At 46.1% G+C, this 144,179-nt stretch overlaps 5 protein-coding genes across 6 annotated transcripts in view; 1 reads left to right on the forward strand and 4 right to left on the reverse strand.

Moving 5' to 3' along the window:
- Nucleotides 1-18,698: 18,698 nt before the first annotated feature.
- Nucleotides 18,699-84,223, reverse strand: LOC309558138 (uncharacterized protein; the record flags this gene model as incomplete). The annotated part of the gene is made up of 3 exons (XM_082261138.1): nt 82,984-84,223; nt 62,041-62,395; nt 18,699-20,305 (listed from the first exon to the last, which is right to left on the reverse strand). The coding sequence occupies exons 1-3, from the start codon at nt 84,211-84,213 to the stop codon at nt 18,699-18,701; spliced, it is 3,192 nt and encodes a 1,063-aa protein (XP_082117264.1). The 5' UTR covers nt 84,214-84,223.
- LOC309558159 (E3 ubiquitin-protein ligase TRIM39-like) lies at nt 27,829-29,445 on the reverse strand. The gene has a single exon (XM_082261164.1). The coding sequence runs from the start codon at nt 29,184-29,186 to the stop codon at nt 27,918-27,920; it is 1,269 nt and encodes a 422-aa protein (XP_082117290.1). The 5' UTR covers nt 29,187-29,445; the 3' UTR covers nt 27,829-27,917.
- On the forward strand, nt 45,828-47,463 carry LOC309558143 (E3 ubiquitin-protein ligase TRIM39-like). The gene has a single exon (XM_082261145.1). It carries the CDS (start codon nt 45,850-45,852, stop codon nt 47,452-47,454), a length of 1,605 nt encoding a protein of 534 aa, XP_082117271.1. The 5' UTR covers nt 45,828-45,849; the 3' UTR covers nt 47,455-47,463.
- On the reverse strand, nt 82,430-113,143 carry LOC309558142 (E3 ubiquitin-protein ligase TRIM39-like). 2 transcript variants are annotated; one of them, XM_082261143.1, is made up of 2 exons: nt 111,891-113,143; nt 82,430-82,932 (listed from the first exon to the last, which is right to left on the reverse strand). In XM_082261143.1, exons 1-2 carry the CDS (start codon nt 113,136-113,138, stop codon nt 82,576-82,578), a joined length of 1,605 nt encoding a protein of 534 aa, XP_082117269.1. In that variant the 5' UTR covers nt 113,139-113,143; the 3' UTR covers nt 82,430-82,575. The 2 variants fall into 2 exon arrangements, with proteins under 2 accessions (XP_082117269.1, XP_082117270.1); XM_082261144.1 differs by lacking the exon at nt 82,430-82,932 and having other exon boundaries at nt 111,522-113,143.
- Nucleotides 113,144-138,201: 25,058 nt separating this feature from the next.
- Nucleotides 138,202-144,179, reverse strand: part of LOC309557659 (uncharacterized protein) — a gene marked incomplete at both ends in the record, with an annotated part of 88,192 nt that continues 82,214 nt past the window's right edge. Inside the window, one exon of the mRNA XM_082260448.1 lies at nt 138,202-139,800. Within this exon, the coding sequence (XP_082116574.1) occupies nt 138,202-139,800 (1,599 nt within the window). The remainder of the gene's footprint in view (nt 139,801-144,179) is intronic.

Genomic DNA, 144,179 nt, shown 5'->3' on the forward strand with positions numbered 1-144,179 from the left:
TTCACTGTGCGACCAGCCCAGGGAGGCTTTCTGCTAACCGTGAGTAAACCGATGAACTGTATTATTGCTGTCTCTCATCGGCCCACCGTGCACCTCACGTGTCGCCCCTGCGGTTCTGGCTCGTCGCATAAAAATTTGGCGTCACGAACAGGATATTAACCCCTGCGCCTTATCTAAAAGACTGTTGCATCAGAATAAGCCCCTTTGCTTTATTGAGAGACTGTTTACTTATTGCACACTGTGTGGGGCCACAGAACTGTTTAAACTGTTTCAAAGTCGCATGGAAGTGTTATCCCAGTTATCGGCATAAAAATCGCATCCAAAGAGAGAAAATCGGACGTTTGTGTGTCAACAAAACTACTTGCTGTATTTGAATTGACTGTTTCTATTCACTTAAAATGGCTGCCGGAGGCCTTCTTGTTTAAAAATTTCTGCGCCATCACTGTGGATAAGTTAGTGACACCCCCTGCAGAGCGGGAAAGTTTGGTGCCACCCATTTATGCAAAATTGTCCGGCCAGCCGCCTTACCTTTGCTGTGTCAATCCTGGGAGGAGAGTGTGACAAGCGCACGCCCCAGAAGTCACGAGACTTCGCATGCGAGCAAAAGAAGAGAAAATAATCGCATTGCTTGCCGTCCGAGCAGTAATCGCAACCTGTCAGCTGCCTCTACTAACTATAAGGAGCACTAATAGCAGGAACTTTGCCAGAGACCCAAAATCAACTTTGCTGCAGCATTGTATTCAGCTGGAATAAAATTCTTAAAGGGCCATACACCCGCAAGGCAGCGGTCGCCCATAGCAACGCCGTACAAAAAGTGTCTAAAAACGCATTTGACTTACCTAACTATAATTCACCTGCTGTCACCATGTCTGTGCAGGGAGATGACGTGCAGCCTGACCTCAGCGGACCCCCTGCATCAGCCACAGTCGGTCCCAGCGCAATACCAACCGCTGCAGCACCAAGCTTAATGCCTTTAACCATGCCTTATTATTTTGGGGCCCCCTTGTTCCCACGATATTCTGGAGAAATTCATACTTTAAGGGACTTTAAAGAAAAAATTCTTGCTGTGTTCAGATTGTACCCTGTATCCTCAGAGCAACAGATGGAGATTCTTCTTGCGCAATTGGAAGGAGCTGCGCTCAGAGAAGTGAAATCTTGGCCGAGCTCAGAGAGAAAGACCATGGAGCAGATTTTTGAACGTCTCTACGCCACCTTTGAACCCAGGACCGTGTCAGAGGTCAAGATGAGGTTCTTCAGCAAGAAACAGCAATCTGGTGAGTCACTCAGAGACTTTGCATTATCTTTGCAGGAAGCCCTTAGAGCTGTAGTCCAAGTAGACCCCCGTGAGGCAGAGAATCAGGACAAAACCCTGAAAGAACAATTTATTGAAGGCGTCAATACAGACAATCTAAAGAGCCAACTAAGAATGTTAGCCGCCCAACATCCAGGAGCTACCTTCTTAGATTTTAAAGAATTAGCTATCAGCATACTGGGAAAAAGCCCACCAACAGAACCTGTTAGATCTGTTGAAGTGCCTGTATCACAGCTGGTTACCCCTGCAAAGTCTTTACCTATAGTCAGTCAGGCAACCCAAGCTCCAGTTCCTGATGCAGTTGCCGCCTTGACTGAGCAAGTCCATTTCCTGACTAAAAGTCTGGAGAAAGTCCACCAAAAGTTGGAACAATGGGAGAAACCATTAATGCTAGAGGATGAGAAACCTGTGTCCAGAAGACTCTTCCCCTCTAATTATGGAGAGACTTATTCCAGAAATTCTGGCGGACGCCCCCCTGACCGCACTAGTACCCCTAAGCGGCCAATCTGCACATACTGTCACAAGCCAGGCCATACAGAAGCAACCTGCTGGCGGTTAAACAGGGAAACCCCCGAGGCCAAGGACCACCCCTCGGGAGGTAAACCAATAGGTCCAGAAGATCCCCACTGGATGCCAAGATACGTTGGATCCTGTCCAGAAGTGACACTTCAAATAAATGGAGTTCCTTTTATTGCCCTAGTTGACACCGGATCCCAAGTCACCACTATCCAACAAGCAGCCTTTGAAAAATACTGGGATCAAAATCAGCTTACCCAGCCTCCAGAATCCTGGCTGAGTCTCATAGCCAGTAACGGCAAACCCATACCAGTCCATGGTTATTGGGAACCTACCATTCAAGTAGGAAGAACTACATTACCTCGACAAGGCCTTATCGTGGTACAAGTCAGAGACAATAACCCTAACCCTCCTATAGTCCTAGGAATGAATGTCCTCAGGAACTGTTATGTTGAGATGCTAGAAGCCTTGCACCAGTCAGTGCCTACTGCCTCTCCTGATTCTAAGAAGGTGATCCAACAAACCATCCGTGTACTAAATGCGCAACAGAGATTCACCAACGAAAAAGGAGAAATTTGCTGTGCCCGCATTCGGGATAAGCAACCTGTGATCCTCAAACCCAACACCGAAACTCTCTTGTGGTGCCGAGCTGTAGTCGGAATTCAAGGTCAAGACTACCAAGCCCTGGTAGAGCCTGTTGTTTTGGAAGACTATCCTCTAGTTAGAGCTGCAAGAAGCCTAGTAACCGTCTCTGAAGGTAAAGTGCCTATACGACTCCTAAACTTGAGTAATAGCAGTGTAACACTAACAAAACACCGTCCTATCGCACAGCTAATCCAAGTCACTTTTCAAGATGTCATCAGTGTGGCTACAGCTACCACAGAGCAAATTACCAAGAGACAGAACCCACAGGACCAAAATGTAAACACATCCTGGTGGAAAGAACTTCATGTGGGAGATGCTTCCACACCAGCAAACCAAATTGAGGGAGTACTTAAAATTGTGAAGGAGCTTCACCGTGCCTTCAGTAAGCATTCCACAGACTATGGAGAAGTGGATATCATCAAGCACTCCATCCCTACAGGTTCACACCCGCCGATCAAGGAAAGATATCGGCCTATACCACCAACTATGTACCAATCCGTAAAGCAAATGATCCAAGAGATGAAGGACTCCAATGTCATTAGAGACAGCCATAGTCCATGGGCTGCACCTCTAGTTCTTGTCCGTAAAAAGGATGGTAACATCAGATTCTGTGTGGATTACAGAAAAATTAACCAAATCACCCACAAGGATGCTTACCCTTTACCACGCATAGAGGAATCTTTGACAGCTTTAGGATCTTCAGCCTACTTCTCTACCCTTGATTTAACCAGTGGATACTGGCAAGTACCAATGGCACCTGAAGATCGTGAGAAGACTGCATTTGCCACCCCTATGGGCCTATTTGAGTTCAACTGCATGCCTTTTGGACTTTGCAATGCGCCCGGAACTTTTCAAAGATTAATGGAGCGTTGCTTAGGACACAAAAATTTCGAAACCGTCCTGTTGTACTTAGACGATGTCATCATCTACTCCAAATCTTATGAAGATCACTTGAAACATTTGGCCGAAGTTTTTCAAGTCCTCATTAAACATGGACTCAAAGTCAAACCATCTAAGTGCTATCTACTAAAGTCAGAAGTCAAATACTTAGGGCATATTGTAAGCTCTGAAGGTGTTAAACCGGATCCAGAGAAGATAGCCGCAGTCCGAAATTGGCCTACTCCTACTACAGTGAAAGAAGTGAGGAGTTTTCTCAGTTTCGCAGGATACTACAGGCGCTTTATTCCTCATTTTGCCCAAATTGCGGGGCCAATATTAGAACTTCTGAGAGGACATCCTAAGAGGTACCAAAAGTCTCCAATACCAGTTGAATGGAACACAGAAAGAGAAATTGCCTTCCAGCTCCTGAAGAAGAAGTTAACAGAACCACCAATCCTAGGCTATCCAGATTACCAGCAGCCATTTCATCTTTACACAGATGCTAGTAAGAAAGGTCTGGGAGCTGTCCTGTCGCAAGTACAAGAAGGTAAAGAAAGAGTTATTTCCTACACTAGTAGATCTCTTAGAGGTACTGAAAGAAACGACCAAAACTATAGTTCCTTCAAATTGGAATTCCTCGCACTCGTGTGGGCTGTTACAGAAAAATTTAAAGATTACCTTGCCGCAACACCATTTGTGGCCTTCACAGATAACAACCCGCTAGCACATCTTAATACCGCTAAGCTGGGAGCATTGGAACAAAGATGGGCCTCACGCCTAGCTAACTACGATTTCACCATAAAATACAGAACAGGAAAAGCAAATGAAAATGCGGATGCATTATCCCGTCTGCCTACCCAAGAAGACCCTACTACAAAGGAAGATGTTTGGGAAGAGGTAGAAATGCCAGCTTTTTACAAAAATTTTGCCCAACAAGACATTATCACCATCAAAGGAAGAAAAGTTCTTAACCTTCAACAACAAGTGGATCCAAGATCCCAAATGGACAAAGAAAGGTGGATAAAGCTGCAAAATGAAAGCAGAGTGTTGGGAGAACTGCAAGATTTCTTCACCAGCGGAAGAACACCTGAAAGAATTCGCAGAAGAAATGCTGATCCAGAATTGTCAAAACTTTGGAGACACAGAAAACATCTCTTCCTACAGAAGGGCCTACTATTAAGAAGAACTTTAGACCCAATTACCTGGGATCGTCTATACCAAATCTTAATACCACGCCGAGATGCAAGAATCATTCTTGAAATGTACCATGACCAATCGGGACACTTTGGTGTGCAGAAGACAGAAGCTACCATCCGTAGAAGATTCTATTGGATTGGGATGAGAGGAGACATTGAACAGTGGTGTCGAGAATGTTCCACCTGTGCTGTTGGAAGAAATGAAAAACATGACCAAAAAGCACCCTTACATCCCATTGTAAGCAGAACACCGCTAGAAATAGTTGCAATTGACCATGTGAAGCTGGAACCAAGTCGCTCAGGTTACACATACGCCATGACCATCATTGATCATTATACCAAATTTGTTGTAGCCGTACCTGTCAAGGACTTGACTGCTAAGACAACTGCAGATGCCTTCTGGAAACATTTCCTATTGCCATATGGATGCCCAGAAAAAATCCTTACAGATCAGGGATCTGCCTTTGAATCGCAACTCTTCAAAGAACTGTGTACACTTCACAATTGCCAGAAAATCAGGACCACAGCCTACCACCCCCAAGGGAATGGACTTTGCGAGAAAATGAACCAAACTTTAATTGAGATGTTAAGAGCAGTACCACCTGCTACAAGAAGTGATTGGCCTACTCTATTGCCTCAATTGATGTACACCTACAATAACACCATTCACTGTTCTACTGGGTATACACCTTACTATCTCATGTTTGGCCGACAAGGTAAACTACCTGCTGACCATACTTTGGGCGTACAAGTGCCTGATGCAATCAACCCTCTACCAAAGACTGATTGGGTGAGTGAGCACCAAAGACGTCTAATTGATGCACAAGAAATTGTTCAACATCGCATGGAACATGCTCATGAAAAGCAACAAAAAGATTATAACCAATCTGCCAAAGCAGAACCTCTCAAAATTGGTGACAATGTGTGGTTAAAAAACGACCATCGCACCAGCAAGTTAGATAGAAAATGGGAGAGAGAACCTTACACCATTACAGCTATTCTCAATCCAGAGACTCATACTTATGCGATCACCAAAGAGAACAAATCACGTGTGGTACATCGCAATCGCCTTAAGTTATGTCTCAAGGAAAGTACTCAAGAAGAAACTCTTCAAGAAGAAGCTGTCCAAGAGGAAACTCAATCCATAGAACCAGAGCCTACAAAATCATCTGATTCAGAGAATCCACTACAGTCTTTTGGAAAAGCATTATTAGACTCTGATCCTTTACAGTGGTTCCTTACACCATGGCTCAATATCTTAGTGCCTGCCAAGACCAATACAACCACACTTCAACCAGAAGAGCTATCTCAAGAAGTGTCTACTACAGCTCAAGAGACACCAAGTTCCCTTGAAACAAGACCTGTAGAAACTCAGCCGCTACGAAGATCCGACAGGACTACAAGAGGACAACCACCTGTCCGTTTTAAGGATTTCCTACACCAGCAGCCATGAAGACAACTACCAGCCCTGCCATCTCATCGTTGAATGCATCCTTACATCGTCTGAAGTTCCAGAGTGAGAAGAAGACTTACTTGTGATGATATGTTTATTTCCTTTAAAGGACTTTTTAAAAGGACTACTACCTACTGTTTTGCAACGTTCAAGCCTGCACCCGGAGATAGACTTTCACGTACCTGAGCCTCCGTGATATTCATCTGTTGACATTTTCCTGTGCCCAGGGAATGGACTCATACCCTGTGAGCCTCCTGAGATGTTATTTTTGTTTTGTTTTCCTTTTTCCATCTCATCACTGACTATTCTGGTTTTGCCATACATCACCAGTCTTCAGAGGAAAAACTACACCCCTTTTTGTCACCTTTTGACACATTTCGTTGTTGCCTGAGATATGTTTGCCTAACCCATTTTACTTGCAGATACAAGAAGTACAAGATTTGGGTTATGTTGTTATTTCCTATGCATGCATGCTTTTTCCTTTCTCTTATATCTTACCGGAAGACACAACATCGAGTCAAAAATGTGTCGAGGTCGACACACGTTTTACCATGGGGGTATGCAGCGTCCCACTCATGACACGTGGGAACTGCAAATGTATTTATTTCTTTGTCATCGCTGTATTGCATGTCATTTTGCATTTGTCATTTGTTAATCCCTGTTCATAGGCTGGTCAAGTGTGCTTCATACTTCCCACCACAAGATGGGGATAGCACCACTTTGGGATATCTATCCCAGCTCAGGTTTATCTGTGGTCAGTGTTCAGTTCAGGAAGTGAGTGTGAGGAGAGAAGCACCATGTAGAAGGTTAGTGAAGGTCAGTCCAGAGAAGGGACAAATTGGAACTGCTTAAATCAAAGGGTAAAAGCCACCAAACGGCAGCAAGACCTTTGAGAATAAAGGTGAAGGATTTCTTAGCCACTGGCAACCTCACCAATGTCACTGGATTCAAAAGGGATCACAAACAAGTAAGCATTATACTGAACCACAGCCTGAGTCCAGCATTACTAAAGCCTATTAACAGTGGATCAGCAGAATTCCTCTATTTACCCAGAGACTGTATTCTATCTGGATGTTTATGCTGCAATCAAAACCAGTCACAGTAAAAGTTGTGAGTTGTATCCTACCACTGTCTACCTCATTCTTCACTATTGCTATTACAACTGGTTGTACCACCATTAACGGTACTGGCGTCACGACAAATACCATCAAGGGACCCAGCCACCACAAGCACTCTAAACACCCCTGTCATCACGGGCACCTCAACCACCATCTTGGCTGGCGTTTCCCTTTTACAGAGCGTGCCCCGGAGGATTTCGTGCTGTCTTCCTCTTCACTGTGCGACCAGCCCAGGGAGGCTTTCTGCTAACCGTGAGTAAACCGATGAACTGTATTATTGCTGTCTCTCATCGGCCCACTGTGCACCTCACGTGTCGCCCCTGCGGTTCTGGCTCGTCGCATATGGCAGCAACTCAATGCATTTAAGCCCCGTACACACCCACAGATTGTTGGCCGTAAATTGTTAGTACGATGCTTCCGACAATTGACTGCGACTTTTCGGCCGAAAAAAATCTGGTGTGCAGACTATAACATTTTTGTTGGCAAAGTAAAACCAGAACATGACATCACTTCTGCAGTTGGTTGTTGTTGGCCGACAAAAGTCCAGTGCAAGTCTAGAGCACATTCCAACCAACAAACAACACTGGACAAAAGACGGCCGATCGGTCGGCCAACAATCTGTGCGTGTGTACAGGGCTTTAGACATCTAGATATGGTGAAGGCGACTTGCTGAAACCGAGCATCAAAATGGGGAAGAAAGGGGATTTAACAGGAACGTGGCATGGTTGTTGACGCCAGATGGGCTGGTCTGAGTATTTCATCTGGGATTTTCACACACAACCATCTCTCCCGTTTGCAGAGAATGGTGGGAAAACGAGAAAATATCCAGTGAGCGGCATTTGTGTGGACAAAAAATGTCTTGATGTCAGGGTTTAGAGGAGAATGGGAGAGATTATGGTTAAAAAGACAACAGTAACTCAAATAACCACTCATTACATCCAAGGTATGCAGAATACCACCTCTGAACACACAACACATCCAACCTTGAAGCAGAGGAGCTACAACAGCAGAAGACCACACCGGGTGCCACTCCTGTCAGCTAAGAACAGGAAACTGAGGCTGCAATTCGCACAGGATCACCAACATTGGATAATAGAAGATTGGAAAAACATTGCCTGGTCTGATGAGTCTCCATTTCAGATGTGACATTCAGATGGTGGGGTCAGAATGTGGTGCATGGATCCATCCTGCCTTGTATCAGCGGTTCAGGCTGGTGATGATGTGGGGGATATTTTCTTGGCACACTTTGGGCCCCTTAGTACCAATTGAGCATCATTTAAACTCCACGGCCTACCTGAGTATTGTTGCTGACCATGTCCATCCCTTTATGACTACAGTGTCCCCATCTTCTGATGGCTCCTTCCAGCAGGATAATGCACCATATCACAAAGCTCCAATCATCTCACCACTGGTTTCTTCACCATGACAATGAGGTCACTGTTCTCCAATGGCCTCCACACTCACCACATCTCATCCAATAGAGCACCTTTGGGATGTGGTGGAAGGGGAGATTCCCATCATGGATGAGCAGCCGACAAATCTGCAGCAACTGTGTGATGTTATCATGTCACTATGGAGCAAAATCTCTGAGGAATGTTTCCAACACCTTGTAGAAGCAGAATGGGGGGTCCCCCTGGGGTTGGGACTTTAACGGCAAACACACTTCCACAAATATGTAAAAGTTAAATAATTTTATTAACAAAAGATAAAATAGATCATACATTGATCTAAATTGTAGCATAGATTTGTACAAAAAACATAAATTGTATGGTATTCAAAGCATAAGTGTAGACAAAATGACTGAAAAAGATATAGTGATGCATATACTCAGAGGTATATGTAGGTTACTTGAAGGAAATCCTCCCACCCGACGCGTTTCAGGCACGCAGGCCTTTCCTCAGGGGTCTAAAAGTGGGGAGGTTTTTTGATTTCCTTAGTTTGTTGGTATATATGTTCCGGAGAGGTTTAGTAATAGGAGACGTATTGTTGATTCTCCGTCAATAAAGAAGGGAAAGTATGGTCCCTAAGTAAATTCGGTCAGTCCATATTTGGTTCTCCCCTCTATGTTGCTGAAAAGTGCATCTGGTGTTAGGGATGGTAATGGGTGTTCAGGCTGGATTCCGTTGTCTTGTGGTGTCCCTGGAGTGCAGGGAATCCTCTGTGCGGTCGCGGCCGCGACCGCACAGAGGATTCCCTGCACTCCAGGGACACCACAAGACAACGGAATCCAGCCTGAACACCCATTACCATCCCTAACACCAGATGCACTTTTCAGCAACATAGAGGGGAGAACCAAATATGGACTGACCGAATTTACTTAGGGACCATACTTTCCCTTCTTTATTGACGGAGAATCAACAATACGTCTCCTATTACTAAACCTCTCCGGAACATATATACCAACAAACTAAGGAAATCAAAAAACCTCCCCACTTTTAGACCCCTGAGGAAAGGCCTGCGTGCCTGAAACGCGTCGGGTGGGAGGATTTCCTTCAAGTAACCTACATATACCTCTGAGTATATGCATCACTATATCTTTTTCAGTCATTTTGTCTACACTTATGCTTTGAATACCATACAATTTATGTTTTTTGTACAAATCTATGCTACAATTTAGATCAATGTATGATCTATTTTATCTTTTGTTAATAAAATTATTTAACTTTTACATATTTGTGGAAGTGTGTTTGCCGTTAAAGTCCCAACCCCAGGGGGACCCCCCATTCTGCTTGTTCAGCCCAGGGATGTTGGCAAACCACCTCCAATTTTTCATTTAGCTGGGATATATATTCTTATATTTCCAACACCTTGTAGAATCTATGGCACAAAGAATAAAGGCAGTTCTGAAGGCAAAAAGGGGGTCCCACTGGGAACTAGCAAGGTGTACCTAATAAAGTGGCCGGTGAGTGCATATAGTGCATATAATTTTAGCACACACTTCCTCTGACCTCTTCTGCTCAGAGGACACATGACATCACCGGAAGAAGACAAGCCAGGCGCAATCTCCGAAGCCAGGCGCAATCTCCGAAGCCAGGCGCAATCTCCGAAGCCAAGCGCAATCTCCAAAGCCAGGCACAATCTCCAAAGCCAGGCACAATCTCCAAAGCCAGGCACAATCTCCGAAGCCAGGCGCAATCTCCGAAGCTAAGTGTAATCTCCGAAGCCAGGCGCAATTTCTGAAGCCAGGCGCAATCTCCGAAGCCAGGCGCAATCTCCGAAGCCAGGCGCAATCTCCAAAGCCAAGCGCAATCTCCGAAGCCAGGCACAATCTCTGAAGCCAGGCGCAATCTCCGAAGCCAGGCACAATCTCTGAAGCCAAGCGCAATCCCCGAAGCCAGGCGCAATCTCCGAAACCAGGCGCAATCTCCAAAGCCAAGCGCAATCTCCGAAGCCAGGCACAATCTCTGAAGGTTAGCGCAATCTCCGAAGCCAGGCGCAATCTCCGAAGCCAGGCGCAATCTCCAAAGCCAAGCGCAATCTCCGAAGCCAGGCACAATCTCTGAAGCCAGGCGCAATCTCCGAAGCCAGGCACATCCCAATCCCACCCAAACCTGACTACAGTACTAGAAGAAAGCAAGGAGGAGGAAGGGCCGGTGTTCCGTGAAAATTACCTACCCGTGAGAAAAACCTACCCTCGTCACTTCCGGTGCACCCTCAGTGTCTGTAAAGCGGCGGTTACATTAAAACAGCTGTAATACAATATGAATTATCTCCGCTCCTTTCCCTGACACTTCACTGATGTCGGCTACTAAATATAAAAGCGCCGGCGGGTGTATGAAAAGATAAATAACGGAGCCGCCAGCCGCTTTTATATTTACTAGCCAAGATCAGGGTAGTCACAGGGGAAGGAGCGGTGATGACTCATATTGCAGCACAGCTGTTTTAATGTCACCGCCGCGTGGGTAGGTTTTTTTCACGGACACCCTAATACTTTCATCCTACTGCGCATGCCCAGTAGTCATCTCCTTATCTTTTTCATTAGGTCTCCGGGCCTCTGAGCATGCGCACTGCTGCGCTGCTCAGCTGTTCCTGCCCGGAAGTGACGAGGGTAGGTTTTTCTCACGGGGTAGGTAATTCTAACGTTACACCGGTCCTGGGGAGGTTCCTGCAGTCCTCCTAAAAGCTGGGAGTGTCTTAAAACTGCAGGGGGGGGGGGGGGGATTTGTCCCCATAGTGTGCATGTCATTAACCACTTCTGGACCGGAAGGATTTGCCCCCTTAAAGACCAGGCCATATTTTGTGATTCGGCACTGCGTTACTTTAACGGACAATTGCGCAGTCGTGCGACGCTGTACCCAAATAAAATTGATGTCCTTTTTTCCCACAAATAAAGCTTTCTTTTGGTGGTATTTGATCACCTCTGCGATTTTTATTTTTTGCGCTATAAACAAGAAAAGAGCGACAATTCTGGAAAAAAAAAAAAAAAATAGTTTTTCACTTTCTGCTATATAACATTTCCAAAAAAAAAAATGTAAAAATCAAAATTTTAGGCCAATTTGTTTTCTGCTACATATTTTTGGTAAGGTAAAAAAATCGCAATAAGCATATTTTGATTGGCTTGCCCAAAAGTTATTGCGTCTACTAACTACGGGAAAGATTTATGTCATTTTTGTTTCTTTCTCTTTTTACTAGTAATGGCGGCGATCTGCGATTTTTTTTTTTTTTTAGCGGGACTGCGACATTGCGGCGGACAGATCGGACCCCTAACTGACATTTTTGACACTTTGGGGGGGAACAGTGACATTACTACAGTAATCAGTGCTAAAAATATGCACTGTTACTGTAATAAAGACACTGGCAGGGAAGGGGTTAAATGTGAGCCTAGGGAGGTGATTCTAACTGTGGGGGGGCGTGGCTTGTGAAATGACCATAGAGACATGTGTTCCTATATAGAAGGATCACAGGCACTCTGTGATCATTTCAGGGAGAAGAACGGTCAGATGTGTTTACAACAGCCGACCGTTCTCTCTCAGCGAGGAACGATCGCAATCAGAACCGCCTGCCCCGTGCATCGGAGTCCCTGCTGCCGAGCGGGGCATTCGCTATTATGACACTGATTTTCCTCCCAGCCAATCAGGAAGCGGGTCGTGAGACCCCTTTCCTGATTGGCTGAAAAGAGAAGCGATTTTGCTGGCCAGAAAGAGGGAGGAGACACAGGTTGAACTGGATGGACTATAGTCTTTATTCAACCTCACCTACTATGTAACTATGTAACTATGTAAGGCCGGAGGAGAAGGGAAGGAGCAGGTAAGGATGCTGGCTGACCATCCCAGGAGGGGGGGAGAAGGGAGGGGGTGCTATATTTGATTGCCGGGGGGGGGGGGGTGTTGGTTTTACCCCCCCCCCCCCCACCAAATTTTCATTCACCGTCCCGCCACTGTTGTGCACCATTACAACTTTACAGCTGCTGGCATCCTAATGACCAATGGCATCATCAGTTGATAAGGAGGATGTCAGTCGCCTGTATACCATCCTTGTTTGACCCTCCCTTGCCCCTCTCCATCAGTGTTGGGGGTCACTTAAGCTCAGTGATGGAGAAAAACTGAGGGAGAAGAGAAACAATGGCATACTAGTCAGTACCTGTTTTCATAAGTGTATTTGCTTTGGAGGATTAAATCACCTCTAACGTTGGGTGTCCTACTGGAGTGGATGTTGCTGCATTATGTAAAACTTTTAGAATAGTTTTTACATTTTAGAATGGGATGCCTCAAGACTGTCCAAAATGTTTAAAGGGTGCCTGAAGATTGTCCAGGTTAAGAAACAGACCTAGGGTGATCTGCATGCATATTTATATAGCCTACCTAGGAACACCCACGCCTACAGACTGACTCCCATCCAGCTAGACAACCCGGATATTTGCATAACTCCTCCCAAAAGCCAGCCCACTGCTGGCATCAGGGCTGAGGGCTCTGGAGAGGAGTACAGAGGGAGGATGCTATGATGTTTGCAGGAAGCAATGTACAGCACCCTACTGGCCCCTCCCACCAGCCATGATCTGCCTGCATTGCATAAAGAAGCACAGAGACCCAGTCATTTAATTTAAACAGAATATTTTATTTAAAATGTTAAAACTGACATGTTGATGGGGGGGGAGGAGGAAGAGGAAGGAGGAACCAGAGAAGGCAAAAACAAAATCAGATTCGACTTCAACAAAATGCCTCTTTTGCAGTGGGAGATTTTTGTGTGCCATTTGATGGATTTCTTTTCATTTCCTGTCATAAAGATGTAACAGGAAGTGAGGAAATCTCTACAGAGTAAAGGGGAAATGGACTCTAAAGTGGGGTACCAATATAAGAAAAATCGGATGACCAATCGTCCAATTTTCCTCGTTGCTTCACAGAAAATTGGAATCGATTAAAAGAAAATTTGCATGAAAATTTTCAGACAAAGGCTTTTTTTTTTGTTTATTGTTTCCGATCATGTGCAGTCTTTCGTTTCTGATTTTAAAAAAATTGTAAAAAAAAAAAGTGAAAATCGTTCGTTCTGTTTCCACACGAGAAAAATTTTGGAGCCTGCCCTTCGGAAATTTTTGTTCGGAAGGTCGGAATCGGCTGTAGAAAGTTGTGCACACACTATACGAAAATAGTATGAAAATTCTTAGGACGAAAATTCTTGCCTGATTTTCTTAGTGTGTACGAACCCTTCGATTATCATTACCGGTAAAGGTGCCCCCATTGGAAGATTTCCATCTATTAATGAAATTTGGAATTTTACATCACTTTCTCTCCCAGTGACGATGGTCACCAGAACAAATAGAGAAGATGGATCTCTCCAGAGAGGACACAGACAGCAATAAAAACCCGGCAGAGGTTCTAATCCTTCACTACTCCATTAAAACCAACAATAACAAAAAAATAGTGATCAGATCCTCTCTAACATCAACCAATAAAATACAGTAGTTCCACGAAAGCCCAATACTATAACATAGAATCCCATCTCCTATATTGGCACTTTTCCACTGCAAGTACCGGCTCGGCTCTACTTGGCCCTGCTTGGCCCGGTTTGCTTTTCCACTGCTGGTACCGCATGGTACGGTGTTGGAACGGTTCGGTGCGGTACGGTATGGTTTGCTTTTCCACTAAAGTAGTACTAAAATTAAGTGGGTGGGATAACAACGGGGTTGGTGGGATTCTCTGACCAATCAGTGGCTAGTAGTGACTGCATGCAAAGGATTGTGGGATACGGTACCGGGTATGGTACCTGTTGGAACCACAATCGAGGTGGTACTGTTGCAGTGGAAAAGCACTGCCGTACCGTACTGAACCGTTCCTACACCATACCATGCGGTACCAGCAGTGGAAAAGCACAAAAGCGAGCCGAACCGTTCGGTTCCATGCAGTGGAAAAGCGCCATAAGAGGAGCTCCCTATACCCGGAATAAGTCTCACCTCTCCAGTGTTTCCTATGACTCTCCTAAGTTCCCACAACCCAGAATTGGAAAGAATGGGTCACTGCGTTCCCAGTAACTTGTATGGAAGTGGGCGGGGTTTTCTATGGTTTGGGGGTGTGGCTTCATGCGACTAATGGAGAGATGTAAGAAAATTCTATTCAATGTAATTTATCTGGAAGGAGTCCCAAGAGGAAAAACAAGGTTCTACAAATCATGAGCATTTGAATCACGCAAAGTGGATTTATTTTAATTGTGGCTATTATTGTATTTTTTGTTCCTGGAGCTCCGCTTTAGGGAGGTCAGGTTAAGCTGTGACATACAAGCAGTTTGCATGTATGTGGTCATAAGCAGTATATTTTATAAAATAAATGGAGTACCAGATAAATGGTAGGACCAACCTCTATTTGGTAAGAGCACAAACTCATATTAATATGCAGTGTGCAGAGTTGTATAAAGTACTCGAAACCTATACTTGAGTAAAAGTACAAGTGCTCGATCAAAAAGTGACTTGAGTAGAAGTGGAAGTGCTCGATCAAAAAGTGACTTGAGTAGAAGTACTAAAGTATTCAACATTTTTTGTACTTAAGTATTGCAAGTAGTTTTTTTTTTAAATTTTGCTACTCAAGTACTGAAAGTAAAAGTACCAGTAGTTTTGAAAAAAAAATTGCTACTCAAGTACGGAAAGTAAAAGTACAAGTACTGTGTTATGTAGTTATTAAAGAAAAAAGTCAAAAGCTTGAACATCATATTGTTATTTATTTATTTATTTTATTTATACATACAGTAGCATTTATTTTCGTATGCGCTGATAATACACATGTTTTGAGCTTCATGAAACCTGCCATCTACTGTTCTGGCAGTGGTAATTTTTATAATTGTAACGAGTAACTATGCAGCACAAAAAATAAATATCGGAGTAGAAGTATTGAAATCTTCGAAAAAATGTAGTGAAGTAAAAGTGGAAGTAGGAGAAAAAAATTCTACTCTAGGAAAGTACAGATACCGCCTTTGAGTACTTAAAGTACAGTAGTGAAGTAGTTCTACTTAGTTACTATACATCTCTGGCATACATGTGCAGTGGCATACAAATGGGGTGCGGTGCAGCCTGGGTGCCATACATTGGAGGGGGTGTCAGGCCGCAGCCACTTAGGGGTTGTCAGGCAGTTCCTGACTAACTATCCCGGTCTAGTATCTGCAGGTGGAGCAGCGGCCGCCCTGAAGAAATATGGCAGGCAACATTAGAACTGCAGGCTGGGCTCAGGCAGGTTTGTTGGGCAGGACTCGGGAGTTGGGCAGGCTTAACAAGGGCTTGGACAGGGATCGGGGCGCGCGGTGACGTCATGGAGTGGCGGGACTCAGGAGTCACAGCACAATTTGCTCTACCATTGGGCAAACTAAGTAACTGACCTTCCTATACTCTGACTGGGTAAGTCACGAATGATACAGCGCAGTGTTCAGCAACATTGCCCTGGGCCCTGTCACACTGACCTTGAAGACCAACATCTGTGACACGGACTAGGTTGGGGGTAGGAAAATAACAAATGTATATGTACACAGAAAAAAAAAAACTTCTAAATCAGAATTGATCTACAGGTGTTCTCTTCCCTGTTAGTTGAAACCTAACAATCCAGCGCAAGATTAGAGAGATCTTTTGTGAGAAGCAGCCTGGAAAGGCAATCTCCTGTATCATTTCCTCAGTCTCTGACCATCTCCTGTATCATTTCCTCAGTCTCTGACCATCTCCTGTATCATTTCCTCAGTCTCTGACCATCTCCTGTATCATTTCCTCAGTCTCTGACCATCTCCTGTATCATTTCCTCAGTCTCTGACCATCTCCTGTATCATTTCCTCAGTCTCTGACCATCTCCTGTATCATATCCACAGTCTCTGACCATCTCCTGTATCATTTCCTCAGTCTCTGACCATCTCCTGTATCATATCCACAGTCTCTGACCATCTCCTGTATCATTTCCTCAGTCTCTGACCATCTCCTGTATCATATCCACAGTCTCTGACCATCGCCTGTATCCAGTGCTTTAAGTGGCCCAAAAGAGGTTCCGGTACTCTATTATAGCCTAAAAATGTTGTCGCCCCACCCCACATCAGGGTCCCCACAGAGCACCCCCCCCCCCCCTGGCCTGGGCTGGGACTCCGGAGCAGGGGGACTCACTGGTGGTGACTGGTCTGGCTCTGGAGTGTGAAATATTCTTGGGGAGGACAATTGAGGGCGCAGATGACCAAAATGAGCGCACGGAGAGGTGGCGGTATGCTCAAGAGCCATATTTGGAAGTGGCGGTACGGAGTACCAGGACATACCGGCCCACTTAAAGCACTGCCTGTATCATGTCCACAGTCTCTGACCATCTCCTGTATCATGTCCACAGTCCTGACCATCTTCTGCATTATGTCCACAGTCTCTGACCATCTCCTGTATCATGTCCACAGTCCTGACCATCTTCTGCATTATGTCCACAGTTTCTGACCATCTCCTGTATCATGTCCACAGTCTCTGTCCATCTCCTGTATCATGTCCACAGTCTCTGACCATCTCCTATATCATGTACACAGTCTCTGACCATCTTCTGCATTATGTCCACAGTCTCTGACCATCTCCTGTATCATGTACACAGTCTCTGACCATCTTCTGCATTATGTCCACAGTCTCTGACCATCTCCTATATCATGTACACAGTCTCTGACCATCTTCTGCATTATGTCCACAGTCTCTGACCATCTCTTGTATCATGTCCACAGTCTCAGACCATCTCCTGTATCACGTCCACAGTCTCTGATCATCTCCTGTATCATGTACACAGTCTCTGACCATCTCCTGCATTATATCCACAGTCTCTGACCATCTCCTGCATTATGTCCACAGTCTCTAACCATCTCCTGTATCATGTACACAGTCTCTGACCATCTCCTGTATTATGTCCTTAGTCTCTGACCATCTCCTGTATCATGTCCGCAGTCTCTGACCATCTCCTGTATCATGTCCACAGTCTCTGACCATCTCCTGCATCATGTCCACAGTCTCTGACCATCTCCTGTATCATGTACACAGTCTCTGACCATCTCCTGTATCATGTCCACAGTCTCTAACCATCTCCTGCATCATGTCCACAGTCACTGACCATCTCCTGTATCATGTCCACAATATAATAATCTTGAAACCAATAATTGTTTGTGGGTGTCTTTACATTTTAAATTGGGGGGGGGGGGTGGAAGTGCCAGATATAGGATCCACCCTGGGTGCTAAGTGCTCTAGGTATGCCCCTGGCAGTGTGTCTGATATCTCAGATAGGCATTGAGCAAATATGACTTAGACTCTGCTACTTGCCTAGTGATTCGGCACAAAGGCCTAGCCTTGCTGATCTTCTTATCTCACTGCAGGTATAGCAGGCAGGGCTATAAGCAGGATTTAGAGTCTAACCTATCGGTTTTGGCATATTAACCGCTTCAGCTATGGACATCAGAGAAGTTGAAGAGTGTTTTAGAAGAGGACTAGTTAACTTTTTATTGCATTTGTAAAGGGGGTGTGTATTTTGCCTACATACTTGTCCTGAAAAGGTAGCCCTCTTTATTATCCCAGAAAAACTGGAGAGGAGATAAAATTTAGTAGAAGGGGATATGAACATGTATCATTCTGAATGGTGTCAGGACCTCTTTCAAGTAACATTGGTGCATAATAAACAAGCAAAAAATTGGGGGAGCAAACCCTGAACATGTATATCTAAAGCCGGTGCAGCTATGGACCAAGCAACATGTATATTAAAAAAGAATAGCGCAACCATGCAAAAGAAATGACTATCAAATATGGAGACAATCCATAAATAAAAATGGGGATTTAGTCCCACTATATGGCCATATCGTGCTCAAGCCCACCACTGCGTCAAAGTACCCCATTATCAGTGGGTCCTACACTATCCATGAAAAAGGGGTGAGTCCAGCCTCTCTAACCCTTGGAGACAACACTCCTTGCTGGGATAGATGTGCTAATGCACTACAAGAGACTCCTCCTATATCTACTTCATAGTGGACTCTGATAGAGTACAGGTGTGTAAAGGTGTTCTTTATTTAGTGTTCCCTTTAATTGCCCCACTTAGTCTATTTCCAAGATAATATCCCCCTCTGCCATTTGCATCAATGACAAAAGTGTAGAACAAAAAAAAAACCAAAGATGTTGTAAGTTATGGTTTTATAGAAAACACCAGAGATGCAAGCTTTACCCAGGCTCCATCATCAATATAGAAGGCAGCATGGAGGGGTTCGGTGAAGGTGGCGGTGAAGGTGTGGAGGTGTCTGACGGGGTCACTCAGCTGGTAGTAGGACAGACGGCCACCTTCATAATCTAAATATATTCCCAATCTCTGCACAGGAGACTCTGGGTATAACGGCTGACTCTGAGATGCATTGAGAGACACATTTTTATCTTCAGCTGTGCAGAAACACCAAGACTTGTTATTACACCCAAAACCAGACTCCTCTCCAGCTCTTTCTATACTGGGATAGCAAACACCCACATCCCATTCCCCACATTCACCAACCTCCACTTCCCAGTAATGTCTCCCATGAGAAAAGCTCTCCATACTCATCACTTGAGGGTACTCTGTAAACCTCTGTGGTAATGGTGGTCTAATCTTATAGGTTTCACAGTGCAATGCGGTCCTCAGGTCATCAGATAAAGCCACAAGGATATTGGCAGATTTTATATCCAATAGTAGATTGGTTCCATCCTGTGTACTGAATTTGGTTTTTAATTCCATATTAGTAATAAGATCAGTTATAGATCTGTGCAACACAAGAGAGATCATAAAATCATCCAGATCACAAACAGAAGATTCCTCCACATTCTGGTCTCCTGTATCTGATTTCTGATCTTGAAGGACTTTGTCAACATCTGATTTATGATCTTGTAGGACAGTTATTGGGTCGGTCATGTTACACAACTTCTCAATGTGATCAATTTTCCTGGACAGCTCATCCTTCTGTATCTCCAACTGTTTGGTGAGATCAGTGACTGACAATGAGACCTCATCTACCTGCCTGGAGATCTCACTCAGGACTCTCTGTTCCTGGACCTCCAGCTGTCTCCTGATATCCTCAAACAGGGCAGTGACTCTCTTCTTCTCATCATCTGCTTTTTCTTGGGCTTTTTTCTTGTGTTCCTGTAGATTCTGAATATTTTTCTCAGCTGTCTCTCTCTTTGTAATCATGTTCTCTAGAACATTTCTAACATTCTCCTTCTTCCTCTCCAAAGCTTCTTCTAGGAGTTCTACGTTATGTCCTTTGTGTTTTCCCACCAGACAGCAGGACACACATAGACAGACGGCATCCTCGGAGCAGTAATACTCCAGAAGCTTCTTGTGGATGGAGCATTTTTTACTACTGAAGGATGAGGTGGGTTCCACCAACACATGGTCCACTGCCCTGTTGTGGGCTGTCAGATGTTTATCACACATAGAAGTCTCACACTGTAGACAAGTCTTGATAGCGGCCACTGGAGAATCCACACAATACGTACAGAGGATCTCAATTTTCTCCTCCTTTTGTTGGGTAGATCTGAAGTTGTCCACAATGTTACACAACTTCCTATTCTTCTCCAGAGTAGGACGTTCTACATACTCCTCTCTGCACTCCGGACAGGAATAAACTCCGAACCCCTCCTGTGTATCCAGAACAGTCACAATACATTCCCGGCAGAAGTTGTGTCCACATCTCAGTGACACCGGCTCCGTATAAAGGTTCAGGCAGATGGAGCAGCTCAGCTCGTCTCTTAGATCAGCAGACGCCATTCCTAGAGCAGGGAAGAAGAAACCAAACTAATAATCTGTTTGCACAACGAGAGCGGAGACTTTACAAGTTGAAGTATAATTTCACCTTTAGAACAGGTTACACCCTTATTTAGGGTGTAGCATTTTTCAGCATGCCTAATTAAAAACCCTTGTGTAATCTGTATACAAATGTCCCATACAACTGCTGCTGCTAGCAATATTGTGTGTTCCCACACATGAATGATACCAAAATTGCAGGACTGAAAATATACAAAATATTCCTTCACATTCCACATGCTTTAAAATTAGTATCCAATAATATACTGTTAATGATGATGTAGCACAGCCCCCACAGGGGTTGCTGAGTGTATTCAGATCCTCCTCACTTCCTTGACCCTGAGCTCCTTCCGACCCAACTGACACTATGGGTTCCGACATTTTAACCACTTAAGCCCCGGAAGATTTTACCCCCTTCCTGACCAGGGGGTATTTTGCGATTCGGCACTGCGTGACTTTAACGGACAATTGCGCGGTCGTGCGACGCTGTACCTAAACGAATTTGACGTCCTTTTTTTCCCACAAACAGAGCTTTCTTTTGGTGGCATTTGATCACCTGTGCGATTTTTACTTTTTGTGCTATAAACAAAAAAAGAGCGTCAATTTTGAAAAAATAACAAAATTCCCCCCAAAAAAATGTAAAAATAAAATTTTTTAACATTTTCGGCCAATTTGTTTTATGCTACATATGTTTGGTAAAAAAAATCACAAAAAGCGTATTTTGATTGGTTTGCGCAAAAGTTATCGCGTTTACTAACAAAGGGAAACATTTTTGTCAATTTTGTAGTTTTTTTTAACGCGTAATGGCGGCGATCTGCGATTTTTTTGTGGTACTGCGACATTGCGGCGGACAGATCAGACCCTTGACTGACATTTTTGACACTTTGGGGTTACCAGTGACATTACTGCAGTAATCAGTGCTATACATATGCACTGTTACTGCAAAATTACACTGGTAGTGAAGGGGTTAACTTTATTTGAGAGGGAGGGGCTGTGTGTGTCCCTAGGGGCGTGATTCTAACTGTGATTGGCTGTCTGTTGAGCTGTAGAAACAGTGATCAACGGTTCTACATAGTAGTTTACACAAGCTGCCTGACTTTCTCCCTCTGCAGCGCCGATCGCAGGCGTGGGGGGGCCCATGACCACGCGGGAGCGGGAGCGCGCCGCCGGCGGCGCACGCTCCCTAGACCCTCACAGGCTAGCGACGTAGACCTACGTCCCTTTGCCTGTGAGGGGCTGACTGCCGACGTAGATAGGCGTGCGGCAGTCGGCAAGTGGTTAATTAAGTAGACACAACAAGGGTTCAATAATAAAAGATCAGTTTTACTGTCTTTAGTAAAAAGAAGAAGCAATTGTGAATTCAATACAACAAGAAGTGTAATGAGAAGAGAACCAAATGGAGATCCTGAATCCTAAAGCCCCAATGGCTCAGCGCAAATGTAATTTTATTTATTTTTATTTATTTCAGGTACTTATATAGCGCTGATAATTTACGCAGCGCTTTACATATACATTACACATTCACATCAGTCCCTGCCCTCAAGGAGCTTACAATCTAAGGTCCCTAACTCACATTCATACATACATAGTACGGCCAATTTTTTTTATACAGGATCCAATTAACCTACCATCATGATTTGTAATACTGCTTTAAATGAGGAATGATGAATCAATTGCACTTCAATAGATCATTCCTCCCTTGACAATGTGAGAGTGACCAAACAAATATAATCAGATATACCGGGGCTATTGAAGAATAATGCAATTGGTCTAACTTGAATCAGTGGCTCTAACAAAATACTGCAATATAATCTATCAGAGTGCACTCTGTCACCTATAGGGGGCCCCCTTTCTCTATGGATTGTGCGAGTCTCCTTCTAGACAAGGCCTTGCTAGTCTTCGCCGGCAATGAAGCTCTCAATCATTCAAAGAATGGTATTTGTAATCCATAGTAAAGGAAAGGGAATATTTGTAATCCTATCTGAGAAGAAGTATAGGTATTCAGGCTCTGTCAAATATGCACACAGTCTAGGGGTTTTAGGTATATAATGTTTAGGCCTTCTGGTTTGCAACGCACCAACACAGCACTACAGTGTCCTATGGCAACGATCTATGGCAGCGCAACTCCCTTTTCATATCTAAACTGCGTCACAGACCTTTCCTTGTGCTGCACCAGTGAGTCACAGTGTCTGCTATAATCGCATATCTCTCACCCAATCCGATAAGGTCCATGTCCCGCAGTCCTTCACACCAGGCCGGTTGCTCCGCAATCACACTCACAGCCTCTCTCCGGTGTCTCTGCTCTCACTCCGTCACGGGGTTCCGGGACATCCTCTCTCTGAGGCGTCTCCCACTAGGCCTCCGGCCTACCTCTCCTCTGCTCCACGCGGCAGCTCTTCCCCTCCTTCCGCACAGCACGCTGTCCTCGAGGTAAGACAGTGAACCGTTGGTCCCGTCCCCTAATTTATAGACACTCCCATCAGTCTCTGCGTATCCCAATGCTCCCTGGGAGTATAGTTCAATCCATTAAAGCGGAGTTCCACCCAAAAGTGGAACTTTCGCTTTAGGGAGTCCTGACCCCCTGACATGCCACATTTGGCATGTCATTTTTTTGGGGGGGGAGTGAGTACCTAGTTTTGACAGGTACCCGCTCCCACTTCCGCTCGGAGCGCCTCGGCGCCCTGAGCGGAAATTCTCCTCTCCCCATCCCTCCCTGCAATCTTCTGGGACACGTCAGAGGTCCCAGAAGATTGCCGGCCAATCAAGACGCGCAGCGCGACTCGCGCATGCGCAGTGGGTACGCGGCTGTGAAGCCGCAAACTGTCACAGCCGGGTGCCCACAGCAGTGATGCCGGCGCCGAGGGAGAGGATCGAGGCTTCGGGCGGCCGCATCGCTGGACCGTTGGACAGGTGAGTGAATGGCTGGAACTCCGCTTTAAGTCATCCACAATCTCCACTCTCTTCGGGACTATGTTTCCCACAATCCATCACACCATTCGCTTAACAGAAGCCCAGATATTAAAGAGATAGTACATCAGCCTTAATCATGTCGAAATTGATTCCTCCACCTGGCTACAATGATATACTGTTCATACAGTGCCTTGAAAAAGTATTCATACCCCTTGAAATTTTCCACATTTTGTCATGTTACAACCAAAAAATGTAAATTAATTTTATGTGATAGACCGACACAAAGTGGCAGATAATTGTGAAGGAAAATGATAAATGGTTTTCCAAATTTTCAGTCATATAAAATCTCAAATAAAATACATTTACATTTTTGGTTGTACCATGACAAAATGTGGAACATTTCAAGGGGTATGAATACTTTTTCGAGGCTCTGTATATCTAGTGCCACCATGTGCATATATCAACCAGTGAATAAAATAAATAATTCCCACAATATTCAACATCCTTGTGTGTGAATCTTTACTGTGCCATATCACTCCAACATTAAATTTGTGGCCTGGTCATTAAGGGGGAAAATCCTTCTGGTCTTAAAGTGGTTAAGACATGAATGAGGGAGTTTGGGGTGGAGGAACCTGACTGCCCTGCACAGAGTCCTGACCTCAACCTGATAGAACACCTTTGGGATGAATTAGAGCGGAGACTGCGAGCCAGGCCTTCTTGTCCAACATCAGAAGGCCTGGCTGCGCTTTTGGAAGAATGGTCAAACATTCCCATAGACACACTCCTAAACCTTGTGGACAGCCTTCCCAGAAGAGTTGAAGCTTTTATGGCTGCAAAGGGTGGGCCAACTCAATATTGAACCCTACAGACTAAGACTGGGAAGCTGTTAATCGCTTGCGGACCGCCCACTGCTCATATATTGTGGCAGCTCTGCGCCACATCACGTACTTAGTATGTGATCCGCACGCTGGGATAGACCGTGCGCCCCAGCTGTGCTTCAATTAGTTGCAGCACCAACCAATCAGCAGCTGCCGGCCCCTGATTGGTCACCAGCAACCAACATTACCAAAGAGAGCCCTGTGTAGATAAACAATCACAGGGCTCTCCTCTGACAGCAGCAATGTGCTGTTTTTTTGCTAACACATGTTGGCCACATATTTAACCCCTTGATTGCCCTCAATATTAACCTCTTCCCTGCCAGTGTCATTAGTATCAGTGCATCAGTGACAGTTTACATTTTTAACACAGACCACTGTATTGGTGTCACTGGTTCCCAAAAGAAGTGTCAGTTAGTGTCAGATTTCTCCACCGCAATATTACAGTCCTGCTATAAGTTGCTGACCGCCGCCATTACTAGTAAAAAATAAAGATTCCATAAATGTGTCCCATAATTAGTAGACACGATAACTTATATGCAAGCCAACCAATATACGCTTATTAGTATTTTTGTTTACCAAAAATATGTAGCAGAATATATATTGGCTTAAACGGATGAAGAAATTCAGAAATTCGATTTTTTAATTTTTTTTTATTGGATGTGTTTAATAGCAGAAAGTAAAATATAGTTTTTTTTTTTTTTTTTTTTTTTTTCAAAATTGTGGATACTTTTTTATTTATAGCTCAAAAAATTAAAACCACAGAGGTCATCAAATACCAAAAGAAACTCTATTTGTAGGAAATAAAGGACCTACTTTTTTTTTTTTTGGGTACAGCATTGCATGACTGCGCAGTTGTCAGTTAAAGTAATGCAGTACCGTATCGCCAAAAAATGGCCTGGTCAGGAAGGGGGGTAAATCTTCCAGAGCTGAAGTGGTTAAAGTTCATGTGTGTGTTAAGGCAGGCGTCCCAATTCTTTTGACAATATAGTGCATCTATGACTCATTCTTAGCTTTCAATTGTTAGTATAAGAAAACTATTGTTCCATGTTTTTTTTATTTTAAGGTTGTAATAGGAAATGTAGACCGTGTGCTGGGGATAGGCAGCAGGTTTAAGGCGTCCTTTAGACCACCAGTAATGCTTCTGAAAATCGGTCTATGGTAGATCACTTTTTGGAGGGTGGTATACCAGCTGGCAAGCATTTAGACGTTACCTCTGCCACCTATCGATGCCAGTTTGTTTTTTTAACCACTTGCCGACCAGCCACTGCAGCAGTGTGGCTCTATTGCGTGAAGCGACGCACCTGTATGTCATTTTGTTCAATAACCACTAGATGGAGCCATTGTGCAGCCGGAGGCACGATCCCGCCGTGATTGGCTAACGGGGATGTCAATCAGTGGGTCCAGTGGACATAGCTGATTTTGCAGCTCAGCCAGCTTACATCTCAACAACATAACTATACTTTACATTCTTTTATATTTGGGGTTCTATTATTCAGCCTCTAATAATTTGCTATTTGGCAAATATATTTTTGACTTTAATGTAATAACAGAAGGACTTTTAGTTTAACCGCTTAAGGACCGCCCGCCCACCACAGAAATACTGCGGCAGGCTTGCCCTCCTGCGCGAACCGCCGTAGGTATACGTTGGTCGCGCCCCTGCAGCTAGGGGGCGGGGACTCCAATGCACGGGGCAGGCGGCTCCGATTGCCGCCTGACACCCGCGATCGCTCCCCGCTGAGAGAGAAGAACGGTCAGATGTTATAAACACAGCTGACCACCATTCTTCTCTCTGGAATGATTACAGAGCACCTGTGATCCTTCTATATAGGAACACAGGTCTCTGTGATCATTTCACAAGCCCAACCCCCATACAGTTAGAATCACTCCCCTAGGTACACATTTAACCCTTTGATCGCCCACAGGGTTAACCCCTTCCCTGCCAGTGTCATTATTACAGTAACAGTGCATATTTTTAGCACTGATTACTGTAGTAATGTCACTGGTCCCCCCAAAAGTGTCAAAAATGTCAGTTAGGGGTCCGATCTGTCCGCCGCAATGTCACAGTCCCCCTAAAAATCGCTGATAGCCGCCATTACTAGTAAAAAAAAAAAAAAACAATAAAAATGACATAAATATTTCCCCTAGTTAGTAGACGCTGATTGGATACCATGCACAGCTGCATCAGATTCTGAGTGCAACGGGTTTAGTAAACCAACCCCACAGATCACAACTGTCCCTGATGTGGAGGGACTGTCCCTCCTCAGTACTAAATCCCTCTGTCCTTCTTTCCAGCACATTTGTCCCTCTTTTTTATCTGATGCATAAACCTCTATATTAATGTAATATTTTACTTCAAAAAGTATTATACTGTACTGAACATTTATTCCATCCTCTAAATCACAGGTGTCAAACACAAGGCCCGCGGGCTGAATGCAGCCCCCCAGGCCATTTCATGTGGCCCTCGAACCTCTCCTGCACCCCACTTGTCTCTGCCCCCAACTTGTCTCTGTAGTCGGCAGCAGAGAGGACAGAACTCCTTTGCTTGACTCTGCACTCTCCTGTGCAACTCCCCTGTGCCCCCCCCTACTCAGCAGCCCGCAGCAGAGAGAAGGGCAGAACTCCTCCTACAGGTCCTGCACCTATCTGTGCAGCTGCAACACCACCTTGCCTTTGCCTCCCCTGGTCTCAGCATTCAGCAGACTCTGGAAGCTGATTTCAGCCCTCCTCTGGTTCTCCTCCAGACCCTGCACTTCTTCCCAGATCCACCCACATCTTCTTCCTGGCAGCAGCACAGGGTAAGGGGGTGCATTGTGATGTAAGGAAGGGTGGGTGACTCTTGACATTTTATGCAAGTGTATAGGGGGCGTGGGGTGCTCTGGACATCTGATCCTACAGATATAACTCGCCCTTTGAGGGCAACCATAATGCTCATTCGGCCCGCGATGAAATTTAGATAGACACCCCTGCTCTAAATTATGGCATTTGTTATTTAGAAAAATCCAGTATACAGGAAAAAAATAACAATATAAATGCACCTTTATTTATTTATTTTTTTAAACAGAAACGTTTATTATTTTTTTTTATCATAAACAACAAGCAAAGCACAATGCACAGTGCAATACAACAAAAAGAGAAGAAAGAAAAAAAGACACAATATTCAATACATGGAACAGTGAATATTACAGCAGTCAGGGTACAGCAGCAATTTAGCAAAAGCATAAGCAGAATTAAACCATTTCGGTATAGCAGTCTTCAGCAAAGGCATATCGGAACAAGGCACAGTAAGCAAATAGGCATGATCTGCAGAGGGGGGGGGGGGGGGGGAGAGCACAGGGGGAGAGAGGAAACGAGAGTGGTGGAAGGGGGAGAGAAAAAAGAAGAAAGAAGGAGAAAAAGGGGGGGGGGGGGTGGGCAGTCGTAGACAACTCAGAAGAAGCAAATTACTCACCTTTATTTTAACATACTTTTTTGTTACTACAAAACAAAGTTAGACTGCAATGAACATTGTACCCATCCTCCATATTATGATTTTTGTTATTTTGAAAGTCCGGTATAAATGATAAAATAAATAAAATCAGTAAAAATAAAAAATGTCATGGCCTTTGTATAGGGGTGTGGCAGGAGGGAATATGAACACATATTGTTCTAAATGTTGTCAGGAGCTCGTTTGGATGATACTGGATTATGATCTTAGTGCTCCTTTAATTGTGCCAGCTAATATGATTTTCAAGATGATTTCCCCCTCTTTATTTTTTGTAAAGTGTAGAAAAAGGAAAACATATGTGGTAAATTATGGTTTTGTAGAAAATACAGGAGACGCAAGCTTTACCCAGGCTCCCTTATTCAAATAAAAGACAGCATGGAGGGGTTCGGTGAAGGTGGCGGTGAAGGTGTGGAGGTGTCTGATGGGGTCACTCAGCTGGTAGAAGGACAGACGGCCACCTTCATAATCCAAATATATTCCCAATCTCTGCACAGGGGACTCTGGGTATAACAACAGTCTTTGAGATTTATGGATAGATTCATAATTGCCATCAGTTTTGCAGAAACTCCAGGAATTGTTATTATACCCAATAGCAGACTCCTCCCCATCTCTCTTTATACTGGGATAGCAAACACCTACATCCCAATCCCCAGAGTGACCAACCTCTATTTCCCAGTAATGTCTCCCATGGGAAAAACTTTCCATACTCAACACCTGCATGTAAAATGTAAATCTCTGTTGTAAATTTGGTCTAATCCTTTGTGTTTCAGAGTATGATGCTGTTCTCTTGTCATCGGATAAAGCCAAACAGTTATGTGCAGTTTTTTCATCCAGGAGCAGATATGTTGCATTCTGTGTACAGAAGTTTTTTAGTTGCATATTAGTGATAAGATCAGTTATAGATCTGTGCAACACAAGAGAGATCATAAAATCATCCAGATCAGGAACAGAAGAGACCTCCACATTCTGGTCTCCTGTGTCTGATTCCTCATCCTGAAAGACTTTGTCAGTATCTGATTTATGATCCTGTAGGACAGTTATTGGGTCGGTCATATTACACAACTTTTCAATGTGATCAATTTTCCTGGACAGCTCATCCTTCCGTATCTCCAACTGTTTGATGAGATCAGTGACTGACAATGAGACCTCCTCTACCTGTCTGGAGATCTCACTCAGGACTCTCTGTTCCTGGACCTCCAGCTGTCTCCTGATATCCTCAAACAGGGCAGTGACTCTCTTCTTCTCATCATCTGCTTTTTCTTGTGTTTTTGTCTTGTGGTCCTGGAGAGTTTGTATTTTCTGCTCAATTGTCTCTCTCTTCGTAGTCAATTTTTCTATAACATTTCTCAGTTTCTCCTTCTTCTTCTCCAAAGCCTCTTCTAAAGGTTCCACTTTATGTCCTTTATGTTCCCCTACCAGACAGCAGGACACACATAGACAGATGGCATCCTCTGAGCAGTAATACTCCAGAAGCTTCTTGTGGATGGAGCATTTTTTACTACTGAAGGATGAGGTGGGTTCCACCAACACATGGTCCACTGCCTGGTTGTGGGCTGTCAGGTGTTTATCACACATAGAAGTCTCACACTGCAGACAAGTCTTGACAGCGCCCACTGGAGAATCCACACAATACGTACAGAGGATCTCACTGTTCTCCTCATTTTGTTGTGTAGAGCTAAAGTTGTCCACAATGTTACACAGCTTCCTGTTCTTCTCCAGAGTAGGACGTTCTACATACTCATCTCTGCACTCCGGACAGGAATAAACTCCGGACCCCTCCTGTGTATCCAGAGCAGTCACAATACAATCCCGGCAGAAGTTGTGTCCACATCTCAGTGACAGAGATGTATAGTAACGAAGTAGAACTACTTAAGTACTGTACTTAAGTACCGAAATGCGGTATCTGTACTTTCCTAGAGTAGAATTTTTTTCTCCTACTTCTACTTTTACTTCACTACATTTTTTCGATGATTTCGATACTTCTACTCAAGTATTTTTTTTTACTTTTAAAACAATTACCACTGCCAGAACAGTAGATGGCAGGTTGCATAAAGCTCAAAATAATGTGTATAATGTCATTTGTAAATCAGCGCATACGAAAATAAAGGCTGTGTATAATAAAAGCTGCTATGCCAAATCTTTCCAATAAAAAGAAAATATGAAACAAACAAATAAATGGTGCTACAGCGCTTAAAGTGCATCAAGAAACTACTAACAAACACAGGTTAATCATTTGAATAAATCATTTGAAATAATAAAAACAATATGATGTTCAAACTTTTGACTTATTTCTTTAATAACTACATAACACAGTACTTGTACTTCTACTTTCAGTACTTGAGTAGAAATTTTTTTTCAAAACTACTGGTACTTTTTACTTTTAGTACTTAAGTAGCAAATTTTTTGAAAAAACTACTTGCAATACTTAAGTAAAAAAAATGTTGAATACTTTAGTACTTCTACTTAAGTAACTTTTTCTGCGAGCACTTCCACTTCTACTCAAGTAATTTTTTGATCGAGCACTTGTACTTTTACGCAAGTAGAAATTTCGAGTACTTTATACAAGTCTGCTCAGTGACACCGGCTCCGTATAAAGGTTCAGGCAGATGGAGCAGCTCAGCTCATCAACTAGAGCAGCAGACGCCATTCTGGAAGCAAGGAGGAAGAAACAAAACTAGAAGTCTGTTTGCCTAATGAAGGTGGAGGCTTCACACATTAACCCTACAGAAGACAGTGAGAAGCCAAAGCAAGTGAATTTTACTTATTGTCTGTTACAGAAATGAATGTGCAAAGAATAATCCCCTTGTGACTATGTGATTTATTCTTATGCTCGCCATACACTAGCTCCTGAATGTTCTGATCCTTGAGATGTACGTCTAAGAGTCTTTTGAAAGCCACCATACTACCCGCAGAAACCACCTCTTGTGGTAGAGAATTCCACAATCTTGTAGCCCTAACAGTAAAGAACCCCCCACGTTGCCTGAGGTTAAAACGCTTCTCCTCTAAACGCATTGCATGCCCCCGAGTCCTCATTGTATTCACCTAGTTTTGCTTCACGGATTTCTTGTTTCACATTTGCAAGAATTGAAGACAACTTATTCAATCGATTTTTTTAAAGACTTTACATCATTTGTGTTTAGTCACATTTATACATTCCTTTGGGAGAGTGTTCATCTGTTTTAAAAAAAAAAAATATTTACACAGGAGTTTGATATTATTCATCTTTGTGTGGTGTATCAATAAAGGCCGTGTACACAAGATAAAATATGAAGGGAAATTTCGTCCGACGACCGATCTGCCGATTTTCGGATTGTTAGTATGGTGCTTTCGACAGCCAACTCTGACTTTTCGGCTGACAAAATCCTGATGTGCAGGCTATAAAATTTTTGTTGTCCGTAATACAACGTCCGATTTTCGTCTCATTAGTACAGATTTTGACAGAAAAAAATCTTAAGAGCAAGACTAGGCATGCTCAGAGACGAAAGAACACATACAAAGCAATCCAACACATGACATCACTTCTGAAGTAGAATTCTGTCATACGGGAAAATTCGTATGAAAAAAACCTCTTCACTTTCCACTTCAGACTAGCATGCCACAAAAAACGGACGACAGAGCTTTCGATAATCTGATCGTGTGTACAGGGCTTTACCTTACTATTCACATTCAGAACTTTGGATATTTTATGTATGTGCATATTTATGTACTGATTTTTTGTTGAGCGCACTACTTATATCTACATACATCACTTTCTCACTTCTAGTGCTGCCGCACAATTATTTAGGTTAGCGCACCCTTTTCTACACATTAATGTTTCTCTTCTCCCTCAGTTTTTCTCCATCTCTCAACTAATGTTACCCCAACGCTGATGGAGAGAGGCAAGGGAGGGTCCAACAAGGGTATTTTACAGGCATATGACATCCTCCTTATCAACTGATGATGTCATTGGTCGTTGGGAGGTTGACAGCTAGAAGGTTGTAAAGGTATACAATGAAAACCTGTGGCTTTGCGTAACTAAAAGGCAGGTTTCATCCACCCACCGGCTTTGGAATTGTAGGCCACACTCCCGCATAATCTCACTTAACTTAAACTAAAATAATAACACTGACTCCCAGTTTTGGCAAAGAAAAGGCCGCGGCACTCTTTATTGGTTTAAATAAATAAATTAAATCATAACAATTACTTGCTTGTAAAAACACTCAAACTGAAATAACTTATAATTGCTCAGTTATAAACAATTCGAGCAACAATAAACATAAAAATACCATATGAAATACAATGTCCCCACCAGCCGGGCTTGTGCATCAAGGACGGCCCTACCCCACCACCGCGGCCCTTTCAATGCTACACTGCACCCCTAGATTAAAGATGTCAATCCCCACATCCAAAAGGTGAATGCCATCCTGGCGATATAGCCCTTGGATGCCACCCTCCAGATCCACATGCCTATAGGACAAGCCGCCAATAGACAGCATAAACTTTTCCATTGCCCTATTCACCCTTTTCCTCATCTTTACCATGACTTTCCTCTGTGATGAGGAAAGCCAAGGAAGCCGAGGAACTATTTCGGAAAATACCACCACTGTCCCAGGAGAAGAGAGGGAAAATAAATGCAAATCTCGCTTTATCCTAAATAATAAGTCCAAAGTTTTAATATTACCAAGGTCATTACCCCCAGCATGAATAACCACGATGGACGGAGGAGGCCAAACTTGAAACAACCTAGATAAATGAAAGTAAAGCTGGTGCCACTGCAGGCCTCTAATTCCTTTCCAAAATAACTTAAACTCCAGAGGTAGTGCTAAATTCATACTGTAAATACGTTGTGATGCTCTTTTCCTTGCCCAAAAAATGAATGAGTGGCCCAAGATCCAGACTGTTCGCTGAAAACCTGAAGAATTCAAATAAACAAGTTAGGTCTTACATATACTTTAAAACATTTAGATTTCCACCTTCCCATATTTTGTATTACCCTGTCCGAAAACCCCCTCCTAGCTGCCTCCGATGCCGCCCCTATCCTGAAGGAATGTGAAGAAAACCTAAAATTTTTTAAGCCCAACCGCTCTAAGCATTTGTGTAATATAAAATCGAATTGATATTTTGTGAGTGGAGTGGAATTCAGGTGGATCAAAAAACACCCACCACAAACCGGTCTCACTTCCAAAAATTGATTAACCATGCTCAATGGGCACATTTCCCTATTATGCTGAGCTTTAAGGGTAATTCCCACGCCTCTTCCCAGAGCGTCAGACTTTGAGCGACGTAACCAAATCTGAATATCTTCCCTGCCTACCACCACCTGATCATATAAAAGGCCTCCCTCAGTCTTCTTTGACAAAGGTAGTAGCTCAGAGATGCGGAGCGCCCCAAAAAAGGTCAATACAAAAGCTGTTCTGAACAGCAGCGCTTCATAGTTAGAATTACACACTAATGAGGTCATACCGCAGATATCCCCCAATAACTCAATAGAAATAGGTCTCCTGTCATCTGCTACCGCCACCTCCCTCCTATAACCTTTCAATGCTTGCTGTACTGAAAAATAGGTCGTACAAGCCGGAACACCTTTCAGGCAGGAAAAAAAAGAAATGCCCGCCAGTGTCTTACGCAAATAACTATAAGACAGTTTCCGCGGCATCAAAGATCCTACAAACTCCAGAACCAAACACTCCTCCGGTCAACCCTCCATCTGGCCCTTTGCCTCCATGAAAGACAACCAACTCCTCCAGGCAGCAGAATAGCTCACCCATGTTCTCGGGGCCACTGATCCCGCGATCGTTCTCTCGACTAAATCCCAACAACTGTCCAAACTCGGCTCGGAATTTCGGTACCTTCTTCGTCCGCCTCTGGCAGCAGCTGGCGAAAACGGTCCATCTGAAACCGAGATAAAGCGTCGGCCAGATTATTCAAGACACCCGGTGTGTGTTTCGCCTTAAGCCATATATTGAACTGCAAACACAAAAGGACAACCCTCCTGTGCACTTTAATTACAAAAATGGACTTGGATGAGAGGCAGTTCACCGCGAACAAGACCCCTTTGTTGTCAGTCTCCACCAAAATCCTCCTATTCGCGAAGCATGCACCCCACGGTTCCAACGCCACTAAGGTCGGGAACAGCTCCAACAAAACCACGTTTTTTGTCAGCTTTCCACTCTTCCATGACTCCGGCCATCCCGCACAACACCAATGTGTCTGCCATATGACCCCAAAGCCCTTAGAGCCCGCCGCATCAGTAAACAAACGAAAATCAGGGGCAAAAATGAAATCCGCCTGAAAAAATGAACAACCGTTATACACCTCGAGAAATTCAGCTCAAACAGACAAATCCTCCCGAAGGTCGCTAGACAATCTGATGTGGGAAAAGGGGGACTTCAAGCCCGAAGTAGACAGGTAAAGGCGCCTTGAAAACACCCTACCCATGGGCATAATTCTGCATGCGAACGCTAACAATGCCAAGAAAGACTGCATTTCCTTCAGTAGGACCTTCCTCATTGACATAAATAGCCGCACCAGAGATTTCAGCTTCGCCACCTTATCCACCGGTAAACAAAACTGCATACGATCTGTATCAATGTGAATGCCCAAAAATATTATTTTTGTAGCAGGCAAGCAAGTCTTTTCCTCCGCCAGAGGAACCCCAAAATCCTCCACCACTTTCCTAAAAACTTGCAACAAATTAAGACAATCATCAGAATCTGGTGGGCCCACGAACAAAAAGTCATCCAAGTAATGCAGCACTCCCACACTACCTGACTTAGCCGATACCACTCAGTGCAGAAAAGAAGAAAATGCCTCAAAGTAGGAACATGACAGAGAACATCCCACAGGGAGGCTTTTATCAAAGAAATACAAACCCTCCAGCTGAAAGCCCAGAGAATTGAATGCCAAAGGTGATACAGGTAAAAGCCGAAACGCGGACTTCATGTCCGCCTTCGCTAGCAATGCCCCTTGGCCAAACATCCTTATCTTAGCAATGGCTTCTTCGAACATGGCATATGACACTGAACACAGATCTCCATCAATGTCGTTGTTCAGTGAGATTCCTTTCGGGTAAGAGAGGTGATGGATGACACGGAATTCGTTCGGCTCTTTTTTGGGGACCTCCCCAAGCGGAGAAATACAAAAACTATCAAAAGGCGGATGCTCAAAAGGACCCGCCACCCTACCTAGCTCAATTTCCTTAAAAATCTTGTCCCTAACTACCTGAGGGAAGTTTTCAACCAATTTCAAATTGTCAACCTCTGTACATCCTTCCCCCGCAAATAGGGGGAAAGGGAAACCCTTCTCAAAACCTTCAATGAGAAAACGGGCCCTCTACCTGTTTGGGTATCTGTCCAACCACGGACGCATTCTTTCCAGCCTCACAGGCGTGCAGGCTTTTTGGAAAAATATCTTTCTGAACTTGCCCCGACCCTACCGTAGCATTTTTCCTAAAGCACTTACTCACTGGATGTGGGCCAGAACAAAATGAACATTCGTGCTTATAGCGGCAAGCCGCACTCCAACGACATTGGCTTTCGTTGAATGCGAAAAAGCAACCTTTGCGATAAGCTGCATTCTGAGTGTTCACTACCGGCTGCCTAGCAGGATTCTGCCTGCCTGCCAAAGGCCGACATCCTTCTTACCCCATCTTAAAGAGGGGTGGACGGACAGCTTCTGACGAAAAGACTCGTCATAATAGTACCAGCCCAACCCCCCAAAGCTCTTGTAAGCTTTCAAGATATGATCGAGGTGCTGAAATAAGCCCCCACATCTCTCAGGGTGCTTCTCAGCCATCACTCCAGCGAATATACAAAACGCCTGTAGCCAGTTATGGAATGACCTGGGGGCCCCCCTGTGCCACTCCTCATCCTGCTTGTCTTCCCTCTTATCCGTCCTAACCGACAGCTCCTTGTGAGCGGGTAACAGTGATAACATGTCAACGAAATCGCCCTTCCATATTTTTTCTTTTACCCCAACGCTCAGGTGGTAGCCCAAAGGTGACATCTCACATGGCATCGCGCCCTTCATACACACCTCCAGCACACCGCTACCTCCCAGCGACTGTGCATGCGCAGACACATTATCTTCCTTAAATAAACTTTGACTAATATTACTATGCACAGGATTATCACCATAAGGAATGGAGACAGTGGATACTGCAGGTGAGAAATTAAGTTCACAGCTTGGCTGCTGCTGAACAGACATAACAGGCTGAACAGGCATAGGAGAAACAGCAGGGGAGACACGAGAAAAATATTGCACCAAAGATGATAAAGAGTTAATTAGCACAGACAAATTCTGTACATTGCACAACTCATCCACTGCTGGGGGCAGAACAGGTTGCTGCTCAGCCTCCTCCAGCAGCACACTGGCAGCTGCTCCTGGTGTCCCATGCTGCGCTGTAGCCACGCCCACAGCAGGCGTTCTTGTAGCTACAGGGATGACTCTCTGTGGAGATGGCAGACGCCCTCTCTCCCTCTCTGGGTCCGCCTGGCCACTTTCAGCCCGCCCTCCGCCGTCCCTTCTTGGAGACAGGGAGGCTCGTCTTCTTCTTTTGGATGCTCGGCGCATGCGAGCATAGGACGTCTTCACCGCCATAACACTGCTCGCCTGCAGTTACACAGGCCGGCTTCTCAGGCGTCTTCTCTCTCTCTGGGGGGCCGGGTCCTGCGCGCTCGCGTCTCCCGCCCTGGGCTGACCACCGGCTTCACTGTAGTCGCTTCTGTCTGTGAAGGAGCGGGGTGAACTTCCACAGCAACTTGCTCTGCAGTTCCGGACATAGAGAGACAATGCTGCAGCCAGGCTTCTCCCCCCGCACTCTCCGCCTTCTCAATCAGCTGCTTCAACAGGGCCTCCATGTCAGCAGGTAAGAAAAATCCTCCTGGGCTACTTCTGCTGAACTTTCTTCTTTGTGCTCTTCGGTGCAAAAGGAAGTACGCCAGCCCAAACTAAATTTATATAGCCTCTGCTCCAGCTTGCTAGAACCTTCCCTGCACACTGATTGGCTGATACCTGCTCTATGCTCAGGTAAAACCAAACCTCTTAGTAGCCTAAACCTGTAAACCTTATACCTCTATGCTTAACTGACAGAACTGCCAATGGTGACCACAATCCCACACAAGTGGCCACATAATGTTTCCCCTTTTATAGTATACAACTGTGGGGCAATTTGTAGGCGTTTTGCCAAGGCACCCCTGAAGAAACCTCAAGGCACCATATCAAGAATTATGGTGGACATGAGGGACAACATTGCAAATGGCACAAGGGGGAAGGTGGAATCCATGTGGGTGGAACTTCGAAGGGACGAAGCCAGTGGGAGCTGGACCTCCTATCAGTGTTGGAAATGGCAGCAAGTGCAATGGAAGCCCTGATTGAGCAAAGCTTTCATTGCTTTAGCCAATCAGGGCACACAGCACTTTTAGAGCCATGGTTGGATACACTCATGATGACTCTATCCAATCATGGCTCGTTGCTCTTTGTCCCACCCCACACTATAAAACTATTCTGTCAATAGCGGCCATTTGCAGGGTGATATTGGCAGGGCCAACGCTACTTATAGGCTACATGTAGGCACTACGTATAGACAAGGTAGACGACGGCCTAGAGCGCACATTAGCCATGGGTGCCACCCCTATCACTGCCAGTGTTTTGAACTGTCCCCCCCCCCCCCCCCCCCGCAACTCCACCTCTTTCCCTCCCTTAGCTTTTCTGGAGATGTCCAGGGCTCAGTGCTTTTAGCCTCGGCTGTGCGGGAACTCTGTGGGATCTGTGCACTCTCCCGCAGGAAAAACACTGCCAACATCCCCCTGCTGGTAGGCCTTTACTGCCTGTGTCTTCAGACTCCCTTCTCCTCCTTCCCCCAGGCAATCTGAGATCTCTGCTGTTTCTCCTCAGCTCCGTTCTCCTCCCACCACCAGCATCTGTAGTGGAGCCTGGAGAACGGGCAGCATGTTCCACCTGGTGCTGCAGCCCAGGCAGAAAAAGGTAGTTGACAAACACGTTACCAGAAGGCAAACCATGTGTACATGGTCAGACCTGAAAACCATGACACCAGGGGTGGCTGAGGATCTGCACATACAAAGAAGGAGACATTCGGGACCAGGGAGAAGAGATGCCCAGACTGTGGCGGGGTAATTGAGGGGACACACAGGGGTGCAGGAAGGAGAAGGGGGAAAGCCTGTCGGCCTGTGTAGTGGGATTAAGTAGCGGACTGCAGCTTTGTGAAGGGTGTCCTGTCACTGCTTCAGAGCCCCAAGGGCCTTGCGGATTCACGTGGGTTTGGTGAGAGACAACCAGAGTGATGGTAGCATTGTTTATAGCATCATCTAATACTGACTGTTACATAGTTACATAGTTAGTGAGGTTGAAAAAAGACATCAGTCCATCCAGTTCAACCTATGATGTGTGTGTGTGTTTGCTTTTAACCGTACCTTGTATACCCCTGTATGTTGTGGTCTTTAAGGTGTCCATCTAATAGTTTTTTGAAACTATCAATGCTCCCTGCTGATACGACTGCTTGTGGAAGAGAATTCCACATCCTTACCGCTCTTACAGTGAAGAACCCCTTACGCACTTTAAGGTTAAACCGCCTTTCCTCAAGTTTTAGTGAGTGGCCACGTGTCTTATTGTATCTCCTTTCTCTGAATAGTTTGTTCCTTATGCTCGGGTCGCCAGTACAGTATTTGTACATTGATATCATATCCCCCCTCAATCGTCTCTTCTCCAGAGAGAATAGGTTCAGTGCTTGTAGTCTTTCCTCATAGCTGATGTCCTCCATTCCCCTAATTATTTTTGTTGCCCTTCTCTGGACTTTCTCCAGTTCCAGCACATCCTTCCTGAGGACTGGTGCCCAGAACTGGACAGCATACTCCAGATGTGGCGGGACCAGAGTCTTGTAGAGCGGGAGAATAATCTCTTTATTTCTGGAGTGAATCCCCTTTTTTATACAACCCAGTATTCTGTTGGCTTTGCTTGCGGCGGCTTGGCATTGCATGCCACTGCCAAGCCTGTTGTCTACCAGTACCCCCAAGTCCTTTTCCATCCAAGACTCACCCAGAGGTTCCCCCCCTAGTGAGTAGCTTGCTTTCTGGTTTCTGGCCCCCAAGTGCATTACTTTACATTTTTCAACATTAAATCTCATCTGCCATGTAGTTGCCCACCCTGTTATTTTGTTCAGGTCCGCTTGCAAGGTTTCCACATCCTGCATAGAAGATATTGGCATGCCTAATTTAGTATCATCTGCAAATACTGAGATTGTACTCGATATCCCCTCCTCCAGATCATTTATGAATAAATTAAACAGGATTGGTCCCAGGACAGAACCCTGGGGGACCCCACTTTTCACACCCGCCCAATCCGAGTACTCCCCATTAATCACCACCCTCTGGACTCTCCCCTGGAGCCAGTTCTCTATCCAGGTACTCACCTTATGGTTCATACCTACCTTCCTTAGTTTGTACAGTAAGCGTTTGTGGGGAACGGTGTCAAAGGCCTTTGCAAAGTCCAGATACACCACATCCACAGGCTTTCCTTTATCTAGGTGGCAGCTCACTTCATCGTAGAAGGTTAATAGATTGGTTTGGCACGAACGATTTTTCATGAATCCATGCTGATTACTACTTATAATACCGTTTTCATTTCTAAAGTCTTGTATGTGGTCCCTTAACATCCCCTCCAAAATTTTGCAGACTACTGATGTTAGGCTGACCGGCCTATAGTTACCCGGGATATATCTCGGCCCCTTTTTAAATATTGGTACCACGTTGGCTTTTTTACAATCAGCTGGCACCATACCCGTCTATCCTATCCAAACTATCCTTACAGATCAAGAATAATGGTCTGGCAATCACCTGGCTGAGCTCATTAAGAACCCTCGGGTGCAAGCCATCCGGTCCCGGGGATTTATTTATGTTAAGTTTCTCTAGTTTAGCTCTAAGTCTATCCTCTGTTAGCCATGGCGGCACTTCCTGAGGTGTATTATTTAGTTCGGCCTTACAAGCAAGGTTCGTGTAGCCCCCCGATTCCTTTGTGAAGACTGAAGAAAAGAAATTATTTAACACTTCTGCCTTTTCTCTGTCCTCAGTGGCCATTTTTCCTTTATCATCTTTTATGGGGCCAATGTGCTCTGGCCTCGCTTTCCTACTGTTTATATACTTAAAGAACTTCTTGGGGTTCTTTTTACTCTCCTCCGCTATATGTCTCTCGTGTTCTATTTTAGCCGCCCTGATTTCGTCTTTACATTTCTTATTACACTCTTTGTAGTGCTTAAATGCTGCCAATGACCCCTCAGTCTTGTATTTTTTGAAGGCCTTTTCTTGAGCTCTAATATACATTTTTATGTTGGAGTTTAGCCACCCAGGGTTTAGTTTTGCTCTTTTAAATTTATTTCCCTGTGGAATGCACTGGCCCACCCCCTTGTTAAGTATGCTCTTGAAGCACTCCCATTTTTCCTCCGTGTTCTTTGTTCCCAGGTTTCTATCCCATTCGATATTTTCTCGCAGCGATCGCAGTTTAGGGAAATTGGCTCTTTTGAAATTCAGTGTCCTTATATTACCCTTGTGTTTCCTATTACTGTAATTAATACTGAAACCAATTGACCTATGGTCACTGTTCCCTAAGTTTCCCCCTATTTCTATATCCGTGAGCAGGTCTGTATTGTTGGTAATCAGTAGGTCAAGTACCGCATTGTTTCTTGTCGGTGCATTCACCATCTGACCCATGAAATTGTCCTGCAAAACATTTAGGAACTGCCGAGCCTTGGCTGAGTGCGCGGTTCCTTCTGCCCAGTCTATATCCGGATAATTAAAGTCCCCCATTATAATGACATTTCCCATCCTTGCTGCCAATCCTATCTGTAACATGAGGTCCGCTTCACCCTCCTCCCTCTGGTTGGGGGGCCTATAGCATACGCCCAATATTACCTTCCCCACCGTGCCTTCCCTTTGAAGCTCTACCCATAGGGATTCTGCCTCGTCCTTAGCTCCATTATTAATATCATCCCTCATATTTAATTGTATACTGTTCTTAATATACAGACATACCCCTCCCCCTTTTTTACCCTCTCTATCCCTGCGATAAAGGGAATATCCCTGAATGGTCGCCATCCAGTCATGAGAGCTGTCAAACCAAGTCTCAGTTATCCCCACAAAATCTAAGTCCTCCTCAAGCATCAGCAGCTCCAGCTCTCCCATCTTGTTGGCCAGGCTTCTGGCATTGGTATACAAACCTCGTAATTTTGATCGGTTACATTTATCCTCATTTGATGTTTTTAGGCTGCTCTCTTGATTTTTCCCCGTACCCACCCTGGGTTTAGGAGCTCCGAACACCCTACCGCTAATGCCCCCATTTCTGCCCTCTGAAACTTGCTTTCCACTGGCTAATTCTACATCTGTACCCTCCCCCCCATTCCCTAGTTTAAAAGCCCCTCTAACTTTTTGGCCATCCTCTCACCCAGTGACTGAACTGCACTCTACACATATGTCAAATATAGTATTACTGTCCTGCACTGGTTGACAGACCTTGCAACTTTGCACTGTCCACTCTGCTGCCAAACACAGACTGAGATCATGAATCCACTGCATCCACTTAAAATTCCTTCCAGAAGGTATAAATACAATTGGACATGTGAGTGATTGTAGGGTTAGGTGGGTAGTCTATACGGATAGAACACCCCCAGCCTACATACAATGAGTGTGCTGCACTGACGTTTTTTAGGCACTCATTGTTTTCTTAGAACAACATTGTCTTGAGTGGTGGCGGTGTAGGATATTTGATAATTATTCTTGATTGTCATTGTGACACATTGTTTTTTAGATGGATTTCAATAAATGTATTATATTTTTGATATTGTGGTCCATTCATGCTACATCTTGCAAGGTAACTCATTTTATTAGTAGCAATAATTCTTTATTGCTGCTACATTTTTTTGTATTTTGGAAGGGGAAATCCTCCATGATTGTACAAATCACTGTTCAGGTTTCTCTGATCTACCATCACCGATCACCGGCCAGGCCTGGAGTACACAGAGATCAGGGGTCTGGGGATCTGTCCTGTCCATCCTGCCTGGTGATTGCTGGCATAGACAGACCTGGCCCTTACACACCAGACACCAAGCCCCAGTTCACACTAGAATGCAGTGCTGGAAACCACCATCCATGTGTATTTCCCACACTGCATTCAAATTGCATTGCCCTTGCAATCTGCAGTGGGTGTCAGTGCAATTTTAATGAGACCCCAAATGCAATTTGCAAACACAGTGCATTTGTCTACACTGGATCTCATAATACAAATGGACCATGCAATCCAGTTGCAGTGCGGTTCCAAATAGGTGCTGCACAACTTTTCAATGTGGCGCAATTCAGCAGCCTCCACTGACAGGGATGATGGTATAACGAATGTCCTTGCAGCACATCTGCCAGTAGCACACCACCAGCTGTATAGCAGGAAAATTTCTCTGCCCCCCCCCCCCTGCTGCAGCCCACATGCCCAGTGTCTAAATTCAAGCTTGTCAAAGCTGCTGGCTTTACAACTCCTGACTTTTCGTCTGGTGGATTCTGCCCCATTTCAGGAATTTGCAGAATGTGCTGTACCACAATGTCAGGTTCCCAGTCACTATTTCTTTTCACGTAGGGCCATTTCAGCTCTGTACCATCACGTGGAAGGCAATGTTGTGGCATTGTTGGGCAAGGCAGTCAGCCGCACGTTCCACGTTACTGCCGACACGTGGTCCAGCAAGCATGGTCAGGGATGATATTTTTAGCTCATAGCACACTGGGTAACTCTGCTTGCAACACAGAAGGATGCAGAACAGGGCTCAGTGCTGCAGCTTGTTGTGCCGCCACATCTCCATACAGCTAGTGGGGATGATGAGAGATTTGTAAGCTCCAACCCCTCCTTCTGCTCCTTCTCCATGGCCTCTCCTGCTGAAATGTCCTATGAATCCAATGAGTCAGGCTAAAAAGTGCCATGCAATGCTTCAGCTGGTGTGTCTAGGGGACAGGAACTACACCGGAACAGAGATTCTTGCAGTTCTGCTGGGGCAGGCCCAGAAGGGGTTCACGCCACGCCAGCTGGAGCCAGGAATGGTGGTGTGCGATAATGGCACAAACCTTCTGTTTACCCTTAGACAGGGAAAGTTGACACATGTGCCATGCTGGACACATGTCCTCAATTTGGTGGTACAGCATTTCTTAAATAGATACCCGGGGTTGGAAGATCTGTTAAAGCAGGCTACAAGAGTCTGTAGCCATTTCTGGCAGTCGTACATAGCCAGTGCTCGGTTAGCTGAAATTCAGTGGGAATTTCACCTGCTCGTAAATTGCCTGATTTGTGACATGCCCACCAGGTGGAACTCGACTTTGGCAATGCTGCAGCAGCTGCACATGCAGCAAAGGTCCATCAGCAAGTTGCTGTGTAAGTATGGCACAACAACACCCTCAGGCCGGCTCAACTTTTTTTCCCCATGCCAATGGCTGCTAATAAAGGATGCGTGGCATCAAGAAGAAGGATCACTATTAGTTGGCAACCTTCCTTGGCCACCCTGCAAGGGGAAAATCTCAGATCTCATCCCGTCCCCACAGAGGGAGCAGAAGAGGAAATCTCTTGAGGACATCTTAAAGAGGAATTATGTATTGCCTTTCCTGACTCTGGTAGGTTACAGTCTCATGGAAAACATAGTTTTGAGGCTTCTGTTGGTCAAGAGAGGAGCCGTGGAGAAGGGAGCCGCCTAAGTGATGCATTTCACAATTTTCTTAGTCCTCAGCGCCCAGAGCTGTCAGCTTCAACATCCCATGGACAGCGTCTACATCATTTGGTTGATGATAATCTAGGGGCGAAAACAGAGATGGAGAGCTTTCCAGTTGACTACCCACTGGGTTACTGGCTCATGAGAATAGACCACTGGCCAGAACTTGCCCAGTAAGCAATTAAGCTGCTGGGCTGTCCTGCCTCCAGCGTGCTTTCTGAATGGGCATTTAGTGCTGCTGGAGGTTTTGTAATGCCCCGTACACACGTGCAGATTATCTGAAGACTTTTGTCTTCAGATTTACCTTTTCTATGTAGTGCAAGGGCCTCCCGGATTGCATACAAATTGAAAGTGTTTAGGTTTGACCTCATATTATATGGTTTTGGTAAGTCTGCAGACAAAAGTCTTCAGATAATCTGCACGTGTGTACGGGGCATTACTGATAATAGAACGCGTCTGTCCACAGACTCCGTAGAACGGCTGACATTTATCAAAATGAATCCTTCCTGGATTAGCAGCAGCTATGAAGTCACTGATGCAGATGTCACTGAATAAGTGTTTTTGGATGTGGAATCTTTGCATGACTTCTAGGCTGCCTAGGTTTGTGGGTGTTGATTTCATCTTGAAGAAATTTTTAGGCGTAGGTTTCATGAGCACAATTAACACCCAAAGACCAATTTTTACGCACTTGTTTGACAGGTGCATATCATTTCAATTTTTGACAGCAAGGCCAATTCTTGCTTTCATTAAGAATACCTCTATAGGGTTACAGTGTGAAGGCACCACGGAAATCCAAAGACCAATTTTTCCACACCTGTTTGACAGGTGCATATAATCTCAATTTTTTGGCCTGCAAGGCCAATTCTTGCTAAAATATAGGGTTACATACAGTGTGAAGGCACCACCAACACTCAAAGCCCAATTTTTCCACACCTGGTACTTCTATCCAAAGTCTGTGAAAAAGACACCAGAGTATATCCAGAAAGCTTGCAGGGAAAATGTCATTTTTCTGGCTTTATAAATGTTATTATTGCTTCAGCAGCTTCTATACACATTACAGATGTGCCACTTTACAGGCAGACTAAGGGAACCCCCCAGGCACTATATTGAAATACATTTTTCATTTTTATCTTTAATATTTATTTATTATCATTTACTGCTCATTTAAAAATGATGTTTTTTACAAACTTGTTTTTACTGAAACGTGTTCCCGAGGGCAGTACCCAATGCCCCATAACCATTCTATGCCCAATTACCTGCACATAAGCCTTAAAAATGGGCACTTTAGATTTTTCCTGGTCGGGTCCTATAGACATTAATGGGGTGCATTATTCGGTTCCAAATTTTTGTGATGTTCGAAAGTTCTGTCGTGAACCGAACAGAGGTCGTTCAGCCCATCCCTACTCCCTAACATGAACACAGACAGCAATAAAAAGCCAAGAAGGATTCTGTACCCTCAGCATTCCATCCTAATCTTAAAGATTTTTTATTTTTTTTTAATTACACTTAAATACGGTAACTGTTTTTTCATACAGGATTTGTTTTTTGTTTTTTTACTTTTATGCTGCTTTTATCATTGGGGAGGGGGATATATGAGGTGAATATTTGTTTTTACTGCATGGTTAACTTTAATGACCCATTCACATCTACATTTATAGCATACGCACATTCCAAATAGCTATTGCACCTGCATAAGGCTTCTTCCAAAGAAACAGTGCTGCTTACTACCCTCTGAAAAGCAATACTTGGTGGATCACTTTTTAGAGGGTGGTAGGGCAGCAGCTGATAGGAATTAAGGAGTCACCGCCTGTTTGGTATTTTCACTTTGTGGGACTGCCCCGCAGCTGTGAGATGTCAGCTGATGATTGCAGTGCGCCCAACTGAGTTCAATGGGTATGTTTGATAGATGGTGCTGCGTGTCAAACTCTGCACCCAAAGTTAAAAAACTAGCGGCCAGTAAGCAAAGTGTTGCAACCGTGGCATGGTTACAGTCTGGTCTGGCTGTATTGTTCACCCCCTTGTCTTCGGTCTGAAAGAGCCCTAAGACTGGATGTATCCATGGTGCAATCAGTATTTGGGCTGACACATCAAGATGGGGATCCTTATTTTCAAAAAGGTGACCGCTATTGGAGTCCAATGAGATTTAAAAAAAAAAAATACAATTACATGGATAAAAAAAAATCCTTATTCTTTTTTAAAGGTTTGTAATTTGAGTCCAATGCCTCGGATGGGAAGGGATGTACTGTTGCAAAGAATCATATTCTATCCAGAATGGATCTCGTTTACATGCTCTGTTTCCTATCACAAAAAAATTATAGAATATTATTTTTCTTCCAGCTGAAAACTAAGAATGAATCACATAGTGACAAGTAGATTATCTTTGCACATTATTTCTGTAACAGTCAATAAATAAAAATCAATTGCTTTGTGTTCTCTGTCCTCTGCAGGGTTAATGTGTGAAGCCTCCACCCTCATTACGCAGATTTTTAGTTTCGTTTCTTCCTCCTTGCTCCCAAAATGGCGTCTGCTGCTCTAGTTGATGAGCTGAGCTGCTCCATCTGCCTGAACCTTTATACGGAGCCGGTGTCACTGAGATGTGGACACAACTTCTGCCGGGATTGTATTGTGACTGTTCTGGATACACAGGAGGGGTCTGGAGTTTATTCCTGTCCGGAGTGCAGAGAGGAGTATGTAGAACGCCCCAATCTGGAGATGAATGGGAAGCTGTGTAACGATGCGGACAACGTCAGATCTACACAACAAAAGGAGGAGGCCGGTGAGATCCTCTGTACATATTGTGTGGATTCTCCGGCAGCAGCTATTAAGACTTGTCTGCATTGTGAGACTTCTATGTGTGATAAACATCTGACAGCCCACAACAGGACAGTGGACCATGTGTTGGTGGAACCCACCTCATCCTTCTGTAGTAAAAAATGCTCCATCCACAAGAAGCTTCTGGAGTATTACTGCTCTGAGGATGCCGTCTGTCTATGTGTGTCCTGCTGTCTGGTGGGGAAACATAAAGGACACGAAGTGGAGCTTCTAGAAGAGGCTTTAGAGAAGAAGAAGGAGAAACTAAAAAATGTTCTAGAAAAACTGACAACGAAGAGAGAAACAATTGAGCAGGAAATACAAAATTTCCAAGACCAGAAGAGAAAAGCGCAAGAAAAAGCAGACGATGAGAAGAAGAAAGTCACTGCCCTGTTTGAGGATATCAGGAGACAGATGGAGGTCCAGGAACAGAGAGTCCTGAGTGAGATCTCCAGGCAAGTAGAGGAGGTCTTACAGTCAGTCACTGATTTCATCAAACAGTTGGAGATACAGAAGGATGAGCTACCCCAAAAAACTGATCACATTGAGAAGTTCTGTAACATGACCGACCCAATAACTGCCCTTCAAGATTATAAATCAGATACTGACAAAGTCCTTCAGGATGATGAATCAGACTCAGGTGACCAGAATGTGGAGGAATCTTCTGTTCCTGATCTGGATGATTTTATGATCTCTCTTGTGTTGCACAGATCTATAACTGATCTTATCACTAATATACAATTAAAAAACAACTTCAGTACACAGAATGCAAAATATCTGCTACTGGATGAAAAAACTGCACATAACTGTATGGCTTTATCCGATGACATGAGAACAGCATCCCACTCTGAAACACGAAGGATTAGACGAAAATTACCACAGAGATTTACATCATACAGTCAGCTGATGAGTAGGGAGAGTTTTTCCCATGGGAGACATTACTGGGAAGTCGAGATTGGTGACTGTGGGGATTGGGATGTGGGTGTTTGCTATCCCAGTATAAAGAGAGATGGAGAGGAGTCTGGTATTGGGTATAATAACAACTCCTGGAGTTTCTGCAAAATTGAAGGTGAATATGCATCTCTCCATGAATCTCAAAGACGGCTGTTATATCCGGAATCTCTTGTGCAGAGATTGGGAATATATCTGGATTATGAAGGTGGCCGTCTGTCTTTCTACCAGCTGAAAGACCCCATAAGACACCTCGACACCTTCATAACCACCTTCACAGAACCCCTCCATGCTGTCTTCTATCTGGATAAGGAAGCCTGGGTAAAGCTTGCTTCTCCGGTGTTTTCTATAAAGCCATAATTTACAACATATTATTTCCTTTTTCTTTTCCTTTTTCTTTATTTCATTAAAAAAAGAGGTTGAAATAATCTTGGAAATAGTGTTAGCTGTGACAAATAAAAGGAGCACTAAGCTAAGATCTTAAACCAGTATCATCCAAAAGAGATTCTGACATTTAAAACAATATGTATTCACATCTCCTTGTAGCATCCTCTAGCTATTGTGCTAGTTAGAATAGGTAAATTTGGCCTGGCTGGTAGCCAGACTGGGTTGAATCTGGGTCAGGGTGAGTGACTCAGCTAAGCTGGATGACTCATCATGCAGCACCTCTGGTGCCTCCTCCTACTCGCTGGAACCTTGGAGTATTGAGGAGGGCCCCAGGCACCCCCCATAAAATGGGCTGGCAGGGGGTAGGCCACTCTGATATACTCAGGCCAGCAGGGGCAGGAGAGTCGGGTGGAAGCTGCAGACAGAGTGTTGAGGAGGCTGTCGGTGACCCTTGAGCCCCCTAGTCTGTGCGGGGTGACCTCGGGCCTGGGGCTTGGGTGCAGGAGGGATTCTCTTACAACACAGGGAGGAGTCCTGTCCAGAGGCAGCAAGATTGAGGACAGCAGGAGCCAGTGAGCACGTCCAGGAGATCTCCGGGAGAAGTCAGCAGGTGACCTGGTGAGTGAGCAGCCTGGCAGGACTGTGGGATGTAGCCAGGAGGGCTAGTGGAAGGGGCTGCTGCAGCCAGGCTGGCTGGCAGAGCCCGAAGAGGCAGTGCTGGGACCAGTGACCATGGGGGGAACATTGAGAATCTTGCTAGTGGCGTCACCCCAACCTTTTACAACTTTAGGGGCCCGCAGTCCCTGCCTGTAATGGGCCTTTGCTATTGACTTTCCAAAGGGTGACATCACTGAGGATATGCTTGCAAGTTTGTGCATGAGGCAGAAGAGGAGTGTATATAGCTGTACATAGCTGTTCCTGAAGAATTTGTTGCTGAATTCTAATGGGCATCCCATAATTTCCAATCCAATTAACTTCTAAATAAAACCTAAAAACAAAGCTGATCTGGACTGTTCACTGTCTCAAGTGTGCCTGTGAAGATTTATGTGTTCGGCTGTGCAGGGTAGGGGATCCCTTTTCACTTGCGGCTCCTATGCGGGGTGCGCTACATTTGGGGGCCCAATCTGCGATATAGGCCACGGTAACCTGCACAGCTGTTACACCTAGCAACCGAAGATTCATCGAGGCAGAAAACTGCACTTTGTTCCAGGACCACTGCGGAGGTTAAAAACAGGGAAACTGACTTATGTGCTTTACCTATTTGTGACTGTATGCTGTGTAGCCATAGTAACCAGCAGGAGCTGCTGTTGAAACTGTTGCTGCCTGCATAGCCAGTTGCCCCAACCCTGGCTGAAGTGGTCACAATATGTTTAAACCTGCTGTTTCAGTAAAGAACTGTTATGTACTGTCACCTGCGGCAACCACAGTGGGCTATTGCGTTCTTGGATTACAAAGTGTGCGATATGTGCTCTCACCATGGCAACCACGGCAGGCGATCATGCCCATGTATTACAAAATGTCCAGTGGTCTGCTTTAAGCTTGAAAAAGTGACTGTATGCTGCCATGTCCTGCTGAGAACAGTAAAATGTGCAACAGAATGTCTGCTGTTGCCCATGGTGATCAGGGTAAGCCTGCAGGAGGGTGTCTGCAGGAGGGCGTACCATGGCTTATGTCAAAGACTGTCCTAACCCTGCTAGATGTGTGCTACAGACTTTGCTGTACCCCTCCTATGTTCCCCTACTCACCAACAGTAAATGACTCACTGAGTCAAACAGGCTCTGGTAGTATATGCTTTCAGGGAGAGAGAGAGAGGGGGAGGGGAGAGTCAGGGAGGAGCGGGGGAGTCAGGCAGAGAGGAAAAGAGAAGTCAGAGAGAGAGAGAGAAAAAGAGAGGGGGGGTCAGGGAGAGAGGGGGATCAGGCAGAGAGAGGTGGGTCAGGCAGAGAAACAGAGAAGGGGAGTCAGGGAAAGAGGGGAGTCAGGGGGAGAGAGAGGGAGGGTCAGGGAGAGAGAGCAAGAGAGAGGGGAGGTCAGGGAGAGAGAGGGAGAGTCAGGCTGAGAGTGAGAGAGAGAGGGGTAAGGCAGAGAGAGAGGGGGGGGGTCAGGAAGAGAGGGGGGTCCAGCAGAGAGAAAGAGGGGGGTCTGGGCAGTGAGGAAGAGGGGGGCCGGGAGAGAGGGGGTTCAGGGAGAAAGAGGGGGGAATCAGGCAGAGAAAGAGAGAGGGGTTCAGGGAGAAAGAGGGGGGAATCAGGCAGAGAAAGAGGGGGGGGGGAGTCAGGGAAAGAGGGGGGTTAGGGGAGAGAGTGAAAGAAAGAGAGAGGGGGGAGGATCAGGGAGAGAGGGGGGATCAGGCAGAGAGAGAGAGAGGAAGGATCAGGGAGAGAGGGGGGATTAGGCAGAGAGAGAGGAGGGGGGATCAGGCAGAGAGAGAGGGGAGATCAGGCAGAGAGAGAGAGAGAGGGGAGATCAGGCAGAGAGAGAGAGGAGAGATCAGAGAGAGAGGGGGATCAGGCAGAGAGAGAGAGAGAGGGGGGGTCCGACAGAGAGAAAGAGGGGGGTCAGGGAGAGAGGGGGGGTCAGGGAGTAAGAGGGGGATTAGGCAGAGAAAGAGAGAGGGGAAGTCAGGGAAAGAGGGGGGTCAGGGGGAGTGAGAGAAAGAGAGAGAGGGGGGCCAGGGAGAGAGAAAGTCAGAGAGGGGGGCTCAAGGAGCGAGAGAGAGGGGGGTGGGGTCCGGCAGAGAGAAAGAGGAGGGTCAGGCAGAGAGAGGGGGGGCAGGGAGAGAGGGGGATCAGGCAGAGAGAAAGAGGGGGGTCAGGGAGAGAGAGGGGGGTCAGAGAGAGAGAGAGAGGGGGTCAGGGAGAGAAAGGGGGGTCAGGGAGAGAGAGGGGGGATCAGGCAGAGAGAGAGGGGGGGTCAGGGAGAGAGACAGAGAGAGGGGGGATCAGGCAGAGAGAGGGGGGTCAGGCAGAGAGAGGGGGGGGTCAGGCAGAGAGAGAGAGAGAGGGGGGGATCAGGCAGAGAGAGAGAGGGGGGGATCAGGCAGAGAGAGGGGGCAGGGAGGGAGAGAGAGGGCGGGTCAGGGAGAGAGAGAGGGCGGAGGAGGGTCTGGTCACTGAAAGTGCTCACTCACTCACTTGGCCCACCTTTCACAGACAGAATACACTGGGGGGGATGTGAGTGAAGCTCAGGGGAGACATGCTTGAGGTGGAGTAGATGGAACAGTGTGGAGAATGGATCCTCTTCATCGCGACCTAGGACACAGCTACACTTCCCGAAGCGTCACCTGCACTGTACACACAGACACAGAGAGCAGAGGACGGAGCGGCCATCGGAGGAGGGAGGGGGAGGAGAGGAGTAGGTGGATAGATTTTCCAGGGGATGGGAACTAATTTCTGCACCCCTCACTTTCTTCTCCAGCCAGCTGGTCACTTTCGCTGGATGCTTCCCCACCTACCCCCTCTCATGGGCCGTGGCTGCGCCCTAGGTGGCCAGCCCTGACTATCGGTGGCCCTTAAAGGCTAGCCCCCTAGTTTGTGGGGGGGGGGGGGTTGACCTCAGGCCTGGGGCTCCAGTGCAGGAGGGATCCTCTTACAACACATGGAGGAGTCCTGTTCAGAGGCATGGGAGCAACACTGAGGACAGCGAGCACGTCCAGGAGATCCCCTAATGAGAGTGGGCTGGTGAGTGGACAGTCTGGCAGGACTTTGGGAAGTTGCCAGGAGGGCCAGTGGAAGGAGGGCCAGTGGAAGGGCCTTCTTCAGCCAGACGGGCTGGCAGAGCCTGAGGAGGGGGTGCTGGGACCAGTGACCAAGGGAGGATGTTTGAGAATTGTGCTAGTCGCGTCACCCGCTGTCCCTGCCTATAATGGGCCTTTGCTATTGACTTTCCAAAGGGTGACAACACCGAGGATCTGCAAGCAATCTGCGCAGGAGGCAGAAGAGGAGTGTATATAGCTGTACATAGGAAAGTTGTCCCAAAAGGATTTGTTGCTGAAGTTGAATGTGCATCCCATAATCTCCCATCCCCATCCAAATGTATTAACCCCTAAATAAAACATAAAAACTAAGCTGCTCTGGACTGTTCACTGCGTGAAGTGTGCTGTGAAGATTCAGTGTGCCTGGCTGTGCAAGGTGGGGGGACCACTTTTCACTTGCGGCTCTTACGTGGGGTGCGCTACACCCTCCTGCCACAGCCCTATACAAAGGCTATTAAAAATAATATTACAAAAATTATTGGTAATAGGTACAAGTGGTTTTTATTACTGATATGCTTTAATAATGCTACAATGAGTAAAAATGATGATGCTAATGATGATGATGATGCTAATGATGATGCTAATGAGGATGATGATAATAATGATGATGATGGTAATGATGATGATAATGGTGCTGATGATAATGATGTTTTGCCAATATTGGTGGTCCTTCGCAGTGCTGCAAACAGCAGGAGGAGGTCTCTGTGCCCTCTCCTTGTTCTGACCAAGTGGATTCCACCTCTGTTAAGCCTCAGCAGCTGTCTTTGTTTGCCACAGGACGGCTGGCTGGGACTTGTTATTCTGCCTTTAAGCCAGCACTGCAGATAGACCCAGCTCTCAAGCAACTCAGGAGTGGAGCTGATCGCCCCCCTGCTGAGGAGAGTAAGCAACAGTTTGAATGGGACAGTGAGCAGATAGGTATGACAGGCCAACAGGCAGGAGGCCTGGAGACTGAAGGGGTTAAACAGCTGCTCATTGTGTCCAGTCAACCTCAAAGGCATGTATTGAAGGTGTCACCTAATCTGGTCTGTAAGGGTCCCTGTGAGATCAGGAAGACCAGGCCTGGAGTAACACACAATGGTCTGTGGCCTAACCTGATTCTTACACAGCATCCTAGCACAGCACATGCCATGGGCAGAAGTAGTGCACCTGAACTAGGACAGACATGTTTCCTGTTAGCGGTAGCTGACACTCAGGGAGTGGGCTTGGGCCTTCAGCTGAAACCACCCTTCTCCCTTCAGGTATCTATGCTACTGGCAGTGCTTACAGCATGCCACGTCAGAGATATTGGAGACCCTGGGAGGGCACACCATGACGTCCACGAGGTGGGCGCCCAGGTGTCTGCTCCCCCCATACCTGCGACCTCCCCTGTCTCACAGGAGGCGCAGGCCGATGGGGAAAAGAGACAGAGAGAAGGCTTTGTGGAGCCTTTAACAGGCTGAACGTCAGCCCTGCGATTGTGGCCTACCCCGTGCCCAGGAACCATGAGGTGTCCAAGCAGCTGGCTGGTGCCTGCTGTCTAACCATCCTGAACCTGAGCAGGGGGCGTGGACCAATCCCTCTAACCTGGAAGGCTCAGGACAAGCCAGCCTTCCCCACCCCATGTGGCTTGACTGCATCTACGACAATGCTAGATGGGGTTGAGAACGCATCAGACACCTCCCTAAGGGTCATGTGTGATCTACGGGGAGGGGTTGAACCTTGTGCAGTGGCCTGCTTTAGGGGCCTGGTAGTGTTTGGCCCAGGCTGGGTGGAACACCCAGAGCTCCTGTCAGCAGTCCCAAACAACCTGACACGCCCTAGTTTGACAGTTCTGCACAGTAAGGCTGGCCATACATGATACAATTTTCTTACAATTTTCTTGAAATTTACCTTCAAGTATGTAGTACGAAGGCCTGCCTAATTACATACAAGTGAATGTGTTGTTTAGCTTTGACCTCACATTATGTGGTTTGTGGTAGATCTAACAGAAAATTGTACAACAAAAGTTGAACATGTATGGCCAGCCTTACTGTCAGATGGACATGTCAGCGGTTTGGTACTGGGAACAGCAGGGAGGAGTAGGTACCCAGAGATCTGGAACTGAGGCTACCAGGACCTGGCTTACCCCTCAAACTAAAACTTTAGTTACGTCATTCCTGGGTACAGCTGGCCACAAGCGGATGTTGGGGTGCGACTGTAGTGGCTCAGCTGAACCTGTGACTGACCAATACAATGGTACCCTCACTAAAATGGCATCCGTGGGTCAGAAGGACCATTCTGCCCTGACGGAGGTACTGGCCAGTGTACCTGGGACATGGGCCCCAGAAGTTAACTGCCCAGTCCCGGCACACCCCTATGCCACTACCTTTGGGCCAGATGCAGCCCTTGGCCAGAGGGATGCGAAAGGAGAGGAAAATCTCATCCTCTACCTATGCAGGAAGGCACCTTTTAGGAAGTTAGCATATGCCTTCCTTAAGCAGAGGTGTCTTGTGATCGTGTGGGCACCACGGAAGGTCGCCCATCACAAACCATGTTTTCTGCCCAACGGTATTGCCAGGAACAACAACCCACTACTCAGAGGGAACCTGGTTCTCCAGCAATACTATTGGACCAGACCGCACACAGGTGAACGCCTTAGTGAGGTGGACCTGTGGGGTGACGAATTGAGCCTGCAACAGTTGGTTGCGTCAGGAGGGAAATTGCAGTTTCCTCTTATGCAACCGCCTAAGGGGGGAGGTGTAATGATATCCTGCACTGGATATCCTAAAAGCTGTCCCAAGCAACCATTTTGTCACGGCAACCATTTTGTCCAGAGCTCTGCCATGACAGTTTACAAAGATCCTCACTCACACAGCCCCCCTCCCCTACCTCAATTAATTCCTGGAATGCAGAGAGCTTCAAATTCAAAGAAACGGCCCTTCAAAGAAACCTTATCTAAGCACAGACAGAAATCCTAGCAGATGTTGTAACAGGCCGGTCATAAATCTGAGCAAATCCATTAAGGCTGACCAGGCTGTGTCGTAAATGCCACAACAGCCAAGCTGTTCATTAGAACATCTAACAATCCATACCCAATTCATAAATGCAGACAGGAACATGACACATTAACAAAAATTATATATTTGGATGAGGAATGTCATACTGATTGAATAAAGACCAGGCATGACCACCCTATCACATATAGAATAGAAGCTAGCTGTCAGATGCCTTATGGGTCAGAGGTTACTATGAGATAACCTGTGTTTGGTGTCTATGGATGCAGAATTCAATGCTGCACCATAATCTCAGTTTCAAGAAAGCAACTGGTAGATACTGGAAGATAGGAATTATGTTATAAGTCTGTCTATACGGGAGGTTCCTTGGTATTGTCGTAAACCTTAGGGCCGCCCATGGCCACTGTGTTTATTGGTCAGGGACCTCTAGTAACACCCCCTGCGGTCTCAGAGAAAAGGAGAGAGGCAGATGGGGTTAGAGAGTTCTCATGGTAACATCAAGAAGTAACATCTATCAAGTTTGAGAACCGATCACACTGGCTCAGCTTCGGAACTCTGGTAACAGCAAGGACATTGAATGCAAGTATTCTTACTTCTCAATCCTATATCTTATTTTTCTAAATTGCTGAATTACGTCGCTATTTCTTTTAAACACTTTTTTCTGTAAATATTTTATTTGCACCAATTTTAACCTTTTTATTATTAAACTTTATTTTAAAAAGTGTTAATCTTGTCCCTAAGCTCTTAATGCAAACTAACAACGAACCTGTCTCTTGAAGAGTGCTACTGTATAGAATAAATCCTCTGAACATTCCTGTCTGTGGTGATAGCGCGTGTTACAGACGATTATTCTAAAATCATAATTGGTATTTCTAAAATTACGAGCGTCAGCTGGGCTCATCATAACGTAGCGGCGGTGGCAGTGAAAGGGTTAATTGCTTAATTAACCCGGTGACAATCGCTCTCAGCCTGCTGGCATCTAGATTGTGGTCCCGTAAGCTGGAAAATCTTTGTGCCGGGTGCAGCTGAGAGTGGCATTGTTACACAAGTGACAGCAGGGTGTGAGATTGGCTGGTTCTTGGTCACGAGTTAGTGAGAAGGGCAGGGATCTGATACCCGCCACCGTCACACAGGGCACTGATCATCAGTGTCCTAAAGATCAGTGCAGCCCCAACAGTGCCCATAAGTGCTGCCAATCTGTGCCCATCATTGTTGCCCATCAGTGCCCATCATTGCTGCCTATTAGTGCCACATATCAGTGCAGCCTCATCAGTGCCTCCTCATTAGTGCCCATCAGTGCAGACATCAGTGCCTATCAGTGCAGCCTCATCAATGCCTCCTTATTAGTGCCCATCAGAGCAGTCTATTAGTGCATATCAGTGTAGCCTCATCATTGCCCATCAGTGCAGCCTCATCAGTGCCTCCTCATCAATGCCCATCCGTGCAGTCTCATCAGTGCCTCCTCATTAGTGCCCATCAGTGCAGTCTATTAGTGCCCATCAGTGCAGCCTATTAGAGCCTATTAGTGCAGTCTCATGAGTGCACATCAGTGAAGGAGAAAAATTACTTATTTAGAAACATTTTTAACAGAAACTAAGAAAAACTTTTTTTTTTTTTTCAAAATGTGTTTTTTTTTCGTTTGTTTAGCAAAAAATATAAAACCCAGTTGTGATTATAGGGGCACCTGAGCAGAGTCACAGCTCCATGTGTCCATCCAGACATGAAACTGCAATTCAGCCCCGCCCCCTCTCTCTCCTGATTGGCTAACTGACTTTGATTGACAGCAGAGGGAGCCAATGGCACCACTGCTGTGTCTCAGCCAATGAGGAGGGAGAGGGACTCGTGGACATCACTGCATAGAGATGGAGCAAAAGTATTAGAGGCTGCTGGGGGGGGGGGGGGGGGGCAGAAGAGACCACCGGCTCCTGATGATGTAACAAAGGAAGATGGTGGACCCAGAGGTGCAGCAGCAGGTTACAACAGACAACACTGGATTTTCTGGGAGTACTTATTTCCTGAGGACAACCAAGTGGACAAAATAAATTTTGAATGATCTGATGGAAGTCAGCTTCCAGATGGACTTTGCGCTGTCCTCAGGATCTGATGGAAGTCAGCTTCCAGATGGATTTTGTGCTGTCCTCAGGATCTGATGGAAGTCAGCTTCCAGATGGACTTTGTGCTGTCCTCAGGATCTGATGGAAGTCAGCTTCCAGATGGATTTTGTGCTGTCCTCAGGATCTGATGGAAGTCAGCTTCCAGATGGACTTTGTGCTGTCCTCAGGATCTGATGGAAGTCAGCTTCCAGATGGACTTTGTGCTGTCCTCAGGATCTGATGGAAGTCAGCTTCCAGATGGACTTTGCGCTGTCCTCAGGATCTGATGGAAGTCAGCTTCCAGATGGACTTTGTGCTGTCCTCAGGATCTGATGGAAGTCAGCTTCCAGATGGATTTTGGGCTGTCCTCAGGATCTGATGGAAGTCAGCTTCCAGATGGATTTTGGGCTGTCCTCAGGATCTGATGGAAGTCAGCTTCCAGATGGACTTTGCGCTGTTTTCAGGATCTGATGGAAATCAGCTTCCAGATGGACTTTGTGCTGTCCTCAGGTGTAAAACGATCTGTGTGCAAATATATGTTTATTTCATTTAGGTACTTATACAGTTCCACCAATTTACATATATATTATACTTCCACATCAGTCCCTACCCTCAATGAGCTTACAATTTAAGGTCCCTACCCAGGGCCGGTGCTAGACTATTTTACACCCTAGGCAAGACCAGCTACTTGCGCCCCCCCTTCCCCCCCCCAAAAAAGGGAAGGGGTTAAATACTCCTCTATGTCATACCCAGTGACCCTGATCTGATGGTTCCTCCATGTTATGCTTTCATACCCAGTGACCCCCCATGTTCCTCCATGTCACACCCGGGGACCCTAATGTCCCTCCGTGTCACACCCAGGGACTTTGATGTTTTTCCATGTCACACCCTTGGACTCCAATATTCCTCCATGTCATGCTGTTATACCCACTGACCCTGATGTTCCTCCATGTCACACCCAGGGACCCCCGTGTTCCTCCATGTCATGCTGTCATACTCAGTGACCCCAATGTTCCTCTATGTCAAAACCTGATGTTTTTCCATGTCACAGTTGGGGACCCTGATGTTCCTCCATGTCACACCTGGGGACCCCAAGGTTCCTCCATGTCACACTTGGGGACCCCAATCCCCCATTGCACACCCAGGGACCCCAATTCCTCATGGCACACCCGGTGACCCCTATCCTCCATGTCACACCTGGTGACTCTGATTCCCCATGGCACACCTGGTGACCCCGATTCCCTTTCATACCAGGGATGCTCCATGTAACACCCAGGGACCAGCTCAGTGCAGAGAGTCACTTCCTGCCTGGGGTTAAGGCCGTCAGCTCCAGCTGAAGAGGATCATCATGCAGGCAGCACTCTGGTGGGCTCCATTCCTGCCTCTTGGGGCCCCTCCAACAGTAGTAGAAAGCCAGGGCCTGATAGTTCCACCACTGCCCAAGACACCTGGCATCTTTCTCTGTCCCTTCTTCCTCCCCTACCGCCACCTCTCCCCTCAGCTCACAATAATCATTCATGATGGAGAGAGATTGCCGACTCCTGGCTGTGCCCCTAGGTGGCAATGCGCCCTAGGTGGCTGCCTAGTTTGCCTAGTGGAAGCAACGGCCCTGTCCCTACCTCACATTCACACATACTAGGGCCAATGCCAGCATGTGTTTGGAGGGTAGGAAGAAACCCACACAGGGAGAACATGCAAACTCCAGGGGGGTAGTGCAGTAGTTAGGATTCAAACTGACAACCCTAGTGATGCAGGGCAGAAGTGCTAACAACTTAACTAACGTGCTGCGCATGTGGATCTAAATGCAGAGATTAATGCAAAGCTCACCTTTTTATTCAGCAGACCTTACTTTTTATTGCAAGGTTTATTTTAGGCACCTATTCACACCTACGTTTGTAGAGTACACACATTCCAAATAGCTATGACAGCAGAATAACAACAAGCTACAAGAAATGCAATAATTAATCTCTGAGTAGAGTTCCCCTTAATGTGTGCAGATAATTTGCACAGAGTCTTTTTAAGTAGGGGGGAAGAAAGGAGAGTGGAGGAGTCCTTGTGGCGTAGATGTTCAGTGTCTTCAGCTAGCTCAATAAGGGCCAAGAAGGATTGCTGTGCAATGGAGACCAGCAACAGAAAATAGCATGTGCAAAGTGTTTCCTTTTTAAGGCTTTAATGCAGGCATGTCCAACCTGCGGCCCGGAACCTAAGACAATGCGGCCCACTGCCCCTGCCAATTTTTTATTTTTTTTTGCTGGGGAGGAAGGAAGTCAAGTCGGGGGCACGGCCAAAGAGGCAGCCTCGGAGGGGATCATCCACTAGTTGTGTTAAATTAGTGCTGGGGGAGCGGCAGCACAGGAATTGCGCGGCGGTGTTTTATTACTTATATACCTTAACTAATAGTATATATTTTATATGCGGCCCAAGAAAATTTCTCTACACTCAATGTGGCCCAGAGAAGCCAAAAGGTTGGACACCCATGCTTTAATGTAAAGAGATGGGATAAAGGTGTCTGCATGTAGTGTCTGTAGGGAGTACACAGGGTGGGCTTCTGCCCTCTCACCAATCGTGATAATACCAAGGCTCAAGGGAATAAGATGTCCCAGAACAGGCTCTTGAAGAATCTTCAACCAGTGAAGGATGTCTGGCCATGCACCTAGCGATGCTGGGATTCTGCTATAACTGTACCTCCGATAGTTACTCGGCCGTCAGGGAGCTTGTGGATTTGCTTGCTCACTCGCCAGAGGCTCTCCCCACCGCCTAGGCCACCACGCCTGCTCACATTCCTCAGAATGGCCAGGTCCCTGCTCTCAGCTGAAGGCCGTGGTCCCAGGAGAAAGACTCCTCCCCGGCCCAGGCTATTTATGTGCCCACCCAGCATTATCCTCTCCAACCAACTGGAACTTGTAAACTGCAGCAGCCTGGCTCCAATGCAAATCCTGGCTCCTCGGACCACATATTCCACAATCCTCTGCTCTCAGCTGTGGTCTTTGCTTGTTCTGCATTCAGGAAATTATGACAGTGTCCAGGCTGAGCACTAGAGGAAAACAGGCCCACTGCAGCTGATGTTACAGAATGTCCCACAATGACACAGGCAAAGTTATCCAGGCCTGGCTCCACATATTGCCCCCCCCCCTCACCCTTATGCTTCTCCTAACCTTTGGAGATATATTCCCAAACCCTGGGCCTCCATCAATTACCTGTACCTACTCTGAATCCAACAGTTGTAATAGTGACTTATCCCTTGCTGAGAACTCTATGTCTGGCCTGGATAAGCATATACAATCACCGCAGACAGTCTATCAGATAGCTGAACTCCCCAAATACATTTTCTTATCCACAAAGATTTTTATTGAATGCAGAAAGTACAGCAGACAACAAGATGTGGCAGATGATTGAAAAGATGGTATTTGCAGGTCAAAACATGGTAATGTGTTCCTGAACGTGAGCAGATTACACGAGGCCTAGAGCCAGGTGGCCATCTTTATCGCAACAAGACAGTGTAAAGGAAAAGGAAATACATCGCAAGTGAGAGGGAACACAGAAAAGAAGACAGAAAAAGATGATGCAATAACCAAAACAACCACAAGATGGCAGTATATGAACCAACTATACTGAGGTCAAATTAACAATGTATTAAAGTGATATTAAAGTATTTTTTTTGTTTGTTTAAAAATACCAAACATGTTATACTTACCTGCTCTGTTCAGTTGGTATTGCACAGAGCAGCCCCGATCCTCCTCTTTCCGGGTCTCTCTTTGGCGCTCCTGGCCCCTCCCTCCTGTCGAGTGCCCCCACAGCAAGCTATGGGGGCACCCGAGACACAGAGCCGTGGTTCAGCCCCACCTCCTCTCTCTCTCTCTCTCCTCATTAGCTCACTGACTTTAATTGACAGCAGCAGTAGCCAATGGCGCAGGCTGCTGTGTCTCAGCCGATCAGTAGGGATACAGCCGATGAGCTGAGTCTCTCATGCAACATCGCTAGATTGAGAAGGGCCTCAGGTAAGTATTGGGGGGGGGGGGCATCTTTATCCCAACAGGTGGCCATCTTTATCCCAACAAGGCAGTGTGAAGGAAAAGGAAATACTTCACAAGTGAGAGGGAACACAGAAAAAAATAAATAAAATGATGCAATAACCAAAATAACCACAAGATGGCAGTATATTAACCAACTATATTAAGCTCAAATAAACAATGGCTTAAAGTGATATTAAAGTCTCATATTTTTTTTTTTTGGTTTGTTAAAGAATACCAAACATGTTATACTTACCTGCTCTGTTCAGTTGGTATTGCACAGAGCAGCCCCGATTCTCCTCTTTCCAGGGATGCGTGTTGAGTTATTTTGAGAGACAGTAAATTTACACTGTTATACAAGCTGTACACTCACTACTTTACATTGTAGCAAAGTGTCATTTCTTCAGTGTTGTCACATGAAAAGATATAATAAAATATTTATAAAAATGTGAGGGGTGTACTCACTTTTGTATGATACTGTGTGTGATATATATATATATATATATATATATATATATATATATATATATATATATATACACACACACACACACACACACACACACACACACACACACATACACCCACACCATTACCAAAGTATTGGGACACCTGCGTTTACACGCACATGAACTTTAATGGCATCCCAGTCTTAGCCCATAGGGTTCAATATTGAGTTGGCTCACCCTTTGCAGCTATAACAGCTTCAACTCTTCTGGGAAGACTGTCCACAAGGTTTAGGATTGTGTCTATGGGAGTGTTTGACCATTCTTCCAGAAGCACAATTGTAAGGTCAGGCACTGATGTGGATGAGAAGGCGTGGCTCACAGTCTCTGCTCCAATTCATCCCAAGGTGTTCTACTGGGTTGAGGTCGGGCCAGCCAAGTTCCTCCACCCCAAACGTGCTCATCCATGTCTTTATGGTCCCTGCTTTGTGCACAGTCATGTTGGAAAAGGAAGGGGGCCACCCCCAAACTGTTCCCACAATGTTGGGAGCATGAAATTCTCCAAAAGGTCTTGGTATGACACCTTAAGATTTCCCTTCACTGGAACTAAGGGGCCAAGCCCAACCCCTGAAAAACAACCTGATAGTTCGCCTTTGGGATGAATTAGAGCGGAGAATGGGAGCCAGGCCTTCTTATCCAACAAATGACCTCACAAATGTGCTTCTGAAAGAATGGTCAAATATTCCCATAGACACACTGCAATGTTCTGAAACACACAGATCAAAGGTCATTTCTCAGCTAAGACAGACGGGACGGGGATCTGACATCACATACTGCACAGCACATAGACTGAGTGTAATCTGAGACCTGTGTGGAGAGAAAGGAAACACCCACCATAGAGTCTCATAGGAAACATGCAGAGCTGAGACTGTCAATTACCTTCTCTGTGCTGGAGTTGGGGTGGGCCATCTACAGTGAGAGTCTGTGGTGCCAAGATAACCTATCATCAGTGACTAACGGAGAGAGACAGAAACCACACTGGGTGCTTTGGATTGAGGCAAGTATGCACTATAGAGGGATGTGCTCTGTTTATTTTCCATTTCAGAGGTTTACAACCACTTTAAAATGTAGTTCTCCCTTTCAATGACCCAACGGTTACAGCTTCCAAAGATGATTTCAAACTTTGTATTGATGACACAACTGTAGGAAAACAAAATGATGTTTCAAATTATGGTTTTACAGAAAACGCCGGAGATACAAACTTTACCCAGGCTCCCTTACTCAGATATAAAGCAGCATGGAGGGGTTCGGTGAAGGTGGCGGTGAAGGTGTGGAGATGTCTGATGGAGTCACTCAGCTGGTAGAAGGACAGACGGCCACCTTCGTAATCCAAATATATTCCCAATCTCTGCACAGGAGACTGCAGGTTTACCTTCTGCATTCTGGCGTAATGTTTACATGAATATTTCTCCTTCGTTATACCAAAACTCCAGGACTTGTTATTACACCCAATACCGGACACACCTCCAGCTCTCCTTATACTGGGATAGCAAACAGCCACATCCCAATCCCCACAGTCACCAACCTCTACTTCCCAGTAATGTCTCCCATGGGAAAAACTCTCCATACTCATCACCTGATTGTATAATGTAAATCTCTCTGGAAATTGTCGTCTAATTTTATGTATTTCAGAATGGGATGCTATTCTCAGGTCATGGGATAAAGCCACAAACTTACTGGCGGTTTTTTCATCCAGTAGCAGATTGGTTGCATTCTGTACACTGAAGATGGTTTTTAATTGCAGATTAGTGATAATATCAGTTATAGAGTTGTGCAACACAAGAGAGATCATAAAATCATCCAGATCACAAACAGAAGATTCCTTCAAGTTATGGTCACTGGTGTTGGATTCTTGATCTTGTAGGACAGTTATTGGGTCGGTCATGTTACACAACTTCTCAATGTGACCAATTTTCCTGGACAGCTCATCCTTCTGTATCTCCAACTGTTTGATGAGATCAGTGACTGACAATGAGACCTCCTCTACCTGCCTGGAGATCTCACTCAGGACTCTCTGTTCCTGGACCTCCAGCTGTCTCCTGATATCCTCAAACAGGGCAGTGACTCTTTTCTTCTCATCATCTGCTTTTTCTTTGGCTTTTCTCTTCTGGTCCTGAAGATTTTCAATTTTCTTCCCAGTTGCTTCTCTCTTCATAGTCATCTTTTCTATAACTCGTCTCAGTTTCTCGGTCTTCTTCTTCCAAGCCTCTTCTAGAAATTGCACTTTGTGTCCTTTATGGTTCCCCACCAGACAGCAGGACACACATAGACAGACGGCATCCTGGAAGCAGTAATACTTCAGAAGCTCTTTGTGAATGAAGCATTGTCTTTTATTAAAGGACGAGGTGGGTTCCACCAACACATGGCCCACTGTCTTGTTATGGACTGTCAGGTGTTTATCACACATAGAAGTCTCACACTGCAGACAACTCCTAACAGCTTCTGCCAGAGAATCCACACAATATGCACAGAAGATCTCACCGTTCTCCTTTTGTTGTGTAGATCTGAAGTTGTCATCAATGTTACACAGCTTCCTTTTCTTCTTCAAAGTAGGTCGCCCTTCATACTTCTCTCTGCACTCCGGACAAGAATAAACTCCGGACCCCTCCTGTGTATCCAGAGCAGTCACAATACATTCCCAGCAGAAGTTGTGTCTGCATGTCAGTGGCTCCAACTCTGTATAAAGGTTCAGGCAGATGGAGGAGCTCAGCCCATCTTCTAGAGCAGCAGACGCCATTCTGAAAAAAAAAAAAAAAAAAAATCAAAAACAAAACTAAAAAACCTGTTTTCATAAATAGTGCATAGAGTGGATGCTTCACATATTAACAATTTACCACCGGAGGATTTTGCTGTCTTACGTCCAGGCCACTTTTTGCTATTCGGCACTGTGTGACTTTAACGGACAATTGCGCGGTCATGCAACGCCGTACCCAAACAAAGTTTACGTCCTTTTTTTCCCCACAAACAGAGCTTTCTTTTGGTGGTATTTGATCACCTGTGCAATTTTTATTTTTTGCGCTATAAACAAAAAAAAGAGCGAAAATTTTGAAAAAACAACAATATTTTTCACATTTTTTTTTTATATGAAATCCCCCCCCCCCCCCCCCCAAAAAAAAAAAAGTAAAAATCTAAATTTTTTTATCATTTTTGGCCAATTTTTTTTCTGCTACATATTTTTGGTAAAAAAAAAAAAAAAAACGCAATACGCGTATTTTGATTGGCTTGCGCAAACGTTATTGCGTTTACTAACTAAGGGAAAGATTTCTGTCATTTTTGGTGTTTTTTTCTTTAATGAGTAATGGCGGCGATCTGCGATTGTTTTTTTTTGTGTGGGACTGCGACATTGCAGCAGACAGATCGGACCCTTGACTGACACTTTTGGGGGTACCAGTGACATTACTACAGTAATCAGTGCTACTGTAAAAATGACACTGGCAGGGAAGGGGTTAATTTTATTGGAGAGGGAGGGGTTAATGTATGCCTGGTGCTTACTGACATATGTGGGGGAGGTGACTGAGTGACACAGGGACAGATCGCATGTTCAGCTATGCTGAACCCAGCAATCTGACCCTGCCTGTCACTTAGGAGATCCTCCCGCTTTGTTTACACTCGATCAGGGATCACCGCCGCTCCTCCCCTGGCCCAACTCCCACTGTAACTGAATACAGCGGGAGCGAGCCTCCGGCGGCGCGCACGCGCCGCCGAGAGAGGAGGGGGAATGTCTGGTGACGTAAGTCTACGTCGCCAGACGATAACGAACCTCTTTGCCGCAGTACAGTCAACGTGACTGGTCGGCAAGTGGTTAATCCCTACAGAGGACAAAATGGACCCAAAGCAAATGTTTTTTTACTTATGGTCTGTTACTCAGCCTTTTAAAAAGGAGAACGCCAAAAAAAAAAAAAGAATACATTTACAAAGAAAGGCCACTTCTCTTTGTCTTATGTTTAAAATTTGAATTATTTGTAGGATAAATATTGTACCATGCATTTATTTGTGGTTCTGATAAGACATGAGCTGGGGATTGGTAGTGGGTATAAGGGCTCTTTTAGACAAGCGGTAAAGCTTCCTCACATCTGAAAAGTGAAGTGTGATGGATCAATTTAAGTGGAGAATATAGCAGCATCTGCAAGTGTTCAGAAGGTGCTACTGATGCAGTAGGGTACCTGCAAGCCAAGTGTTTTGCACATGGTTTCTCTACAGCTCCATTGATCTCAATCAGTGAGTTTGACAGCTGTTCCCATCTTGTCAAAAATGTCCCCCCCACAGCAGGTGTACAGCTCCTTCAGGCAATAATCTGAGGACTCTGGTGGGCTTCCAGCAGGGCTGAAACTGGGGAGGGTGCAGGGAGTATGAGCCCCAGGTGCAACATTGAGGACAGCAGTACATTGCACCACCAATGAGGACAGGAGTAATGAGAGCAACATAATTTCTGCTGTCAGCCCAGCAGTGGGAGCGGGAGGAGAGAGCTGGGAGAAGGTGCGGGCTGTGTTCCCTCTCCCCCTTCCTGTCAGAGCAGAGCCCTGGATTGCACAGAACCGATCTTACTGAAGAACAGGTATTCTCTCTCCCTGGCTGTTTATTATGCCCCCCCCCCTGTTTTTTGCTGTGCTGCTGACCCTTGGACATCCCCATGGCTTGAGGGAGGACAGCAGTGGGGATGCGCGCCCCCCTGCCTCTATCTTCCAGTACACAGCACCCATAGGTGTGCGCAGCCTAAAGCATTAGGGTGTGCACACAAAAGCTCAAACACACACTACCGATCGCTCATGATGTTCATTCAGAAAGGGAGGGGGCCAGCAAATTATATATATACCGGCCCCTTTCCCCACTCATCTTAAAACATCCCCAGAGCAACAGCCGACTGGAGAGGAGAGGAGGGAAGCCTGAAGAACTGTGGGGGTAAGGAGAGCAAGGGCAGTAGGGGGGAATCTGTGCTGCACAGGGTGATTAGGGTGTGCCTGGGCACACCTGGCACACCCTGTGCGCACACCTATGACAGCACCATTAATCTATCTGGAAGAGAGCTGCAACTCAGATGCCTGTGTCCGGCTATGCTGTGCTCAGTAGGACACATGCGTGTCACCCCACCTGTGTCGGCTCTGCAGGCTGGCAGGCAGTGCCAAAGGTTTGTCCATGGGGACCATCAGTCATTGGTTGCTAGGACCACTGGCATCCTAACAACCAATGGCATTGCTTATTTGGTCCACCCCCCAGCTCTGGCTGTGCTGCTATAACCAAGCTGGTGAAGGTAGGGGGACACATTGATGTAAAGGGGGTGGGGGCACACTGATGTAATGAACCAAATGAAAAAACAGGTCTCTGCGCTCAATTGTTCATACACATGAAAGGTTATGAGAAGATTAAAAAAAAACAAAGTACTTGGGTCTGTAGGGAGAGATCTACCCACAGTGCTGCTTAGGGTCTGGATTCAGGCGAGCAAAACCAAAAAGGGATGCAAAGCACAGCAGCCTGGTAGTGAGACAATGGCAGGATGGGTCACTGGATGTGATCAGGGATGGATGGGTTCAAGTTCCATTCATGGTGCAGCAGGGCTCGGCAGACCAAGGAAGATCATCAGGACATGTGGAAAGCCATCAATGGAAGCATAAGTAATTTATTTATTAAAAATAATAAAACCCCTCCATCCAGGGAAGCAGGTGGCATGGTGTCAGGTGTGAAAGCTTCTGTGGCTAGGGTGACCGTCTGGCTGGTAGTACCAGCTGTCGACCACGGATTGCCGAAGCCACGAGGGAGTGGGAGGTGGTAGCGGTGTCTCCTTCAGGCAGAGTGGCAAGCCACTGGGGTGTAAGGGGGCGTATACAACGTGTTTCAGATGCCCTGCCCCCTTTGTCGAGTATACCTGATGTAAGGTAGGGTATATTGATGTAAAGGGGCTCACACCTTTTGGGGGCACATTGATTTAAGGGGGGGCTCCTGAAATGTTAGGGGGCACTGATGTAAGGGGGAAGCTCTGATGCAAGGAAGGCACTACTAAAAAGTGGGGGCACTAATGTAAGGATGGATACTGATGTAAGATGGGGGAATATCAGAGCGGACACTGATGCAAGGAAGGCACTAGTGTAAAAGGGAATTCATGTAAGAGAGGATATTAATATAAAAGGGGGCTCTGAAGTAAGGAGGGATGCTGATATAAGGGGGCACACTGATTGGGGGTACACTGATTTAAGCGGTGACTCCTCTAATGTTAGGGGGCACCTCTGATGCAAGGAAGGCATTACTAAATAATGGGGGCACTAATGTAAGGAGGGATACTGATGTAAGATGGGGGAATTAATATCGGAGGGGACACTGATGCAAGGAAGGCGCTATTGTTAAAGGAAATTTATGGAAGAGGGGACATTGATATAAAGGGGCAAACTGATGTAAAAAGGGGGCATTAATGTGGGGGGGGGGGGGGACACAGATGTAAGGGAAGACTGATGCAAGGTAGGCACTATTGTAAAGGGGGACACTGATGTAAGTGGAAATTGATGTAAGAGCGGTAATTGATATAAAAGGAGGCAACTGATATAAATCTGAAGGGGGGGGGGGTAACGGTAAGGAGGGTCTCTGATGGAAGGAAGGCACTATTGTGAGGGGTAAACAGACTTAAGGAGGGGCTCTGAAGGGGGAGGGGGCACGGTAAGGACAGAGGGTCTCTGATGCAAGGAGGGCACTATTGTGAGGGGTAAACAGATTTAATAATGGGCTCTGAAGTAAGGAGGGACAATGATGCAAGATGGGGTACTGATGTAAGGAAGGACAGTAATGGAAGGCCAGACTCTGATGTAAAAGGGGATTCGGATGATAGGGAGGGGATTCTAAAGTAATGGGGGAAAACCAATGTAAGAGGAGGGGGACGCTAATGCAATAAAATAATATTGTAAAAAAAAAAAAAAAATATATATATATATATATATATATATATATATATACATACACATACACACACACACACAGAAAAAAAATTAAACTGAGTCTTTATCCTGGGGAAAAGAATGTCTAGCTTCACCACTGGCAGCCAGGGGGCAGTAAAAACTGCAATTCAGCCACCTGCTCTTACCACCCCCCTAGTCAACAGTATGAAAAAGCCCAAATTCTCCCTGGGGTGAGCAACCTTTGTTTCACAGATACCAGTCCAGTTAGGTTTTGACATACAGTGGGGACTTGAACAAAACAAATCCTAGATGTGTCTCAGCTCTTACTACACACCAGCAATCCTAACTATCAGGATGCCCTATCCTACTCCTTCTCCTTCTCACCCTCCACATACACAGCTCTGCAGTTTTCACCAACCTTTATCTCCAGCACACCAGACCTGTCTGCTCCCCAGGATGCAGAGCTCAGACTGGGTGCAGGTGAGTCTAAATTGGCTAAAAGGGAGAGAAGGGAAACCCGGAGTGGATGAGGAGGAAAACCTGGAGTGGACGGAGGATCAGAGGTCTGGAAAGGTGGAAGAAAGGAGTCAGGAGATGTGTAAATCCTGAATAGGACTTTTCCAGGATCCCTGCCAGACCCTCTGCTACAAGACCAAATAATGGAGGAGATCCGTTCTCTGTGTGTTCTGAACACAAACCAGATAGAATGGTATTCATCCTAACAGTGGAACCCTCTACATCCAAGGCATCTGGCTGAGATCACAAAGCTTTACCATAAGGATCTTTATTTTGAAGTTGAAGTTTAGATATGGATGTTTGCACGTTTGGACAAATGTAAGTATGCATGTGCCATAGCTGGCCAATTTCCACCACTACAGTGATCTCCATTGATGGTTTGTTCGGAGGTGTTCCATTTGCACCTGCACTAGCTCATTTGCACAAATTGGATTTATATGTTCACAAGTTTATATATTTTTTTACAATTTTAGTTTATTTATTTAATTATTTGATCATTTATTTATCACGTATTTATTGCGTCACATTTATATCTGATCACAGATTGATTCATTATTAATTGCGCAGCATTTTTTGGATATATTGTTTTGGCACTTGTGAGATAAGTGGTGTGTTTGCAGCAATTAATTACATGTTGGTTGCTCGTGGGTTTTTATTGATTACATTTTGATCTCCATTAGATTGTGGGTCCTGTGCTGAGCAGCTGCCCTACTGCCTATATAGAACACAGGAGGTCACTTGCTCGGCACGGATGTCATTCAGAGAACACTTTGAATTTCCTCAATGATTGCAAAGTGTTTTCTGATTGGACAAAATGGACAAGCAAGGCAGTGATATTATGATCCCCACCACATCCAATCAGAGAATGCCTTATATTCATTAATATAATGGAAATGTTCTCTGAATGGCGCCCGTGCTAAGTGAACAACCTCCTGTGTTCAGTAGGCAGCAGGGCACAGGAGGACATGGAAGCTAGCAGCAAGCACTGTAGTAGCGGTGACTACTACAATATTTTTCAGCTTCCCTAGGGTTGGCCCATATATAGTCCAAGCTGGACCAATGTACTTGTGCCCAAAAAAAAAAACATAACATCGCTGAAATTCAGCTTTAATCATGTGACTTTAATTTTTAAATCTTATTGGACTCAAATAACCTTTGTGAAAATACGGATCCCAATCCTGGTGTGTCAGACTGAATACTGATTGCACAATGGATACATCAGGACTTATTCTGCTGACATAAATATTTGGAATGCTTGTACTCTACAGCTGTAGGTGTGAATGGTCCTTAACCACTTAAGCCCCGGAAGATTTTACCCCCTTCCTGACCAGGGCCTATTTTGCGTATCGGCACTGCGTGACTTTAACGGACAATTGCACGGTCGTGCGACGCTGTACTTAAACAAATTTTTTTTCCCAAACACAGAGCTTTCTTTTGGTGGTATTTGATCACCTGTGCGATTTTTTGATCATGCGCTATAAACAAAAAAAGAGCGTCAATTTTGCAAAAATAGCAATATTTTTCACATTTTTGAAATTCCCCAAAAAAAAAAGTAAAAATCAAATTTTTTTAACATTTTAGGCCAATTTGTTTTATGCTACATATGTTTGGTAAAAAAAAAAAAAAAAAAAAACAAAACGCAAAAAGCGTATTTTGATTGGTTTGCGTATTGTTTTTTAACGAGTAATGGCGGCGATCTGTGATTTTTTTTTTGCGGGACTGCGACATTGCGGCGGACAGATCGGCCCCTTGACTGACATTTTTTGACACTTTTGGGGTTACCAGTGACATTACTGCAGTAATCAGTGCTATACATATGCACTGTTACTGTAAAAATGACACTGGCAGTGAAGGAGTTAACTTTATTGGAGAGGGAGGGGTTAAGTGTGTCCCTAAGGGCGTGTTTCTAACTGTGATTGGCTGTGGCCTAGTGTAAGAACAGAGACCTACGATCCTACATAGTAGAACCGTGTGATCTCCATTCTTACACAGGGGAGAATGACAGGCGGCTTTGTTTACATCAGCCTCCTGCCTTTCTTCCTGTGTAACGGAAGATTGCGAGTGCCCGGCAGACATCGCGCTCACTCCCTAGAGCCTCACAGGCTAGTGACGTAGCCCTACGTCACTTTGCCTGTGAGGGGCTGACCGCCGCAGTAAATAGTCGTGCGGCGGTCGGCAAGCGGTTAAATCAAACCTTGCTATAAAAAGTAAGGTCCACGAAATAAAAAAGAAAAACAAATCCTGTGTGTGAAAACATTTTAAAGTATGTAGCACCGTCCTAGATAGGTGCTAGGAAAAAGTATATATATGGCCCTGTCTGCTTATCAGGGGGGCCTGATCAGTTAGGCTGTCATGTGTTCCCAGGTGTGGTCTGTTGAGTCTGGGGAGTCTCTCCACTGTGTCCAATAAGGGCTCTTGTTGGACAGCGGATGAAACCTGGCCAATAGCACACTAGGGCTTATAGCTGTCTCAGTGGGCGGAGTTTGCCGTAATGCACCCTGGGATTGGGTATAAACCTGAGGGGAGCATGTGACAGAGTGTCTTTGGCGGGAAGCAGAGTCCCAGGAGGAGGCTGACGGCTGTCTCTCCTCCTGTCAGAGCAAGTGAAGGTGTCCTGGGCAGTCGGCCTGAAGGACTGGAGGTTGAGCTGAGCTGCAGAGAAGGATCCAGAGCGCTGCTGACTGAGTGGAGCTGCTGGGCAGAGATTTCCAGGAAAAACAGTGCTGTGAGTACTCAAGATCGCCCAGGGGTCTGCCTAGGATAGGGGGCCACTCCAGAAGGTCAAAGGGATCCAGGAGTCAGCAAAAGGATAGTTGTGGCATAGAAAGGGGGTGCTAAGTGTTAAGCCCTGAAGATAAGGGAGTCTCCGGGTAAGGAACACCGCTTCCGCGTTCCACCGGGGGCCGCAAGTGGCGTGGTAGCGCGATCACGATCCTACAAACTGACGCGTTTTGTCAGCTTGTATCTGACGTCATCAGGGCCATGACCCTGATGACGTCAGATACGAGCTGACAAAACGCCTTGGGACGTAGGATCGTGATTGCGCTACCACATCACTTCCGGCAAGTGGAACGCGGAAGCGGCATTCCTTACCAGGAGACCGCGGTTGTGCTTTTGTTATGCCCTTTTAATACCTGTACCATGTAAGTGCATCTTCCATTATTAAATTACCAATATTTTACTTACTTCACTATCCGAGTCCTTCCGGTTTCCTTTCTGGGTATGCTTTATGGGAGTCCATCCCCAGTTTTAGCGAAATCAAAGGAGGACCTGCTTGGAGCATATTGGAAGTATATTGGAAGTATTGCCTGCCTTGGTATCGGGTGTCTTTATCTCTGGTGTCCTGAGTCTGCTCTCATTGACCCCCTGTAATATAAGGGGTCCATTTTATCCCGTAAGCCTTGATTGCACACCGGGTGGTCCTGTGTATTTGGTGGAGGTATATACAACCTATCAAGTGCTGCTACTATTGTCACCATCAAAATTCCTATTTAAATTAGACATTCATTGCTATCACTAGGGACTGTTTATTTAATTTATTCATTTGCATTATATGTTTAGTCCACTTTAATGGACCCATGATTGCACATGATTATTTATTATTTTGCCCTTTTAATGTTGCACTATTATATGCACTTTATTTTTGTCTCTATATAAGGTTCTATTTTGCACAAGTGTTTTTAGTTGAGCACAATTTTTTATTTAGCAATATTTAGTTCTTTTTTTGCACTTCGAAGGTTGCCCGTGGCAACACAAATGTTCCAGTCAGTACTGCAAAATGGCAGGAACCTTCCACTTCAGTTATGAGATGTACTCTGCTATCAAGTATTGGAGAGCAGGGAAGAGGTCTGTGCCAGTGAATAAAAGCTGCATCTGCTTAACAGGAAAAGGTCCTGGAGTGGACGAAGAAAATGGTGGCCAGGGACACATGGAGGAGGGTGACAGGGGCCAAGTTTGTGTTCAGGCTATATGGACTGATGTTGACCGTGCATACGACAGCGGGACATTTGTTCTATACAGCAGTTGCAGTGATACTGTGAAGATTGCAGTGGGACTATCTTCGGAGACAGTATGGTGGGCCTTACTTGTACATGTGTCGGGGAGAGGACTGTTGACCGTGCATGTGACAGCAGGACAATTCTTTGGCCTGGCAAAGAGGGACAGCTGGCTCCAGGAGAGGGAGGTGCAGCTGGGGCCCTGTTACAAGTAAAAAGAGTGGATGCATGTCTGGCGAGGGACATTATCCAAGAGAAATGGCTGCACACCAGGCAATAGCTCACGATGAAAGGCTTTATTGAACATGGATGCAAGGTACAGCAAAATGGATGGAAGATATATTTCACACGACTCACAGCATGCTTGTTCACTACTAGGTAATACTTGTTCACTACTTGATAATACTTACCTGAACTGCATCTCTGTCCAGCGATGTCCACAAGTCCCTCCACTGGCTCCCGCTGCTTCCGGACCGCCCACTGCATATTTACTGCGGCAGGCTGGCCCTCCTGCACAAAACGACGTAGGGCTACGTTGGTCGCGCACCTGCAGCTAGGGGGTGAGCGCCCGCCCCCCACTCACCAGCGGGGACTCTGATGCACGGGGCAGATGGCTCCAATTGCCGCCTGACACCCGCGATTGTTCCCCGCTGAGAGAGAACGGTCAGTTATTGTAAACACAGCTGAGAGTTCTTCTCTCTGGAATGATCACAGAGCTCCTGTGATCCTTCTATGTAGGATCACAGGTCTCTATGATCATTTCACAAGCCCCGCCCCCATACATATAGAAACACTCCCCCTAGGCTCACATTTAACCCCTTGATCACCCAGAATGTTAACCCCTTAGCACAAAAAAACAAAAATCGCACAGATGATCAAATACCACCAAAAGAAAGTTGTATTTGTGAGGGGAAAAAAAGGACATCAATTGTATTTGGGTACAGCGTCGCACGACCGCGCAATTCTCTGTTAAAGTAACAGCGCCGAATCGCAAAATATGGCCTGGTCATTAACCACTTAAGCCCCGGAAGATTTTACCCCCTTCCTGACCAGGGCCTATTTTGCAATTCGGCACTGCGTGACTTTAACGGACAATTGCGCGGTCGTGCGACGCTGTACCTAAACGAATTTGACGTCCTTTTTTTCCCACAAACAGAGCTTTCTTTTGGTGGTATTTGATCACCTGTGCGATTTTTTGATCATGCGCTATAAACAAAAAAAGAGCGACAATTTTGCAAAAATAGCAATATTTTTCACATTTTTTTTATATGAAATTCCCCAAAAAAAAAAAGTAAAAATCACAATTTTTTTATATTTTTGGCCAATTTGTTTTCTGCTACATATGTTTGGTAAAAAAAAAAAATCACAATAAGCGTATTTTGATTGGTTTGCGCAAAAGTTATTGCGTTTACTAAGGGAAAGATTTGTCATTTTTGTTGTTTTTTTTTTTTTTTAACGAGTAATGGCGGCCATCTGTTATTTTTTTTTTTTTTTGCGGGACTGCTACATTGCGGCGGACAGATCGGACCCTTGACTGACATTTTTGACACTTTTGGGGGTACCAGTGACATTACTACAGTAATCAGTGCTATAAATATGCAGTTACTGAAAAAAGGACACTGGCAGGGAAGGGGTTAAATTTATTGGGAAAGGAGGGGTTAAGTGTGTCCCTAGGGGTGTGATTCTTACTGTGATTGGATGTGGCTTTACATGTAACAGCACAGATCAACGGTCCTACATAGCAGGACCTTATGATCTGTGCTTTTACACAGGGAAGAATGACAGGCGGCTTTGTTTACATTAGCCACCTGCCTTTCTCCCTTCACAGCGGACGATCGCGAGTGACCGGCGGACATGAGGTCCGGTCACACGGACGGAGGTGTCCGTGAACGAGCTGGGGCAGGAGCGCGCCTCCGGCGGCGAGCGCTCGCCCCCTATTGGCTAACAGGCTAGTGATGTACCGGTACGTCACTTTGCCTGGCCGGGGCTGACCGCCACAGTATATGTACTTGCGGCGGTCGGCAACCGGTTAAGGGGGCTTCCGGTTCAGAAGTGGTTAAATGAGACATACCAATCACTTTTATATATGTAATATTTTAAGTGGTTGTAAACCCACTTTTATGACTTTTACATATAGGTGATCCTATAATAAGATTTACCTATAGGTACTGTAAATATCTCCTAAACTTGCACCGTTTAGTAGATATTTACATTGCATGCAGCCGATGACGTCATCGGCGCATGCGATATGAAGAAGCGGCTGCCCGTGCCGTTTCTTCAGAGCTCTGTACCGTGACCAGCGGCTCCTGCGCGCAAGTGACGTCACGTGGCTCCGGCGAGTAATATAGCCGGAGTCCGCAGACCCGGAAGAAAGACGGGTGAAGATGGATGCGGCCGGCAGTGGGGACAACGCAGGCGTTGTTGCAGGTAAGTGTCACATAATGTGCTAGTATGCGATGTATACAGTGCCTTGCGAAAGTGTTCGGCCCCCTTGAACTTTGCGACCTTTTGCCACATTTCAGGCTTCAAACATAAAGATATAAAACTGTAATTTTTTGTGAAGAATCAACAACAAGTGGGACACAATCATGAAGTGGAACGAAATTTATTGGATATTTCAAACTTTGTTAACAAATAAAAAAAAAATGAAAAATTGGGCGTGCAAAATTATTCAGCCCCTTTACTTTCAGTGCAGCAAACTCTCTCCAGAAGTTCAGTGAGGATCTCTGAATAATCCAATGTTGACCTAAATGACTAATGATGATACATAGAATCCACCTGTGTGTAATCAAGTCTCTGTATAAATGCACCTGCACTGTGATAGTCTCAGAGGTCCGTTTAAAGCGCAGAGAGCATCATGAAGAACAAGGAACACACCAGGCAGGTCCGAGATAATGCTGTGGAGAAGTTTAAAGCCGGATTTGGATAAAAAAAGATTTCCCAAGCTTTAAACATCCCAAGGAGCACTGTGCAAGCGATAATATTGAAATGGAAGGAGTATCAGACCACTGCAAATCTACGAAGACCTGGCCGTCCCTCTAAACTTTCAGCTCATACAAGGAGAAGACTGATCAGAGATGCAGCCAAGAGGCCCATGATCACTCTGGATGAACTGCAGAGATCTACAGCTGAGGTGGGAGACTCTGTCCATAGGACAACAATCAGTCGTATACTGCACAAATCTGGCCTTTATGGAAGAGTGACAAGAAGAAAGCCATTTCTTAAAGATATCCATTAAACGTGTCATTTAAAGTTTGCCACAAGCCACCTGGGAGACACACCAAACATGTGGAAGAAGGTGCTCTGGTCAGATGAAACCAAAATTTAACTTTTTGGCAACAATGCAAAACGTTATGTTTGGCGTAAAAGCAACACAGCTCATCACCCTGAACACACCATCCCCACTGTCAAACATGGTGGTGGCAGCATCATGGTTTGGGCCTGCTTTTCTTCAGCAGGGACAGGGAAGATGGTTAAAATTGATGGGAAGATGGATGGAGCCAAATACAGGACCATTCTGGAAGAAAACCTGATGGCGTCTGCAAAAGACCTGAGACTGGGACGAAGATTTGTCTTCCAACAAGACAATGATCCAAAACATAAAGCAAAATCTACAATGGAATGGTTCACAAATAAACATATGCAGGTGTTAGAATGGCCAAGGCAAAGTCCAGACCTGAATCCAATCGAGAATCTGTGGAAAGAACTGAAAACTGCTGTTCACAAACGCTCTCCATCCAACCTCACTGAGCTCGAGCTGTTTTGCAAGGAGGAATGGGCAAAAATTTCAGTCTCTCGATGTGCAAAACTGATAGAGACATACCCCAAGCGACTTACAGCTGTTGTGAGACTGTGAACCTCGCGCTTATGGAGTGTATAAATACCATATTAAACAAGCAAAAAATTGGGGGGAGCAAACCCTGAACATGTATATCTAAAGCCGGTGCAGCTATGGACCAAGCAACATGTATATTAAAAAAGAATAGCGCAACCATGCAAAAGAAATGACTATCAAATATGGAGACAATCCATAAATAAAAATGGGGATTTAGTTCCACCATATGGCCATATAGTGCTCAAGCCCACCACTGCGTCAAAGTACCCCATTATCAGTGGGTCCTACACTATCCATAAAAAAGGGGTGAATCCAGCCTCTCTTACCCTTGGAGACAACACTCCTTGCTGGGAAGGTGTGCTAATGCACTGCAGGGGACTCCTCCTATATCTACTCCCGAGCTGCTGAGCTACAGATGACGCTGTGTCCACAGCGAAACGCGTCTAGCCATTGGCCGAGAGGTAGCTGCGCGATTCCCGGTCAGTGAAGCGCACGCTGCGGGAGCAGCTTACCACCGTACCGTGTATAGGATTCATGATACAGGCTTTTTTTTATACTATGTTTGTGAGTATTCCCTTTGTTTTTAACTACAATAAATGAATTTTAAAAACGGTCCTTACTATGATGAGCCTTTTAGCTTTATGAGGATACCTGGGATTACTCTACCTTGAGAAAGGATTGCTTCCAACAACAGCACAACAGCCCGACAGGAGCCAAAGGAACTCAGTGTCAGCACTTTCTGCCTCAATCAAACCACATCGTGGTAAGTAGATACCCAAAGGGGGACACCCCAAAGCAGTACGGAACGAGCATCAAGCTTCTGTTTCCCACTGAAGGACTGTTATATGGACTTTTTGATTATGCACTGAGTTTGCACTTTATTATATGATTTTTACATTGCATTATTTGCACATTTTCATTGCTTTTTTGCACAGATATTGCACACTAATTGGCACAATATTGATTTACATTAGTAGTAACTAATTAGCACAGATGAGCTTTTATGGATACATTGAATTCAGATAATTTTTAGCAGCGCTGCAAACACTGACCTTGACTTACAGCTGTAATCGCAGCAAAAGGTGGCGCTACAAAGTATTAACCACTTAAGCCCCGGAAGATTTTACCGCCTTCCTGACCAGGGGGTATTTTGCGATTTGGCACTGCGTGACTTTAACGGACAATTGCGCGGTCGTGCGACGCTGTATCTAAACGAATTTGGCGTCCTTTTTTTCCCACAAACAGAGCTTTCTTTTGGTGGTATTTGATCACCTGTGCGATTTTTTGATCACGCGCGATAAACAAAAAAAGAGCTTAAATTTTGCAAAAATAGCAATATTTTTCACATTTTTTTTTATATGAAATACCCCCCCAAAAAAATGTAAAAATCAAAATTTAACATTTTCGGCCAATTTGTTTTATGCTACCTATGTTTGGTTAAAAAAAAAAAAAAAAAAAAAAAAAAAAAAAAAAAAAAATCGCAAAAAGCGTATTTTGATTGGTTTGCGTAAAAGTTATCGCCTTTACTAACAAAGGGAAAGATTTTTGTCATTTTTGTTGTTTTTTTTTTAAGGCGTAATGGCAGCGATCTGCGATTTTTTTTTTTTGCGGTACTGCAACATTGCGGCAGACAGATCGGACCCTTGACTGACATTTTTGCCACTTTTGGGGGTACCAGTGACATTTCTACAGTAATCAGTGCTATACATATGCACTGTTACTGTAAAAATACACTGGCAGTGAAGGGGTTAACTTTTTTTTAAAGGGAGGGGCTATGTGTGTCCCTAGGGGCGTGCTTTCTACTGTGATTGGCTGTGGCTTCAGATGTATGAAGAGTGATCAACGGTTCTACATAGTAGAACCGTATGATCATCCTTCATACACAGGGGAAAATGACAGGCAGCTTGTTTACACAAGCCGCCTGACTTTCTCCCTCTCCCCCGCCGATCGCTGAGTGACCGGCGAACATCGGGTCCGCCGGTCACACGCGCGGGGGGGGGGGGTCCGTGACCACGCGGGAGCGCGCCTCCGGCGTCGTACGCTCGCTCCCTAGACCCTCACAAGCTAGTGACGTAGCCCTACGTCACTTTGCCTGTGAGGGGCTGACCGCCGACGTAGATAGTCGTGCGGCGGTCGGCAAGTGGTTAACTTAAGGGGGCTGAATAATTTTGCACGCCCAATTTTTCAGTTTTTTTATTTGTTAAAAAAAGTTTGAAATATCCAATAAATTTCGTTCCACTTCATGATTGTGTCCCACTTGTTGTTGATTCTTCACAAAAAAATTACAGTTTTATATCTTTATGTTTGAAGCCTGAAATGTGGCAAAAGGTCGCAAAGTTCAAGGGGGCCGAATACTTTTGCAAGGCACTGTACTAGCACATTATGCATTTACTTTGCATAATGTGCTTAAATTCGCATGATAGAAAACCATCTAGGGTACATTCTCTTCCCTCCCAGACTACTTTTGTCTCTACTATGATGTGCTGGTGACACCAATATTTAGCAAGAGGACCAGGACAATGACATGAGCGGGGGAGGGGCAGAGGGGGATTCACATGTTTACTATGCAGATGATCAGACTTCTATACGCCCATACTGATCATTTCTACAGACAGAACAGAAAGGCCACTGCCTAGTTCTAAGCCCTGTGATTGGCCTGGAATTTACTTTATGTTATTGGCTGTCCATTCATGACATTATAATACACATTCTTGGCAGTCAATGGGTTACAGGAAATCTGCATGGAGGGAAACATTTAGGCTCCAGTCACACCGGGGCGTTCTGAATCGCGGGCGGAATTACTGCTCAATGGCACCCCAAACGCGGTGCGATTTTGCCATGATTGTTGCATGACAAATCGTGGAATCAAAATCGCGGGATGCGTGTCACCCAAAAGTTTGGAGGACAGGCGCCCCTGCGATTTCGCAGTGATTTGTCATGCGGCAGAACCACAACACATTTATGGTGCCATTGAGAAATAATTCCACACGCAATTCAGAATGCATTGCACATTTTGGCCATTTCAGGACTCTGAGAGGCAGGGTGCTGTGAGGTTTTCAAGAAGCCATGTACAGTGTTTTGCCAGTCCCTCCGACCAGCAATGATCTGCCCGTAATACATAGAGAAGCGTCAATAGTTTTTATTAATATTTTGTCATGTACAATACAAATGCATAAAACAAGAAGGAAAACAGAAACAATGGTAACAGTTCAGTTTCCAGCAACTTGAAGGTAATACAGTGATAAACTCGTAGCTTTTGCTGCCATCTAGTGTTTGGTATTAGGTATCAAATAGAAGATATGTCAGCTCCCCCAGTCTGTCATGGGGTGGTTAAAGTGGAGTTCCACCCATTTTTAATAAATTGGATTACATAGATGTATCCTTTAAAATGACTTTTACCAATGGAAAGTTTTTTTTTTTTTTTGCTAGTAAATACCTTATTTTCTGCTTTATTTATCCTCTTCTCACTTCCGGGTCCGGTCGGCGATTACGTCATTCGGCGATTCGCAGGGTGTGCTGGGATGCATCTCAGGCCATGAAATCTCGCATTATTACACAGGAGATGAGCTGTACTGCGTGCTCTGCCCTGCCTCCTCTCAGTGAGGATATAATGCTTTCAGTCCTCGCTCACTGAGAGGAGGCGGGGCGGAGCACGGCCTCAATACAATACATTCAGTACAGCTCACTGAGAGGAGGCAGGTCGGAGCACGGCCTCAATACAATACATTCAGTACAGCTCACTGAGAGGAGGCGGGGCGGAGGCGGGGCAGAGCACGCAGTACAGCTCATCTCCTGTGTAATAATGCGAGATTTCATGGCCTGAGATACATCCCAGCACACACTGCGAATCGCCGAATGACGTAATCGCCGACCGGACCCGGAAGTGAGAAGAGGATAAAAGCAGAAAATAAGGTATTTACTAGCAAAAAAAAAAAAAAACTTTCCATTGGTAAAAGTCGTTTTAAAGGGGATTACATACATCTAAAGTCACTAAAATGGGTGGAACTCCACTTTAATTAGTTGGCATACTTATTATTGTTCTACTAGTGGGAATTTTATTTGAAATTTTAATTGACATGTTGATTAGCAAAAGGGAAAAGGAGGAAACAGAGAAGGCAAAATAAAATCAGATTTAACTTCAACTGGCTCTTTTGCAGTGGTAGATTTTTTTTGCTGTCTGTGTTCTATTTGATGGATTTTTTTTATTTCCTTTCCCAGAGATACAACAGATAGTGAGGAATTCTCTCCAACGTTAAGGGGAAATGCACTTTTAATTTATCATCACTGGTAAAGGTGTCCCCATTGGAAGATTTCCATCTATTAATGAAATGTTGGATTTCTCATCACTTTCTCTCCCAGTGACGATAGTCACCAGAACAAATAGAGAGGATGGATCTCTCCAGACAGGGCCGTCTTTATTATTAATTGGACCCTGGGCAAACATTTTCTTGGGGCCCCTCCCAAACCCACTTAACTATATTTGGCCAGTGCAGGCTCAAGGAGAAGCTGCCTTGGGCCCCACAACAAAGACTGGGCCCAGGGCAGCTTCCCCTTTTGCCCTGTGTTAAAGATGGCCCTGTCTCCAGAGGAGAAACGGACAGCAATAAAAACCTGACAGAGGTTCTAATTCTTCCCTACTATATTCAAAACCAACATCAACATCAACCATTAAAATCAGTAGTGACAACCCTATACCATCATCATAGCATAGAACTCGCTCTCCTATAAGAGGAACTCTCACCTCTCCAGTGTTTCCTACGACTCTCTTAAGATCCCACAAACCAGAATGGGAAAGATGATGTTGCTGCGTTCACAATGACGTGTATGGAAGGGGGGGGGGGGGGAGGGTTTCTATGTGGAGGGTGTGGCTACATTGTAACTAATTGAGAGAGAGAGAAAAAAAATACTTTTAGTGTATTTTATATACCAAGGAAAAAAAAAAAAAAGTAAGGTTCTAAAAATGCAGTAGGTAAAGCTGAACTCCAGGATAATAAATATGTGTATTCTGGAATCTCGGTGTGCTTTGTATATTTCCTCCAGATCTGTGCAGTAATCCAGTGTGAGACTTCCTGTAATAAAGACCGCTCACTGCTGCTCTCTCTCCTTGTGCAGGGTGACTGGGTCTTGTCTCCGCCCCCTCCTGTAATTTTCTGCTGGCAGCCTGGAGTAGGTGGGGCCTGCTGGGCCACTTCCACAGTTCTGCTCTTTGAACAGGCTATGTACAGCATGAGGTCACCACTACTTATATAAGGTTACAACAGGGCAGTGATGGCGAAACTTGGCACCCCAGATGTTTTGGAACTACATTTCCTATGATGCTCAACTACACTGCAGAGTGCATGAGCCTCATGGGAAATGTAGTTCAAAAACATCTGGGGTGCCAAGGTTCGCCATCACTGCAATAGGGTTTGCAAAAGCATTTGAACCACACAAATTAGATTTAGGCCCCTTTCACACTTGTATGACTTCAAAGTTGCGCTAACTTTGATGCAACTTTGGATGGGTGCAACTTAGATACGACTTTGGCTTTGACCAGTTTTAATGGACAACTGTTGCTGCATTGTATAATATTCAGGTACGACTTTCATGCAACTTCTGAGGGTTAACATTGAAGTCTATTGCCTTCAGGTTGCATTAAAGTCAGATCAAAGTAGTGCGTGAACTACTTTGAATTTGCTACAACTTTAGGTTGCACATATATGAATGGGTAGTATCATTGGAAAACATGGGGAACGATAAGTCGTGCAACTCTGGTGTCCAAAGTTGCATGACAAGTTGCACAACTGCGAATGGAGCCTTATATCCACTGTTGCTAATGAGAAATAATTTTGAATGTTTTCCATCTCTCTTTATACTGGGATAGCCGCAAGGCTTCATAGACGGTTTCCCTTAAAATGCTTCCACCGGGAACCCAAAGACCAGTAAAGAACTGGCTCAGATGAGGACAGGCTGGATCCCTGGATAGGCATTCTACAATACATATTCTGCAGCTGCTGACTGTTACATTTTTTTTGGGGGGGGGGGGGGAGGGAGGGGACTGAAGCTCCTCTTTATTCCAGAAGTTAAACATTCATTCTTCAAAAATTGAGACATTGGCATGGCACTCAAAAAAAAAGTCTTTTAGATTTAGTCAAGTTCATGAAGGCATCATTTCACGCTCAGATAATTTTTATACTTTCTTTGCCAAATGTGTGGATGATATTTTTTCCGGTGTAACAGCAGCTTTAACAAATAATTTTTAGCTTTTAAAATTTTCATGGCCTTTGCACAGGGGATGTATCCTTTATCTAGAGACAATGTCCTAAACAATATTCATCTTTCTGATCCCAGAATGTTTGGTGATATGATGACCGTTAGTAAAAGGGGACATGAACATGTATCATTCTGAATGGTGTCAAGATCTGTTTTGAGCAATTTACTGTAGGTTTATGTCCTTAGTTTACTGCGCCTTTATTTATCCAGCTGTTACTATTTCCAATGCAATTTCACCCTCTTTATTATTTGCAAAATAAAATAAATAATAGGTTGTAAATTATGGTTTTATAGAAAACGCCGGAGATATGAGCTTTATCCAGGCTCCATCAAATACAAAGAAGGCAGCATGGAGGGGTTCGGTGAAGGTGGTGGTGAAGGTGTGGAGGTGTCTGATGGGGTCAATCAGATGGTAGAAGGACAGACGACCGGCTTCATGATCCAGATATAATCCCAATCTCTGCACAGGAGACTCTGAGTATAACAATCCTTTCAGAGAGTCATGAAGAAATCCATATTCGTTTTCAGTTTTGCAGAAACTCCAGGAGTTGTTATTATACCCAATACCAGACTCATCTCCATCTCTCTTTATACTGGGATAGCAAACGCCTACATCCCAATCCCCACAGTCACCAACCTCCACTTCCCAGTAATGTCTCCCATGGGAAAAATGCTCCCTACTCATCACCTGACCATATGTTGTAAATCTCTGTGGTAATTCTCGTCTTATCTCTTCTGTTTCAGAGTTTGATGCGGTTCTCAGATCATCGGATAAAGCTAGAAAGACAGCGGCAGTTTTTTCATCCAGTAGCAGATTTTTTGCATCCTGCACATTGAAGTTGTTTTTTAATTGCATATCAGCAATAACATCAGTTAAAGATTTGTGCAACACAAGAGAGATCATAAAATCATCCAGATCACAAACAGAAGATCCCTTCACATTCTGGTGACCTATGTCTGATTCCTGATCATCATGGACTTCATCAGTGTCTGATACCTGATCTTGAGGGACTTCGTCAGAGTCTGAATTCTGATCTTGTAGGACAGTTAGTGGGTCGGTCATGTTACACAACTTCTCAATGTAACCAATTTTCCTGGACAGCTCATCCTTCTGTATCTCCAACTGTTTGGTGAGATCAGTGACTGACAATGAGACCTCCTCTACCTGCCTGGAGATCTCACTCAGGACTCTCTGTTCCTGGACCTCCAGCTGTCTCCTGATATCCTCAAAAAGGGCCGTGACTCTCTTCTTCTCATCATCTGCTTTTTCTTCAGCTTTTCTCTTCTGGTCCTGTAAATGTTGAATTTTCTTCTCAGTTGTCTCTTTAGTTGTGGTCAGTTTTTCTAGAGTATTTCTTAGTTTCTCCTTCTTCTTCTCCAAAGCCTCTCCTAGAAGTTCCACTTCATGTCCTTTATGTTTCCCCACCAGACAGCAGGACACACATAGACAGACGGCATCCTCGGAGCAGTAATACTCCAGAAGCTTCTTGTGGATGGAGCATTTTTTACTACTGAAGGATGACGTTGGTTCAATTAACACATGGTCCACTGTCTTGTTGTGGGCTGCAAGGTGTTCAGCACACATAGAAATCTCACAATGTAGACAAGTCTTTATAGCGGCAACAGGTGAATTCAGACAATACGTACAGAGGATCTCACTTTTCTCCTCCTTTTGTTGTGTAGATCTGAAGTTGTCCACAATGTTACACAGCTTCCTGCTCTTCTCTGGCAATGGACGTTCTACATTCTCATCTCTGCACTCCGGACAGGAATAAACTCCAGACCCCTCCTGTGTATCCAGAACAGTCACAATACATTCCCGGCAGAAGTTGTGTCCACATCTCAATGACACCGGCTCCGTATAAAGGTTCAGGCAGATGGAGCAGCTCAGCTCGTCTCTTAGAGCAGCAGACGCCATTCTGGGAACAAGGAAGAAGAAACGAAACTAAAAATCTGTTTTTATAAAGAGGGCGGAGGCTTTACAAGTTAACCCTACAGAGGACAAGAAGAACCTGATTTTTACTTATTATGTGGTACTGAGGCTTCTAGAAGTAGAACTTTAACCACTTCCATACCGGGCCATTTCTGGCACTCTTTTCAATCTTTTTTTTCTAGAAATGATTTATTTATTTTTACATTATATATATTTTTTGCAGTGACCCTATGGAAAAAATGGTGGTCATTGCAACTTTTTATGTCATTTATTATTATGTATTTGCGCAGAAATTGTTCAAATGTGATTTTTTTTTTTTGGGAAAAAAAAAACAGTTTTATGAATTTAAAAAAAACAAAACACTAAAGTTAGCCCAATTTTTTGTATAATGTGAAAGATGATGTTCCGCAGAGTAAATAGATGCCCAACATGTCATGCTTTAAAATTGCGCATGTCGAATGACGCCAAACTTCTGTACTAAAAAAATCTCTGTAGGCAACGCTTTAAAAACTTTTACAGGTTACCAGTTCAGAATTACAGAGGAGATCTCGCTCTATCGTTCACGGCGATACCTCACATGTATGGATTGAACGCCGTTTACATATGTGGCCATGACGTACGCATGCGTTTGCTTCTGCGTGCAAGTACCTGGGGACGGGGGCACTTTAAAAAAAATTTAAAAAATTTTATTGTTTTTTTTTTTTATGTTTACACTTTCCCTTCAATTATTTATTAATTTATTTTTTAAAATCACTTTTATTCCTACATCCCTTAAATGTAGGAATTAAATATTCCTTGTAATAGGAATAGTGAATGACAGGTCCTCTTTATAGGGAGATCTGGGGTCAATAAGACCTCAGATATCTCCTACAGGCTAAAAAGCCTGAAATCCAAAAAAACAACACGATCTCGGCTATAGAGCCAAGAGCTCGGCAGTATTGACAACTGCCAGGCCAGGCATGACGTCATCGCATCGTGCCCGGGTCTCTGAGAGTTATAGAGACTACCGGGGACCTACTGGTCCTTGGCAGACTCTATGGTGTACTTCCGCCGCCGTAGGATTCCTTCTCTGGCTCGCCGATCGCATGGATGAGCCGGTAGAAGCATCGGAGGGTGGCGGGAGATGGATGTCCCCTCCCGCTGGCTGTAAAAATGATCAAACGGCTTAACAGCCGCTATGATTGTTCTTATGGTGCAGGGAATTGGAAAAAATGGATTTTTGTAAAATCTTACCGTAAAATCCTTTTCTCTTAGCTCATTGACAGACGTAGTCCTCGGTGATACAGCACCTTCGGGTTATGTTGCCTCCACAGGAGCAGGACTAGACAGGAAATAAAAATGCTCTGGCCACACCCCAGGGGCAGTCCCCGAGGGTATATCCTCTCTCTCTCTCTCCGCCACAGCAAATCAGTTATGTCACAAAAGCAGTGCTTAGAGAATTTAACCCAACCCAACTCAAAAACAGAGGGGCGGGTACTACGTCTGTCAATGAGCTAAGAGAAAAGGATTTTACGGTAAGATTTTACAAAAATCCATTTTTCTCTATCGCTCATTGACAGACGTAGTCCTCGGTGATTCAGCACCTTCGGGAAGTCCCAGAGCAGTATCACAAATGAGGGGTGGGAAAATGGAAATCAAATCCAAATCTAGAAGGCCCAACCGGTGCCAACTAGAAGTTTACAATGCTCATCCTTAATGATGAGACTCAACAAAAAAACTTTTCAAACAGAAAAAAACCCTCGAGGTAGACCACCGGTCTCCTCAAATTGCGGCCTGCAAAACCTTGCGGCCAAATGAGGCATCCGCCGATGCCATCACATCAATTTTATAAAATTTTGTAAAGGTATGTACCGACGACCAGGTGGCCGCCTTGCATACCTGGACCACTGACGCCTGATGGCGAAAGGCCCAGGAAGTACTGAGCGCTCGAGTGGAGTGCGCCCTAACAGGGAACGGAGGACTCCGACCCTTAATAGAATAAGCCTGTACCACCGTCTGTCTGATCCATTTGGAGATAGTCGCGGCAGATGCAGGCAACCCCTTTCTGGGGCCATCCGTGATCACAAAAAGTGAATCCGTCTTACGGAACGATGCCGTAGCCTTCAGGTATACCCTGATTGCCCGAACCACATCCAAGGAATGCAACGCATGTTCCCGATGATGATTGGGCTGAGGACACAAGGAAGGTAGTACAATATCTTCATTCAGATGAAAATCTGAAACCACCTTAGGAAGAAAGGATGGCTTAGGATGGAGTACTACCTTATCCCTATGAATCACTAAGTATGGAGACTGGCATGATAATGCAGCCAGTTCTGACACCCTGCGAGCAGAAGTGATAGCCACCAAGAAGGCCACCTTCTGGGATAAAGTAAGCAAGGGAATCTCCCTGATGTTTTCAAAAGGAGGTTTCTGTAGAACCGACAAAACCAAATTAAGATCCCAGGGCGGTAAGGGCGCGCGGACTGGTGGAGCCAGGTGCCGCACTCCCTGGATGAAATTTCGCACCAAGGACTTGGTAGCTAAAGGTTTCTGAAAGAAGATTGCTAATGCTGAAACTTGACCCTTGATGGTGCTCAAGGCTAGTTTCTGCTCAACCCCTTTTTGCAAAAAGGCCAATATACGAGTCACCGAATAGGTACGTGGAGGAAATCCTAAAGATTCGCACCACGCGATATAAGTCTTCCATGTGTGATAATATACCTTGCTGGAAGTAGCTTTCCTAGCTTTAATAAGGGTAGGAATGACTGAAGCTGACAACCCTCTGTCCTTCAGTACTTGGGTCTCAATGGCCAGGCCATTAAAACCAGCGACTGTAAAGCATGATGGTAGATTGGTCCTAGAGACCGCAGACACTCCCTGAGACAAAGTTCCCCCGGAACGTCTGCGACTAGCATGTCCAAGTCGACCAGTCCGGCTTGACGAGGCCATCCTAGACTTACTAGGGCCACTGGCGCTGACTGGATCTGAACCAGGCGTCCCTAGAGCTATCTGGCCCCGACCATCCGAGAAAGTCTGGTCATCTTCTGTTCCCACACATTTATCAGACACCTGATCCTTATCAGGAACGATGATCTTTCCTGGTTGAACCTTAGGGACCGAAGTCACCCGGCTAGAGGCTTCTTGGTCTGTCTGGTCAACCAGATCCGATTCCTGTGGAGAATAGAGACTAATCTTAGGAAAAGGTAAAGAAAAAGATCTATTCAGGGAACGGTGACTACCGCTCCCTGTGGTACTTAAATGTTGGAAGGGAAGAATCGCACCGGTAGTAGTGGTTGATGCTCGATCTAATGTCCTGAACACCGGTGACAACGTCCCCCCACCCTCAACCCGGGTGGGGGCACCCCTTCAGGCTGTGTGATCCTTTGTTTCGGGTTTGGCTGAGTCGGTCCTCTGTTTGTCCGACCAGCCTTTCTTGAATCCTCCTGGAGGAGTCTTGCCTTTCCCGCCTGTTCCAGCCGGGCGTGCGAACCCTTTATGGGCGGTAAAGAAAGGTCCTCGCTTGTTGCGAGGTCCCTTAGCTTTAGCAGCCTGTGGCAAGAAAGTGCTCTTGCCCCCAGTGGCATCCTTAATGATTTCATCTAGGGTGGCCCCAAACAGGCGATTCCCCTGAAAGGGGAGATTCGTCAAGGTCTTTTTGGAACCTAGGTCAGCTGACCAGCATTTTAACCACAGCACACGTCTGAGGATTACCGCTGACATAGATGCATGCCCTAATAGGGGGGTAGCATCCAAGGCTGCGTCACAGACAAACTGTAGCCCTAGTATAATCTGTTCCATCAAATCAGATGTTCCCTGGGGGATCTCTTTTCCCCTTAGGTCTTGGCGTACCAATCTCGCCCATTCCGTTAGTGTCTGGGAAACTAGACCAATAACAATTACTGGTCTAAATGCTGACCCTATCAGGGAGAAGATAGTGCGGGACTCCGCTTCCATCTTTCGATCCACCGGATCCTTAAAGGACGAAGTGTCCTCCACTGGGATAACCGTGGCTTTATTCAGCCTGGAAATAGGTGGATCCACCACTGGTGGTACCGTCCATTTCTTAATGAAGGATTCCTCAAACGGATAGCGTCTAGCAATACGCTTGGAAATAGTAAAGGTACGCTTAGCATGCTCCCATTCTCCTTTAATTTTATTACCAAAACACTTGGGTACAGGAAAAACCTTCATCGTTTTAATGGGCTTGTTGGTACCAAAGGGAATCTCTGTTTCAGTTGCCTCTGCCGGTAAAACCTCAAGTCTTAAGGTTTCCCGCACTGCCACAACTAGTGAGTCCACCAATGCTTCTTCCTGAATTATAGCGGGAGAAAGAACGTCCTCCTCACTGTCTGAGGGAGCTTTACCTGAGATAACAGCCCTTGCAGAGGGACCTGCAACTGCAGTGACCATCTCTGAATCTGAGTCAGAGGTGTCAGATAGTATAGGGGTAGGCGGGGGTCGCTTCCTTGACCCCCGTCCCTGACAGGCTGCCTCCACCCGAGCCACCAAAGACTCCAAAACTGCTGTAAATGCATCCATACTCTGTGCACCGGCGGGTCCCGTGGCCCCCTCGAGGGAAACAGGTGGGGGTATTTGTGTGGCAGGGTCCATGATTATTCCAGTAACTTCCCGGAAAATACAATTCAAATTTAAATAAAAAATTTTTTTTTTTTTTTTCAGACCCCCAGCGCCACAAAAGCCCCTTAGTGTTACCTGCTAGGGATCCCTATCGATCGAGAGAGAGAGAGAGAGAGAGAGAGAGAGAGAGATAGACCCCCAGGCTCACCACTTGATGCTCAGAGTTCATTGCAACAGGTTACAGCGCTGTGTTCACAAACAGGAAGTCTTTTGGCTGGCTGCCCAGGAAGAAAGGAGGCGGCTCCGCCCCTCTGCACGCCTTCCGGCGCCTCCCCTAGCTCCACGAGGTGTTTGGATCACCTCAAACATGGCCACCCCCATGCTGGAGACACGAGGCTACGCCAAAATGGCGGCTCGTGCGATCTAGCAAACAATGGCGGCGGTATGTACCGAATAACGGCGTGACTGCAGAGCATCACAACACCTTCTCTACATGGGGATTTAGCCTGGTCGGCGGTACCGGCCCTGGCGGACCGCATGTCCGTTCGGAAGGCCTGCTATTGCTGGAGACTTGACTAGGAAGGCAGTCTACATGTCCGTGGCTTCTGACTGGTAGGATACTTATATTACCACAGTAAGATTCCCATACTGCCACTGATTACAATCTTTTTAACATGTATACAATTAGATTGTCAGCTCCCAAACCAAGCCTCCTGGCTTTTTGCACATAAAATCACACTCAAAGTAGGGGGATCTGTGCCATGTTATAGGATAGAGGGGGACTCATCCTTACCATACAGAGAGGGGCCCGCGTTCACCACAAGACCCGTCAGGGGAAAAGGGGGAACATACTACTCACCATACCGGAACCAGGCGGGCACCAACTCCTGACAGTACCCCTCTCCACCGGGGCGGGAGGGCTGTCGACCAATACGGACGCCGTGACTCATGGTCCTTGGCGTTTCAGCGAGACGTTTAACTCGCGGGGTCAGTCCCTCAGTGGGACTATGTCGCGGCCGACTCAGCGCGGAGCTATGGCCTGCACGCGCTCGTAGGCTGAACTGGGGTGACCACCGGATCTCAACATCCAGCCCGTCGCCCAGTTCAGCTTTCTTGCTTGAAGATCTCACAGGAACACTGGAGAAAAAGCTGTCTAAAAAATCTTTTTAAGAAAAAAATCTTGCCAGGACCGAAGATCCCAGCAAGGTATCTAGGTCCTTACTCCTGACTAGACAGAAAAAACTGATTTGCTGTGGCGGAGAGAGAGAGGATATACCCTCGGGGACTGCCCCTGGGGTGTGGCCAGAGCATTTTTATTTCCTGTCTAGTCCTGCTCCTGTGGAGGCAACATAACCCGAAGGTGCTGTATCACCGAGGACTACATCTGTCAATGAGCGATAGAGAAATAATGATATCTGAATGATGCCTGCAGCTGCAACCATCATTAGATATCCCCACTTAAAGCCCTGGAGGTCATGACGTTAGGAAGTGGTTAAATAAAACATAACAAACCAAAGATACATTTACAGAGAAAAAGACACTTTATCTATTACTCATTTTTAGTCTTCATTTGTATAGATCAGGGGTAGGCAACCTGTGAGAGGTGGAGATCTACCTGGACAACATGGAAGAGATCAAAGATGTCCGGGGTGCAGCACCTTTTTTCTTTTTTATATAAGTTACCTATCAATAAAAAGACAGAAGAAAACTTAGAAAAACTTTAATAAAACTGATGTCAGTGTAAAAAAATAAAAAAAAGTAAGTCTACCTTAAAAATGTTGCTTCCTGGGGGCGTGGCCTGGAGAGCAATGGAGTAGGTCGCATTGCACGAGAGCTCCTCCGGCAATATCCTGAATTATCGCTCCTGATCCATCGCTGAGTCCAGAACTCATCTCTTCCTGACCCCTACCTGTTCCCGGATCCCGCGGTGGTATGTCTCCCCCCCGGCAGAAGTCGGAGGCCGCTGCGAGGCTGGACAAATTCCGGCACAAGGACAAGGAGGCCCCGCTGGAAAATGGCGCGGCCTCATCCACCGCTCCGGCTGCATCCACGGCTGATCTGGCACAAGTGCTTGACGCCATATCCACCTGCCAGGCGACCCTGACGGCTCGCATAGAGGAAGTTAAAATTGAGGTTTCCCTCCTCCGTCAGGATTTCCAGAAACTGCGAGACCGGGTGTCCGAAACCGAGCACCGCTTAGGCCGCGTGGAGGATGCGGTCCCCCCCCTGCAGGCCTCCTCTGACCAGGCAGAACGCCATATATCCTTGTTGCTCTCTAAGCAGGACGATCTTGAGAATCGGATGCGCCGAAACAACTTGCGCTTCGTGGGCCTGCCTGAGGGTGCTGAGGGGGCCTCCCCTGCCACGTTCCTTGAGGATCTCCTGGTGACCACCTATGGCCGGGACGCATTCTCCCAATCTTTCGTGGTTGAACGGGCTCATCGGGTGCCATCCAAGTCGCCGCCTCCGGGAGCGCCCGCCAGGGTGTTCATAGCTAAATTCCTCAACTACCGGGACCGGGATGCCATCTTACGTTTGGCCCGGGATAAGGGCAACATTCCCCACCTCAACAGCCAGGTGCTCGCATTCCCGGATTTTTCTGCAGAGGTCCAGCGTCGCAGAGGCAAGTTTACAGATATCAAGCGGAGACTGCGCGCCCAAAACCTGAAATATGCTATGTTGTTCCCTGCCAGGCTTCGTGTGGTGGGCGAGGACCGTGTGCATTTTTTCGAGGATCCTGAGGAGGCTGTGGCATGGTTGGATAGACTGAGACCTGCCTAGTGCGTGAGTACACTTTTGTCTGCAGTCACCTTTCCTGCTGTGCCCACCTTACTGCCCATATTTGCCCTGTGAGTCACCTATTTTTTATACTGTCCCTCCGTCACTGTTGATCCTGATCCCCTGCTCCATCCATCCCTATTCAAGACGTGAGGAACTGCTGCGGATTTGCCCTCCTTTTTGTGACACCCTGTCCCCCCCCCCCCCCCCTGGTTCTTCCTTCTCCCCCTGTTCTGGACACCGTTTATTCACCATGTGCACCGTGGAAATATTTTTACAGACTGCCGTATGCTCTCCCTTTGCTTTGCTCCGCCGGCTCGGCCCCCCAGAGGTCCTGTCTTGTGGGGGCTGCTTGCTGGCACTACTACAGGAACTCTTTTGTTCTTCAGAGGATGTTTGCCCCCTCGTTACGCTGTGCCCAGATTGCAAATTTGATTGTGTTTATTGCTATACTATGTCTGGTGTCCTGGCTGTGTGTGTGCGGACCCCTTTCGGGTCTCCGCTGCAGCTGGTGCTCCCTCTGTTTCAATGTGGGTACTGTTGGGTTTTCCTGTTCGGGGATGTATGCTCGCACAAGTTGGGGTTGGTGTAGAGCTGGGTGGGTTAGGGTTGTTCATTTACAGAATGTTTATTGTGTGCTGTTCCTTATGATATTGCGATGCTGCCATTTTTCTATGTTTTCTTGCCATATCTCAGTCTGTACCTCTCTGCAGGCTCGGTCTCCACTGAAACTTTCTATCCTGGTGCCATTTTTTTACCTACCTCCATGGCCCCGTTGAAATTGCTAGTTTGGAATGTTCGTGGCATTAGGGACAAAATCAAACGTACGGCCCTCTTTACTTTTTTGAAGGCCCAAGCTGCAGATGTTGTTGTTCTAACTGAAACCCATGCCACTGGCTCCTTGGTTCGCGCTCTACGGAAGCCCTAGATGGGGTGGACATATCATGCCACGTACAGTTCCTACTCCCGTGGAGTCTCAATATTAGTTGCTAAGTCCCTCCCTTTTGCTATTTGTTCGGTGGAGACCGACCCTCAGGGTCGCTATGTTCTTCTACATGCTACACTGGCGGGTTCTTCTATTCTGTTGCTGGCCTACTATGTGCCTCCCCCATTTTCTGGGGCTGTCCTTGGGGCCGGTTTAGACTTTATTGCACGCCATCCTTCTGTGCCTGTTATATGGCTGGGTGATTTTAATATGACCATTGACCCCGAGCTGGATAGGGTGAGTTCAACTCTCCCGGCCCGGCCTTCGAATGGTCTGACCCGTTTCGGTCGGGTAATGTCCCAGTTCTCGCTGACTGACACCTGGCGCCACCTGTATCCTACTTACTCCTGCTTCTCGGCGGCTCATGCCACCATGTCTCGTATTGATTACATCTTTATTTCCCCACAGCTTGCTCCTCAGCTACAGGCAGCGGGCTTTTGCCCGCGTATCCTGTCTGACCACGCCCCTTACTGGGTGCTCCTGGATGTTTTGTCCAGGCCACCGCGCAGTAACTGGCGGCTTAATCCATTATGGCTTGGCCTAATCCCAGACACTGAATCTCTAGACGCTGAATGGGACTCGTTCTTCGCGACTAATGACGGTACCTCGGATGTCCTGACGGTGTGGGATGCGTTCAAGTCCCATGTGAGGCTGAAGCTTTCCCATGCCATCTCCACTTTTAAACGTCACTCTAGAGCTTCATACGCCCAGGTGCTGGAGGACTTGGCCTCTATGGAGGATCAGTATGCTATTGCACCGACTCCGGATGCGCTCGCGGGCCTTAAATTGCAGACGCGGGTGGCCGAACAGCTTAGTTACGAGAGGGCTAGGCATAAACTATTTTTCGCCAAGCAACGGATATTTGAACAGGGAGAACGCCCGGGTAGGCTTTTGGCACACTTGGCGCACCTGGATGCTCGCCCTCCGGTGGTCATTTCCCTAGCGGGTCCGGATGGATCCCTGGTTTCTGACGCTGCCACGGTTGCCAGCATGTTTGCGTCGTTTTTTCGTGACACCTATTCCTCTACGGTGGCGTACGAGACCCCCGAGCTGGATGGGCTGCTGGCTGACCTGTCCCTCCCTCGGTTATCGGCGGTTCAGGTGGAGGCCCTTGAGGCCCCTATCTCCGCCGAGGAGGTGCAGGCGGCTATAGCTAGTTTCGCTCGTTGCAAAGCTCCAGGCGTGGACGGGCTCCCTGTGGAATTCTATACACAATTTTCGTCTACCCTTGTTCCTAGGTTGGTGACCCTCTATCGATCTATTTTTAAGGACGCTGCCCTTCCTGACTCTATGCGTGAGGCCCTCGTTGTTTTGATCCCGAAGCCTGGGAAGGACCCTCTCCAACCTGAGTCGTACAGGCCCATTTCCCTATTACAGACTGATGTGAAAATCCTTGCAAAAGTTTTGGCCATTCGTCTAAATAAGGTTATCCTGACGTTGATACACCCTGATCAGACGGGCTTTATGCCTACAAAAAACACTGCCTATAACACTAGACGTCTGTTTATGAATCTACAGGCCTCGCATGCCCAGCTGGGTGCTCGGGTGGTGGTCTCACTTGACGCGGCCAAGGCCTTTGATTCTGTCGAATGGGATTATCTATGGCATTGTCTGCGTATCTTTGGCTTTGGTCCGCGATTCATCAGGTGGCTGACTATCCTCTACGATGCCCCTCGGGCACGGGTTCTGGCGAATGGCTGGACCTCGGACGTGTTTCCTCTCTCCAGAGGCACACGTCAGGGGTGCCCTATCTCCCCTCTACTCTATGCCTTGGCGGTGGAACCGTTGGCGGCGGCTCTTCGATCCCATCCGGGTATTGAGGGGCTTCGTGCTGGTCCACTGGTGGAGAAGGTTAGCCTGTATGCTGACGATATGCTTTTGTATTTATCGGATGCTGGTCCTTCCCTGGCTTCGGCTCTGCAGGTCATCGAGCACTTTGGTAAGTTCTCTGGTTTACGTATCAATTGGGACAAGTCCCAGATTCTCCCCATGGATGCCTCTCCCCCTACCTTTGCCCAGGCCTCATTGCCCCTTCGACGTGTCAGCGTGATTAAATACCTGGGTATACATATATCTCGGGATCTTTCGGACTACGTTTCCCTCAATATTGAACCGGTTATATCCCTGTTCAAGGCTAAACTCCAGGCGTGGGCTAGGCTCCCGCTGGGGGTGATGGGGCGGATAGGTCTCCTCAAGATGATTCTGCTCCCTAAAATTTTGTACGTTATGTGGCATTGCCCGGTCTATATACCACTCCGCTACTTTAAGGTCCTCGAAGCCCTCTGGAACTCGTTTATCTGGGGATCGGCGAGGCGCAAATTGTCGTCGCGTACGATCCGCCTCCCGATCTCGTTGGGCGGTCTCGCGGTCCCCGATCTTCCCCTGTACTATTTGGCGGCTCAGCTATCCCATTTCTACCACTTGGACAAACAGGACAATCTGAGGTGCCGTCTCTTGGTCTGTGCGGACTCTGGTTTCCCGGTTCCCCACCCATTCTGTGACCTCCTTCGGGGGGTGAAGGGATCCCACGGGTCCTTCCCGCGTGGGAGTCTCTTACATAACTATAGACGTGTCTGGGATCTGGCGATGCAGAAGATGGGCTGCGAGGCCTTACACGCTGATACGCCGCTGTGGTTTAATAAACTTCTACCAGAACTTTTACAGATACCTGATCCCAGTGTCTGGATCTCTAGGGGTGTCTTCCTGCTCTCCCATGTATTGCACCGGGGAGCAGTGAAGTCATACAGCCAACTTAAGCAGGAGTTTGCCCTCCCATCTCATATGTACTTCCGATACATGCAGCTCGCTCACGCGCTGCGGGCCCAGTTCCCGGTGGACTGTCCGATGGTGGAACCCTTGGACTTGACCAGGGTCCTCATGGGCGCGGACCACTGTAAGCTGATTGCCCTTCTGTACGAGATGTTGCTTACGCCCGCGGCCACCAAGCTCGCGTATGCGTTGAAACCCAAATGGGAACCTTTGTTGGGAGAGATACTGGATGAGGACTGGGAGGATGTACTGATGGGCGCTAAGTGTGTTTCCCCTAAAATGTCGGATCGCTTTACCCATGTATGTATCCTTCACCGTACATACCTTACCCCTGTACGTATGGCTAAATTTCGTCCCACCCAGGCGTCCCATTGCCCCAAGTGTCTGCTGTCGACTGGCACATTCGACCATCTGCTGTGGCAATGTCCGCGAGTGCGCGGGTTCTGGGCCCAAGTGGTCCAGTTCCTCCACGACCAGATGGGCGCGCCTGTGACACTCGACCCTAGATTGTGTTTACTGGGACTCCTTCCAGATGTTGAGATTAACAAGCACGTGGCCCAGTTCGTGCAGGAGACCCTGTTTCAGGCCCGTAAATTGCTGGCCAGAAATTGGATCCAACAGGCGGTGCCTACCTTGGCGGCGTGGATTAGCGAGATCAATAGCACTCTCCCCTATAAAAAACTTATTTATGTTAACAGGGGTTGCCCGGGGAAGTACCATAAAGTGTGGGATAAATGGCTAAATTCTTCCACTACTTGTACATCGTAATTCCTAATGCATTGTGTTTCAATTATCGCATATCTGTGTACATTGTTCTACTAATTGCTATGTATTCTCGTGAGCTGGCATTGGCTGTCAAGATTTATGGACTGGTTTGTTCTATGTTGGCTATCTCGCAGCCTTTTCTTGTTGTATATCTCCTGTTGTGTTTCAGTACGCAATAAAGTTGTTTTGATTTAAAAAATGTTGCTTCCTTGAGAAACTCTGCATTTACATTCATTTACAATTGTATTTATGTCTGGGGAGTAATCGGTCAGCCGACCATGGCTAATGCCGGAGTCCATCATAAAAGCAAGACATCTGGTACCGCAGTCTGAGTTGTTCAACTAGTTTCAGTACTGGCTGACCTCAATGCTAACAAAAAATACAAAAATTATATTTTGCGCTTAGGGCTCTTTCACACGGGCGTTCCGTATGTCCGTATATCACCCCATCCCTTTGCGGATGATATACGGACATAATGCAAGTCAATGGGATTGTGGATGTCAGCGGATGACCATCCGCTGACATCAGATTTGTGTCCTTTCAGTTCTGTTCCGTTTTTTGGAACGGAACAGAACCCTATTTTTCCTCCGTTAAAAAAACGGAACTGATGCAAAATCGGATGTCAGCGGTGTCATCCGCTGACATCCGCAATCCCCATAGACATACATTATGTCCGTATATCATTCGCAAACGGATGGGATGATATGCGGACATACGGAGAGGATGACACAAGTGTCATCCGTGTCCGTGAAAGAAAAAAAAAAAAAGTGCCGCAGCGGAGATAAAAAACTGAGCGGCCGTGTGAAAGAGCCCTTAGTGTGAAAAAGTGTACACAGAGCAGCACCCACTAAACAACGGAATATTGGAAGAATCTTTCTATACACATACAATGAGTGCGTATCTAGACAAATAAAAGTCCACAAACATCAAATGAAAAAAAATCAGTGATGTGAAATTTTTCTAAGAAAAACAGTCAACTATCCACCGACTCTGTGAATGTATCTTGAAGGAGGCTACCAAAGACACTCGTGCCCTTCACCACAAAGAAGATCGGCCTCTCCCCAAATTGGAAAGGTCTCCACCACAGAGATCAGTCGGCATTAAACAGACCTCCAGGCATTCATCAGTGGCAAAAGTAGGACACCAACTTCCAATTCCAATAATTCCAAAGACCAGCATGTCAGATCAGGCCTCATCCACGCTCATGGAGGAGAACACATATTGGCACTGGACCAGCCTTCTTTTTATGGATTTACAATGGTGGCATCCTGTATAAACTGCATTAGACATCACTGGTGTTTGCTCCTGATTCCCTGGAGATCTGTTAATTACATGCCTGGGTGATCTCTGTGGTGGGGATCTCTCATGTTTGGTAACAGGCCAACCTTATTTGTGGTGAAGGGCACGTGTCTTGGTCTTCTCTCCAATATATATTAACAGAGTCGATGGATAGTTGAATGTTTTCACTTATTCCTGGACTGTTTTTTTTTTTTTTTTTTTAGAAGATTTGCACATCACTGATTTTTTTCACTTGATGTATGTAGACTTTTATTTCTGTGGATGTGCACTCATTTTATGTGTATATATATGACCTCAATGCTAGCCTGGCTATCTACTCTGATTTCTGGCCAGTGTAAGTAGGATGCAGGGCAGCCTATAGCGGTCAGTTGGGTGCAGGGGCAGTCTACAAAGATCAGTCAGATGCAGGGCAGCGTACAGAGGACAGTAGCATGCAGGCAGTACAGAGGTCAGTCAGATGCAAGGCAGCGTAACAGAGGTCAGTCAGATGCAGGGCAGCGTAACAGAGGTCAGTCAGATGCAGGGCAGCGTAACAGAGGTCAGTCAGATGCAGGGCAGCGTAACAGAGGTCAGTCAGATGCAGGGCAGCGTAACAGAGGTCAGTCAGATGCAGGGCAGCGTAACAGAGGTCAGTCAGATGCAGGGCAGCGTAACAGAGGTCAGTCAGATGCAGGGCAGCGTAACAGAGGTCAGTCAGATGCAGGGCAGCGTAACAGAGGTCAGTCAGATGCAGGGCAGCGTAACAGAGGTCAGTCAGATGCAGGGCAGCGTAACAGAGGTCAGTCAGATGCAGGGCAGCGTAACAGAGGTCAGTCAGATGCAGGGCAGCGTAACAGAGGTCAGTCAGATGCAGGGCAGCGTAACAGAGGTCAGTCAGATGCAGGGCAGCGTAACAGAGGTCAGTCAGATGCAGGGCAGCGTAACAGAGGTCAGTCAGATGCAGGGCAGCGTAACAGAGGTCAGTCAGATGCAGGGCAGCGTAACAGAGGTCAGTCAGATGCAGGGCAGCGTAACAGAGGTCAGTCAGATGCAGGGCAGCGTAACAGAGGTCAGTCAGATGCAGGGCAGCGTACAGAGGTCAGTCAGATGCAAGGCAGCGTAACAGAAGTCAGTCAGATGCAGGGCAGCGTAACAGAAGTCAGTCAGATGCAGGGCAGCGTAACAGAGGTCAGTCAGATGCAGGGCAGCGTAACAGAAGTTAGTCAGATGCAGGGCAGCATAACAGAAGTTAGTCAGATGCAGGCCAGCGTAACAGAAGTCAGTCAGATGCAGGCCAGCGTAACAGAGGTCAGTCAGATGCAGGCCAGCGTAACAGAGGTCAGTCAGATGCAGGCCAGCGTAACAGAGGTCAGTCAGATGCAGGCCAGCGTAACAGAGGTCAGTAGCATGCAGGCCAGCGTAACAGAGGTCAGTAGCATGCAGGCCAGCGTAACAGAGGTCAGTCAGATGCAGGCCAGCGTAACAGAGGTCAGTCAGATGCAGGCCAGCGTAACAGAGGTCAGTCAGATGCAGGCCAGCGTACAGAGGTCAGTAGCATGCAGGCCAGCGTACAGAGGTCAGTAGCATGCAGGCCAGCGTACAGAGGTCAGTAGCATGCAGGCCAGCGTAACAGAGGTCAGTAGCATGCAGGCCAGCGTAACAGAGGTCAGTCAAATGCAGGGCAGCGTACAGAGATCAGTCAAATGCAGGGCAGCGTACAGAGATCAGTCAAATGCAGGGCCAGCGTACAGAGGTCAGTCAAATGCAGGCCAGCGTACAGAGGTCAGTCAAATGCAGGCCAGCGTACAGAGGTCAGTCAAATGCAGGCCAGCGTACAGAGGTCAGTCAGATGCAGGCCAGCGTACAGAGGTCAGTCAGATGCAGGCCAGCGTACAGAGGTCAGTCAGATGCAGGCCAGCGTACAGAGGTCAGTCAGATGCAGGCCAGCGTACAGAGGTCAGTCAGATGCAGGGCAGCATAACAGAGGTCAGTCAGATGCAGGGCAACGTACAGAGGTCAGTCAGATGCAGGGCAACGTACAGAGGTCAGTCAGATGCAGGGCAACGTACAGAGGTCAGTCAGATGCAGGGCAACGTACAGAGGTCAGTCAGATGCAGGGCAACGTACAGAGGTCAGTCAGATGCAGGGCAACGTACAGAGGTCAGTCAGATGCAGGGCAACGTACAGAGGTCAGTCAGATGCAGGGCAACGTACAGAGGTCAGTCAGATGCAGGGCAACGTACAGAGGTCAGTCAGATGCAGGGCAGCGTACAGAGGTCAGTAGTAGGCAAGGCAGTGGGTCTGTAATAATTAGGGCAGTGTACAATACAGAAGTCAGTAATATGTAGTGCAGTGTACAGGGAAGAGCGCATACACTGAAGCAGGGCATATTAGGTGAGGGCAGGGAAATAGGGCACATTTTTTCTTTGTTGTTATTAGACATGGGTCACCCTTCCATTCGCTACTTGGTGTTAAAGAGGTAGTAAACCCCTGATTTTTATATTTGTTTTTTTAAGCCTGCAAGATAATTTAATATAATGCTAGTATGTGAAACTTACTTTAGAATGAACTAAGCCCTCCAGCAGCTTGCTGTCCCCTCTAAAGACACTTCCAGCTTCACCATCTTCCTTCCGGGTTCGTGGACTCCGGTTTGGCGAGTGGCTAAAACCGCAATAATGTCACTCACGTGCATGCCACAGGACTCTGAAGGAATGGCAAGGGTATGCCGTTCCTCCAGAGCGAATGGGTCAGTGACATCACTGGCTGCCTCTACAGTAAATATTTACAGTACCTATATGTAGCACTACTCCCTTGGGAGCTGCTGGTTACAGGTTACCCTTAGAAAAGGCATGACAGTTCTGCCTTTTCAAAGTGCTTTGGCTCAGTCAGGAAACAGTCTAGAAGCTTTGGTTTTTTTGTGTGGTTTTATTGAGAACTGGGATAGGAGAAGGGATTGAGTGGGATACTCCAACTTGTAATAACTATGCACAATCTGCTGGGACAACTATTTGTTCCTGAGTGCGGCAAGGCCGCTGCTTCACCTTGTCACTAGCGGTGAAGAAGTAGTTAATGAACTGTATTAGATAAGCTGTACTGTACTGCAGAACAATCTTCAGGGCCCTTCCTGGCACCCCCTTTGTTCCTATACTTCAGGGTTCTCTACACGGCACCCTCTTTACTAAAGAACTTTCTGTGTGAGCTAGCTCCTTGATGCCCCTGACTTTACTGGAGTTTTCCCCTTTCCTTAGCAGACCCTTAGGCAAATCTCCTGGTACTCACGGACACTGTTTTTCCCCAAGAGACTCTGCCAGCAACTCCACTGTCAGCTCCACTGGATCTTCTGCAGCTCAGCTCCACACCTGGCTCACTAGGCCGACTGCCTGAACCACCTTCCTCACACACTGCAGGAGGACAGACAGCCATCCACCTACTCCTGGGACCTGGCTTCCTGCCAGACGCCCTGTCACATGTCCCCTCAGTATTTATGGTCAATCCCAGGATGCATTGCAGGAATGCCCTCCCACTGCGACTCCAAGCTGGGGAGACCGCTCCAGGTGAGACTGGGATCAGGTGCTGGTCGGATCCGCAATCCAGGGTTACATCAAGCAAAAAGGAATGACCGCACTTCCGATGAAATTCAGAAAAAGGAGTGTCTTTATTCCACATCCTTAAAATGGCAAATACAGGTACACACTGAGTGCAGGACAAAAACGGTAGACGCGTTACTCATTACCTTAATGAGTAAGCGACACATCCAGTCGTGAAACGCATCTACCGTTTTTGTCCTGCACTCACAGTGTGTACCTGTATTTGCCATTTGATTGATGTGGAATAAAGACACTCCTTTTTCTGAATTTCATCGGAAGTGCGGTCACTCCCACTGCGACTGCCATAAAACATGATGTGTCACTGGCTGGGTTTCCTCCACTGTCCAACAAGCTCCCCTCATTGGATACAGTGGGGACACTCCCTCAGACCCAGTGAATCCCACCTGGAAACATGTGACAGGCAACTTATCAGGCTCCCCTGATAAGCAGAAGGAGCGATAGATGCACTTACCTAGCACCTACCTAACTAGGAGGGTGCTACATATAGGGAAGCCTTATTATAGGCTTACCTATAGATAAAATAAATGCAAGGGAGTAAATAAATGCAAGGGAGTTTACTCCAAAATTAAGGACAGTTATAGGTTGGGGCAGTTGCCATTTGGTGAGGGGGCGCACTGAACACCTTCGCTGCCATTGTGCTATTGCTGGGTGTCCAGTGCACCCCTGTACCTTTGAGGAAGTGGGCTCCCTCCAGGCAAACCTGCACTCAATCTATCCATTATTATATATGTGCTCCTACTATGGAGGCTCTCAAAATATATAGAGTTAGGAATGCATCTAACACTGGAGTGCCATGAAGTGGCCTCTGCAGCTTACGCATGTATTTGCAAACTAAACTCCTGTTTTTAATGAGAACTGTTAGAGAGGACACTTTGGTTTGTTGCAGGCGGGCCATATGAGCTGGGAATATTTCTTTGTTGTTGTTCCACAGTATATGGCACACAGTAGGGCACAGCACACGGAGCATGCGCGGCACGCACCAGGGCTCGGCACACGCGGCACGCACCAGGGCTCGGCACACGCGGCACGCACCAGGGTACATTACATTAGCAGTGGTTTCCTTCACATGCAGAGGTAGGCAGTGACACGCCTGTGATTGTGCTGGCTGTGGCGTGCTATTCACCACTGGCCCCTCCTCTCTATCGCAGGTGATATCACATTCAGGTACCTGTGATGGGGAAGAGGGGCCAGTGGGAAAAAGCATGCCACAGCCAGCACGTGTTGGCAGGGGAGATACAATCTACCTTTCAGCTGCCCGAGATTGACTGGTAGATTGCGATAGAACCCCAATTGAGGAACCCTGGACTAGAGAGTCAGCAAAGCAGGGATGTGTCATGATCTACCCGTCATTTGCCCGCAGCCGACTGGTAGATCACGATTGACAGGTTGCCAATCCCTAGTGTAGGGGAAACATTTTGTTCCATGATTCTTTTTGAGGCTATGAGATGAAGTATAGACTGTAAGCTCGGGATAGGGAGGGGGTTGAAATGCTCTATAGGGTGAGCAACCTTTGTTTCACAGATAACAGCCATGTCTCAGATCTCACTACACATCAGCAATCTTAACTAGAAGTCCCGGTTCACACTTATGCGATGCGGGAACCCTATGAATCTACTGCGGGTTCCCGCATCGCATTTCTAGCACAGGCAGTTCACACTGCCATATAAGCGAATCGCTGGGGGTCTCAATTCAAAGTTAACGACACCCCCAGATCAGTTCACCTATCGCAGTGCGAACTGACATTCAGACATTAATCGGATCGCATACGTGTGATCCACCATGCGATCCAATTCTGCTGCAAAACCAAAAAAGGTTCCTGTGCGTGTTTGTGCCGAATAAGATGCAAATTCAGCCATACTATCTGTGTACTATCTGTATGGCTGAATTCACATCGCACAGACATCGCATGTGACTTTCAGAGCAGTGCGCTCCGGATCACATGCGATGTCTGCCATGGCACTAATGTGAACCGAGCCAAATGCCTCGTACACATGCACAGATTGTTGGCCGTGAATGTTCGGCCAACGTCCGATCGGCCGATTGTCGGCTTGTTAGTACGATGCTTCTGATAACCGACTGCGACTTCTCAGCCGAACAAAATCTGGTGTGCATGCTATAAAATTTTTGTTGGCCTTCAACAGAACGGCCGATTGTTCGTCAGTCAGTACAGATTTCGGCCAACAAAAAGCAGATGAGCAAGACTGGGCATGCTCAGAGAAGAAAAAACACACGGAAATTTAACCATCACATGACATCACTTCTGAAGTTGGTTTTTGTTGGCCAACAAAATTTGTGTGCAGTCTAAAGCACATTTCAACCAACACAACACTGGACAAAATACGGCCGATCGGTCGGCCAACAATCATTGCATGTGTACGGGGCTTTAGGCTGCCCCATCCTACTCTCTCATTCTGTCAACCTCCACATACATAGATTTTCATTTTTCACCAACCTTTATCTCCAACACACCAGACCTGTCTGCTCCCACAGAATGCAGAGCTCTGACTGGGTGCAGGTGAGTCTAAATTGACTGAAAAGGAGAGGGGAAAAACCTGGAGTGGACACATGATGAGAGATCTGGAGTCAGGAGATGTGTAAATCCACATCCACAGGACTTTTCCAGGATCCCTGCCAGACCCTCTGCTATAAGACCAAATAATGGAGGAGATCCGTTCTCTGTGTGTTCTGGACACAAACTAGATAGAACTGGTATTCATTCTAACAGTGGATCCCTCCACATCCGAGGCATTTGGTTTAGATCATAAAGCTTTAACACAGGGATAAGGATCTTTATTTTGAAGTTGAAGTATGGGCAATATTGAGTTGGCCCACCCTTTGCAGCTATAACAGCTTCAGCTCTTCTGGGAAGGCTGTCCACAAGGTTTAGGAGTGTGTCTATGGGAATGTTTGACCATTCTTCCAGAAGCGTATTTGTGAGGTCAGGCACTGATGTGGACGAGAAGGCCTGGCTCACAGTTTCTGCTCTAATTCATCCCAAAGATGTTCTATCGGGTTGAGGTCAGACCAGTCAAGTTCCTCCACCCCATACTCTTGTGCAACATCAGTCCCTGACCTCACAAATGCGCTTCTGGAAGAATGGTCAAACATTCCCATAGACCAAGGATCCTCAAACTATGGCCCTCCAGTTGTTCAGGAACTACAATTCCCATCATGCCTAGTCATGTCTGTGAATGTCAGAGTTTTACAATGCCTCATGGGATGTGTAGTTCCGCAACAGCTGGAGGGCCGTAGTTTGAGGATCCCTGCCATAGACACTCCTAAACCTTGTGGACAGCCTTCCCAGAAGAGTTGAAGCTGTTATAGCTGCAAAGGGTGGGCCAACTCAATATTGAACCCTACGGACTAAGACTGGGATGCTATTAAAGTTCATGAGAGTGTAAAGGCAGGCGTTCCAATACTTTTGATTTTATAGTGTATATGGATTTTGGGACCCACTGCTAAATAATTTGGACTTGAGGAATAAACATTGTCTTTTGTTGTTTATGTGCACATAATATAAATTCTCCGTCTGCACATAACTATGTGCCTGGGCTTATTTCTTCTTCCCTGGCACCTCTTTAAAACTCTCCTCCTTTTGCAGCACGCCATTCATAGACTAGGCCACGTGTAAACACAGAAATGAGACCAATAGTGTATTCAGCTTAAAGAGGAAGTAAACCCACATAAAAAAATGAGAAAAAAAAAACCTGTAAAGACAAAGGCATAATGAGTTAGTGTGCATCGCATACTAGCTCATTATGAAATACTTACCTTAAAACAAAGCCCTCGCAGTGCGGCCCGCTCAGTGACAGGGCGGCCGACATGTCCGGCCATCCTGCTTCCTTGTTCGCATCCTCCGGCCATCTGATTGGCTGGGGGCGCGATTACATCACTCCCGCGCATGCACGCGGGAGCCGCCACAGCATAGGGCTCTGAAGGAATGGCACAGGTGGCCGTTCCTTCAGAGCGCATGCGCCGATGACATCATCGGCTGCATGCACTGTAAATATCTCCTAAACTGTGCAAGTTTAGGAGATATTTATAGCACCTATAGGTAAGCCTTAATATAGGCTTACCGATAGGCAAAAGCATTTAAAGTTGGTTTACAACCTCTTTAAAACCACACTTTGTTAAAACCTATAGTAATCCACTCACATTAAAAAAAAGCACCCAAAGGGCTTCAACGTGCACTATACAAGTATCATATCAGTAGGGACCATATTCACAGCAAGCTAAAGAACCAGGACCTACTGAGGAAGCCCAGGGGGTGTAACACGTATGGGGGCGGAGCCATGCTGCAAGCGTCTGTAAGATGCACATGATCCTGGTTCTTTGACTTCTTGTGAATATGTTTTTTTTTTTTCTTATGTGATTGATATTAATTATTGATATTTATTGTGACCTTGATTGATAGTGGGGTCCACTCTGGAAGGTGAGCACATATTTTGCACTGGGTGATCGGAGTGGCAGAAAGAGAAGTATCGGAAGACTATGGAAGATTTCACAGATTTTTAACCACCTTACCACCGGAGGATTTGGCTGTCTTACGTCCAGGCCACTTTTTGCGATTCGGCACTGTGGGACTTTACCCAACAATTACGCGGTCATGCAACGCCGTACCCAAACGAAATTTACGTCCTTTTTTTCCCACAAACAGAGCTTTCTTTTGGTGGTATTTGATCACCTTTGCGATTTTTACTTTTTGCACTATAAACAAAAAAAGAGTGAACATTTTGAAAAAATAACAATATTTTTCACATTTTTTTATATGAAATTGCCCTCCCCCCCCCCCAAAAATGTAAAAATCAAAATTTTTTATAATTTTTGGGCAATGTGTTTTCTGCTACATATTTTTGGTAAAAAAAAAAAAAAACGCAATAAGCGTATTTTGATTGGTTTGCGCAAAAGTTATTGCGTTTACTAACTAAGGGAAAGATTTCTGTCATTTTTGGTGTTTTTTTTTTTAAGTAATGGCGGCGATCTGCGATTTTTTTTGTGGGACTGCGACAGATCGGACCCTTGACTGACATTTTTGACACTTTTGGGGGTACCAGGGACATTACTGCAGTAATCAGTGCTATAAATATGCACTGTTACTGTAATAATGACACTGGCAGGGAAGGGGTTAATTTTATTGGAGTGGGAGGGGTTAATGTATGCCTGGTGCTTACTGACGTGTGTGGGGGGAGGTGACTGAGTGACACAGGGACAGATCGCAGGTTCAGCTATGCTCAATCCTGCAATCTGACCCTGTCTGTCACTTAGGAGATCTGCCTGCTCTGTTTACACAAGCGGGCGGATCTCCACACTTGATTCCCCGGCGATCGGGGAAGAGCGGCGGTGATCACCACCGCTCCTCCCCTGGCCCGACTCCCGCTGTAACTGAAAACAGCGGGAGCGAGCCTCCGGCGGCGCTCGCGCAACGCCGAGAGAGAGGGGAATGTCTGGTGACGTAGGTCTACGTCGCCAGACAATAACGAACCACTTTGCCGCAGTACAGTCAATGTGACTGGTCGGCAAGTGGTTAATTTATTGGTGAAGGACTATTGACCCGGAGAATTGTGTACTTTCTTTGTGTGGTTGATTCTAATTAAGATATTGTAATGACCAGGGAGAGGCACCATCTATTATGTAATTTTTATATAGATCAAGCATTGCTAATGTTCTACTAAGTGATCTTTCAGCTAAAAAATGCAGAAGCCTCAACTGATTCCAGAAAATCTGTTTATAAAGGAATATACAGAACAGAACATTATATACGTAGATGGAGCTGTAATAATACGGTTATCTGCAATCCAGTCTTTGTGTCCCTCATTGCACCTAAGCCTAGAGAGGCTTCCTAGTGCATGACCCCCCTATACCCCCCCACCTCCATTAGGCTCCGTTCACACTATCCGTCCGTCGGATGCCGTTTTTCTCAGCGGGGGATCGAGCCGCCGATCCCCCGTTGAGGAGGAGGATGACAGCTGTGTCTCCACGCTGTGTGCGGAGACACAGCTGTCAGTTCCCCAGGGGATCCTCACCACGTCCCCTACCTCTCTCTTTCTTTTCCCCTCTACCCCAGCACCCCATTCTGGCACCCTTACACATGTGGGGGTGTCTTTATTTCTCTATTTTCACTTTTCAGTACACTCTTTTCTTTCTTTCCTACTTCTATGGTATGCACCTTTTTCCATGCCCAATCTCTTAGCACCCTCTATTAGGATATTATCTTGGTGATTATGTTTGGCACTCCCTGGGCTAATATTTTTGTATTATTCATACCTTTTAACCCATATTCATTTTCATATTGAGTTTTTTATTATCCTAATGATCGTATATTATTATATTTATACTTTTATATCTTATTGGCTCCAGTGTGCCTCCATTTTTCTTCTTTGGAGTGTTGCCTTTACATTCTTGATTCCTACCTTAAGGGCTCTTTCACACGGGCGGTCCGATCAGATCCGCCTGTCAGTTTTTTAGGCGGATCTGATCGGATCCTCCATGCAGCTCTATGGGGCAGCGGGTGTCAGCGGAGGTCACCTCCGCTGACACCCGCTGCCATCCGCATCCGATCCTGTGCTGAAATCTGCACGGATGGAAACCCTATTTTTCCATCCGTTCAGTAATCGGAGCGGAGCGGATCTGAGGAGAGCGGACAAGCGGTCCGCTCTCCTCCGATCCCCCATAGAGGGCAGCGGGTGCTGAGACACCTCCCTCTCCACTCTGCAAGCGGAGACGGAGCTGTCATCCGCCCGGCTCAGCGGGGATCGCGGATCGATCCCCGCTGAGCAACACGGATCCGCCTACGGAGGCGGACCGTGTGAAAGAGCCCTAATTGTGACTTCTTCCTTTCCGTTGCCCCTTTTTGTGTTGGATGTTGTCCATGCCTCAGCCCCGGGTCAGGCGTTCCCCGGATCACCTCTTTTCTCTCCTCCTAGTTCTGGATCGGTTTTGGAATTTGATGTTACCTAAGGTAGTGGTTTTTCCACACAACTTTTTTAGATTCAAATTTTTTCTATAATATATATTTCAATACAATCTATATTCCCAATTTCAGATATTAATTTTATTCAAGCTCCTGATGAATGGACGGAGGTCCATGAAATGCGTCGAGCCTACAATTACTCAGATGTTTTTGCCCAATTTTGTTATATTTAGAGACAGTAAGTCTACAGAGACATTAATATTATTATTATTATTATACAGGATTTATATAGTGCCAACAGTTTGCGCAGCGCTTTACAATGTGAAGGAAGAATATACAGTTACAATACAGTTCAAAACAGGAGGAACTAGAGGGCCCTGCTCGTTTGAGCTTACAATCTAGAAGGGATGATGTCATATTGACTTTGCTATACCCCTTGAAGATCCTTGTTTGATCCTTGTTGTACTGTATTTAATTATATTCAATATGTATTATATAATTTGCTATGTCATCTCTCTGTTTGTGTCCATGTTTTATTGTTTTCATATATGTATCCATTTAATAATACTTTAAGGGCTCTTTCACACGGGCGGTCCGATCAGATCCGCCTGTCAGTTTTATAGGCGGATCTGATCGGATCCTCCATGCAGCTCTATGGGGCAGCGGGTGTCAGCGGAGGTCACCTCCGCTGCCATCCGCATCCGATCCTGTGCTGAAATCTGGACGGATGGAAACCCTATTTTTTCATCCGTTCAGTAATCGGAGCGGAGCGGATCTGATGAGAGCGGACAAGCGGTCCGCTCTCATCCGATCCCCCATAGAGGGCAGCGAGGGCTGAGACACCTCCCTCTCCGCTCTGCAAGCGGAGACTGAGCTGTCATCCGCCCAGGCCAATTTGCAACTTTGAGTGACAATTGAACAGTCATGCAACACTGTACCATTATGAATTTTATTATTTCCCCCCCCCCCCATACAAATAGAGCTTTCTTTTGGTGATAATTAACCACTTGTTGACCGCGCTCTACCCAAATGACAGCTACAGCGCTGGTGGCCAGTTCTGGGAGGCCATCATATGGCGACCCCCCGTGATCGCGCCTGCCGCACGACTGTTGCAGCGCGCGCTGTGATCACAGGGTCCTTCGGACACTGCTGATCACCAGTTGAGGAATAAAGCCAATCAGCTGCTCTTTACCACGTGATCAGCTGTATTCAATCACAGCTGATCATGATGTAAACAGAAGCCGGTTATCGGCTTTTCTTTCCTCACGCTAACTGAGGAAGAGAGAAGAGAGACAATAACCGGCTTCTGTGGGACATGTACACTGATTATCAGTGTTCTGATTAACCGTGCAGTCCCAACAGTGCTCGCCAGTGCTGCCAATCAGTACTCATCAGTGCCTCCTCATCAGTGTCACCTATCACTGTCACCTACCAGTGCCCATCAGTACCACCTATCAGTGCCCATCAGTCCTGCCTCATCAGCGAAAGAGAAAAATTACCTGTTTCCAAAATGTTTAACTATAAAAAAGTTTTTCTTTTTTTCAAAATTTTTGGTCTTTTATTTATTTAGCAAATAACCCAGTGGTGATTTAATACCACCAAAAGAAAGCTCTTTTTGTGTGAAAAATGTTGGGTCGCGCAATTGTCATTCAAAGTGCAACAGTGCTGAAAGCTGAAAATTGGCCTGGCCAGAGAGAGTCAAAGTGCTCGGTAGGCAAGTGGTTAATCAGAGAGAGAGAGAACAGAGCAGCGCCACCTGAGTGTAGTATTAAAACAATCCTTTATTGGCATAAAAGGTAATGCACTCACATGAGTGATAGGAAAGCAGGCTTTACTGCAAGTCATCCAATCCACTGCAGGGGAGGCAGGAGAAGTGTAGACAGCCCTGGGTCCTGGCTGTGTCAGTGGCTTCTGGCACTTCCTGGTGTCCTGTCGGCGTCACAGCTTCTCCCTCATCACATCCGGTGGAAGCGGGGTGGTGTTAGCGTTCGAGGCATGCGTGTCCCTTCATCAGGCATTGCCTCGAACGCTAGCACCACCCCGCTTCCACCAGATGTGATGAGGGAGAAGCTGTGATGCCGACAGGACACCAGGAAGTGCCAGAAGCCACTGACACAGCCAGGACCCAGGGCTGTCTACACTTCTCCTGCCTCCCCTGGAGTGGATTGGATGACTTGCAGTAAAGCCTGCTTTCCTATCACTCATGTGAGTGCATTACCTTTTATGCCAATAAAGGATTGTTTTAATACTACACTCAGGTGGCGCTGCTCTGTTCTCTCTCTTTTATTTATCTACCATGCACAGAGTCCCCTCCTAACTCTAATAGAGCCGGCTGCCACCCAGCCATCCATCTCTACATAGACTCTACTCCATGGACTTTGTATCTATATACACCTGAAACATTTATCATTATTGTGGTTTTTTTTTTTTTTTTGATTCCCTATATCTGCTTTTATATGTATTGTTTACATTCGTTTTTATCATTTTTCCCCCTCACACTGTGGGTTTAATAGCGCTGGTCCAGCATCTGTCATATATTTCTGTATTCTACAAGTGGTTAATCAGCACTGGGGTTCTCATTTTTTGCTAAATAAACTAGAAAAAAAAAATCTTTCTTCGTAAAATTTAGGCCAAACTGTATTCTGCTACATTGCTTTGGTAAAAATAACCCAAATTGGTGTATATTTCTTAGTGTTATATGAAATATAACCACAAGCTATGGTGTACATATTTGAGAATTGGTCAGTCCTGATGTACCTGGCCTCATCTCATTTCTTGAGGTCCTAAAATGGCAGTAGAGTACAAACAACCACCAAAATGACCAGTTTGTCAAAATCTTTTGTTTAATTAAGAAATATTTTTTTTCCACATTTAAAAAAAATAATAATAATTTTTTACATACTGTCACCAGTGCAATACAGCGTCACCGTATACCTGTAAAAACAATTCTAATCATTTTTTTTTTTCAATTTTTTTTTACATTTTTTGTACATACTGTGACCAGAGCAATGCAGTGTTACTATAGTAACTGTACTACTCTGGGAAAGTGATCAGGCTTTCTTTTTTTTTTTTTTTTTTTTTTTTTTTTTTTTTACACACCGATTTCTTATAGCAGTGAATTTCAATGTTACAAGCAAGCATTTTTACTGAATGAAATAGATTAATTAGGTGTGTATTGTTGTGATTAGCTGTGAATGGCCTCAGCTAATCACATGGTACATATGGGCTGTGATTGGCCCCATCTGTACCATGTGATCACTGTGACCAATCACAGCTAGCAACAAAATTGTACACAATTAATGGCATGAATCAAAGCCATTCATTGTTTACAATCGTCATGCGATCTGCTGTTATTGGTTACAGTGATCACATGGTACCAACAGGGGGCCGGTACACTGATCAGTGGGCTGCTGTGTCTGGTGGACACAGGAGGTGACAGATCGTTCCGGCAGGCCCACGTGAGGCACGTGAGAATATCATTTTCCATGGACCCAGAACAATAGAGCTCCCTGTCGGGAGTCATTTGGAAATGACCCAGGTGGGAAGCAGTTAGCTATGACAGTTAATACAATTTTCAAAATTATTTCACCCTCTTTATTATTTGTATTGATAAAAAGAAAACAAAAAAGTACAGAACAAGGAAATATGTTGTAAATTATGGTTTTATAGAAAACACCGGAGGTATAAGCTTTACCCAGGCTCCATTATGCAGATAGAAAGCAGCATGGAGGGGTTCGGTGAAGGTGGTGGTGAAGGTGTGGAGGTGTCTGATGGAGTCATTTAGCTGGTAGAAGGACAGACGGCCACCTTCATAATCCAAATATATTCCCAATCTCTGCAGGGGAGTCTTCAGGTATAACACCTGGGATTGAGAGTCATGTACACATGAATATTTTTCATTTATGCAGAAACTCCAGGACTTGTTATTATATATAATGCAAGATTCCTTTCCATTCCTCGTTATACTGGGATAGCAAACACCAACATACCGTACCCCACATTCACCAACCTCTACTTCCCAGTAATGTCTCCCATGGGAAAAACTCTCCATACTCATCACCTGATTGTATGTTATAAATCTCTCTGGTAATTTTGGTCTAATCTTTTTAATTTCAGACCAGGATGCTGTTCTCAGATCATCAGATAAAGCCATAGAGTGACAGGCAGTTTTTTCATCCAGGAGCAGATCCGTTGTATCCTGTATATTGAAGTTGGTTTTTAATTGCATATTGGTGATAAGATCAGTTATAGATCTGTGCAACACAAGAGAGATCATAAAATCATCCAGAACAGGAACAGAAAATTCCTCCACATTCTGGTCTCCTGTGTCTGATTCCTGATCTTGAAGGACTTCATCGGTATCTGATTTATGATCTTGTAGGACAGTTATTGGGTCGGTCATGTTACACAATTTTTCAACGTGACCAATTTTCCTGGACAGCTCATCCTTCTGTATTTCCAACTGTTTGGTGAGATCAGTGACTGACAATGAGACCTCCTCTACTTGCCTGGAGATCTCACTCAGGACTCTCTGTTCCTGGACCTCCAGCTGTCTCCTGATATCCTCAAACAGGGCAGTGACTCTCTTCTGCTCATCATCTGCTTTTTCTTGTACTTTTCTCTTGTGGTCCTGTAGGTTTTGAAGTTCCTGCTCAAATCTCTCTCTCTTTGTAGTCAGTTTTTCTAGAACATTTCTTAGTTTCTCCTTCTTCTTCTCCAAAGCCTCTTCTAGAAGTTCCACTTCATGTCCTTTATGTTTTCCCACCAGACAGCAGGACGTACACAGGCAGACGGCATCCTCGGAGCAGTAAAATTCCAGAAGCTTCTTGTGGATGGAGCATTTCTTACTTCTGAAGGACGAGGTGGGCTCTATCAGCACATGATCCACTGCCTGGTTGTGGGCCGTCAGGTGTTTATCACACATAGAAATCTCACACTGAAGACAAGTCTTAACAGCTCCTACTGGAGATTCCACACAATATGTACATCGAACTTCACGTTTCTCCTCCTTTTGTTGTGTAGATCTGAAGTTGTCCACAATGTTACACAGCTTCCTGTTCTTCTCCAGAGTAGGACGTTCTACATACTCCTCTCTGCACTCCGGACAGGAATAAACTCCGGACCCCTCCTGTGTATCCAGAACAGTCACAATACATTCCCGGCAGAAGTTGTGTCCACATCTCAATGATACCGGCTCCGTATAAAGGTTCAGGCAGATGGAGCAGCTCAGCTCGTCTCTTAGATCAGCAGACGCCATTCTGGGAACAAGGAGGAAGAAACGAAACTAAAAATCTGTTTGCCTAATGAAGGTGGAGGCTTTACACATTAACCCTACAGAGGACAGAAAGAAACCAGAAAAAGTGATTTTTACATTTCGTCATGTTACAACCAAAAACATAAATGTATTGTATTGGGATTTTATGTGATAGACCAACACAAAGTGGCACATAATTGTGAAGTGGAAGGAAAATGATAAATGGTTTTCAAAATGTTTTATAAAAAAAAAAAAAAAAAAGATGTGAAAAGTGTGGGGTGCATTTGTATTCTCCCCCCCCTCCCCCCCCCTACACATACCAGCTTTACACATATAGGGAGGGACGTTTTTGCCCATTCTGCTTTGCAAAATAGCTCAAGCTCTGTCAGATTGGATGGAGAGCGTCTGTGAACAGAAATTTTCAAGTCTTGCCACAGATTCTCAATTGGATTTAGGTCTGGGCTTTGACTGGTCCATTCTAACACATGAATATGCTTTGATGTAAACCATTCCATTGTAGCTCTGGCTGTATGTTTAGAGTTGTTGTCCTGATGGAAGGTGAACCTCCACCCAAGTCTGAATAACGAGAACCAGTGCGCCACCAAGAGATAATAAGACCTCAAAGAAACTGGTGAGGTGTGGATGGTGTGAAACAACAGGTGTCAATGTGAAAATCCGCAGAAAAGAAAAAGCAGCCAATTTTAATCAGTGTCCCCACTGTCAATAAATACTAAAAAACCTAAAAAAATTGGCGCCAATTCATAAAAAAAAAAAAAAAATCGATAAACTGCATCCGTGCAGATGGAGAAATCTATATAGTGTGTTGTATAGTAAAAATGTATTCTTCCAAATAATGCTGGATGGGTTAAAATAGTCAATGTTCTAAAAACAGTGCAAGTGATTTGATCTGTGTAGTGATGATAAAACAAAATTCGGCGCTAATTCATAAAAAAAGTCAATAAACTGCATCCGTGCAGATGGACAAATCTATATATTATGTTGTATAGTAAAAATGTATAACTCCAAATGATGCTGAATAGGTTAAAAATGTTGAATGTTCTAAAATAAGTGCAAGTGTTAATCTGTGTAGTGATTATAAAACAAAAGTGTCTCAATTAATAACGAAAATGTCTCAATAATATCAAAACAAATAAACAATTGGATAATTGCTGTGAATGGACAATATAGGTGGACAAATCTCCTAATATTCCTTCCAGAAACAATCGTGTGTCAAAAAGAGTGAGAAAAAAATGCTATGAAATCAATTCAGATGAATCCAAATAAATAAATAGTGTCCCGATACATAAATTAATTAATTAAATGGATACTAATGTGAAGCAAATAAATTCCATATTGCGAGATATCCCAATCCTATATAAAATCAATCGTGTTGTACTGTGAATGTCCCAATCAATCCAAAATTGTTAGAAATCTGTGCAAAAAAATTATTATTGTGCAAAAGAATGTCCACTCTTATAAACATAAAAATTCCACAATATACAATATGAATAAATCCCTTGATAAAGTCACGTGGTTAGTGACGCAACGCGTCGGGAGGAGCCAGGGTGATGTCACTTCCGTGTTCACGGCTGTAACCGGAAGTCCTTTTGTGTACCGCTGATAGCGGTGTCAGCGTGTATTAGCTTGTTTTTATGTAAGTGCATTACTCTTATTTAATAAATCATTTTTTGAAGATACTGCACCATGAGCGATTTTTTCCTTTACATCCCCATGAGATTGATGCCTTTGGTATGAGATGCAGTAGTGGAAAAGCCGTATTATCATAGGCGCATTACGGAGCATAAAGATCCCGCCATCCATTCATCCAAAAAGAGCGGTCTGTGGAACGGTTTCGGAGCAAAGTCCTTTCATCATTGGATTACACACATGCGTTTTTTCTGTGTGTTGGAGGTAAGCGTCCACTACACACTTTAGATCACGGGTGTCCAACCTTTTGGCTTCTCTGGGCCACATTGAGTGTACAGAAATTTTCTCGGGCCGCATATAAAATATATATTATTAGTTAAGGTATATAAGTAATAAAACGCCACCGCGCCCTTCCCGTGCTGCTGTGCCCCCTCCTCCCCAGCACTAATTTAACACAGCTAGTGGATGATCTCCTCCGAGGTTGCCTCTGTGGCCATGCGCCCGACTCGACTTCCTTCCTCCCCAGCAAAAAAATAAAAAATTGTCAGGGGGCAGTGGGCCGCATTGCCTGCGGTTCTGGGCCTCATGCGGCCCCCGGGCCGCAGGTTGGACATGCCTGCTTTAGATCATCAAGATTGGGAATTTTACCTGCTGGTTTACTTCATTTTTATTGCATCAGATCTCGGACATTATTGTGGGAATTTTTATGTTTATAGGAGTGGACATTTTTTCGCACAGTTATTTATCAACTTTTATTGGATTAATTGGGACATTCACAGTGCAATACGATTGATTTTACTTTTATATAGGATTGAGATATTCCACGATTTGTTTCACATTAGTATCAATTTAACTAGTTTATGCTACTGGGATATTATATTTATTTGGATTTATTCATATTGTATATTGTGGAATTTTTATGTTTATAAGAGTGGACATTCTTTTGCACAATAATAATTTTTTTGCACAGATTTGTAACAATTTTGGATTGATTGGGACATTCACAGTACAACACGATTGATTTTATATAGGATTGGGATATCTCGCAATATGGAATTTATTTGCTTCACATTAGTATCCATTTACATAATTTATTTATGTATCGGGACACTATTTATTTATTTGGATTCATCTGAATTGATTTCATAGCATTTTTTTCTCACTCTTTTTGACACACGATTGTTTCTGGAAGGAATATTAGAAGATTTGTCCACCTATATTGTCCATTCACAGCAATTATCCAATTGTTTGTTTTGATATTATTGAGACATTTTCGTTATTAATTGAGACACTTTTGTTTTATAATCACTACACAGATTAACACTTGCACTTATTTTAGAACATTCAACATTTTTAACCTATTCAGCATCATTTGGAGTTATACATTTTTACTATACAACATAATATATAGATTTGTCCATCTGCACAAATGCAGTTTATTGATTTTTTTATGAATTAGCGCCAAATTTTGTTTTATCATCACTACACAGATCAAATCACTTGCATTGTTTTTAGAACATTCACTATTTTAACCCATCCAGCATTATTTGGAAGAATACATTTTTACTATACAATACACTATATAGATTTCTCCATCTGCACGGATGCAGTTTATCAATTTTTTAGGAATTAGCTCCACCCAAGTCTACATTCTTTTGCAGACTCTAACAGGTTTTCTTCTAAGATTGCCCTGTATTTGGCTCCATCCATCTTCCCATCGACTCTGACCAGCTTCCCTGTCCCCGCTGAAGAAAAGCATCCCCACAACATGATTCTGCCATGGAAAACCATTTATCATTTTCCTTCCACTTCACAATTATGTGCCACTTTGTCTATCACATAAGATCCATTTATGTTTTTGGCTGTAACATGACAAAATGTGGAAAATTTCAGGGGGTATGAATACTTTTTTAAGGCACTGTAGAATGCAAATCATTTTGAGTCCCCATGCAAGGCATTTGCTCAAATCACAAAACTTTAAAAACAAGGATAAGGATCTTTATTTTAACCATGTGACTGTAATTTGTTTTAATTATTATTGGGAAATTATAATGGTCACCTTTTTGAAAATAAGGGCTGGTTCACACTGGGATCGCACAGGAGCACTCGCGTTCCTGGGCGAAACGTTTGGACAGCTCATTCTTTTGAATGGTCTGCAGAATGCACTGGACCACAGAAAAAGTAGGGCTTGCACTATTTTTTAAAAATGCACTGCACATAACTGCATGGCACGGTGGTATCATGCGATTTGGTGCCCACAAACATATTGCCTTTGTGATCTGCTTTTGGGGTGCCATTAGGAATACATAAGCACCTGCATGCAGATCACGACGACAGCCTATTCACCTGCAGTGTGGGAAACATGCACGGAATGCACCTGTAATGGAACCACGACCCACACTGTGCTTGTGGACTTCCATAAGTATATAGCTTCCTTCAGTCTTGAACATAGATATCAAAATATTCCAGCCACCCCCATACAAAGCTAGTCGACAACTTAGCTTGTTCTGTAACCTTCTCCTTTATTGAACAGTCACACAGAATTTATATAAAGCATGGACATCCCCCTCCTGATCAAAATAACACACACAGGTCAGGGGTTGCCTGATTACATTATCATATGCAGATGAAATTGTATACAGAAATAGAATTAACCTGAACTAATTATCTAGCCATCTGGACAGAAACAATATGTGAGTTCATTAACAATTAACAATGGGACAGACTTAACACACACAGAATACACATCACATCTCAATTAGTGTTGAGCGAACACGGACTGTATTATTCGTGTTCGTACCGAATAATTGGATTTTTTGTACCCGAACACGGACACGGACACTTTACTGTATGTTCGGGTAAAAATCCGTGTTCGGTCGTTTTATTTCCGGGTTTTGCATGCTTTGGCGCTCTTTTCATGGCGGGCTTTCAACAGCCAATCAACAATCGTTTAACTGGTGTGCCTTAAGCCATCCCAGCCATGCCTGCAAATGTCTCAGTAGCTGTGATTGGCCGTCTGAAGCATGTGACCAAGTCTTTATAAGTTCCAGGGAGCCGCAGCGTCTTCATTCTGCTGCTTAGATCAGGGACAGAGCACACATCAACGTGCTGGCTGCTGATTAGGGAAAGACAGGCAGGAAAAAAACATTTGTGTCCGGATAGAATTGAGGGACAGGTCGGAGTGTTTAGGCAGGGCGAGTTGTAGGCATTTTAGGGATAGAGTCTGCTGAATTATAGGGTCAGTGTCTTCTACAAAGTACAATCGATATTGCTGTGTGGGGGGTGGGGTGACTCTGCACTCAATCCTGATCTACGATCTCTTCTCAATCCTCTTAGGGAGAGGCTGCTGCTGCTGAATTTTAGGGAAACTGTGTTCTACAAACTACAATCGATATTGCTGTGTGGTGTGGGATAGGAGATAGGCAGGTGTCAGTGATCCACATCCATTTTTCTGTGTGTGAGCTGCAGTGAACACAATCTTTTTGGGCTGCAGTGAACACAATCTTTTTGGGGTGCAGTGAACAACGTCCTTTTTGGGGTGCAGTGAACAAAATCTTTTTGGGGTGCAGTGAACAACATCCTTTTTGGGGTGCAGTGAACACAATCTTTTTGGGGTGCAGTGAACACAATCTTTTTGGGGTGCAGTGAACAAAATCCTTTGTGGGGTGCAGTGAACACAATCTTTGTGGGGTGCAGTGAACAACATCCTTTTTGGGGTGCAGTGAACAAAATCCTTTTTGGGGTGCAGTGAACACAATCTTTTTGGGGTGCAGTGAACAAAATCCTTTGTGGGGTGCAGTGAACACAATCTTTGTGGGGTGCAGTGAACACAATCTTTTTGGGGTGCAGTGAACAACATCCTTTTTGGGGTGCAGTGAACAACATCCTTTTTGGGGTGCAGTGAACACAATCTTTTTGGGGTGCAGTGAACAAAATCCTTTGTGGGGTACAGTGAACACAATCTTTGTGGGGTGCAGTGAACACAATCTTTGGGGGGTACAGTGAACACAATCTTTTTGGGGTGCAGTGAACAAAATCCTTTGTGGGGTGCAGTGAACACAATCTTTGGGGGGTACAGTGAACACAATCTTTTTGGGGTGCAGTGAACAAAATCCTTTGTGGGGTGCAGTAAACACAATCTTTGTGGGGTGCAGTGAACACAATCTTTTTGGGGTGCAGTGAACAAAATCCTTTTTGGGGTGCAGTGAACAACATCCTTTTTGGGGTGCAGTGAACAACATCCTTTTTGGGGTGCAGTGAACAAAATCCTTTTTGAGGTGCAGTGAACACAATCTTTGTGGGGTGCAGTGAACAAAATCCTTTTTGAGGTGCAGTGAACACAATCTTTGTGGGGTGCAGTGAACACAATCTTTGTGGGGTACAGTGAACACAATCTCATACTTCTGAACATTTGAGGGTGCTGCCTGTTCCATACTCCTCCTCCTACTGCTCAACCATCCTTTTAGGGGTACAAACAATAGTAATTGGGGCCTAGTGTGGTGGTGTACGTGTGAGATACATACACTTTCTTTTTGATCATATTTTCTATTCCGCTATTCAATTAAAACCTTTGGGGATCAATTAAATTGCGTGATAGTCTGTGTCGGTACGTGTGAGATCCACCTTCCAAGTTTTTGGGGTTCATCTCATACTTCTGAAGATTTGAGGGTGCTGCCTGTTCCATACTCCTCCTCCTACTGCTCAACCATCCTTTTAGGGGTACAAACAATAGTAATTGGGGCCTAGTGTGGTGGTGTACGTGTGAGATACATACACTTTCTTTTTGATCATATTTTCTATTCCGCTATTCAATTAAATCCTTTGGGGATCAATTAAATTGCGTGATAGTCTGTGTCGGTACGTGTGAGATCCACCTTTCCAAGTTTTTGGGGTTCATCTCATACTTCTGAAGATTTGAGGGTGCTGCCTGTTCCATACTCCTGCTCCTAATGCTCAACCATCCTTTTAGGGGTACAAACAATAGTAATTGGGGCCTAGTGTGGTTGTGTACGTGCGAGATACATACACTTTTTTTGATCATATTTCCTATTCCGCTATTCAATAAAAACCTTTCTAGGGCAAGATCTTAAATTACAGAAATATGAGGAGACCGTCAAATAAGGGCCGTGGCCTGGGTCGTGGTGCTGCTGGTAGAGCTCCTGTTGCAAGGAGAGGACGTGGTCGATCTGTGCCAGCTACACGCACAAGTGAAACACCTTCCGCAAGTGTGAGTAGGCGACAGAACCTGCATCAGTATTTGGTAGGGCATCATACGCCCCTAGAAGTGATGAGGCCAGAACAAGTGGAGGCGATAGTAGATTGGTTTGCTGCTGACAGTGCCTCCAGTTCCTTCACATTGTCTCCCACCCAGTCTACTGCAGAAAGGTCACAGTTGGCACCTGCAGCCGATGTCCAACCGTCTTTCACCTCACCCCCTTGCAAATCAGGCAAGCAGTCTGAGCCCCAAGCCATACAGCAGTCTCTTCTTCTTTTCGATGACTCTGTCAGCAGGGTTTCCCAGGGCCATCCACCTAGCCCTGCCCCAGAAGTGGAAGAGATTGAGTGCAGCGATGCCCAACCACTTATTCCTCAAGATGAGTACATGCAAGGATCATCGCAGCACGTCTCCGATGATGACGAAACGCAGGTGCCAACTGCTGCGGTGTTCAGCATTGTGGAGACCGACAAGGAGGGCAGGGGTGAAGACTGGGTGGAAGATGATGTGGAGGACGATGAGGTCCTCGACCCCACATGGAATGAACGTCATGCAGGTGACCTGAGTAGTTTGGAGGAAGAGGCGGTGGTCGCACAGAGCCACCAGCACAGCAGAAGAGGGAGCAGGGTGCAGAAGCGGAGCGGCCGTGCCCTAGACACTACGCCCGCTACTGCCCAACGCAGCAAGGGAACGAGCGCACCAAAGTCAGCTCAAAGGAGTTCTCTAGCGTGGAAGTTCTTTAGAAAATGTGCTGATGACAGGACACGAGTGGTTTGCACCCTGTGCAATCAGAGCTTGAAGCGAGGCATAAACCTTCTCAACCTGAGCACAACCTGCATGATCAGGCATCTAAGTGCAAAGCACGAGCTGCAGTGGAGTACACACCTTCAAAACCAAGAAACGTCTCTGGCTCATCCTGCTTCCTCTTCTGCTGCAGTCTCGGCCGCTCCAGCCACATCTGTAGTGATACCGGCACCTGCCACCCCGCAAACAGACGATCTGTCAGCAACACCACCACCTGGGTCACCAACAACCATCTCCACAATGTCCCGTGGAAGCGTTCAGCTTTCCATCTCCCAAACACTTGAGAGGAAGAGGAAGTACCCCCCTACCCACCCGCGATCCCTGGCCCTGAATGCCAGCATTTCAAAATTATTGGCCTTTGAAATGCTGTCATTCCGTCTGGTGGAGACGCACAGTTTTAAAAACCTTATGTCGGTGGCTGTCCCACAGTACGTCGTGCCCAGCCGCCACTACTTTTCCAGGCAAGCCATCCCTTCCCTGCACAACCAAGTGGGGGAAAAAATCAGGTGTGCACTGCGCAACGCCATCTGTGCCAAGGTCCACCTAACTACCGATACGTGGACCAGTAAGCACGGTCAGGGGCGTTATATCTCCCTAACGGCACACTGGGTAAATGCAGTGGCGGATGGGCCTGAGGCGGATAGCAATTTGGCGCATGTCCTTCCACCACCGAGGATTGCAGGGCGCTTCAGTTTGCCTCCTGTTCCTAACTCCTCCTACTCCGCTTCCTCATCCTCTACCGCCTCCTCATCCGGACAGCGTAACACCTTCACCACCAACTTCAGCACGGCCAGGGGTAAACGACAGCAGGCAGTTTTACAACTTATATAGTGCAAAAGTATACCTGCGCTGCTAACTAAACAAATACATAAATAAATCCCAATAAATATGGTGTATGAATAATCTGTGTAAGGTGCTAGTGCTCAACTGTAAACACACATTCCTATATCATAATCACAATCAATATATAAAAAACATAAAAATACAATAAGTACAAATTTTATCACGTGTAAATAAATATCAAAAAAAGTCTTTCAATAAAAGACGTGCTTAGATAGTGACAATCTTTGTGCAAAACAAAAGTCCAAAGTGCTGCGTGCTCATAAAAGAAGTGCCGGTGCTCTCTCTACACGAGTAGGTGCTCCCCTCCAGGACCCCTACTCACCAGAAGCCAAATAATACACCGCTTTCAGAATATCCTTAGATAAAACGAGCCTTAATGGACCATCAACTCAATCAGCTTTCCTGTAGGTCATATCATCCAGGTATTGCTCAAAAAATGGAAAGAGATACTGGCATCGTGAAGTATGTAAACACTTTATTCGATGCACACAATACAAGCTACACTTACAATGTGGCAAAGGTTAAAACGCCTAAAAAATCATCATCCCACGGGTTGCCAATCCAAACGGCTATACTCACTCCCCGTGTCACCGTATGTCGGAAGGTGGATGAAGTTTGGCGACGTACGTACTCGGACGAACAGCTTGACGCGTTTCGCTCCGCACACAGAGCGTTATCAAAAGTAGTTTTACAACTTGCCTGTTTGGGGGACAAACCACACACCGCGCAGAGGTTGTGGAGGAGCATGGAACAGCAGACAAATGAGTGGTTGCTGCCAGCGAGCCTCAAGCCCGGCCTGGGCGAAATCTCATAGCAGCTCTGGGCCTAGCCGGTTTGACGCACATCCCTTGCCTGGCGCATGTGCTGAATTTGGTGGTGCAGAGGTTCCTTAAAAACTACCCCGATATGTCAGAGCTGCTGCAGAAAGTGCGGGCCGTTTGTGCGCACTTTCGGCGTTCTCACCCTGCTGCTGCTCGCCTGGCAGCGCTGCAGCGTAACTTTGGCCTTCCCGCTCACCGCCTCATATGTGACGTGCCCACAAGGTGGAACTCCACCTTGCACATGCTGGAAAGACTGTGCGAGCAGCAGCAGGCCATAGTGGAGTTTCAGCTGCAGCACGCACGCGTGAGTCGCTCTGCGGAACAGCACCACTTCACCACCAATAACTGGGCCTCCATGCGAGACCTGTGTGCCTTGTTGCGCTGTTTTGAGTACTCCACCAACATGGCCAGTGGCAATGACGCCGTTCTCAGCTTAACTATCCCACTTCTATGCCTCCTTGAAAAAACAATTCGTGCGATGATGGAAGAGGATGTGGCACAGGATGAGGAGGAGGAGGATGAAGAGGTAACATTTCCAAGGCTTTCAGGGCAGTCATTCGCAAGGGGCTCCGAGGGTGGGTTCCTGCACACACAAACGCCAGGGACACAATTGTCCAGCAGGGGCACAGTTCTGGAGGATGAGGAGGAGGAGGAGCTGGAGGAGGAGATGGAACCATGTTCACAGCAGGGTGGCACCCAGGCCAGCTCATGGCCATCACTGGTGTGTGGCTGGGGGGATACAGAGGACACGGACGATACACCTCCCACAGAGGACAGCCTTTCGTCGCCTCTGGGCAGCCTGGCACACATGAGCGATTACATGCTGCAGTGTCTCCACAATGACCGCTGAGTTGCCCACATTCTAACTTGTGCTGATTACTGGGTGGCCACGCTGCTGGATCCCCGTTACAAGGACAACGTACCGTCCTTAATTCACTCCCTGGAGCGCGATCGCAAGATGCGCGAGTACAAGCGCACGCTGGTAGACACCATGCTGCTGGCATTCCCATCTGACAGCGGGGCCGCAGTGGAAGCACAAGGCAGAGGAGGAGGAGGGGAGGAGGAGGAGGAGGTCGCCAACGCAACCAGGGCACCGCCAGCACCTCAGAAGGCAGGGTTAGCATGGCCGAAATGTGGAAAAGCTTTGTCAGCACGCCACAACAAACAGCAGCACCAGCAGCTCAGATGGAACGTCTTAGCAGGAGGCAGCATTTTACCAACATGGTGGAGCAGTATGTGTGCACACGCCTACATGTAGTGAATGAGGGGTCTGCCCCCTTCAACTTCTGGGTCTCCAAATTGGGCACATGGCCTGAGCTTGCCCTTTACGCCTTGGAGGTGCTGGCGTGCCCTGCAGCCAGTGTATTATCTGAACGGGTATTTAGCACGGCTGGGGGCGTTATAACAGACAAGCGCAGCCGCCTGTCCAGAGACAATGTGGACAAGCTCACGTTCATTAAAATGAACCAGGCATGGATCCCACGGGACTTTTCCGTACCTTATGCAGAATAGCAATGGATACCGACCTTACCCACCCATTGTTCCATTTTTGCTCTTTCTCACTCTTTTGGGGTGTACCCTCATTTAAAATTTGTGAAAAGAAGCAGTGTTGGCTACCTCGTCCTCCTCCTCAGGGCCAGATTAACGTAGGGGCTATTGGAGCTGCAGCTCCAGGCCCCTACCTTTTATATAGGCCCCGGGTTGGCCATATTCACTGTTACCGCTCTTCTGTCACTTGTAAACACAGAAGTCTGGCTTCTATGCTCGCTTCCCCAGGCAGCACCCTCAGAACCTCCCCACACAGCGCGAAGGCCGGACAAGGAGGGACAGTTGCCGATGCATGGATGTGTTTATGGGCTTCAGAGACAGCATCCCATGTTGAATTAGGCATGCATGGCTGCACCCTTCCTCCTCTGGGTGCATGGCAAGGCACGGCCCTTAAGGCCCTTCAAAATCCTCAGCACCAAGCCCATGATGCTCTTAATCCGGCCCTGGTCCTCCTCCACCGCCGCTTCCACCTACACCGCCCATAGGTGTGCGCAGCCTATTGCATTAAGGTGTGCACCCCAAAGTTGAAATACACATGCATGTGTTTGCCAGCAGGGAGAGTAATGTATCGGGGCCATGTACCTGTAGGCAAAGAGAAATAGAGCAGAGCAGGTCCGAGGGAGATCTTTCCCATCTCCTCACTGGCAATGCTATGTGCCCTAGGTGATTAGGGTGTGCCCAGGCACACCCGGCACACCCTGTGCGCATGCCTATGTCACCGCCACATCCACCACCACCTCAACCTCCCTCCTACTCCATATGGGCCTCGTCCTTCAGAGATGAAGAAGAACATTGTTTTATTTTTCTGTTTTTTTTGTTGTTTTAAGTTATTTCCCTATCCACATTTGTTTGCAGAGCACTTGCCATGCTCTTAATTACGTTTTGCTGCCATTTGCAGCACTCTAGCCCTTTCCTTTGGTGTTTTAGAGCCATTTTAGTGCCTTAAAGTTCGGGTCCCCATTGACTTCAATGGGGTTCGGTGTCCGGGAAAAGTTCGGTAAAAGTCCGGGACACGGACCCGGACTTTTTTTTAAAGTTCGGCCGAACCCGTCGAACACGGACATCTAGGTGTCCGCTCAACCCTAATCTCAATACATAGACAATAGTAAAAGACCGCCAGTGACAGACTGTCTGTCTCTGACATTTAAGTACAATACACATTATCATAAGTGTAAACACAGAACCCATCTGAAGCAATCCAAACCATATTCTCAATGTCCATTAAGTATCTGTCTTTCACTCCCAGTGACAGTGAGTACTGTCACATCACCTTTCCTGTAGCATGTTCTGTGATGAACTGGTCCTAAAGCCGGGTACACATGGGCTGAATGTCGGGAGACATTTGCCAGTTCAAATAAATAAATAAAAATAAAAAACAGCCGACATTCGGTATGTGTGTATGTCGGTCTGACCAGCATCTGTTGGACAAGCATGTTGGAAAACTAGCAGCAGACCGACTCCCGATCAGCGTTCTCAGCCAATGGCGTAGAACACTGTTCTGGTGGGGAAGATCGCTGTACTAACGTTGCATAGTGAGTACAGCGACTCTGATCAGAGATGACAGTTTTTTTTTTTCCATTCAACCCAGCGAACGTAAAAAAACCTGTACAAGGCTTAGGAATCCCCATCTTGGCGCATCAGCTTTTTGAATTGAACCTATTGTTCTTCCAGTTACTTAACCCCGTTTTCACATATTCAAGCAGCCTTGACACTGATTGCACTATGGAAACATGAAGACTTTTTGGTGCCATAGCTGTTTGGAATGTGTGTATGATATAACTGTAGGTGTTGGGGGGGGGGGGGGGGGGGTTTGCTCAAATTGAAGATTGAAGAGATATCCTCTCACTTCCTAAAGAAACAGATGGCAAAAAACTGACAGGGGTTGTAACCCCCCCCCCCCCCCCACTCTTTCCAAATTAAAAAAAAACAAATAGAAAAAGGAGTTCGACAGAGAGAGAGAGAAAGGCATTTAAAAAAGGGTACGGTGAGGTCATTTACTTCAAATCCCAACCATATTACCTGCAGCATAGGATATGAGCAGCCTATAGCCCTGGGGGGTGCACCCCAAAACCAAAACATACATGCGTGTTGCTGTGTATATATATATATATATATATATATATATATATATATATATATATATATATACACACACACACACACACACACACACACACACACACACACACATACATACACACACACACACACACACATACATACACACACACACAGTATCTCACAAAAGTGAGTACACCCCTTACCATTTTTGTAAATGTTTTATTCTATCTTTTCATGTGACTACACTAAAGAAATGACACTTTGCTACAATGTAAAGTAGTGAGTGTACAGCTTGTATAACAGTGTAAATTTGCTGTCCCCTCAAAATAACTCAACACACAGCCATCAATGTCTAAACCGCTGGCAACAAAAGCGAGTACACCCCTAAGTGACAATGTCCAAATTGGGCCCAAAATGTCAATATTTTGTGTGTCCACCATTATTTTCCAGCACTGCCTTAACCCTCTTGGGCATGGAGTTCACCAGAGCTTCACAGGTAGCCACTGGAGTTCTCTTTCACTCCTCCATGACAACATCACGGAGCTGGTGGATGTTAGAGACCTTGCGCTCCTCTACCTTCGGTTTGAGGATGCCCCACAGATGCTCAATAGGGTTTAGGTCTGGAGACATGCTTGGCCAGGCCATCACTTTTACCCTCCTGCTTCTTTAAGCAGTTCAAGGCAGTTGTCGTCTCAGAGGTGTGTTTGGGGTCGTTATGTTGAAATACTGCCCTGCGGCCCAGTCTCCATATGGAGGAGATCATGCTCTGCTTCAGTATGTCACAGTACATGTTGGCGTTCATCGTTCCCTCAATGAACTGTAGCTCCCCAGTGCTGGCAGCACTCATGCAGCTCCAGACCACGGCGCTTCCACCACCATGCTTGACTGTAGGCAACACACACTTGTCTTTGGTACTCCTCACCTGGATGCCGCCACACAGGCTTGACACCATCTGAACCAAATAAGTTTATCTTGGTCTCATCAGACCACAGGACATGGTTCCAGCAATCCATGTCCTTAGGCTTCTTGTCTTCAGCAAACTGTTTGCAGGCTTTCTTGTGCATCATATTTAGAAGAGGCTTCCTTCTGGGATGACAGCTATGCAGACCAATTTGATGCAGTGTGTGGCGTATGGTCTGAGCACTGACAGGCTGACCTTCCACCCCTTCAACCTCAGCAGCAATGCTGGCAGCACTAATACGTCTACTTCCAAAAGACAACCTCTGGATATGACGCTGAGCATGGGCACTCAACTTCTTTGGTCGACCATGGCAAGGCCTGTTCTGAGTGGAATCTGTCCTGTTACACTGCTGTATGGTCTTGGCCACCGTTTTGCAGCTCAGTTTCAGGGTCTTGGCAATCTTCTTAAAGCCTAGGCCATCTTTATGTAGAGCAACAATTCTCAGACCCTCAGAGAGTTCTTTGCCATGAGGTGCCATGTTAAACTTCCAGTGACCAGTATGAGAGAGTTAGGGTGATAACACCAAATTTAACACACCTGCTCCCCATTCACACCTGAGACCTTGTAACACTAACGAGTCACATGACACTGGGGAGGGAAAATGGCTAATTGGGCCAAATGTGGACATTTTAACTTAGGGGTGTACTCACTTTTGTTGCCAGCAGTTTAGACATTAATGGCTGTGTGTGGAGTTATTTTGAGGGGACAGCAGATTTATACTGTTCTACAAGCTGTACACTCACTGCTTTACATTGTAGCAAAATGTAATTTCTTCAGTGTTGTCACATAAAAAGATATAATAAAATATTTACAAAAATGGTAAGGTGTGCAAATTTTTTTGAGATACTGAGTGTATATATATCAGTGGCGGCCGGCCGATAGGGGGCGCAGGGGTGCCGCATCCCCCCCCCAAAAAAAAAAAAAAAAAAAAAAATTTTTTAGCCCACTAGGGGCGCCGGACTCATTGGTGGCTATGGGGGGGGGTGGGGTTTTCCACCCGGCAGAGGTGCCGATTGGCGGCCTTCTGGGGGGGTCACCTGGGCGCAGAGCACTGTGCTCCGACACTCCCCCTTTTGTGATGTCCTGGATCATGATTGGTCCAGACTCCAGCCTCAGTCACTCACCGTCACCGCCCGGTCACCTTCCCGCCGCCGCAAACGAAGAGGAGTCTCGAGGAGAGGAGAAGCGGGCGCCGCTCACCTTCCCGCCGGTTCCTGCCACCCGCCGCAGAACGAAGAGGAGAGGGAGAAGCCGCTCACCTCCCCACCGGTTCTCGCCGCCACAGAACGAAGAGGACGGAGAGGAGAAGCCGCTCACCTTCCCGCCGGTTCCTGCCAGCGGAAGGACGAAGAGGAGAAGCCGCTCACCTTCCCGCCGGTTCCCGATGAAGAGGACGGAGAGGAGAAGCCGCTCACCTTCCCGCCGATTCCCGCCGCCGTCAGCATGAAGAGGACTCGAGGAGAGGAGCAGCCGCCGTGGACGTCTCGCAGGCAGCGTGAGTGTGGAGTCAGTGAGCCAGCCCAGGAGAGCAGGTAAGTGATTGAAGCAGCTGCAGCGATGCCATGACCTGTGACACGACCTGTGACACGCCTATACCATCACCTGTGCCATGCCTGTGTCATGACCTGTGCCATGCCCTTACCATCACCTGTGCCATGCCTGTGTCATGACCTGTGCCATGACCTGTGACATGCCCTTACCATGACCTGTGACATGCCTATACCATCACCAGTGATATGCATGTACCATGACCATGTGATCACCTTCCGTTCCCGCCCACTGCAGAGAGAGAGAGGACAGGAGAGCAAGAGCTGCGCCCGCACGACTTGAGGTCGGGACTGAGCTGACTGAGGCGAGGCGACGGAGTCGGATCGGAAGAAGAAGTCGGAGTCGGATCGGAAGTCCACAGAAGAATTTGAGTGTGAGTGAGTGACCGTCCTACCTCTACCTGAAGGCTGCCCGGTAACGGTAAGTGAATGATGCCTGGGGGGGGGGGGGGCCCGGCCCGCACACTGTCCTGCCAGTCAGTTGTTCTGGTGCTATTAAGGGGGCATGCACGCTGATCTCTGCATTGGGGGCACCATGTATGCTGGTCACTACATTGGGGTCACGCCCGCTGATCTCTGCATTGGGGCATGTATGCTGGTCACTACATTGGGGGCACGCATGCTGATCTCTGCATTGGGGGCATCATGTATGCTGGTCACTATATTGGGGGCACGCATGCTGATCTCTGCCTGTACTGTGGGGTTTGTGCTAGGGGGCCTGTACTGTGGGGTTTGTGCTAGGGGGCCTGTACTGTGGGGTTTGTGCATTGGGGGCACCATGTATGCTGGTCACTACATTGGGGGCATGTATGCTGGTCACTACATTGGGGGCACGCACGCTGATCTCTGCATTGGGGGCATCATGTATGCTGGTCACTAAATTGGGGGCACGCATGCTGATCTCGGCCTGTACTGTGGGGTTTGTGCTAGGGGGCCTGTACTGTGGGGTTTGTGCTAGGGGGCCTGTACTGTGTGGTTTGTGCTATGGGGGTTTGTGCTTGAGGGGTTTGTGCTGGGGGGGTCTGTACTGTGGGATTAGTGCTAGGGGGTCTGTACTGTGGGATTAGTGCTAGGGGGTCTGTACTGTGGGATTAGTGCTAGGGGGTCTGTACTGTGGGATTAGTGCTAGGGGGCCTGTACTGTTGGATTAGTGCTAGGGGGCCTGTACTGTTGGATTAGTGCTAGGGGGCCTGTACTGTGGGGTTAGTGCTAGGGGGTCTGTACTGTGGGGTTAGTGCTAGGGGGTCTGTACTGTGGGGTTCGTGCTAGGGGGCCTGTACTGTGGGGTTCGTGCTAGGGGGCCTGTACTGTGGGATTTGTGCTGGGGGGTCTGTACTGTGGGATTTGTGCTAGGGGGTCTGTACTGTGGGGTTTGTGCTAGGGGGCCTGTACTGTTGGATTAGTGCTAGGGGATCTGTACTGTGGGGTTTGTGCTAGGGGGTCTGTACTGTGGGGTTTGTGCTAGGGGGCCTGTACTGTGGGGTTTGTGCTAGGGGGTTTGTGCTTGAGGGGTGTGTGCTAGGGGGTTTGTGCTTGAGGGGTTTGTGTGGGGTTTGTGCTTGAGAGGCTTGTGCTGGGGGGGGGGGGTCTGTACTGTGGGATTATTGCTAGGGAGTCTGTACTGTTGGATTATTGCTAGGGGGTCTGTACTGTGGGGTTTGTGCTAGGGGGTCTGTACTGTGGGGTTTGTACTGTGGGTTTTGTGCTAGGGGGTCTGTACTGTGGGATTAGTGCTAGGGGGCCTGTACTGTGGGATTAGTGCTAGGGGGCCTGTACTGTGGGGTTTGTGCTTGAGGGGTTTGTGCTGGGGGGGGGGGTCTGTACTGTGGGGTTTGTGCCACTCTCAGTCAGTGTATCCCATAATAGGGTGTCTCTCACAGTATATCCCATAATAGGGCCCTGTTCCCTATTATGGGATATACTAGTACCGATGGACCCCTTAATATGTGATATATTGGGAGAATTTGTTCACGCAAGCAAAATACAGGGGACAAAATGGGTGGAGTCTATAAGGGGTGGGGCTTCTGAGAAATGGGAGGGGTCAAAATGGAAGGGCGGGGTCTTGCGCCCCACCATTTTAAAACTTTACCAGCCGCCATCAACACATCTCAAAAAAGTTGGGACAAGGCCATGTTTACCACTGTGTGGCATCCCCTCTTCTTTTTATAACAGTCTGCAAACGTCTGGGGACTGAGGAGACAAGTTGTTCAAGTTTAGGAATAGGAATTTTGTCCCATTCTTGTCTAATACAGGCTTCTAGTTGCTCAAATGTCTTAGGTCTTCTTTGTCACATCTTCCTCTTTATGATGCGCCAAATGTTTTCTATGGGTGAAAGATCTGGACTGCAGGCTGGCCATTTCAGTACCCGGATCCTTCTTCTACGCAGCCATGATGTTGTAATTGATGCAGTATGTGGTCTGGCATTGTCATGTTGGAAAATGCAAGGTCTTCCCTGAAAGAGACGACGTCTGGATGGGAGCATATGTTGTTCTAGAACTTGGTGGCAGAGGGATGGTGGTGGAGAGATGGGATCGGTGGCAGAGGGATGGTGGTGGAGAGATGGGATGAGTGGCAGAGGGATTGTGGTGGAGAGATGGGATGAGTGGCAGAGGGATGGTGGTGGAGAGATGGGATGAGTGGCAGAGGGATGGTGGTGGAGAGATGGGATGCGTGGCAGAGGGATGGTGGTGGAGAGATGGGGTGCGTCGCAGAGGGATGGTGGTGCAGAGATGGGATGAGTGGCAGAGGGATGGTGTTGGAGAGATGGGTTGCGTGGCAGAGGGATGGTGGTGGAGAGATGGGATGCGTGGCAGAGGGATGGTGGTGGAGAGATGGGATGCGTGGCAGAGGGATGGTGGTGGAGAGATGGGGTTCGTGGCAGAGGGATGGTGGTGCAGAGATGGGATGAGTGGCAGAGGGATGGTGGTGGAGAGATGGGATGAGTGGCAGAGGGATGGTGGTGGAGAGATGGGATGAGTGGCAGAGGGATGGTGGTGGAGAGATAGGATGAGTGGCAGAGGGATGGTGGTGGAGAGATGGGATAAGTGGCAGAGGGATGGTGGTGGAGAGATGGGATAAGTGGCAGAGGGATGGTGGAGAGATGGGATGAGTGGCAGAGGGATGGTGGTGGAGAGATGGGATGAGTGGCAGAGGGATGGTGGTGGAGAGATGGGATCAGTGGCAGAGGGATTGTGGTGGAAAGATGGGATCAGTGGCAGAGGGATGGTGGTGGAGAGATGGGATCAGTGGCAGAGGGATGGTCCAGAAACAAGAAGAGTGAAGCTAAACACCCTGCTCCTGCGCTCAGAACCAGATCCTCAGGCTGTTTCAATCTTGGAACCCACACTTGGCATCCCAGATAGCTAAGCCTTGCTGCCTACTGCGACCGGGGTGGTCGAACATACTGTAAAAACAAACACAAAGTAGGGGCGCAGCAGCCTAGTGCATTATCCTCAGCGGGCTTTATTAATAGTAAAGGTTAAAATCAGCTACTCACAAACATGTGTGGTAGAACAGCATATCAATTCCTAAAGTCAGCTTCAAAGAAAGTCCAATGTCTCCTGTAGATGGAGGGCTGACGCGTTTCGAGGCCGTGCCTCTTCCTCAGAGCCTGAGGGCCATGACCAAGACCACACCAGAGGGATGGTTGTGGAGAGATGGGATCGGTGGCAGAGGGATGGTGGTGGAGAGATGGGATCGGTGGCAGAGGGATGGTGGTGGAGAGATGGGATGAGTGGCAGAGGGATGGTGGTGGAGAGATGGGATCAGTGGCAGAGGGATGGTGGTGGAGAGATGGGATCAGTGGCAGAGGGATGGTGGGGAGATGGGATGGAGGGAGAGGATCACTGGCAGAGGGATGGTGGGGGGATGGGATGGTGGTGGAGAGATGGGATCAGTGGCAGAGGGATGGTGGGGGGATGGGATCAGTGGCAGAGGGATGGTGGTGGAGAGATGGGATCAGTGGCAGAGGGATGGTGGGGGGATGGGATCAGTGGCAGAGGGATGGTGTGTGGGATGAGATGGTGGTGGAAGGATGGGATCAGTGGCAGAGGGATGGTGGGGGGATGGGATCAGTGGCAGAGGGATGGTGGGGGGATGGGATCAGTGGCAGAGGGATGGTGGTGGAGAGATGGGATCAGTGGCAGAGGGATGGTGGGGGGATGGGATGGAGGGAGAGGATCAGTGGCAGAGGGATGGTGGTGGAGAGATGGGATCAGTGGCAGAGGGATGGTGGTGGGGGATGGTGGTATTACAGAGGGATGGTGGGGGGATGGGATGGTGGTGGAGAGATGGCATCAGTGGCAGAGGGATGATGGGGGAATGGGATCAGTGGCAGAGGGATGATGGGGGAATGGGATGGGATCAGTGGCAGAGGGATGGTGTGTGGGATGAGATGGTGGTGGAAGGATGGGATCAGTGGCGATGGGATAGAGGGATGGGATCAGTGGCAGGGGGATGGAATGGAGGAATGGGATTAGTGACAGAGGGGTGGTGGGGGGATGGGATGGTGGAAGAGAGATGTGATTAGTGGCAGAGGGATGGGATGGGGACACTGGCACTCACCTGTTCTCAGTTTCAGTCGATCCCCTCCTTGCTCAGCCTGACTTCACAGTGCCTCCAGTAGCAGCTCTTCTGATATGGTAACTTTGTCTTCACATTGGCTCATGCAGGGGAGAGCTCCTCCCCCTTCACTCTACTGGCTCATCAGCTGACTTTCTCCTCCACCTGACATGGATCTGCTTGGAGGAATGGGCGGAGCGCTGTGCCAGTAGCAGTGAGTGTACAATGTCCCGACTGAAAAGATGCCTGCAGTAAGCAGCGGCGGGTGGCGCCCACAGTGTACAACTATGTCAGGGACAAATTGCTCCGATCACTACTTAGAAGCGGCAGCAGCGCCCCCCCCCCCCCCCCCCCCACAGTGGTGGAACACCAGGGCTAAGTCACAAGTGCGACTGCTGCAGCCCTGGTAGTTCCGCCATTGCCCTGACGCTAACGTAGATCAAGCTCTGATCTAGCTATTTTATCTTTATTACTAACAATTGGGACTCAACAAGTGGAAGTGCTTTGGGGCAGATATGGCTCTGCCACCCCCACCCCAAAGCACCTTGTTCCTATGTTGATGGGGACAAGGGCTTCTTCCCACAACCCTGGGCTGTGGCTGTTGGGGTCTGCAGGCAGGGGGCTTATCAGAATCTAGAAGCCCAATTTAACAAGGGGGCCCCCATATCCTTCCCCCTCATATGAATGAGTATGGGGACATTGTACCCCTATGCATTCACCAAAAAAAAATAAAAAAATCACACTGTTTTTGACAATTCCTTAATTAAAAATAAAAAAAACAATGTCCCTTGACCTTGATCCATCGTCAATCACGATGCCCATTGCACTGCCAGACCCGGAAAAAAAAAACTCTGCCCGCGACGAAAGCTAAATGCCGACTGCCTGCTCTGCCATTTGACAGTTCTAAAATAGATAAGGGGTGGGGCCACCTGGTGACATCACCTAGTGGCACTGCCCCCATGTGACATCACTGACCCACCATGCACCAGTCGGTGATGTCACACGGGGACAGTGTCACCAGGTGATGTTGCCAGGTGGCCCCACCCCTTACCTATTTAAGAACTGTCAGATGATGGAGCAGGTAGTCAGCGGTTAGCCTTCATCGCAGGTGGAGCATTTTTTTGGGGGGATGGAGGTCCTGTGGTGGTGGCGGGCATCGTTATTCATGAAGAATCTACATCTGAGGACGTGTCTGTTTTTATATTTTTTATAAAGAAAGTCTCAAAAACTGCCTCCTGTCTTTATTTTTGCCACTTATTTTGGTGAATGAGTAGGGGTATAATGTACCCCATACTCATTCACATAGGGGGGCCCAGGACCTGAGGGCTCCCTTATGAAAGGGGGCTTCCAGATTCCGATAAGCCCCCTGCCTGTAGACCCCCACATCCACATGGAAGATGCCCTTGTCCCCATCAACAAAGTAACCCCCCCATGTTGAGGGCATGTAAGCTGGGAAGGTTTAGAAGGGCGCTTGCTAGTCCCCCCCCCTTTCCTGGCCTGCCAGACCCTGTGCTTGGGTAAGGGTCTAGAATGGAATTTGGGGTTGGGGGGGGACCCCATGCCTTTTTTAAAAAAACTTTTTTTTTTTTGCATTGCCAGCAATAACATGCAACCGTGAGTCAAGTTAAATGTCATTTTTTTTTTCTTTATAAATGTCAGTTTTGCTGCAGCGGGTTGGTGGGGTCCAAGCCGGCAGACGCAGATTTAGTTGGCATGGGGGGGGGCTACACTTTTTGCTGATGTTTATGCTACTGTTCAACTTTTTTAGCTTTCATGTCAACTGTTTTGAATAGTTCCTTTTTTATTTTGTTCCATGGTTATGGACTGATTGTACCTTTGTGATCTTTCCTTAAAAACGAATAAAAATATTGAAATACAAAAATGTAAGAAGGGGGTTGAAGTCTCCAAGCACAACTAGGAGTGTAAAAACTGAAAATATTCTATGGCACGCCAATTGTCTAATACTTGTTAATGGACATGGAAAAGATTGCATAGTTGAATGGCAGTATTGGCGCTTTTCCACTGCATGGAACCGAACGGTTCGGCTCGCTTTTGTGCTTTTCCACTGCATGGTACCGCATGGTACGGTGTAGGAACGGTTCGGTACGGTACGGCGGCGCTTTTCCACTGCATGGTACGGTGTAGGAACGGTTCGGTACGGTACGGCGGCGCTTTTCCACTGCATGGTACGGTGTAGGAACGGTTCGGTACGGTACGGCGGCGCTTTTCCACTGCATGGTACGGTGTAGGAACGGTTCGGTACGGTACGGCGGCGCTTTTCCACTGCATGGTACGGTGTAGGAACGGTTCGGTACGGTACGGCGGTGCTTTTCCACTGCATAGGACCGAATGGTACGGCTCTCTAAAACAGTACCACCTCGATTGTGGTTCGAGGTACCGTACCAGTACCATATCCCACAATCCTTTGCATGCAGTCACTACTAGCCACTGATTGGTCAGAGAATCGTTGCTATCCCACCCACTTAACTTTAGTACTACTTTAGTGGAAAAGCAAACCATACCGTACCGAACCGTTCCAACACCGTACCATGCGGTACCAGAGGTGGAAAAGCAAACCGGGCCAAGCAGGGCCAAGTAGAGCCGAGCCGGTACTTGTAGTGGAAAAGTGCCATATGTGTTGTGGACTGATCAGTCATAATGTGAAATATTTGGCTGTAGCAGGAGGCAGTTTGTTGGGGGAAGCGCTGGAGAGCGGCGCAAAAATAAGTGTCTGCAGCCAACTGTGAATCATGGTGGAGGGTCCTGCCAAGTTTGGGGCTGCATTTCGGCAAATGGAGTTGGAGATTTGGTCAGGATCAATGCTGAGAAATACAGGCAGAGACTTCTCCATTATGCCATTCCATCAGGAATGTAAAGAAGTACAAGGAGCCCTGGAAGTGATGGTTTGGCCCCCACAGAGCCCTGATCTCATCATCATGGAGTCTGCCTGGGATTACATGAAGAGACAGAAGGATTTGAGGCAGCCAACATCCACAGAAGATCTGTGGGCAGTTCTCCAAGATGTTTGGAATAATCTACCTGCCAAGTTCCTTCAAAAACTGTGTGTAATTACCTAGAAGAACTGATGCTGGTTTGAAGGCAAACAGTGGTCACCCCAAATACGGATTGGATTTCTCTTCTGTTCATTTACAGAATGAAAAGATTTCTCTTCTGTTCATTTACTTGAGAGGAGTACTGAGGCCGGGTGCTGGGATGTTTTCAGGAAGCTTTGTACAGCCCCCTGCCAGCCCCTCCCACCTATCATGATCTGCCTGCAGTCATAGAGAAGAACAGAGACCCAGTCATGTAATGAACATGGAACGTTTTATTTAAAATTTTAATTGACATGTTGCTGAACAAACGGAACGGGGGAAGGAGGAACCAGAGAAGGCAAAATATAAATCATATTCAACTTCAACTTTGTAAAAGTGCCTCTTTTGCGGTTCTTTTTTTGCTGTCTGTGTCCCATTTAATGGATTTTGTTTTAATTTTCTGTCCCAGAGATACAACAGAAAGCCAACAACAGGAATTCTCTGCAAAGATAACAGAAAACGCCACCGAAAAATTTGGTCATTGGTAAAGGTGTCCCCATTGGAAGATTTCCATCTATTAAGGAAATGTTGGATTTGTTATCACTTTCTCTCCCAGTGACGATGGTGACCACAACAGAGAGAGAGGATGGATCTCTCCAGAGGGGACACAGACAGCAAAGCAAAAACATGACCGAGGTTCTAATCCTTCTCTACAGCAATAAAAACCTGACAGAGGTTTTTAATCATTCTCTACTCCATTCATAACAATGAGAACATCTTCAGATCATCTCTAACATCAACCAATAAAATCAACAGTGACATGACAACCCGACCCCACCATATCATAGGACTCTGTCTCCTATAAGAGGAGCTCCCTATACCCGGAATAAGTCTCACCTCTACAGTGTCTCCTATGACTCTCCTAAGTTCCAACAACGCAGAATGGGCCTTCTCGTGCAACATCAGTGCCTAACCTCACAAATGCGCTTATGGAAGAATTGTCAAACATTCCCATAGACACACTCCTAAACCTTGTGGACAGCCTTCCCAGAAGAGTTGAAGTTGTTATAGCTGCAAAGGGTCGGCCAACTCAATATTTAACCCTATGGACTAAGACTGGGATGCCATTAAAGTTCACGTGCGTGTAAAGGCAGGTGTCCCAATACTTTTGACAATATAGTGTACATGCAGCTCATAAGTATGTAGTCATGAGATAGTACTGATATACAGTATATATGGGGGTGCCAGATAATTAGCAGTGCTAACCTCTAGTTATTAAGAGATAAACGGATATTAATATGCAGTGTGTCCGATATCTCCGAGAATCAAATCATATTTGTAGACTTAGTAATGCTGCACAAAGACTGAGCCTTGCTGATCCTTGTATCTCACTGCAGGTATAGCAGACAGGGCTATAAGCACAGTTGGTCATGAACCTGTATAACTTTCTTCCAAAGATGTTGTTTTCAGAAAGTTTGTTTGATTATTTAAGAGTTAAAATGTAAATTTCACAATTAAATCTGTAGGACAGAGATGGAAAATTATTTGTCAAATCTAATGGGAATGAACGGGATTTTAATTGTTGAATTCGCTCCCAGCCAAGAAAGGTTCATCTTCATAATCCAAATATAATCCTAACCTCTGCACAGGAGGCATCATTTCATGTTCAGCTGATTTTTATACTTTCTTTGCCAAATGTGTGGATGACATTTTTACCAGCAGCTTTAGTTGGTTAGTAGATTTAACAAATAATTTTTAGCTTTTAAAATGTTCATGGCCTTTGTACGGGGGATGTGTCCTTTATCTAGAGACAATGTCCTAAACAATATTCATCTTTCTGATCCCAGAAAGTTTGGAGATTTGATGACCGTTAGTAAAAGGGGATATGAACATGAATCATTCTGAATGGTCTCAAGATCTCCTTTGAGCAATTTATTGCGCCTTTATTTTTCCAGCTGTTACTATTTCCAAGGCGATTTCATCCTCTTTATTATTTGCAAAATAAAATAATAATAATAGGTTGTAAATTATGGTTTTATAGAAAACGCCGGAGATATGAGCTTTATCCAGGCTCCACCAAATAAATAGAAGGCAGCATGGAGGGGTTCGGTGAAGGTGGCGGTGAAGGTGTGGAGGTGTCTGATGGGGTCACTCAGCTGGTAGAAGGACAAACGGCCGGCTTCATAATCCAGATCTATTCCCAACCTCTGCCCAGGAGACTCTGGGTATAACAATCCTTTCACAGAGTCATGAAGAAATGCATATTCATTTTTAGTTTTGCAGAAACTCCAGGACTTATTATTATTCCCAATACCAGACTTCTTTCCGACTCTCTCTATACTGGGATAGCAAACAGCCACATCCCATGCCCCACAGTCACCAACCTCTACTTCCCAGTAATGTCTCCCATGGGAAAAACTCTCTATGCTCATCACCTGACTGTATGTTGTAAATCTCTGTGGTAATTTTGGTTTAACCATTTTTGTTTCAGAGTGGGAGGCTATTCTCAGGTCATCAGATATAGCCAGAAAGTCACCGGCAGTTTTTTTATCCAGTAGCAGATCAGTTCCATCCTCCGCATAGAGGTTGTTTTTCAATTGCATATCAGTGATAAAATCAGTTATAGAGTTGTGCAAAACAAGAGAGATCATAAAATCATCCAGATTATGAACAGAAGATTCCTCCACATTCTGGTCACCCGTGTATGATTCCTGATCCTGTAGAACAGTTAGTGGGTCGGTCATGTTACACAATTTCTCTATGTGATCAATTTGCCTGGACAGCTCATCCTTCTGTATCTCCAACTGTTTAATGAGATCAGTGACTGACAATGAGACCTCCTCTACCTGCCTGGAGATCTCACTCAGGACTCTCTGTTCCTGGACCTCCAGCTGTCTCCTGATATCCTCAAACAGGGCAGTGACTCTCTTCTTCTCATCATCTGCTTTTTCTTGTGCTTTTCTTTTCTGGTCCTGTAGATTCTGAACGTTCTTCTCAGTTGTCTCTTTTGCCATAGTCAGTTTTTCTAGAATATTTCTCAGTTTATCCTTCTTCTTCTCCAAAGCCTCTTCTAGAAGTTCCACTTCATGTCCTTTATGTTTTCCCACCAGACAGCAGGCTACACATAGACAGATGGCATCCTCGGAGCAGTAATACTCCAGAAGCTTCTTGTGGATGGAGCATTTTTTACTACTGAAGGACGAGGTGGGTTCCACCAACACATGGTCCACTGTCTTGTTGTGGGCTGTCAGGTGTTTATCACACATTGAAGTCTCACACTGCAGACAAGTCTTGATAGCGGCCACTGGAGAATCCACACAATACGTACAGAGGATCTCACTGTTCTCCTCATTTTGTTGTGTAGATCTGAAGTTGTCCACAATGTTACACAACTTCCTATTCTTCTCCAGAGTAGGACGTTCTACATACTCCTCTCTGCACTCCGGACAGGAATAAACTCCGGACCCCTCCTGTGTATCCAGAACAGTCACAATACATTCCCGGCAGAAGTTGTGTCCACATCTCAGTGACACCGGCTCCGTATAAAGGTTCAGGCAGATGGAGCAGCTCAGCTCGTCTCCTAGAGCAGCAGACGCCATTCTGGGAACAAGGAAGAAGAAACGAAACTAAAAATCTGTTTTCATAAAGAAGGCGGAGGCTTTACAAGTTAACCCTACAGAGGACAGAAGGAACCCAAAACAAATTATTTTTGCTTATTGTCTGTCACAGAAATAAATGTGTAATACCACGGGTCTTCTATGACTCATTCTTGGCTTTTGATGGGAGGAAAAATATAGTTTTAGATTTTTTTTTAGGCTGTCATATGAAATATAAACCAAATAATGTATGAGATCTGTTCTCTGTGTGTTCTGGATGCAAACTAGATAGAATGTATTGTATGTATTTTATAGTGTATCCCTCCCCATGCAAGGAAAATGACTCCATTCACAAAGCTTTAAAGTGACTGTAAACGGTCACCTTGTAAAACAACCCATTCAGTTTAAAATAGAAATGAAAGGCAAAACATTTGTGTATAGATATATAAAAAAAAACATTACAAATACATTTTTCCCATTTTTATAATTGATCACATACCCTCTGTTCCCAGCTGCATAGGGGCCAGGGGAGGAGAAGCAGCAGCAGCACACGACTTTGTGGTGGCAGGGGGGGGGGGGGTCACGTGTCAGGACAAGTCTGATCATTGGATGAGAGCAGGCACAGCTACAGAACTGACCATGTGGTGCTCTTCGGCCCAGTGTGGTCAGTTTTTAATAGGAAAGCAGAGGGATTAGCAGGAACACCAGGGATTTCACACAAAGGAAGCAATACAAACAGAACAGGAGACTTTTTCATACAAGTACATGGTACATATACATAAGTGCATATACATAAGTGCAGCGCTAAGAGATAATAGTCCAAACACATAAGAATGTCAGATGCAATGAATGAATGAATGAATGAATGTCCAAACAAAGTGAGGAAGTAAAATTAATCCTTATCTAGAGTAAAACATTAGCAATTGAAGAGGGATAGTCCAACTCCACACCCGCAATGTAAAAGCAAACTGCTTACCAGATATACTTGACCACTGGATTACAGGTGGTCAAGTTGGGCATGAGGAAAGGTAAGGTCTCCCTCAAACCATAAACCCGATGTCTCCACTCATGCTCGTCCAGCAAAAATGATATGTAAAAAACAAACAGGCACTTCCATAGTGTAATACGTATAAACCCGTTTAATAGGAATAAAAAAGGTCTCACTTACAAAGCATCCAGATAAACTCATAATCAGAGTATAAAAGTAATAGTGGTGTCCCACCAGGTCTCCCTCCGGACTCTCTCATGAATCGACCAATCAGAGATGCGTTCACGTGATGATGTCACCGTCGTAGGCCCGAAAATTGTGCAAAAAAATATATATATGTTGTGCAAAATCTCGCAAAATCACACAATTAATTAATTTTCATAAATTCAAAAAATCACAAATCATGTAAAAAAAAGTCCATATACTGTCCATCAAATGAAAAACCAAACAAAGTGCTTCTGTGCTTCAGTGTGTGTAGAAATGGGGATGACCCCCTAGTGGCTGTCTACTTACCACAACACACTTGATCTCAAGCATTCAGGAAATGTTACTGCAGTGTGGTCATCACCTTTCTGCTGGGCTGGTATCATGTGGAGAGGTCCTTCCTGGTGGTCTTTTCACATCCAGAGTCCCCATTTGCCAAAAAAAAAAAAAAATGTCCCCGGATTTCATTTAAAAAATCTGGTCACCTTACAATATGGTCCACAAGGTGGTGACCTGACTTCTCTCAGATAGAACGCACAGACAGAAAGTCAACCCTCTCCAATTGCTAATTTTTTTCTTTGCAATTCTCACTGTACAGGACTCTGGATAAGAATTTATTTTACTTCCCCTCTTTGTTTGAACATTCATTCAATTATTACACCTTGCATCTCACATTCTTATGTGTTTGGACTATTATCTCTCAGCACTGCACTTCTGTATATGAGATCTAGATTGGAGTTGTTGTATTTTGACTTCTAGTGTCGGCTGCTTATCTCTATTTTTTTGACTCAAGCACAGCGTTCTTTTTCTACTTTTGTTTTGTAATGATTCGCGATCCTCAATCAGGCTCAAAATAGATTTCTTGCTGCTGGATCTGATTAGATAGGTAATTAGAGTGCATGCACAAAGAGATCACACTGACACACATTGTTCAGGTAAATTATACTTCTTGTTTATTTCTAATGAACAGCGAGTTAAATAGTTCAGTGGTTCTCAATTCCGGTCCTCGGGACCCACCAACAGGCCAGGTTTGCAAGATAACTAAATTACATCACAGGTGATCTCATTTGCTGCTCAGTGATTGCAGTATTCTAGTCTGCATCCCCCAAGGTAATACTTAAAATCTGGCCTGTTAGTGGGTCCCGAGGACCGGAATTGAGAACCACTGAAATAGTTAGTAGGCGAGAAGTGGGCAGTTGCCACAAAGACTTGTAAAGACTTGTCAAGTGGGGCGTGGTTCGTCAATGGCTCCGTGAGAGGCCGAGCAGTGAGGAGCTCTGCTTGGTGGAGGAGAGCGCCGTGCAGTGAGTGAGTCGGCTCTCCCCCCCCCCCTCCCCCGCTAGGTGCAGAGCGGGGCCCGAGGCTCACAGAGGACGGTAATGGGGAAATCCAGGCTCGGGGAGCCATAAAGCAGCGGTGGTGGCAAGGAAGCAGGCGGTCATACGCTGAATGTGCGGGACCCTGCCTCAGAGTGAGAGAGGTACAGCATAGGGTGAAAGACCGTGCGGGTCGGCGTGGGGCTGAGGGGCTGTGGAGGAGGAGAGCCGGGGTTGAGTGCCAGCTGGGACAGTAGATGCGGAGGTCGCTGGTCTCCCCTGTATATATGACTCAAGCAGCCAGCCCGGAGCAGAAACAAGCCCTAGAGAAAAGGACAGACATCACCTCTTATTTTCTGAGACGCACAGTGGCATCACGAAGAACTGTCGGGACCAAGGCATCATAGAAACGCCAAACAAACTCAGGAATGGCAGTTCAGCAGAAAGGGCCCAAAGCTACAAACATTCAATCTATTGGGGTCTCTGCTGGTGGGAAGAAGCCTTTAGTAATGGATATATCGCATGAACAAAGGAACGAAGAGCCTAAAGAATCCCTGATTATGCCGCAACAGCCCCAAATACCATCAACAGCGGAGTGGGTTGAGTTTGTAAAGATGATCCCGACGAAACAGGATATCCAAGACATGGCTGCAGCAATCGTGAGTGACATTAAAATGGAAATATGTGGTTTAAAACAAAAAGTTGACCAAATTGAAGGCAGATTGGTGAATACAGAGTCAGTACAATGTGATTTTGAAGTCAGAATCTCTGAATTAGAAAGTTCACGAGCGCAGTTGCAAAAACAAGTCACCTGGTTGCGGCTGCAGCAGGATGATGCCGAGAACCGCAGCCGGAGGAATAATATTCGACTGCGGGGCTTGCCTAAATCCGTAAAGGGCCCAGAGCTCAGAACCACGGTAGTGGGTATTTTGAATGGTGTGTTGGAGAGACCCCAAATGGAAAAAATGGAAATTGACAGAGTGCACAGGGTTAAAGCGCCCCGAAGGACGGTAACAGATCTAATCCCAGATGTCGTGATTAGGATTCACCTGTTTTCACTTAAAGAACACATAATGAGACAAGCATGGGCAAAAGGGCAGATTGAGTATGAAGGTTCTCAATTGAAACTGTTGCCAGATCTTTCACGGGGGACCCTAAAGATGAGAGCCGCAATTAAACCCCTCCTAGAGGTCATAAGAAAAGTGGGAGCAACCTATTTTTGGGGACACCCCTTCCATTTGAAAGTGGTGAAAGACAGAGAAACGTTCTTTTTGAAATGGCCAGACCAGCTCCCCGGGCTCTTTACATTTTTGGGGTGCGCCCCGATCCATGTGAGTGACTGGATAGATGTCCTAGGAAACTCCGTGAACTATTACATGAATTAAGTCATACAACATGGGTGAAATTTGGAGCAGATAGGTGTGGGAGCAAAACAGATGCTCAGGACAAGGAGACATTAATACAACGAACCTAAAAGTGCTGCACACAGGTTCCTGGCCTATTCCATGTTTTTTTTTTTTTTTTTTTTCCAGTTTTTCCCATGCGTTTTTTTTTTTTTTCTTTGTTTGTTTCTGGGGTTCTCCCTATCTCCTCTTCTCCCTCTCTTTCTGGGAGGGGGGAAAGTTAAGATGTGTGGAGGTCCCTGGTATCCCCACACCCGCCTCGAACATTTGCTTTGTCAAGATAACGGAAAATTTATATCAAATACTTACCGTAATTTTCCTTTCCTGATGGACTCCATGGCAGCATACGTATCGGGTTTGGCCCCGCCTCCAAACCTACCCATAGGACCTCACTCCCATAAATCTTTGCTCCTGTTCAGCACACGTGTTCTGTAACTATCCTCCACAGAAATCCGGGAGGGAACTCCTGCTGCCATGGAGTCCATCAGGAAAGGAAAA

Source organism: Pelophylax lessonae, assembly GCF_965119305.1.
Source record: "Pelophylax lessonae genome assembly, chromosome: 6".
NCBI classification, from domain to species: domain Eukaryota; kingdom Metazoa; phylum Chordata; class Amphibia; order Anura; family Ranidae; genus Pelophylax; species Pelophylax lessonae.

Coding starts and splice junctions, on each gene's coding strand:
- LOC309558142 (XM_082261143.1), bottom strand. CDS start 113,138: ATGGCGTCTGCTGATCTAAGAGACGAGCTGAGCTGCTCCATCTGCCTG. Junction 82,933..111,890: donor GACATTACTGGGAAGTAGAG/GTTGGTGAATGT, acceptor TGGGAAGTGGAG/GTTGGTGACTGTGGGGATTG.
- LOC309558159 (XM_082261164.1), bottom strand. CDS start 29,186: ATGTGTGATAAACACCTGACAGCCCACAACCAGGCAGTGGACCATGTG.
- LOC309558143 (XM_082261145.1), top strand. CDS start 45,850: ATGGCGTCTGCTGCTCTAGTTGATGAGCTGAGCTGCTCCATCTGCCTG.